The 138,941-nt window shown below is 39.7% G+C and overlaps 15 protein-coding genes across 30 annotated transcripts; 6 read left to right on the top strand and 9 right to left on the bottom strand.

Annotated features, from left to right (window-relative positions):
- The first annotated feature begins 600 nt into the window (after window positions 1-600).
- Window positions 601-9,276, top strand: dnajc14 (DnaJ (Hsp40) homolog, subfamily C, member 14). Of its 3 annotated transcripts, XM_056403852.1 has the most exons (8): window positions 623-748; window positions 1,472-1,565; window positions 2,128-3,569; window positions 3,718-3,824; window positions 4,195-4,314; window positions 4,537-4,697; window positions 4,898-5,000; window positions 5,358-9,276. In XM_056403852.1, exons 3-8 carry the CDS (start codon window positions 2,349-2,351, stop codon window positions 5,650-5,652), a joined length of 2,007 nt encoding a protein of 668 aa, XP_056259827.1. In that variant the 5' UTR covers window positions 623-748; window positions 1,472-1,565; window positions 2,128-2,348; the 3' UTR covers window positions 5,653-9,276. The 3 variants fall into 3 exon arrangements, with proteins under 3 accessions (XP_056259810.1, XP_056259827.1, XP_056259818.1); XM_056403835.1 differs by lacking the exon at window positions 1,472-1,565 and having other exon boundaries at window positions 601-748; XM_056403843.1 differs by lacking the exons at window positions 623-748; window positions 1,472-1,565 and adding an exon at window positions 1,288-1,423.
- A 604-nt stretch (window positions 9,277-9,880) lies between these two features.
- Window positions 9,881-15,246, bottom strand: inpp1 (inositol polyphosphate-1-phosphatase). The gene is made up of 6 exons (XM_056403884.1): window positions 14,970-15,246; window positions 14,050-14,255; window positions 13,892-13,952; window positions 12,415-12,615; window positions 12,125-12,299; window positions 9,881-11,193 (listed from the first exon to the last, which is right to left on the bottom strand). The coding sequence occupies exons 2-6, from the start codon at window positions 14,251-14,253 to the stop codon at window positions 10,695-10,697; spliced, it is 1,140 nt and encodes a 379-aa protein (XP_056259859.1). The 5' UTR covers window positions 14,254-14,255; window positions 14,970-15,246; the 3' UTR covers window positions 9,881-10,694.
- A 1,551-nt stretch (window positions 15,247-16,797) lies between these two features.
- Window positions 16,798-21,391, top strand: LOC130176268 (protein S100-B-like). The gene is made up of 4 exons (XM_056387260.1): window positions 16,798-17,276; window positions 17,523-17,666; window positions 18,212-18,356; window positions 21,304-21,391. The coding sequence occupies exons 1-4, from the start codon at window positions 17,259-17,261 to the stop codon at window positions 21,369-21,371; spliced, it is 375 nt and encodes a 124-aa protein (XP_056243235.1). The 5' UTR covers window positions 16,798-17,258; the 3' UTR covers window positions 21,372-21,391.
- LOC130176263 (bile acid-CoA:amino acid N-acyltransferase-like) lies at window positions 18,418-21,377 on the bottom strand. Its single transcript, XM_056387247.1, has 9 exons — window positions 21,278-21,377; window positions 20,836-21,026; window positions 20,545-20,720; window positions 20,324-20,440; window positions 20,066-20,151; window positions 19,528-19,621; window positions 19,301-19,381; window positions 19,076-19,211; window positions 18,418-18,932 (listed from the first exon to the last, which is right to left on the bottom strand). Exons 2-9 carry the CDS (start codon window positions 20,984-20,986, stop codon window positions 18,832-18,834), a joined length of 942 nt encoding a protein of 313 aa, XP_056243222.1. The 5' UTR covers window positions 20,987-21,026; window positions 21,278-21,377; the 3' UTR covers window positions 18,418-18,831.
- A 3,712-nt stretch (window positions 21,392-25,103) lies between the features above and the next one.
- Window positions 25,104-30,440, top strand: sys1 (SYS1 golgi trafficking protein). The gene is made up of 4 exons (XM_056400253.1): window positions 25,104-25,250; window positions 26,755-27,017; window positions 27,114-27,181; window positions 27,517-30,440. The coding sequence occupies exons 2-4, from the start codon at window positions 26,856-26,858 to the stop codon at window positions 27,755-27,757; spliced, it is 471 nt and encodes a 156-aa protein (XP_056256228.1). The 5' UTR covers window positions 25,104-25,250; window positions 26,755-26,855; the 3' UTR covers window positions 27,758-30,440.
- Window positions 30,441-30,510: 70 nt separating this feature from the next.
- Window positions 30,511-36,966, bottom strand: LOC130184323 (neuritin-like). The gene is made up of 3 exons (XM_056400265.1): window positions 36,433-36,966; window positions 35,367-35,520; window positions 30,511-34,618 (listed from the first exon to the last, which is right to left on the bottom strand). Exons 1-3 carry the CDS (start codon window positions 36,482-36,484, stop codon window positions 34,390-34,392), a joined length of 435 nt encoding a protein of 144 aa, XP_056256240.1. The 5' UTR covers window positions 36,485-36,966; the 3' UTR covers window positions 30,511-34,389.
- Window positions 36,967-37,597: 631 nt separating this feature from the next.
- On the bottom strand, window positions 37,598-42,639 carry LOC130161553 (translocon-associated protein subunit alpha-like). The gene is made up of 9 exons (XM_056364923.1): window positions 42,411-42,639; window positions 41,266-41,384; window positions 41,086-41,179; window positions 40,766-40,893; window positions 40,158-40,292; window positions 39,686-39,762; window positions 38,846-38,924; window positions 38,566-38,659; window positions 37,598-38,469 (listed from the first exon to the last, which is right to left on the bottom strand). The coding sequence occupies exons 1-9, from the start codon at window positions 42,622-42,624 to the stop codon at window positions 38,405-38,407; spliced, it is 1,005 nt and encodes a 334-aa protein (XP_056220898.1). The 5' UTR covers window positions 42,625-42,639; the 3' UTR covers window positions 37,598-38,404.
- An 11,869-nt stretch (window positions 42,640-54,508) lies between these two features.
- On the bottom strand, window positions 54,509-55,954 carry LOC130177114 (ammonium transporter Rh type B-like). Its single transcript, XM_056388569.1, has one exon. The coding sequence runs from the start codon at window positions 55,952-55,954 to the stop codon at window positions 54,509-54,511; it is 1,446 nt and encodes a 481-aa protein (XP_056244544.1).
- A 3,113-nt stretch (window positions 55,955-59,067) lies between these two features.
- arfgap1 (ADP-ribosylation factor GTPase activating protein 1) lies at window positions 59,068-71,172 on the top strand. 6 transcript variants are annotated; one of them, XM_056398042.1, is made up of 13 exons: window positions 59,068-59,300; window positions 61,765-61,835; window positions 62,451-62,560; window positions 62,886-63,057; window positions 63,388-63,488; window positions 63,585-63,671; window positions 63,783-63,897; window positions 63,990-64,046; window positions 64,190-64,222; window positions 65,352-65,408; window positions 66,663-66,722; window positions 67,280-67,329; window positions 67,450-71,172. In XM_056398042.1, exons 2-13 carry the CDS (start codon window positions 61,776-61,778, stop codon window positions 67,787-67,789), a joined length of 1,242 nt encoding a protein of 413 aa, XP_056254017.1. In that variant the 5' UTR covers window positions 59,068-59,300; window positions 61,765-61,775; the 3' UTR covers window positions 67,790-71,172. The 6 variants fall into 6 exon arrangements, with proteins under 6 accessions (XP_056254017.1, XP_056254009.1, XP_056254022.1 ...); XM_056398034.1 differs by having other exon boundaries at window positions 67,274-67,329; XM_056398047.1 differs by lacking the exon at window positions 65,352-65,408 and having other exon boundaries at window positions 67,274-67,329.
- Window positions 71,173-72,128: 956 nt separating this feature from the next.
- On the top strand, window positions 72,129-95,017 carry elmo2 (engulfment and cell motility 2). Of its 6 annotated transcripts, none has more exons than XM_056399740.1 (23): window positions 72,129-72,262; window positions 76,522-76,590; window positions 76,924-77,021; window positions 77,388-77,428; window positions 78,835-78,907; window positions 79,007-79,057; window positions 80,295-80,464; window positions 80,776-80,875; window positions 81,342-81,493; window positions 82,427-82,505; window positions 84,710-84,745; window positions 85,141-85,191; window positions 86,043-86,165; window positions 86,418-86,537; window positions 86,637-86,741; window positions 86,831-86,939; window positions 87,266-87,402; window positions 89,470-89,633; window positions 89,928-90,040; window positions 90,132-90,239; window positions 90,354-90,436; window positions 90,556-90,633; window positions 91,442-95,017. In XM_056399740.1, the coding sequence occupies exons 3-23, from the start codon at window positions 76,944-76,946 to the stop codon at window positions 91,640-91,642; spliced, it is 2,172 nt and encodes a 723-aa protein (XP_056255715.1). In that variant the 5' UTR covers window positions 72,129-72,262; window positions 76,522-76,590; window positions 76,924-76,943; the 3' UTR covers window positions 91,643-95,017. The 6 variants fall into 6 exon arrangements, with proteins under 6 accessions (XP_056255715.1, XP_056255742.1, XP_056255749.1 ...); XM_056399767.1 differs by having other exon boundaries at window positions 72,130-72,262; window positions 81,342-81,487; XM_056399750.1 differs by lacking the exon at window positions 72,129-72,262 and adding an exon at window positions 72,269-72,496.
- A 1,252-nt stretch (window positions 95,018-96,269) lies between these two features.
- Window positions 96,270-105,228, bottom strand: LOC130161491 (leucine-rich repeat neuronal protein 2-like). 4 transcript variants are annotated; one of them, XM_056364837.1, is made up of 4 exons: window positions 104,933-105,228; window positions 103,814-103,947; window positions 102,770-102,810; window positions 96,270-99,758 (listed from the first exon to the last, which is right to left on the bottom strand). In XM_056364837.1, the coding sequence occupies exon 4, from the start codon at window positions 99,343-99,345 to the stop codon at window positions 96,976-96,978; it is 2,370 nt and encodes a 789-aa protein (XP_056220812.1). In that variant the 5' UTR covers window positions 99,346-99,758; window positions 102,770-102,810; window positions 103,814-103,947; window positions 104,933-105,228; the 3' UTR covers window positions 96,270-96,975. The 4 variants fall into 4 exon arrangements, with proteins under 4 accessions (XP_056220812.1, XP_056220822.1, XP_056220831.1 ...); XM_056364847.1 differs by having other exon boundaries at window positions 103,814-103,918; XM_056364856.1 differs by lacking the exon at window positions 103,814-103,947.
- Window positions 105,229-108,335: 3,107 nt separating this feature from the next.
- On the bottom strand, window positions 108,336-122,318 carry LOC130177106 (sodium- and chloride-dependent neutral and basic amino acid transporter B(0+)-like). The gene is made up of 16 exons (XM_056388557.1): window positions 122,286-122,318; window positions 121,589-121,736; window positions 121,363-121,494; window positions 120,031-120,180; window positions 119,709-119,823; window positions 119,493-119,625; window positions 118,978-119,118; window positions 118,745-118,880; window positions 118,237-118,329; window positions 118,029-118,154; window positions 117,759-117,877; window positions 117,449-117,548; window positions 116,670-116,779; window positions 116,420-116,587; window positions 116,199-116,286; window positions 108,336-108,496 (listed from the first exon to the last, which is right to left on the bottom strand). The coding sequence occupies exons 1-16, from the start codon at window positions 122,316-122,318 to the stop codon at window positions 108,336-108,338; spliced, it is 1,953 nt and encodes a 650-aa protein (XP_056244532.1).
- LOC130187890 (acidic mammalian chitinase-like) lies at window positions 111,942-115,160 on the top strand. The gene is made up of 11 exons (XM_056405838.1): window positions 111,942-112,020; window positions 112,173-112,202; window positions 112,294-112,495; window positions 112,629-112,685; window positions 112,775-112,940; window positions 113,585-113,709; window positions 113,800-113,923; window positions 114,033-114,215; window positions 114,323-114,442; window positions 114,544-114,682; window positions 114,758-115,160. The coding sequence occupies exons 1-11, from the start codon at window positions 111,996-111,998 to the stop codon at window positions 115,006-115,008; spliced, it is 1,422 nt and encodes a 473-aa protein (XP_056261813.1). The 5' UTR covers window positions 111,942-111,995; the 3' UTR covers window positions 115,009-115,160.
- A 2,143-nt stretch (window positions 122,319-124,461) lies between the features above and the next one.
- slc6a14 (solute carrier family 6 member 14) lies at window positions 124,462-129,915 on the bottom strand. Its single transcript, XM_056405825.1, has 15 exons — window positions 129,850-129,915; window positions 129,318-129,462; window positions 129,068-129,199; window positions 128,144-128,350; window positions 127,815-127,902; window positions 127,599-127,731; window positions 126,589-126,729; window positions 126,364-126,499; window positions 126,000-126,092; window positions 125,782-125,907; window positions 125,563-125,681; window positions 125,378-125,477; window positions 125,186-125,295; window positions 124,802-124,969; window positions 124,462-124,617 (listed from the first exon to the last, which is right to left on the bottom strand). Exons 1-15 carry the CDS (start codon window positions 129,913-129,915, stop codon window positions 124,462-124,464), a joined length of 1,920 nt encoding a protein of 639 aa, XP_056261800.1.
- Window positions 129,916-132,730: 2,815 nt separating this feature from the next.
- fmoda (fibromodulin a) lies at window positions 132,731-136,637 on the bottom strand. Its single transcript, XM_056363154.1, has 6 exons — window positions 136,505-136,637; window positions 135,351-135,746; window positions 134,511-134,633; window positions 134,259-134,399; window positions 133,908-134,175; window positions 132,731-133,820 (listed from the first exon to the last, which is right to left on the bottom strand). The coding sequence occupies exons 2-6, from the start codon at window positions 135,714-135,716 to the stop codon at window positions 133,669-133,671; spliced, it is 1,050 nt and encodes a 349-aa protein (XP_056219129.1). The 5' UTR covers window positions 135,717-135,746; window positions 136,505-136,637; the 3' UTR covers window positions 132,731-133,668.
- Between the last annotated feature and the right edge of the window lie 2,304 nt (window positions 136,638-138,941).

Raw genomic sequence — 138,941 nt, 5'->3', positions numbered from 1 at the left:
AATAAGATGGAAGTGCAATATAATAGCTGATTCCCTTTCAGGAACTAAGGGACCTACACCAGGTTATGTGAACAGGGGTGTCCAAAAGGGCTCAGAGGTCCCTGGGCCAGAGCTTTGTTTGAAGTTTACTTGTTGTAAAGTCAGACTGAGAAGAGACACGAAATGAGCATGAAGACATGCAAAATGACTATAAAGAAATATACAACGACTACAGAGACACAATTCAACTAATAAAGAGAAACAAAACATCTACAAAGCCATACATCATGACCACAAAGACAGAGACGGAAAAACGGCTACAACAAGACACAAACCAACCACAAAGTCTGGATGCCTTTTCTGCTCAGGTGCCCTTTGTCTCATAATCTCTCCATGTAAAAGTGTAATGGGTTGTAGTATCCTATATAGGTTGTTTAATTTGGTGGTTACACTGAAATAAAAACATGAAATGTTAGGAGAGAGTTTACTTGCTTTATCAAGGAAAACCTATATACTGTATAAAACAGCATGTCAAAGTGTGTTTCTATCAGCTATACCGCTAAAGCAACAGATGGCAGTAGTGTCCTTCTCTTGTGTAATGCTGTCAGAAATAATCGTAGAAGAAGAACGGGAAGGAGGACGAGGACTAGGAAGAAATAGGCAGAAGTAGGAAAAGGAGCAGAAGAAGAAGAAGTAGCTAAAAAAAAAAAAAAACAACACGGACACTTGGCTGTCTGTTAACAAACAAGGTTACACAGTTTTCTGAGAGGTATATATGACATCTAGTTTGTTTGACTGCAAAATGCAAAATAATGTGCCTACCTACGGGACTCGCCTAGTGTCCTAAACATGCCTTATCTTACTCGTCAGACCCCACAGGAGGCGACAGGCGTTAATATTAGCTAGTCAGACTCGTTATGCTGTTAGTAGCTAACGGTTAGCTGCTCGGTTGGCTGCTTGCTAGCTAAAGGCGTTTACACTTAACTGCTGTGCTGTCGTTTTATCCTCGTTTGAGACCTTATTTAGGCGAAATATTGTCAGGTTAGCCAGTCAGAGGCAAGCTAATTTTAGCTCCTGTCTGTCGTCCAGCTGGTTGGCTGCTTCCTCTCCATGCTAACAGCCTGGCTGCCTGCTAACATTAGCCGCCTGTAAAACATCTGCTCTTGTTATCAGGATTATATTGACATGAGGTTTGTCAAACAGGGTTCACCGTTTTCTGGTGGCTTTGTTCTTCCCGGTTTTTATCGCCTCTGAAAGGTCAAACGTTTGTTGCTGCAGCTCGTGTTTTTTTTTTTTTTAGATGCAGCGTGTTTCTCTTTGGCTAACTGAATTAGCAAACAACAAAACAGTGTAATTTAATGTAATCTGCAATGTCTGAACATCTTGATCAACTTGATCACTTCTATAACGACTGGATACATAAGATCATGTAGCTACATCTCATGTAAGTTAATCATTAATGAAGTCATTCGGTCTTGATTTATTCCTTCAGGAACAGCTGAACCTCTAAAACCTAAAAGCATGTTTCATATGTGAAGAGGAGCCTTCATGTTACACAGTCGTGGTGAACTGGAATCATAATAGTGGTAATATTATAGTAGCAGTTTACCTTTTCACACCCCCAAATCTAGTCTTTGTTTATTATAAATGTGTTGAATATATAGTTTTCCTCTTGATAACATTTCAGGAGCCTTGTTTGAGTTACTCAATCTTAACCATTGCTCCCTGGGTTGTAAGGATTACTTGCATAGCCGATTAATAAATTATTATTTTTTGCTAAATTGATCCCAGTTTGAGGTCTTCAAATGTCTCGTTTTCCCCCAACAGCAGTCCAAAACCCAGAAGTAGTGAAAATTGTTGGTGATTCATTTTCTGTCAATCAGCTGAAGAACTGACCAATAATTTCAACTGAACTGCTCTTTGGGGATGGATGATATGGATAAAATCTGTCATGGTTTGAGTAGTTTTATATTGTGATGTTGATTCACACACTGACTTGAAAGTGTCTGTTCTTTGCTAAATAAATAGTATCACCTACTACTCTTACGTTTCCATCAAATTTAGTGATTTTACTTTTTAAGAAAGTGTAAAATGGTTTACTGTGATATAAATGACTGCTGATTTATACCTCATTCTGTTGCTTTTCAGGAAACAGCCTGATGCATGATGTGAGCTGTTAGGCATGTAAAAGCCTTTGACACCTGGAAGTGGCTGCTGATATGGTGAACCTGAGACAGAACTTCAGGAGCCCCCAGTCTCACGTTTTTGTGTGAGTCTGGGGAAAATGTTGCCACAGATTATGGATCTAGGATGTCATCTTCCATGAGTATCCAGTTTCACAGCGCTTCCGTCAAACAGCTGTAAGGAACATGGAGAGGGAAGCAGCCGAGAAGGAGATGGATGGCGTTACAGACACTGACGAGGAGATCCCTGATGGTGATTCCACCTTAGTGACCAAATCTAGTCAGTGTGAGACAAGAGAGACTGATGATGACTCCGAGCAGGAGGACAAAACAGCCTGTCTCAAATCTCAGGACACCCCAAACCCAGCCACTCCACAAGACTCTGGACTTGGTGAAACAGAATATTGTGGATCTACAGAGGCCAAAGAGGAAACTGAGGAGGCATCAGATGGGTTCGAGCATGACAGCGCTGCAGATCACGAAAACTCGCAATTTATAAGTCAAGAAGAGGATGAAACTGTGAGGGAGCAGCACATGAATGGAGAGTCTGGTTGGAGGAATGTGGGAAGTGGCCGGAGGTTCAGACTGAAGAGCAGCGGTTCTTTTTCCGAGCAGAGCAGTCAAAGTGCTGTTGCCTCCATTCAAAAAGGCAATGTTCTGTCCAGTGGTGGCCGGCACAAGCAGACCCGCAGACGTAACCACCACCAACATCAGCAGAATCGGGGCCGCCGGCGGACAGGCAACCAACTCATCTTAGCTTTCAAGGAGATGCTGTCAGGGTCTCTCAGTTTCTGGTGCATCTCCTGTGTCCACATGATGATTGAGATTATTGTCACATTAACTCACAATTGTGGAGTCGGTGTGGAGACAGGAGGGGTGAAACTTTACAACTTTGGGCAGCAGCTCTTTGTAAAGATCACAGATATACCGGGGATGAAGGCGGACGCTAGTCGGATTCTGAAATGGACTAAATGCGCAGGAGCAGACCTGGTTGATAAAATTGTTAGGTCAGTGAAGTGGGTAAAGACAGCTGCCTTATCTTGTTTCAGACTTTTCTGTGCTTTGGTTATTCTCGGGTCCCAGTGGGCGAAGGGTGTGTTGGTCCGACTTGGTGGAGAGCGGGGAAAACGCTACTGGACAGCTTGTCAGGAGTCGAAGTTTTGGAAGAGGGTGGTGTCCCTGCTGGAGAGAGTTCGAAGTCGATTCAGGAGGGATAGCCATGTACCTCCATCCATGCCTGAGTCACCCGGCAGAGCAGGGAGGGGCCATTCAGGTCAGGAGCTGGAGAGATTGCTGGCATTGGCTGAGGTACCAGAGGACGAGCTCGACCCCTTTACAGTGCTCGGTGTGGAGGTGCATGCCACTGAGGCTGAGCTGAAGAAGGCCTACAGACAGCTGGCTGTCCAGGTATGTGTGAAGTGCTGGTGGCTGAGTGAAAAGTACTGTGTATTTTACATATTATTGGATGTCTGCAATAATGACTAATAAACGGCATCTGAGGCTGAATTTTTCTCCTTTCCTCATGTAACCTTTTAATCTGTCCTTTCTCTTTCAGGTTCATCCAGACAAGAATAAACACCCACGAGCTGGAGAGGCGTTCAAAGTACTGAGGGCTGCCTGGGATATTGTCAGTAACCCAGAAACACGACGAGAGTATGAGTTGTGAGTACACAGAATAAGTGGTTATCATAGGACAAAAGCAAAATAAAGCAAAAAACATATCAAGTTTCTTCAAAAATCATTTACTGCATTTATTACATAAGTTTTTTTCATCTATTGTCAGTTACACTGACACAACAATCTTTAGTATTTTCTGCAGATGTACAGTTGTAATATCTCTTTGGTAGAATTGAATATCATCCTTCTTTTGTTAAGCACTTTAGATTGAACGAGCTCCTCATTGAATACTGACTTTGCATTATTTGTCATGTTCTTTACTTCAATTTATGCAAAATAGTGATGGTAAGGAGAAATTCTTTTAGCCTGCAATGTTGTAGCACATCACCAACCAGTCTGTCTCGTTCCCACACAGGAAACGCATGGCAGCAACTGAGCTCTCAAAGTCCATGAATGAGTTTCTCACTAAACTGCAGGATGACCTGAAGGAAGCCATGAATACCATGATGTGTACCAAGTGTGAAGGCAAACACAAGTATGTCGCTACACACCCAACGTCATGATACATCAGCATCAGCGTCTGAAACATGCTGTTTCACAATGTTTAAGCCTAAACTTAAACATTTTGTATTACACACAGCTGAATTGTGTCTCATGCTGCAGACCTTTCACCTTCCTGGTGTGTGTGTGTCTGTCTGTCTGTCTGTCTGTGTGTGTGTGTGTGTGTGCATGTATGTCTGTGCGTGTGCGTGTGCAGACGGTTCGAGATGGATCGTGAACCTGCTGAGGCCCGGTTCTGTGCTGAATGCAACCGTTGCCATAGTGCTGAGGAGGGGGACCTGTGGGCCGAGTCCAGCATGTTGGGCCTACGCATCACATACTTTGCCTGTATGGATGGCAAAGTCTATGATATTACAGGTACATAAAGATTTTATTTCTTTATTCCTTTATTATTTCTTTATTCCTTCCTTCTTTATTCCAGTAACTAACCAGTAATACACTCTGTAGTTTGCATGAGCTCATGTATTATCGGTATCTATCCCTCAAGGGATGGAAAAACGTGTTTTTTGGTTATACTTTTTCTCTCTGTGACCTGTTGTGATGGTGTCATGTTTCAGAGTGGGCAGGTTGCCAAAGAATAGGCATTTCTCCTGACACACACCGTGTGCCCTATCACATCTCCTTTGGTTCAAAGAACAACAGCAACGCTACACGACACAGGTATGTCCCCTGTGTTTAGAATTGAACATATATGTGCTGTCAGGGACCCCTGTCCAGAACTCCACAAGTATTCCTGTTGTCATCATTCTTCTTCTTCATATTAAGGTTGTTGTTGTGGCTCCATGGGAGCATAAACATAACATGTCATCCTGCTCTTGCTCATCTGTGTCTACATTTTTCCTCATAAACTGCTTTTTGTGCATAGCTTTGGTACTTTTGTTTGTATTTTTAATCAAGATACTTTATGGTCCAATCGTCCCACACTTGCAGAGACCGTCTCTAAAAGGAGAAAACTACACCATTACACTTGAGTCTCCAGTGCAAAAGATCTCTGAACCCTCCAACTTTTCCTTTCAGGATGCCCTCAGAGCACGCCACAGGTCCAACCAACCCCGCCGATTTGCAGGACTTCTTCAACCGCATCTTCAAAGGAGGACCTTCTAATGACATGGCTGCCAATGGGGGCTTCTTCCCCTCAGGTCCGCCTCATCATCACCCACCTGGTGCTGGAGCGCCCCCGTTCTCCCCTCCCCCAGGCCAGACAGGTTTCCACATGCCAGGGAGTCACCGGCCAGAGTCCAGTGAGACGTGGGCTGAAAGCGGCAAACCCCCCAGGAGGAGGAAGAAGGTCCGGAAGCCTTTCCAGAGGTGAAGTCTGTTGACTTCTCAGAGTATCAACAAAGCAACACAGGGACACAATAAATAATGGCAATGTTTGTCTCTCGCCTGCCTGTTGGCATGCCAAGATCTGAACTGGAGAAGATTCATATGGGTAAGGCTGCACTCAGATCAGCCAGAGGAGAGAGAGACTGGATCACGAAGAGGAGCCTGTGGACTGAAAACAAGTATTGAATTAGGGCTGAAGAGGTGGCAGTGATGGTGCTTTACCTCTCATTTCACCTTATTTTTTGTTGGTCTTTAAGACGACGGTAGCCTTGGCATTGAAATCCCTATCAGGATGCTGTAATGAAACATTTTCTCTCATAATTTCCTGCCAAATCCTGCAATGCATGATTTATTCACCTGCATTTTAACACTTTAGTTCTCGCAATTATGTTGTTAATGTTTTATATAAGGTTGGTTTAAGACATTGACTTCTGACTGTTGAAGAGGGTTGCAGTCAGATGGACTGTTAATTGTGGATCGCTATAATCGACATTAAGAAGATAAAGATTTGAGCAACATCACTGTGTCAATGTTACTCACGTTAGTGGCATGTGGATCTACTTCTAGGTCTGCACCCCGCCCACCATATTTCAAGAATGAACTCAAACCAGCCAAAACCTAACACATCTAATGTAAATTTACAAAAACAAATCAGCCAATTCAAAACAAGTGTGCAGTAGCCACATTTTTATAGGAGAGCTGACCTGAGAGTGGCCAGTATTTACAGTTAAATCAGGGCACGGTGTGGTTCTCTGCTAGTAGGCACACAGATGGCAAGAGAAGGCAAAAACACTTTTAGTATGCATGGCTTAATGTAGGTCACATGCAGTCATCCTCCTGCATTAGAAATCCACTGAGACAACTAGCATCCACACATATTTGTCCCAGGTTATTTTGATTATTATAATACAAACAGTAAAATTCCATACACATAATTAAATATTACTTGGATCCTTCTGTGATGAAGTTTACTGAAATGATAAATTTGCGCTCACTAGAGGTTCAGTTTCAATTGTTTCATTTTATTAAAAATCCTGTAGTTGCTTCGTGGAGATTCGGCCATGTAATGTGGCACAGTCACATGCTATACCATCTCATTCAGAATTAGTTATGTTAGAATAAGTGCTGATCTTTGTGTGGCAATTAGCAAAGAATCACATCCTGCATTGGAGGCCACTTTCTATAAAATTTGATTTGTTTTTAAGAGCAACAGGCTCAAAATTCAAGAAGTAAAGTCATTTGAACATCTCAGACAGCCCAAGTCAGATTTTGTGAACCTTTCAGAAGCCAGAGACAATAACCTGTGATGGAGTCAGGATGTAAACTCTGGACTTGTTAAAGTGAAAAATATAAAAGGGCTTTATTTGTTTTGAGATATACCGATTCAAACATGCTAAATCTGCCTGTTGTTTATTATCTCAGACCTGGGTTGGCATTAATGAAATCTAACAGTGGGAGTGAATTCATTGGTGTTTCAAAACTTCATAGGTGACACCTTGACATTTTGAAATGTTGATATCTTGTCAGCACTATTTCAAACATAGAATAGATTTATACTGCCCCCTGTTGATCCACTGTGTAACCACAATACTGACTTATGATGTTAGATGGTGGCCTATTGAAAACACTTGTCACGGCTGACTGACGGCTAATAATACATCAGAAAATAGATCAGTTAACAGCTACCTGAGTCTTAAATGTATTGATTTAATTTAAAATTAGACATTGTGCTACTTTACAAATGCAAACCTGACCTTTTTGTAAACTTGCAACATGATTTGTTTTTTTCCGATCAAAATTGTCACTACTTGATTCATCCTTTTTCTCACTCTGATCATTACTGGATTCACAGTAAAAGGCAGCAGTTTGAAAACATGTTGCATCTGCAGAGATTTATATAGTTGTTCAAGTTATTTCTGAAATAACTTTAATAACATTTTTCTAAATCTTCCACCATTTTCTTTAAGTGCCATTTTATGCCTACCAGGATGTTTTGGTGACACATTAAACCAAAACTTGTACCTGAGTGATCTGTCATGAACGTCACCCAGAAAAATAAACACTGAAAATAAATAATTCTGCGGCTTATAATGAACAATGTTCACATTCTGACTCGTAAGTGTTGTGGTGATGTGTCAGCGAGTGTAGAGTCTTGAACACAGGTGAAAACTGGATGTGCTTCAGCTTTCAAAATGTCAAGGTCACAGATTCACAGAAAATCTAATTTAAATCTAAACTGATTTACTCTTAATCTCCCCTGTGTTACTGTATGTAACAACAAGAACGGGTCACGAAGCCAATAAGTGGTTGTATTTTGGGTTTGGTTTCTTAAAATGGTTTTTACATGAAAATTATACTTTAATCTTCATCATAGGTTAATTGAAGAAACCTGAACTGTTATTGTTTACACCTGATATGTGAAGATTGTGCGACTGTAGTGATACAAGGCATTTGATAAAGGCTATTTTTTATATTGACAGTGGAAGAGAAATACCATGTTCATATTTTTTTCTTTTGTGTTAATTTGCACACCCACCCCTGTAATAACATCAGAGGGTTTTGAACAGTCATCAGTGATTTAGCTTAACCAGACTCCTCCAGCTGCAGCTGAGTAGGAGGTGTAGCTCGCTAAGCTTTTTTTTTTTTTTTTTTTGGTTGAAAATGAATGTTAAATGACTGGCTTTTCTTTTTCTTTTTTTTTTTAAAAAACAAGGTTTGAGTTGACAGCCCATTGCACTTCACTTACCGCTCTGGAATCTGTAGTCGCCTTAAAAGATGAACCTTTGTTGCAAATGTCGAGTTCACTGAAGCAGGACATTAAGTTTACCACATTTCTCTTCATGTGACACATTGTTTTCCTCTCGTATATTTGGCCAGTTTCCCAGACATGGATTGAGTTACTGTAAATTAAAGTGGCCCTTCCTTTCAAATGAAATCAAAGTAATCTCACAAAACGAGAGAGTAAAACTAGTCCTGCATTAAGTCTATTTTGATAAAAACAACTTGATAGCCTTAAGGAAGATTAGAGCCAAGCCAAAACTATGAGGGCTATAAAATGTAATTTTCAAAGATGTCAGGGTTACATTCAGATTGTTAGTATGTGATAATCAGACAGAAATTACTTTGGTAGTATTTCGTTCACAAATTTGCTACATTTGCTCCAGATTTTCTTTTCCAACAATTATTCTTCTTACATACTCATTGAGGCGTTGACCATCTGTGTTCTTATTCACTTTTTCTGAGAACTGGTTTTTGGATCATGATATACTGTCGAAAATCTACTTTTCCCTGTGTAGGAAACTGCACCGACGTTAAGCAGAACACGTTGTTTTCCACATGTCCACCTTGACTTAAGAATGTACAGTGCTGTATGTTAAAGGTAGCAGTTCGAAGTCAAAGAAAGAGCCAACACTTAAGAGTTTTTTTTTCTCAAGTTTTTAACAGAATATGCAGAAGTATTGCAAAAAATATCTGACAATCATCAGGGTTTTTTGTAGGGAATTATGTGGCGAGTTCCCTGGCTGGCAAACAGTTTTAAAATATCGCTGTTGGGTTTCGTTCCCCCGCTTTCTCTGGTTTTCAAAATAAAGATGATTTCCTATATGCACAATGTTTGTTCTGTTCTGTGCTCAGTATATACTTAACAAATGATTTATTAGTTCCTAACGATGCATATCAATGTTACAAATCTTTTTAAAACATACACAGTAAGGTTACATGTGTCAACACTAAGAATCCCGCTCAGAGCAGCCTGTTAGCTTGCCGAGGTCCCGTCCTTCGAATTGGCCTAATATTTCATTTTACTGTAAACCCACGCTGAAAAGGGCTCTGTGTCACTGTTTTACCTCATATGGCTTTTCCACTCTCTGACCTTGTTAAATAATGGTGCCATGGCCGTGGAAAGAGGGCAGGGCATGTGTATCCCTCTGCTCCTTACAAGGAGTTGTTTCTGAGAGGTGCAGAGTCTAGCTCCCTCTCTTGACTTAATATAGCCTTCAACAGGTTAGATGGGGTGGAAAAATTGCAATATCACTTTTCATAACTGCAATTTAGACCTTTGAATCCAACAAAAATCCCTCAGATCAGTCAGAAGCAGCCTTATGATGTCATGTTACCTTTCCTCTGGCAGTGAAGCGTTCCTCAGCTGTCCAGCAGTGAGCACTGTAGTTCATCCTAACTCTGACAATCTCTTTATGCCACATGGAGACAAACAGTTACAAAGCTTTAGCAAATGTTTAATAAATGCCTATCAGGCCTGAGCTTAACAGAATTCACAAATAATGTTAAGTTTGTTGTAGCTGCTAGGAGGAAGTAACCAGAGCATTATCTGATTGTCTAAACTTTCTGCCGTCCATTGTGCTGTCCTGTGAGGGAAGTTACACCAGTCTGGTGAGATGTAAATCAGCGGTTCCCAAACTTTTTCTGTCATTTTCTCTTTTCGATGCCAGAAAACATTTGGCCTCAGACTTCCCAATGTTTAAATTCAGTGAATTTCTATGAACTGACGACTGAACTGGGAGCATCTTCCTGCATGTCTCAGTTGGTACAATATATTGACAATGAACCCAAGAATAAAATTGGCTTTTTCATATTTTGGATTTCACGGAGGTTTGATGCATGAGCATCACCTGTTAAGTTCCCATACATTACACTTCATTTTGCTTTCTGAACAAATCTTTCTAACCTGAAGCTTGATAGCCTTGCCAGCATCAGTGCGCTCTTGTTTGCTTATTGTTCTCAAATGAATTAGATTCACTCAGGTTTTGCTAAACGTTTTCCCCCTGAACCTCAAGACTAAAAACTAAACAATATTTGCAAATATTTTTTGGCCCAGACCTGAAGTTTACCTTGTAAAATATACACTTGCATATATATATGGTTAAAAATAATACAGTATTCATTATAATTAAAATATTTCATCCTTCAATGCCAACTTTCTATCCTCTGATATAGAAAAAAAATGAATATGATCATATACATAACAATAACTGCATCAGTGTATGCTGACTACATCCACTGTGTTTTCAACTACAGCTTGCCTTTCAGGGCCGCGACGATGCTGCGGAGCTGAGAACAGTCTCGATAAGCCACCAGGCCGCCATGGTTAGCCCAGCGGTCGGCTCCTTTACACTCAGCGTAAGGCTGGTGATAGGTCAGTTCTGTCTGGTGATCCTGTGATCCAGAGCTGGACTGCAGACTCTTAGTCAGGTCCACCACTCCTCCTCCGAGCGCTCGGAGCAGGGCATGAGGGGCGCACGAGTCCCACTTAAAGGTGCTGCCCTCTGAGAGGACGTAGACGTCAGCAAGGCCCTGAATGACGCACAGGATCTTGTAGCCGGCTCCAGAGGCGTAGACCAGCTGCTCGGGGCTGCACAGTGAGGTCAGGGATTCCTTTACTACCTGCTTCTCACTGGAGCTTAGCACCACAGAGAGACCTCGCCCGCTTTCAGAGTTACCTTTGGGCCGGGACAGCGAGCAGACGTTGATGTCGCCACAGGACACACCCCAGAAGTGCTTCCCTCTCCAGCTGTGGATATAAGCAAGCAGTGGGTAGGTGAGATATTAGGTGATATTTTACTTCAAGGGAGACACAGAGGAAGACAAAGACACCTCCACAATACAGACTCATACCAAAGATGACTGACAGATCATTCCCTCTCTCGAACATCAACATGAGCTGACTGGAGGACTGCAACAATCACTGTTAACTCTCCAGTGAATTTAAGCCGAGACAGCTGGATATGATTGTTGTTGCTCAAAAGGTTCAGGAGTTTCGTCAGGCAGTGAGTCACCTCATCATCTAAACACTCCCGACAGTTTGACGATTGCTCTGACATGTTGGGTATCAGACTCATCACTGAATGTTTCCACACTTGAATCTTAAAACAAAAAACTGAGATTGTAACATGTTGACTTGTGCGAGGAGGCTGCAGGTAAAGTTTTCTTCTGATGATTCTTCCAGTTAGAGCCTGTTTGTGCATCAGAGGAATGCTGCACCACTCCTGTTGTCAGCTGGACCTGCAGCTCCTGTGCAGGCATATGGGGGCTTTGTTTTCTTTCTGCCCTGGAGTCGTGCAATTTTATCTGATAGTTTTCTTAGTCTTCCAGATTTTGTCCCGACTTCCACAGTTCCCTTTTAGCTGTCACTTCTTAATGACATTTTGGGCAGTGGAAATTTCAACCTGGAAGCGGTTTGATATATTCTTATAGCCGCCTCTGCTTTGTAGGCATCGGTTAGCTTCATTTTTCAGATTCTCAGTCAGTTGCTTAGAGGAGCCTGTGGTTGTTGATTGTTCCCACAAGGTCTTAAGTAGTGAGAGTATTGATCAACTCTGCTCATCAGCTGACAATTCCTAATGACAGCTCTGGACCTATCCCGACTAGTTCTCAGACTTTACAAGTAGAAGGGTGCTCAAACGTTCATACATGCTACAATTGCAACAGTTGTTTTTACTTACCCTCCACCTGAGGGATCTTTGTAGTTGAATGGTTGGTTGATGACGCCCATGACAGGCTCGCCTGTGCTCCGGAGGTAAACCCCGATCAGAACCAAAGCGCAGTGCAGACCAGAAGGAGACAGGTGACCCTTCTCCAGCACCTCCTCTCTGCCCTCTATGTACTGGCTGGTGGCATCTTAATTAAAAAACAACAGTGGACAGTGAGTCGTCACTGAGGTCTGAGATAAGAAGCTCAGCTCTGCCCTCAGATGAATTCACTGCGCCAAAGAGGAAAATGCAGAGCCTTTCACCTATGGGGTCGATCCAGATGCCGAGCTCAGAGGGGCTGAGGGGCACCGTCAGACCATCAGTGCTGCTGTCGATGTTCGCCGGGTTTTGGTGGATGGCTCGAGCCAGCAGAGACGCCGCCGTGTGGTCTCCATCCAGCACCGCGGCCAGCAGCGCTGCGGTTTCCTCTTCTGTACCGCACACTGTGACGGTCACACTCTCTCCTGTTGACCCACACAGTCAGTGAGGCTTCAATTGATTACTCTACTACAAATTACTTTAAATATTTACACAGTGAAAGGTGCAGTAAGCTAAAATATTTGGACAGCGACACACTGATGTGTTGACTTTATGTCTGATTATTTTACTTGATGACTCAATCATGGTGAAGCCCAGGCGCTGAACATCAGGTCAAGTGTATTTTTAGCCCTTCTAGCATTTAGTTTTCCACTATGAAGGTGAAGTGATTATTATTATTAACCTCCCCGCTCACACAAAGAGAGCCTGAAGCCAACCAGTACTCCTGCAGTGGAACAATTCCTGGCCCCATATTTTCAATTCATCTAATTAAAATTTGATCAGACACAGCATTATTTAGAATAATGTACCTTTGACTGCCATATTAACAAGAACTAAAATTATTATTATTATCTATTGACAGAAAATTAATCAGTAAACATTTTGATAGTTGATTAACTGTAGTCAATTACATGCAAAAATTACCAATATTATCTGGTTCCAGCTTCTCAAATGTAAGGAAGTGGTGCTCTTCTTCTCATGTGACAGTAAACTGAATATCTCTGGTTTTTGGACTGTAGGTCGAACACAACAAAACACTTGGAAGATTGAAGGTTCGGCTTCAGGAAAATGTGTTTTCTGATGTTTTATAGCCAAAACAATTCATTGATTAAACAAGGAAATACTGAGCTGATTAATTGATAATTAAGTTGTTAGAGTAAGATCAACTAATTTCAGCATCAAGTAAACCAGAAGGCCATTCTACAAGATTAGCTGTTAGCAGGAGCTGCCTTTGTTGATATTGCCGTGTAGTCGTGCAAGTTCTGTTGCAATCAAACAAATACCAAACAACAGCTGACATGCACAGTAGTGACCCTGAGGGCCCCTGTGAGTCTGGGGGGCCCTCTCCAGGACAGACTTCATTCCTAGTAGCGTTCAAAGAGAAATAAAAGTTGATAAACTGCGTAAGCTGCAAATCTGAACATCAGCTTTTGCAGAAAACTGTAGCAGGAACACAGGGATTCAGTGCTGGACTGGTAAAATTCCCATGCAAGACCCCAAATGACCCCAAACACACGGTGGTTTCAGCCAAACAAGATCCAGTGCACGAGTTGAATATTTGGCTACAGACTGGGGGCTGGTTGTGCAAATGACTAATGTTACTTTTAACCCAAAGTATGCTTTAACTGTAAAGTTATTAACACCCAAAGTAAGCAGAGTACAAGAGCATGTAGTGTGGTCAGTGTAATATTAAATATTTACCAAGCCCATTTTCAAACTTGTTGGACTCCTCTCCATGAATGAAGCCAGCCATTTCAGGGAACTGCACAAAAGACAAGACAGGACATCATTCAAATGCAGCACACAGTCCACTTTCAGTACATTTCTACAGTCCATACATATGCAACGACTGCTCCTACCTGAGCACCAACGTCATGTCGGATCATCTCCTGGATCACCACATCAGCGAGAGTCTTGAAGTCCTGGACGAACTTCTTGTTCTTGTCATCTCCGGTCTTCTCTTGTACGAGGAGCTGAAAGAGAGGAGCCTCCTGCCTGCAGACCCGAGCCACGTTAGCCGCTTTCTCAGCCACCCGCAGCAGCAGCCTCAGCAGATCAGCCATGCCTGAACAGAGGAGGGGAAGAGAGGGTTTAGTCAACATGGAGATGGAAACTGTGTTTGTGTGTGAGAGAGAGAGAGATAGAGAGAGAGAGAGAGAGAGAGAGAGAGAGAGAGAGAGGGAGACAAAAAAAGAGATGAGGCAGGTCACACTTACACATACTGAGTTATTTATAGCCTCAAAATGAAAACAGGGCATTTCTGAAAAAAGACATGAGCATGAGGGAGGATGTGGGATTCAGGTCTTTGCAAGTGAACCACACACCATCTCTGATGAAGTCAAATGACTGATGGATTCTGCAGCTCACAGTCCTCTTCAGTAAAACATATGCAAAGCTTCAGAACAAAGCTGTGGATCATATGAGTTAGACAAACAACAAAGCACAATAAGGTGTGTAGAAAGTGACTGCTGAGGGCCACCCACACACTGAGGAGTGCTGTGTTATGTCAGAGGAATATTACAGTGTTTATTCTCTTCCATCTCTCCTCTGGGGGTGGAAAGACAGGCCTCCATGAAACCTAAATAATGTGAATTTAGTTATTTTCACCTGAAACTGTAGTGAACTTTAATCCAGCCAGCTATACCACTGCTCCCAACTTTACAGTGGTCGGTGTTGCAATTGTTTAGCTTAGCATTCGTCAGGATAGATAACGTAGCAAAGGAATTTAAACGTCAGAGAAAAAAAAAAAAACACTACGGTGAAATGACTGAAACCTTACCAAACACTGCTTATTTTCCTCTCGTATGTCCCTGTCGGTGGCTGTTTTTTCCTGTCCGCCCTGTAGTCACCAAACCTGGTTAATTTAGTGCGAGCAGAATGAGACAGGCCGCATAGATTCACTAAAACAGTGACATTAACGCTCTTAATTAACACGGGGATCTGCCTGCTCTGGTTCCTTTACGTCAGTACGAGTTTCCTATCGAAAGGAAGGGCGGACAGTCCTCTCACATCTAAGCCGACAGGCACAAGGTTCAGACATGAGCGCAAACAGAGCGAGCACGGTATGTTTGACAAGGTAGGGACAAACAGGAAATGGAGCCGCGGTGCGTTCAAGGTTTAAGTGCAAATTCGAAATTCTACTTTTTTTTCTCACACGGACTATACTTTATTTCAATTTAAAAAGAAGCAATATAATTACAGGACGAACAGTGAGTTCACAGAAAACAGCAGGTAACAGGATTCTGAAATTATTACGATCTGGACAGGATTAAAATCATTGACCAGCACAGTTAATATTAAAAATTGGAAATTGAGCTGAGGATCTCATATTTAAAAAGAAAATAATTGTATTTATGTAATTTTTGTGCTTTACTGAATAGTGAATAAATGATAAATACAAACAACAAGCAAATAAATAGAAAATGAGAAATAGGCTAAATTGATTTGAATAAACTGTAAATATTAAAAAAAAGCAATACAAATTAAGATGAACTGGGATTCAATTTGAATTAAAGATAAATCCAGGTTCTATCAATTTGTACATTTACACATCTCAGCACATCTCCTGCACGTTTTTAATTTACATTCATTTTATTAATATTTATTCATTCACATTTCAGGGATTTACCAAACAACTGAAATTTGTTTTAATCATGGGTGGGATTGTCATAAATTTGGCATTGTGTATATAGTATTTTGCTATTTTGAGAATTATCAGCCAGTGGATTTTATGCATTGGCAAAAACAAAACTACACAAAGTACTTAGATTCATTAAAATTGACCCCATTATAGGCCTAATGAACTGATAACACAGTATTTATATAACACTGAGAGTTGCCATCCTACTGCCTGATGAGTAAAGGAGTATTATCAGCAAAATGTAAGTGAAGCAGCAGAAGAATATAATTATCCTTTAATTCAAAATCCCCAGATATTTGCTTCATTTGAAACAGTGTGTTCTTACTTGTTGTCTGTTGCTTTCAAAACCAAAAAATTATCTGCTCACATTACTTCCTAAAAGAAGAACTACTTTCAAGAGGAAATATATTAAGCCAAGAAAAAATATACTGCCAAACAGCCAGTTTCATTGTCTGCGACCAGCAGCAGATTGTTTTAAGATGACACAGACCTCTAGCAGAGAAAAAAAAAGTCAGTTAGTTTACAATATCAGTTAGTTATCATAGTTTATGTGTTTGTGAAAATGATAATAAACCTCCATATATGGGAGAAGTTGCTATGGCTTTCATCTCTGTGTAAAGTCACCCACCCCTCTGGTTCCTGGGAACCAGAAGCGTGTGTGGGTGGTTTACTTATTATCATGGAAAAAATTTCCAAGTCATATTCACCATAAATGTAGTAACTAGAATTAGCAATTAAGCCCAAGTCATCATATCTAGATGTCAGAAAAGAGAATATACAGAGTCCTTCTCGCATCACGCTTTGGCTGTGTTTCTTTTGTAATCACATTACAATCCCAATATTGTGATACTCTAAATATATTACAGTTCTTAAAAAGTGGAACCACAACTCAGCAAAAGCCTTCCCCAGTATATCTTCCTGTAAAACTGTAGACCACAAACACACTTTTGAGTTCTAGTAGGAATTTAAGAGGATAACTGCAGAAGCCTTTAATAAATAATGTCAATTCAGTTGTTTGTTTGTTTTTTTAGTGTGTGAGCTAAAAAGGGTAGTTCAGTTTCAGTGTTTATAGGTGTAACCTTAACTTTTGATATAATTAGCAATCATGCAGATTCGTTTAACTGGTTAATCAAAGGGTGACATACAACCATAGGCTTTGAAATTATTCCTGAACATCGTTTCACAGGCTCAGATATTAGTCTTAACTGAGCCCATATTAGTTGAGGCAAAAGGAAGAAACTTGATCATAGTCATTTGAAAGCAAATGGTTTTTGGTCACATCTCTGACCACTGATATCCATTAGTCGTACATCAGATAGCGCATGACAGATGTAAATGGAAGTGGTTGATCAATACAGTCCACAGTAAACTGGGCGAGGCTGTGCTAGATAAACCATCAGTCGCACTTAGGATCCTTAGAAGACATAGATGCTTTTTCAGATGAAGGTAAGAAAGACTAAATGTTTGAGGTTTATTTTATTTTTTAGTTTATTTTCATACATTTGAAAGTCTCCAAGTTGAAAATACAAGAAATTAGTAATTCATGTGTTATATATGTGTATAAATTATTTAAATATATTTATATATATATTTTTAATCATTTATGTATAAAAATGTGCAGAAAAATAATCATCTGTCTTATAAGATCCTCATGTGGGAGTAATGATTGTGTTTTGGGAACATTTGTTGTAGCCCTCAAAGAAGAGTATGTCTGAGCTGGAGAATGGCATGGTCAATATTATCCGAGTTTTCCACAAATACACGGGTCACAAGTGCAAGCTGAGGAAAGCTGAGCTTAAATCGCTTATCGACAATGAGATGAGTCATTTCATAATGGTAAGTTATGTAGCTATAAAATGTGCATGTTAGTGGTCGCACTCTACAGTATAAGGCGTGTAATAAGTCATCTCAACAACTTTAAGAAAATGGACTCTTTATCAGCACGTGCCTTTTTCATGTCTACTTTTGAGACCACAGCGTGCTGCACTTCACATGTGTGTAAATTAGATACTCGGATGTGTGGACAATAACTGCGATGTTTTATTGATGTTGGTAGATCCATCCGTCAGTCGGTCGGTTGTCAGTCTGGAGTGAAACATCGTGATATAGGGCTTGAGTGCTTTCACTTGAAATCTGGCGGAGACATTCAGCGTCCCTAAATGATGATTCTTAACTTTACACTTTGCATCAGCCTAAGACACTTACTGAATGTAATGCAAGCACAGCATTCACATGTTCAAGTGCTTCTAGGCTGACCAGGTAAATATGAGATTATGGCAAATGTGCAGAGGATAAACTAACAACACTCCTCTATCACCACCTCAACCCAAACCTTTTTAGTCTTGTTAAATTTACTTTCATCCACTTTCTCTGTTGAACAGAAAATCCAAGAGAGTGAAACTCTGGATGAGCTCTTTGCGGACCTCGACCAGAACGGAGACCTGGAGATTGACTTCAAAGAGTTCATCACCCTCATCGCCATGGTCACCTCAGCTTGCCATGAACTCTTCATCCCCAATCCCCATGGTACTTAGTTAGCATGTATACCAATTACTCGTTAAAAAAAAAAACACGAGGAGCACAGGAACAGAGTGTCTGAAATTTATAAGTGGGACTGAATGATGTGCACATCATCGGGACATCTGTGTAGATTTAGACCAACTTTGATGGCTGATCGTTATTATATCCTCTGTTCAGTGTAATAAAATTTGTTGCATAAAATAAAATGCAAAAATGCTGAAACACATGAAGAACCATAAATTTAATGCAGCAGGGATGAGTGTCCTTCTCTGTTGATGGTGTATTTTGGCATGGCAGCTCCCCCTTGTGGAGAATCTGCTGAATGTGAGCGTATCTGAGTGAGCTGCACACCACAGGACAGCAAAAGTTTGTTTTCCTCCCTCAGTTCTCTGCATGTAAAACTCTCTCAGCTACATGCAGCCTTTCACAGACACATGCGTGACGAGGTACTTTCTATCGACAAGTCCACTTCACCACAGGTTCATCTTCTCAGATTGTTTTCCATAAAATCGAGGATCTTCTTCCAGGCATCTTCCTGGGCAGCAGCGTGGGGCGCGAGATGACCTCCCCACAGAGTGATCACTGCAGGAGATAAAAAAAAAAACATGTCAGAATTACAAGAATATGTAACATCTTAATATTATAATCGAGTGTCTGACAGTTAAAATGACGACAAGTATAAAATAGGCAAAATAAGATCTGGCTGAATGAAAAATGCAGCTCACATTTTTTTGGTTTGACGCTCCATAATGAGATTCTTGAATTTGGTGAGTAAGGTGGTTCAATCAGGTGACCAGCACCAGGGTAGGACAAACGAGTGAAAAGCTGGGATTTATCTGCAGCCCTCAGGGTCTCCTCGATCTGATGACCAATAAATCAATGTTATAAAAATAACAAACATATCCAATTAATTCTTCTTCAAAAAAAAAAAGTAAAATGAGACAATCTACCAGGTTTGCGTTCTCTATGCTTGAAGCGCTCAGGTCATCTTCTCCCACTATGTACATTAATGGGCAGGCGAGGTTCTCTAGCTGCAGAAACACAATTACTCTGGAGCGGAGTTTTCAAAATTGATATTCATTGATGATTAATAGCACATTGCTTCGACATTCTTAATGCATGTCTGACTTTGTGTGTTGGTGCCGGGGGATCAGGCGGCAGAGAGGCTGTTAATCACCTTCACTTTGCTCTCAGGAGGAAGGTTAGCAGGCAAGGAGATGTCTCTGAAACTGACATGGCCTTGATCATTATACGTCCAATATTTCTGTTGTCTAAAAGAAAAGAGAAAACAACTCATTATATCTTTCAATCTTTAGTCTTCAGTGAAATTGCTGAAAATAATCTCTGTGATCCACATGTAGAATTGCAAATTTTGCTGAAGTTTGTGTTTGATCTCAATCACTAAAACAATTAAATTCATAATCAGAATGGCACTCAGTAGAGTTCATACCTCAGCCAAGGTAAAATATAGACGATAGTATCAAAACGTCCCTACTGCAATGGTTTCTTCCCTGGCCCATGCTCCACCAAGTTTGGTGCAAATTGGTTCTGTACTTTTTGCGTAATCCTGCTGACAAATAATAAAACACCGGTGAAAACATAAACTCCTTGGCAGAGGTAATGAACTGTTAATCTGTAAGACTAAAGTCAGAACTCAGGCCTACAGACTCATCATAGAGGTATGATACTAAAACCTATCAGTCATTACAATTTACCCTTCAAAGTTTTCCGTCCTGCCGTCTGCATCTGAGAGCCTGATGGCACTTCCTATTGGCCCGTTGATACAAATCAAACAAGATGGCTGGAGAGGAGAACAAAACAACTTAGTAAAAATACAAATTAATTTTATACTGCTAAACAACTAGCATCTTTATTTTTTCCTCTTTAAAAAAAAACGTGACTTTTCATGTACATGGAGCTATGTATTGGTCAAGCTGAAGATTGAGAAACAGACACTGGACTTTCTGACGTACTTTGGCACCAGTCTCAGTGGCAATTCGAAGAGCTAGGTAAACTCCAAATGACAGACCGATGATACCAACTCTGTCGGCACAGACCTGACGATGATCCCGAAGTAGGTCGAAGGCTGACTGTCCAGACAGAACAAGGGGGAAATTTTCAGGAAATTACAAAATAATCAAAGTATCTGTTCGTTCTTTTTTGGGACGTGTACATGTTGCAATGATTATCCTACATTGAAATATGAAGCCCCGACATTGATGCGGTTTTGTGGGCCAGGTAATTCTTTGTGCCCTATGTAGGCAATGGACAAGCTGGCATAACCTCTTGATGCAAACAGGGCCGAGCGGTACTCGACCAGCGCTCCACCCATTCCCCACAGGTCCAACATGGCTGGAAATGGGCCCGGACCTGCAAGAAATCAGTACAGTAGACGCTGTTCAGAGGACACAGTTACCATCCACCACCTTCCTGTGACACTCTTAAAATGGTTCTACATACTGTATACTTGATATCATGTGCTCACCAGGGGGTAAGAACAACGTCCCTACAATTCCATTTTGCCGAATCTTTATTCTCTTTACGCCCGGTGCCGTGTACCAGCGCTCAGTGGTTACAGCAGCCAGCTCAGTGCTCTGTCCCTCACCGGGCGACACATGCCCCTCCAGTAAGGACATGTGCACTACGTATGGAATCTCCACGTTTTTTTTTCTCAATCTGTGGAAAAGAGTATAACTTAGAGAGGAAACTCAACCTCTAACCATTTATGGAAGCAATAACAAGCTGCAGCAGCTGAGTAATAAAAAAGCCCAAATTCTAATATGAGTGGAGGCTGAGGGGAGTTACATTTCTGGGAAGCAGTCAGTGGTTATGGCTGATCATAAATCGCAAATGTGTTTGGATAACACAGACAGTTTCTCTTGCTCCCAGTGAGCTTTTTTATCGTTTTTTTTAATTGTTTTTATCACCTGCCTTAAACCTTCTCTTGCTCCAGGAGCCGGCTGCAGTCCCCAGAAGAGTCCCATTGGCTCACAGCCCAAATATGAACCCCCAACTGAATGATCCTTGGTCACTTTGAAGGGAGAAAAACACGGAGAGGGTAGATGATTACTACAAAAGTAATCATCAACACTGGTTAAAAGTGTGGTTGACCAAAGAATATGTGACTAAACTATTTGCAAAAAAGTGCAAAAAAATGCAATAAATATCAGTTTAAATCTCACGCTAATTGTGTTGTTGTGTTAACATGTTGTGTTTCTTGCAATTATATTGTTACAAAAGCATTATATATTATCCAACAGTGAATATACTGTATTGCAAAGTTGAGTGTGACTCACAGTTGACAGTTCCATCTGCATTTGTATTATAATGTGCGAATGCCTCCCACAGGTCATCATCCTCACTGTGCATTCGTGCACACACTGTAACCGGACAGTGTGGGGGCAGGAAACGCCCTTTAATGCTGATCTGTTCATCTATGAGGGCACGAGCAGGAGCAGCTGTCAACAAAGGGGCTGGTCTATAGCTGCTCCTCCACCGAACTGCACCTGCAGGTAGTAGAAAAATATACCTTTGAACGATTGAGTATTACGAAAGACAAACAGAGGGGCGATGTAGATGAGAGTACACGTGTATAAATTATTTGTGTCACATTTCAGAAAGCTGATAAAGATCCAACAGAAATAACATAATTTGTTATAGTTCTATTGAAGGTAGCTCCTGTGCACCTTGTAATACTGCTATGGTGCTTTTATAAATATTTTTATGATGGCAGTTCTATCCCATGGGCTACGAAACTCAGTGAGTACATACTGTGACCCCACCAAAGCAATGATGGAACCTGAGGACAATTTTTAACCTTGCAGATATTTGGCAGAACCTGTTGCCAAAAGCAAGCTACATCCTAAGTAGAAGACTGACTTCCAATTATTTTGCGTGTCTAGCTCAAGGATCCGTTCACCCACTTTAAAGATACTATATCTTGAAGTTTTTGCATTTTGCCTTTAAAATGGTTTCATAACTGAAACTAATCACTTGTTCCTTGGCCAAAGGCCTAACTTTTTATTACATTCTACTGATATCTATCAACAGGTTTTTGAGCTGCTCATATACAAACAAACATAGAGAGAAATTGTGCAGGAAACTTAAACTCTTTGGTGGAGAAGACAGTCGACAAAAAGAATTGCTGTAATAATGCAGGGGAATATCTTTGCAGCATGTCAACTACATAGCCAGGAATACATTTAGAGACAAGTACAGTAACACTGCTGTGTTTTGCATAATTTCTAAAAAAATATGTTTTGTGATTATTTTACATAAAAAAAAATGCATATCTCAGATTATCACATACATAACAATCAGGCTTTTATGATAAGAACAGTAAACCTGCTGTATTTAGAAGAAGATTTACTCACGGTCAAAGTACAATTTACTGTTTAACTGAGAGACAAGCTCTCCCAATACCTGAAAAAATACCTTGAAAAACACAACAAAGAACAATAAATATTCTTACCCACTGCACGATGCAAACTTGCCAGTTTCCTGTGTAAACTGAAGCATGGTATTATCATCATTTCTGTGAGCTGCTGTATTGTTGTCACACTCATATGGGCTTGCAGCATCACATTGTTTCTGTCTAGTCTATGAAGAGAAAGGAGTGAAGATCAAACATTAAAACACAAAAGACTTCCGCGTGTATTCAGTGACATATGGTTGTTCTGCCCCTGTTAAATATTAAGCCTTACAGCCGATCCAAGGGTGAACTGCACACTCTGCTGCCAAGGATTGTCTGGCTAAGACTCGCTCCTCTGTTACAAATTAACATTTGGCCTTTGTCCTACATAACAGCCCAGACCAGTATTGTATTAGAAAACAGTAAGTAGATGTTGCTTTATGACTAGTTATTTCCTCAAAAATGTGGATTTTTCCAGTCAGTTTGCCTGCAGGTTTGAACCTGTCAAATTTAAATAGCTAATGTCCTTTAAAATTAGATTTATGTTTTACAATGACTTCTGGATTCATTACCAAAACTATCTAATATCTAACTTATAATAATATTCTTTTAATAACATTTAATCATATTTCATGTACTGACCATATGTTGTATATAGAATCTTAATCTGCCAAGTTATCAAATAAATCTAGTGGAGTAGAAGTACAATATTTCACTGAAATGAAGTGGAGTAGAAGTATTACCAAATGTTACACAGCTGTTACAGCTGTTACTGTAATATACATTCACCGAGCACTTTATTAGGAACACCATACTAATACTAGGTAGTGCTTCCCTTTGCTCTCAGTTCTTTTTGGCATGGATTAAACAAAATATTGGAAACATTTCTTTAAGATTGTGGTCATGTTGACATGATCGCATCACGTCATTTCTGCAGATTTGTCAGCTGCACATTCATGCTGCCGATCGCTCTGTTCTACCACATTTCAAAGGTGTTGTACTGGATTCAGATCTGGTGACTGGGGAGGCCACTGAAGTACACTCATTGTCATGTTCATGAAACTAATTTTTGAGACAACTTTTGCTTTGTGACATGGTGCATTATCATGATGGAAGTAGCCATTAGAAGATGGTAAATTGTGGCCATGAAGGGATGCAGATGGTCAGTAAGAATACTCAGATAGGTGGTGACATTAAGACATGATTAACTGGTATTAAGGAGCCTGATGTGCCAATAAAATATTCCCCATATCATTACACCACCACCAGCAGCCTGGGCTGCTGACACAAGGCAGGTTGGGTAAATGGATTTATGCTGTTGATGTTATATTCTGACCCTAAAATCTGTGTGCAGCAGCAAAAGTCCAGATTATATTATGAATATATAAAAAAGTTTTTAAAACGAAAATTTTAATCTTGATGCACAATATAATGGGTATAGATAATATTAGTAAACTAAAAGTTCACTAAAAATAGCAACAAAAAACAATATATATTTCAGTCAGCAGAAATTTTCTTCCCCCAAACTTTACTACTGTATGGCCAATAGCTCTGTCCTTCTTGTGCGAGCCACATATCAATGAACCATAGGATGAACTCACTTATGTTTGAGGCCCAAATATGAGTACAGGCCTACACAGAGAGAAGACAACAAACTGTTAGTCTGTGGTTAAAAAGACAACACTGACCACCAGCCATAGCAGCCCTAGAAACTTTCATTTCATAAGTAATTTGAGGAATTATCTGACGTTTATTTATGAAAGAAAAGGGCAACGTCCATATTTTTCTATTTTCATATACAGAGAGTCGTTAAGTCTGAAAGTTTGGTTCATATTTACAAAGTTATCTTTGGTTATTTTACCTCAAGAATGTAGAGGAAGTTTATGCTGGAGAGAAAAACGGGGCGACCCGGTGTCGTTTGGATGACGCTGAGCTTTTCCACTAGGTAAAACAACTGTAAGCAACAGATTCCTAAAGAGTCCTCTTATGTCTAGCTTTATACTTTTTTCACTTCAATTTAATTTGTTTATTTGTTTACAAAATTGTTGTATAAAAGCTATTTTAAAACTACCACTTGGAAGGTAAATGGAAAAGAATTTCAAAATAAGTGTTGTTCGTGCATAAAAAGAAAAAATGTATTTACTTGTTTCAAGATGAAAGAACAGCAATTGTATCATGAACAGCATAAATGTATTTAGGTATGATATAATTAATCATGAGATATTCTCCCCCTTGGATGTTTGCAGAGAAGCGATTTAACAGGAAAACTAGTACGGATACATCCATGGTATTTTACATTGAAAATACATACGTTAGTTGTTAGGGTTTCTTTCCGGGTGCACCGCCGTGACTTCCGTGTTGTGAACAAGGGTTAGCCAGTCGATAACAACAAGGCCCAGTGTGATAGCAGTGTAGTTTTGAAAGCTGTGAGAAAACGAGAGGATTTTCGCTAATGCGGCACCTTGAAATCTCTGTAGTCCAGTCGTCAGGTGAGTATCAGCCGTGTCTGTGTTGTGTACACCGAGAGAAAACAGCCACGCTAGCGTGCTGTAACCTGTTGGTCATCATTCATGTTGTTTTTATCGCTAACTTAGTTAAACAAGTATTGTTCACACCCATGGGTAAATGCTTGTGTTCACTAGGATTTTATGTTTATTTGAATTGAACGTCATTGCGGGGTTGTGTGATCTAAGCAGCCACGTAACAAAGCTAACACGGCGCACCTGGTTAATGTTAGCTTTGGCTAATCGTTGTTGTGTGTTGGATGACTGAGCGAAGCTGTATGCTCGGTTAGTCTGCTCCTGAAGTTAAATTGAATTAAATATAATGAACTGTCCTCAGTTATAACAGCGTTGAATCACGAACTGTTGCTGAAGTGGCTCATTAACATTAGCTATGGCTGTTAATTTATTGAGAAAACCATCAAGTGTTACTGTTGTCTATCTTCAAGATCAACATGTGTGACCACGCTTGGCTTTTAAAACAGGACCAGGTCTCCTAGGTACATCTGTGCACAGTGCATGGTTCTTCTGTGGATTTATACTGGCTCTGTGTCTTCTGTCTCTTCGTGTAAATCCCAGACTGACTTCATGATGCTGAGATCAGGGCTCTGTAGGGGACAGACATCTGTTGCAGTCCTCCCTGTGCTTCTCGCCTCTGAGGATAGATCTTTATGACTGTGGCTGTGTGTTTGGGGTTGTTGTCATGCTGCTGACTGAATTTGGGTCAAATCAGACGCCTCTTTGATGCTGTAGCAGGATTTATAGGGATCTAAATATTCAAAGAGCCTAAAATATTTATATAGTGCTGTAAATCAGCCGATAAGAAATTACTTCACCTACAGAAGTTCAACTAGTCTTGAGGTAATTTAGAAACAGTGTTTCCATTACATGGTTTGTTTGCCAGAAAGTACAGATAAGTTGATTTTTCCACTAAAATGCCCCACAGAGTGCAGTTTTGTTCAAAGTTTAAATTTGATACATAAAACATAAAAGGGACAGGATTGTATTGATTATATTTCTGGGCTATTGGCAGTGATTGATAGTTGATGACTCAGTGAGGAAAGGGTAAATAATGACTGTTTGTACTGCGTAAACTAATCACAGGTTCTTTTCACACCAGATACGTCAAGAAAGAATGTTTTAATAATTTAAAGTATTACTCATTAATTATAAGCTAACAGAGGTTGTTACATTTTACTCATGTTATTTCCAATGATTAATTTTGTGAGCGCCTGCATTTAACTTTCGTTGATAGTTCAAAAAACAACCTCAAACTTATGCTATGCCAGAGTTTGGTGCTTTTATCGATTTTAACCTATAAATGTTTCTGGTTTTGTCTTTGAAGATTGACAGACAGCTGTTTACAAGGTACTTCACAGCAAAACAGTTGGCTTCGTTAGTGGAATAGCAATGATCTTATAGTAATTGCTCTATTTCTGTGTAATAAAGCTGTTGGGTAATGTATTTCATTGAATACCTTTTTTTGTTTCAGAATTTGAGACCACACGCAGGTCACACTGGATGGGCTGGCTGGTAACATTTGGGGCCAGCTGTTAACATCCTTTGGGCCTGTACGTGTAACCTCAGTCCGCAATGGCCAGTCACTTCCGTAGCTACATTTGGGACCCGGTCCTCATTATTTCTCAGATTGTGTTGATGCAGTGCATCTACTACAGCTTCTTGGGCCTGTGGTTGGCTGGAGTGGACAGTCTGGTGCAAACTAGTCGGTCACTGGACCAGATCTTCAGCTATGAAGTAAGTTATAAGATATTCTCTCTGTGGAACCTGTTTTTGTGTGTCATATTTGTACAGTGCTTAAACGGTATTTAAATCTTTGCTCTGCTGTTTCAGGCACTTGGCTTTGCAACAATGCAAGGAAGGCTCTCAATGATGGCATTCATCTTGAACTCTCTCACCTGGTAAGTCATTTCTTCAGTTTTTTCCTTTGTACATCCAAAGAGACGGGAGCTATAACATGTATTACTGAAATGCTGTTGTCCATGCATATCATGATACAAACATTTGAAAGGGAACTATGGATTTATTCGGATCTGCTCAACTGAAGTAATTACACCAACAGAAGTAAACACTGTTGAAAATACCATTTATTTACATAGGATGAAAATAAAAATGATAGATTTGTTGTGTGGCAAGATTTGAACTTTTCCATCTTAAGTAAATCACCTTTGTTTCCAATAATCTTTTCTGCAACATAAATGAGCATGGCTGGTAACATGTTTCATTGTTCCTGTAGCGCCCTTGGTCTGTGGTTCTTCATCCGTCGAGGGAAACAGTGTCTAGACTTCACAGTCACTGTGCACTTCTTCCACATGATCGGCTGCTGGATCTATAACGCTCATCTCCCAGCTGCCCTGTCCTGGTGGCTCGTCAATGTAGCATGCATGGCCTTGATGGCTGTTATTGGAGAGTACTTGTGCATGCGGACTGAGCTCAGGGCCATTCCAGTCAATAGTGGACCTAAATCTAATCTGTGAATTTTTGTCGACACCACACTGAGAGTCTATGGACGGTTAATCCTCGAGGAACTCGCTCAGGGGAGGTTTTTCCACTGTTGGTAAAAGAAATGGAACATGAACCTCCATCGGCATAGATGTCGAATTGTCATGCATCTCCTCTGAAAGTGATACATCAAATGAACTGATTTATTTATTCATAGCTGTCCTTTAAATGTTGGACAGTGTTAGCATATTAAGATACATATTGTAATGCTCATGAAAAGCTGATGTCAGTTTACACCTTTCTCTGAAACTAATGACTATAGATACAATTTTTTTTCTTAGTAATTAATTTCTTCCTGTTGAAATTCAGCATATTAACATGAGCATCTCATTCCCTCATTTTAAAGTATTTTAAGATTTACAGTATTTTTTTCTTTTTTACACCCATAGAAAGTGACAAGTTGAAACTTAAGATGCAGCAAATATGAAAGCGAGACATTTTTTCTCTGTCCGTGCATTGTGTTGAGTTGCTGGGTTGGCAAACAAACATCATGACCATCGTGTTACAGGATATTTTGGTTTAACAATTTAAAATGTTCCAGTTACAGCTGTTGGATAACAGGTTCAGTGTTCAAAAAGGCTTCCTGTAGTTTTCTGATATACACTAGCCAGTCGTCGTGTAAACTCAAATGTAGAAGGGAGTTTTCTGCTTTATAATCTCAACACAGAATCTGTCAGAGGTTTGAAATCAGGCTTATTTTTTACCTCTCGGGATTAAGTTTGTACATTTAACCTCATACTGCTCATTCTAGGCCTTCCTTGTCAAGCTTGTACAGCAGTTTGCACAGCTAGTGTTGTTTGTTTCCCTCTCTTTATGCCATGATGTACTATGCAGACAAGGTGGCCACTTTGGGGACAGTCTGTCAGCCACCAGCTGTGTTCTGACAGCAGGCTGTGTCTTTGTTTCTAAAAGGACTGTCACTGTTTGTGGGGACGTTACATGAAAAGTCCTCAAAATGTGCAGAACTGAAGGTTTCTGGAACAATGTCAGCTCTATCATTTAGCGACGGCTTTTGAAACACTGTCTAAATTAACTGCTTATTATTACAGCAACTGTAACACATGCTCATATCCTTACATTCTGTGTGGTGATAGTGTGGAATATAAAGTGTCTTGTTTTGAAATCAGGTTTCTAAAGTGTAGTTTAAGTCCATTATTATGGTGCACGGGCTGATATTTAAAGGACTAGTTGACATTTTGGGAAATGCGCTTTGGTGCAGAGAGTTAGATGAGAGGATTGATACCACGCTCATGTCTGTACAGTAAATGTGAAGCTGGTTAGCTTAGTTTTCCAAACACTGGAAACAGGGGAAATGGCTTGCCTGGCTCTGCTTAAAGGTAAACACAATCCCTCTACCAGCATCTCTGAATCTCACTGTGTAACAGTATTTCTCATTGGTTTAAAGGAGCTATTTTTAAGTTTTGCTATTGCTATGTAGCCAACGTTAGCATTAACAGCTGCTTACTTACCAGTCTTGCCAAGACCTTCAGCCATTGTTGTGTTGCTAATAGAAGAGCCCTATTTCTTCAGGTCGGACTGGATGATACAGTGACTCGGTATCGAAAAGTGAGCATGTTTTTTCTAGACTTGTAAGTAAACAGCTGTTAATGCCAATGTTGGCTATCTAGCAATAGCAAAAACGACAAATATCCTTGAATCTGTGCAAAAACTGTCATGGTGATGACACACCTTATTTATATGACGCCTTGATTTTTGTGTGACTTAAACAGACAAGATATACTAAGTAATAATTCAGGAGCTATAGAGGTGCTGATAGGTGGATTTCATTACCTTTGTACCGAACCAGACAGGCCCTCCCCCCTGTTTTCAGTTGTTGTACCAAGCCAAACTAATCTTCTGCTGGGTTTATCTTCGTATTTCCCATACAGACATGAGCGGTATCAATCTTTGTTTCTAACATTAAGCAAGAAAGCAATAGGCGCAAATCCCAAAATGTCAAACTATTCCTTTAAGTTGTGTTCAAACTCAACTCAAACTCAACTCAACAATGGCTGCACTGGACGTTTTCACATGCAATGCCACCTTTTGAGTCTTAAACATAACTTTTGTTTTTATAATGTATTTAAATACTGTACAAAAAACACGAGAGATGGACCTATTCCCCTTCATGTAATTATATTCTCTGACTTGTTTCTAGTGTGGAAACATCAGTTAAAGTGTACTTTTTTTTTTTTCTCTGAAGATTTAAATATAGGGTGTTTACACCAGCATTGAGAACTTTTGGCACAATGCAAGTACTTCTCTAGATATGCTGTTTAATAAAACTCTACCAGTTTGGATTGATTGAAAAAACGATCTCAGTCATGAAAGTGTAGGTGAAAAAAAAAAAAGGCCATTATGCTTTATACGTCAAAGATGGATCCTCTAATGAGGGGCACACCCCTGATCGTGTCTGTAGTTCTCCTAAGGTTTTCCACCCTGGGCCCTGATCTCTCATTTTCTCCCTCCATTTCCTGTGCTGGAAGTGTCCAGGTGGAAAGAAGCAGATGGGAGAGCACTAACGAGCTGAAAAATGCTGGTTGCGATCCTCATTACCAACACTTTGCTTCAGGGAGGACTAAAAACAGAAAGTCAGTAGTAGATGAATTGTACAGCAGAGGGCTTACTGCATCAATTAAACGCTCCACTGTTTTACCACTTTCTGTTTTAAGATCATTGCTATCCAGTATTTTGCTGAAGGTGATGCACACACACACATACACACACATATTTTAAACATGGTGCTTTATTATTACAAACACATTACTTTGCCATATATTGCTTTATACAGTCTTGTAAATAGTGTGCTTTTCTATCAGTAAACTGAAAAACTCACATGGATACTGAACTTGTTTTTACATTCAGAAGTTCTTTCCATGTTTAAACTGACATTAGGGTTATTTTTATGGTATAATGCTCATGATAACACAGTCATTGTCATGCTTTCTTCAACAGCATATGAGGATATAAGAGTCCTCTTTTAAAGAAGTGACCGTACATATTGCTCATGCTTGGAGGACACCACAACTGGTTTTGTATTCTCACCACCAGACACACAATGGATGACATGATGCTACCACTTGTGAAACATGAAATAAATTGAAACAACTAGAACAAACATGCTAATGCAGTGGGGGATGGGTGGCTAATGAAACTGCATAAGAAATGATGCTGATACATTGAAGAGCAAGTGAAACTTCATGCACAGGTCAATACCACTGTACGCTTTGTCCAAGTTAAAATCAACAGACTGCCACAAAAATTGTCATGCATTTGTGATAAAGAATAAATGAGGAAAATATTCAGGACCACAGAAATCACCCATATATTGATGATGCCTGTTAAGACCATAATAATTAAAGGAAATGTAGAAATGGTAACATAGTTTTGGAAAAAAAACAAAAATCAATGCTATTGCTCAATCATTTTTAATTTTCTATGAATCTCAGTGTCTATTGCCATAAAATTAGAAATGTCACACTAAAAATTGTGAATGTGACTGACTGATCATGTTTCCATTGGGCAAGTGATTGCCATGTGAAGTGAGTTGGAGTTTCCCCATCGGCTGTTGCTCTTTCAAAATGAATTGGCACAAACAGTTTCTTTTAGGGGGGCGTTTACAGCCTGTGGTGTTCCCAATGTAGCGCATTTTTTGCAAGATTTAGAGACTTTTTTTCAAACAAGACTGTGTATAAACCAAGTGTATTGGTGCCAACTGTGGGCTACACCTTGTTATGGGTGGTCACCTTGCTGCCCTGGTTCCCCAGTCACTTTGTTAGGAAATACAGTAGTTGAAAACAGTTGTGGATCGCAGATAGAGTCTGTGTGATGTTTCAGAGACAAAATAGGAAAGATATTCTGTCGCTTCTAACTTTTTCTTTGAGCGATCATTTTACAAGTAGCCGCTGCTTGGAAGTGACTGCTGGTTAACATGCAGCCTTGATGGGCTGTGTTTCAGTCACTATTTCAAACTTGTTCCTTTGTCTGACAACAGAAACAGAAAAACATGTGAATGAGAAAAGCTTTAATGGGAATTCAACTGTATTGAAATACTGTATATGTGTGAGCAAAGAGAGTAGAGGAGAAGCAAACAGATAGAGAACTGAAACCTGTGACACTAGGGAGAATGCAAACACGTGATGTGATGAAGTCAATTGTTAACAGCGATTCAACAACAGTTTTCAAATATGTCCTCCAGTTCGCTCGTTGACAATACACAGTCCAGGCACGAACAAGGTTTTGACCTAGTCTTGTTGTAAAAAAAAAAAAATTTATTTCAAAGTGATTAAAACACCATTACAAGTAATGATAATTTATATTTGCTAAATGAGCTGACTGAGTGGAAATGATGCCAATTTTGCTACAAACTGTAGTAACCATTAGCTGTTTTCTGTCGATGAGATTCACTATACTTTTCTTTCTATTAACAGCTTTTGAAATGTATGGGTGTGTTGTAAAATCAAGCCTGAGTTTCTCCAAAATACACCAATTAAAAGCATGAAACAGATAAATGGAGTAGCAGAGTTTGGAATCTGTATTTTGTTTGATAACATAATTATGCAATGCATTAATTGGTAGACCTGTAATTGAAATATAATTAATAAAAAATAAATTATATGGATGATATATGGAAAGCAATTGTTTTGTATTATACCAGTTCGTTTTTTATTGCATATATTTTAACTTTATTAGACATTAATTATAGGTTTTTAAAGTTTAATAAAATCTCTGTATGAGTATTAAAATATGATAATTTGGGGAATTTTCATTATACTTCTGGCTGAATTATTGTCTTTGAAAATCTAATCTCCTTGATAGAATCTATCCCTGTGTAGTCTCTGTGTACTGCATAAACTACTGTGTTTTTGCAGTACTTTGAGAAAGAAGTAAAGTTCTAGTTATATTGCGTTTACTACAGTAGAGCACTTTCACACAAAACATGTAACAAAAATTTATGAGACAACACTGAACATTCACGCTCTAGATTTCTTTTTTTTTCAGATACATCAATGGGTCAGAAGTCTGATGATTGAGTGAAGATTGAACCAAAGAGTGGGGCGAGGCTCTGAGAGAGCGAGAGAGGAGCTGGAGGAGTGAACATGTGATGCCAGGTGTCAGATGTCTGTTTTTGGTGTCTTTATAGCAGCCGTGCAACATCAGCCACGGTGGGCTGAAATGTTGTAGGGGAAAAGGGGTCAAAGGTTTCATACAAGTGGCTTGATTGTCACTTACACAAACATTTACTACAATTTGAAACAGGTTAAAGGTGCATTTCACCTAAAGTGTATCTGAACTGTTGCTAGCTTTGGTGTCATTAGTTCCATAAGATTAATGTCTGGTTTGGTCTTTAGGTTGGTTCATTGATCAGTAAGTTGACAACTAATTCAAATAGATTTGTAATGACTAAGAGCTAAGATTTACTAAAATATTGCTGTTATTTTTGGTGAAATACCCCTTTAAATCTTCTCCTGTAATGTGGAAGCTAATTATATCATGAAATTCAACGAAGATTAAAACTTTTGTTGTAGTGCTAATGTACAGTACAGTAAGGTAACTCTTTATTACAGTAATTTTAAGAAATATGTCATTTGCTTCCTTGCAGAGAATTAGGTATGACAATTGATAAGACTCTCATGTCTGCACTAAATACGAAACAGCCAGCGCCTGGTTAGCTTAGCTTTGCACAAGACTTGAAAACAGCTAGGCTACCTTTGTCCAAAAGTAACAAAATCAACCTACCCGTGCCTCTAAAGCTCTCCAATTAACATTGTATATATCATTTGTTGAATATATGCAAAAGCTCAAAAACAAGTTGTGTGCTGAACAATTTCTTGGTTGGGAGCAGCCATGTGCAAAACTAAGCTGAATGGCTGCTGGCGATGGCTTCATAATTACCGTACAAACATGATAGTGTTATCGATCTTCTCATCTGACTCCCAAAATGCTGAACTATTCCTTTAACTATCATGATAAAAGCATACAATAAATGGTGCAGGGAGTGGACACAATAACAGGAACACATTACTGTAATATAATGAAAACCAGTGCTCTGCAAATACTGCTTTAGAAATGACCTCAGAGTTGAAAACTGAATATAGTAATTGTCAACAGACTTATATCTCTATAAAACTAAAAAAAAGAGTATTCGTTGCAGGTGGGTTTTACATTAGGTATTCACAGTATTGTGTCCACCCCTTGTTTAGTGGTAACCCAGAGCAACAGGAGTCACTGATCTGACTCTGGTCACATTGTATCTGAAATCATTAGAATACTTGGAGTGTTTGCTTTAGTCTGCCTGGACTGATAAGTTGGCAGAAATGTCATTTTCTTCACTACTCCACCAGTTTTTAGACATAAGGGAAGATCAAGCTGAAGTATTTGAGAGGATTTCAAACATTATTCATCACAGCAAATATTGATTGGCTTGCCACAGGCATCCGTGGCTCTGTGTCAAAATAATCCTTATTAAAACATTTGTCTCTCTTAAATCCTTGGCTTTAAGTTTGAACTCAGGAGGACTGAACCCTGGGGAATGTGAGGCCCTCCTTACCTCTCCCATCTCCTCACTCTCAACCCCCCCACCCCCCCACCCCCACCGTTACCCCATCTATACAGAGGACCAGTTGGGCCCAGTCATGATCAGCATCAGTGGCAGGGTAAGTGCAGCGAGACGTGAACTTATGCTGGGAGCGGAGCTGGGGCTGCACAGGTCGAACAGACTTCCCTGGAAGCGCATCTTCCTGGAGTCCTGCCTCAGCGTCTCCCAGATGGAGCTGACTTCCTCCTGACAGTCGGACAGGGCTGTGAGGGCACATGTGTGGAAAGCTTCCCAGTGGCTGGTGGCAAACAAAGGATCATCAGATCAACGTTGCGTCTGCCATTTCACTCAGAATTCATCCCGGCTACAGCATGCAGACGTGCAATGGCTGTCATGGATTAATTTGTTTGCCAATAATCTATCGCTCAGATGGCTATGATGGCTTCAAGTAAGTCAAACTGAGCTTTAATTGCCATGGCAACTGCATCAGAGAGTGAAACAATATCACAGATGATATTGCAAGCGGGCAATTTTCAACAGAAGGTTTTTGTGTAAATCTTTGTCTTCAATATACTGTACTGGGGTTGTAGAGTGCGTGCAGTAACAATGACAAAAAAACGTCCCTGGAATTTCATTACTGCTGCAGCGAAGTCATAAATTATTTAGTACAATGGCTCAGTGTCTCAGCACCATTCATTTCTCCATTCTCCCTCTGAGATTATAGCATCTTCTCATTTTCTCTCCATATTTTGTCAGGAGTTGCAGATTTCATACTGTATCCGTCTATATTTTTCCACTCAATCATGCACTATTTCCTACAAATTGAACTGAGGGACAATTTTATGCACAGTGCTATAGATCAGTGTTTTTTTTTTTTTATTCCAACCTGTCATGGCAGTTTTTACCCTCTTTGACAGTGCACAGTGTTTGGTTCAAATAAAATCCTACAGACTGAATTTGGTGTTTATAAGAGCGATGCCCTGTGTGTTCAAATGGGTGCTGCATGCTGTTCACACACACTCTCTTATTGGTAGAGTTATTCTTACCTGCACACGGCTGCCACTCCCCTCTCACTGGTCACGTTCTCCTGATAGTTGTCCATGCTCTCTCCCAGCTCCAGGACACAATCAGAAAAGTCCTTATAAATGTTCTCACACTTCACATCTGCTGAGTCTCCTGACACTGTGAGGGACAGGAATACTGCAACACAGACACAAGTCAATGCTAATTTGACCAGACTTTGTGAACCAGTAATGTTTGGCCCTTCATTTTCTTTCAAGTTTGAAAGAAGAATCAGTAGCATCAGTACGTCCACTTACAAATGTGCAAGAAAAGTTATCAAAAGTAGTTGCTTTCATTCTGTAAAGTCCTGTTTAGGATTTCTGGCCTTTTGTAAGTATTCCTATGTTTGAAATAGTTTGAATCTGATTTCTCTTCCTTTACCATCTCCACACTTCCAACAGTACCCTCAAACACTGCTCATGATCATGCACAAAACTTATTTTCCATTCAATTTCTTTCTTTTTTTTTTATATTGCATAAATACATGTAAGTATTTTTAACATCCATGTTCATATGTAAATGTAAGATTTTGCATCTGAACTTCACAGATGTCAGTGGGCGGCTGGCTGTGAAGCAGATGTTACCACAGAGAATAGTCCTGACCACTGCAGCTCATACATTTCTTTCACATGGAGTGCAATGTTCTAATCAGAGCTATTTGCAAATTAAATGCTAAAACATGTCCACAACAGAACAATTTACAAAAGGACAAGGCAAAAATAAAAGCTCAAAATATTCGTAAAAGTGACATATAAGGAAAGAAAAATCTATTTGAGGGGTTTTATTTTTGAATGTTGCATGTCTAAAAGCTTGCACACTATCACCTAAGTATAGACACTCAGTATCTATGGTCGCTGGGTATATACTAGAAGCAGCTGGCCACGGCACAGATCTCATAACCATCATGCAAAACTGATGGAGATGAATGCAGATAACAATTACAGCAGTGACATTTCTGATGCAGGGAGATAAAACGATATAAGGCAGTTTTCCCTGTCAGACCATCCAGAGGGGCTCGCAGCCCAAACGAAACCACGGAGGAGCACTTACCCAAGGCAAACGCAAGAATCCCCCCGATCTTCGTCGACATGAAAAATCCCATATCATCCCATTTCAAGCCAAGCGGAGGGCGCGGGATGCTGCCGAGGGACTCGTGGATCGGAATGGAAAAGCGGCGCTGAGTCACACGGAGCTGATTAGCTGCCCATGCTTAATGTGTTTCGGTGATTAACCGGCGATAAACACTTGGTGGGTGTGTATGCTCAGTCTTTCCCTGCTCCGGCCGACTGCTGACGTTACCTGCCCCCCGGCGCGCGCGCTGAGCTCATCTTCCCCCCTCAGCACCGGACAGCTCCTACCTCCCCGAGCAGGAACCGCCGTGCAACCCTCCTGCAACACTCACACAACACAGGGAGGTCTCTCAAAGTGTGCCTGCTTGCCTCCAGTCAGTCACGTTTTTATTTTTATTTTTTTCATTTCCCATGCTGTCTCTTTGCAGGATCTCCATTTTATTCTTACAGTAAGTTATATTTATATTCACACATGAATCATGAAGCTACCGCTATCCCATTTGGTTCTAGTTAGAAAAGGATCATTTGTGTCTAACTATCTTTTTTTTTTTTTTTTAACTTATTCTTAAAATGTAAAACTTCTGCAGCTCCCTCATTAAAAAAATCATAATATATGAATATGCAACTATAATTCAAAAGTTTAACTGCTGGACACAAGCTGTCTCTTCTCAATGTATGTGCTGAAGGGTTTTACGTTATGAAGTCATAATTCTGTAAGTTGCCTATTATATATAACTATAGTTTGGTCTGCACAGTGAAGGTCCAGCTGAAGTGATGTAACTTGCTGAAAGACTCTAGATTACTTTAGTTTATCATTTTTTTGGAATCAACAATAGCATATCTCTTTTAATACATTTTTAGTTATAGTGACAAATTCTATAGTTTAATTTCATAATAATTTCCAAGAATTAGGAATTTATAAACCCATTCAAATAAAGCCTTACCAAAAGGTTTACAAAATCTCTTGTGGTTCAAGTCACTTTCATCCTAACTTCCTCAAATAACACCATCCACAGTTGTCATTTTACTGAAACTGAGTACATAAAATTGCGGCATGAAGCACAAACTGTGACAGACTGCACATGACAACAGTATAATCATGAAGAAATTAGTTTCTAAGAAAGCAACTACCAGGACCAAAAAAACATTTTGTTCACCCTTTTATTGTTGTTCAGAAGATCTTTCATCACAAATAATGGCCTACAATCTGAGACTGACTGCACCGTTAGCACCTAGCAAGAGTTCGAAATGCTTCACCTAGCCTCTTACAACAGTAAGGAGATGAAACAGATAAATTAACCTGCAGAAACCTCCAGAGAACACTGTTTGAATGTTTGTTAGACTTGCAGCTGCCATTGCCCCACTGTAAAACAAATACCACATCCAACTCAAAGTTTTACAAACCTCCGGCCATACTGTGACTGTATGTGACTGTATGTGGCTGTATGTGACTGTATAGGGGTTGATTATAGGGGATCAGAGTCACAGTACAGGTAAGGCACAATGGTGTTTACAAGACAGAGAGGAGGATGAAATATGAATGTTTTGAAGTCATAAAATCTATTTTATCCTTCAGATGACAAATCAATCTTCAACAAAATTATTATGGCTTAACAGCTTTCATGGGGGGGCAGCTTATATCATATCTCTTTTGTTTTTCCATGATTTTTAATGACTTATTTTATTCTCTTTTCTCACCTTACACACACACACACACACACACACACACACACACACGCACGCGCACTCACATACAGATAAAAAAAGTCGCTTTAAAAATGAGCTGTAGTTGAGTCCTGTTAGCGTCTGAGAGGCTGAGATCCATACAAACATCTTTAACACACTGGTGTTTGCTGGAAATTGTATTCCAGCAATGCTGACTCATTGTGAAAGGTAATCAATAATATGATATGGATGGAAACAGCATGATGATGGATGGAAAATGGACAGTTTTATTGATCTGCTCCAGCTGCCCTCTTGGTTCGTTTCCGTGGAGATGTTTTAGGGGAAGCCTTGTCTGTAAGACAGGATGTAAAGATCAGCTATTTGTGTTGCTTCATGAAGAGCAACAGAAATGAGTCTGTTACTACTTGCGATAATAAAACGAACATACTCATGACATTGAGAGTCTCCTGAGGAATCCAGCTGATGTCCACATCATTTATCCCACCAGTGCCCTTCTCTATTTTCACTGGCATCCTCTTTTTCTGTAAAACACAGGTTCAAAGTTATTTTTAAACTATTTTATCTATTAACCGTAATGCACACTTTATTATCTATTTACTGCTGTTGGATTTACACATGAAAATATCTTATTAAATTTGCATTGGCAAAGCTGATTGGAATTTCTTGAGTAGATCAAACATACATATCCTAACATAAAAAACACATACCGTCCTTGACTCCAGGACCTGGTACATCCCAAAGAGCATCAGGACCACCAGTCCAACCAGGAACACGTACATGAACATTCTGCAAGTAAAACAAAATCATTTCTGTAATAAGAAAACAACAAGCAGCAGCGTTTTTTATTCAAGTGCTCAATCTAGACCTTCACTTAACTGCAATTTACTTCACTTACAAAGCCATTAGAATGCACGGCCATAATATGCAGCCATTTAATTTGAAATTTATTATTTCTTGTATAATTTATTTCAACACATAAAGCAGAGTTTTTTATCCCTAGTTGAGGAAGGTGGTATGAAAACAGTTTTATGACCTTCTGCAGTTTACTTACTAAATAATGGATGCAAATCTAATCAGAGCGCTATTCAAGCAAACGGCTGCCTTCAAAAGCAAATTCAAGTGCATTTTTTAGTGTAAACCTGTAGCATAAAGACTGGCAACAGTTCCTGCATCGTGCACCAGCAGCAGAGCTCTGACAACTAATCTCTTTGTGCCAATTTCACACCTTCTTTTACAGGTTCTTACATGTGCTGCAATATTCTGGTAGAGCTGGTACTATGAAGCCTTAAAGAGATGCCAGGGCTTCAAGAGATATGGCAAATAAGTAAAAAGTTAAGTAAAATGTGGGCAAAAATAATTAGAGTTAAAAATGATTTACGCTAAATTGAGATGCAAAGAAAATGGTTGAATAGGTCCATCTATTGCCCAGTCTGATGTAGTCACTTTGCTATAAGTCATCTTCTTCCTTCCATTTTGGCGTCTACATGTTCATTTACGAGTTTGCACATGTCAGGATATAACATAGACCCAGTAAAAGAAAGTCTTACGTTTCTCCGTCCAGTCCCTCTTCTCTCTCAGTGATGGTGACAGTCTGGTTGTAAATGGCAGTCTGGAACACGCTGCCCTAAAGAAAGATGTGAACATTTACTATAAGTAAAGAAATAGCTTCAACCTTCAGGAACCCTCTTGAAACTTATCATTAAAAAACCATACTGACAATGTATCTCAACATTTATCACATAATTTGTTAATAGCATGGAAACAGCTGTCAACACTTGGCAGGGAGAAAATAATGACAGAGTCACCAGTGGTGCCGGTTATAAAAACATGACTAAAGAGAAGCTGCTTTGCTGACTGTGGCTTCTTTAAGTTTTAATTTTCATGTGCATCATGACAGTCACGGCCTCACACTGTATCTTCTCTCTTTCAAAAGTCAACCTCAACATATCCTCACCAACAACCAACCACAAAACATTTTTTTTAAATAATGAAAAACTGTTTTTTTTTTTCTTTTTTTACCTCAGTGTCAAGATAGTTGAGGAGGATAACAAGACCAAATGGACGACCAGCCATGGGCTGAGCTGGGATGAAAGAGTACTCAAAGGAGGCCTGAGCCTGAGGCTGCACCACGGTGTTCAAGGGCAAAGCTGTGAACTACAAACACACACATAGAAAAAAAAAACTCAGCTACTGTATTACACTATGACATGGTAATTCTTTTCAGGAGTATTTATTGTGTTCAGAAGCAGGGCAGACAGAAAACATCGGTCTTTTCTTTTCAATATAAATATACACTTACATATACATGCATTAAAATATAAATGTTGTGGACTTTATTTGTCTTGAATCCGTTAAAAGTAAAAAAAAATAAATAAAAAAAACAATTATAACACCATTGATTTTATGTGGCCGTACTGCTTTGAATTCACCAGAAATGTTTCTTTTATAAGCCCTTTATATAATTCAGATGAATATTTTTAGAATAATGTTCTTCCCTTTTTTATAATTTATAAAAGAGTGTGAGTTAATCAACACATTATTGATTTTTTTTAAAATTATTTTGTAATGTATCCAACTGAAAAGGTGGAGAAATGTTTGCTGGTGGTTTCCGTTCAGATCAAACTCACATTCTGAATGTAGAACTGGAAGTCCTGCGGATACCGGAAGGAGGCCTCCAACGACTGAACGGTGAAATCCTGACTCCCCTTGTTGGTGAAACCCACCAGGAACCTCACAATTTCATTGGCAGGAAACTCTAAATTTAAGATGGATACAAATAAATATTAAATACACTTAAAACATCAGGTGTACGGTGTACTAACAAAGCCACACAGTTGCCTGTTATGTTACTCCTTAGAACAAATGCAAGCTACCGTGCTGTACTCACTTTGTGCTTCTGTTTTCTACGTGAGCGTAAACACTGTGAAAACTCAAGACCTGGACCAACCTTCTCCTGTCGTGAAGATGATGGTGGTGTCGGCATCAGGGTGAGAAGATAACAGCTTGTCAGCAGCTTCATCGGACTCATCTTCCTCACCCTCCTGAGGACGAACATGGCATTGTGATGTAACCACCTGCATGCAAACTCTATGTTTTGCCACACTGCTGTATGATCGAAGATACTTACTGAGGCTTGTATCTGATCTTCCTCAACAAGGACCTCTTCCTCATCTTCCTCCTCATCTACTGCAGCATCAGCATCCTCAGCAATGTCCTCAGCAGAGTCTGACTCTGCGGACACATGGCCTGCATGGGGGCGGAAGACACAACAGTTTTGTGAAAGTTGCATGTTTAAAGGGTGGGTGATGGTTGTAGAGTTAATGTTGTAAATGTAGTTGCGATTTTTCTTTCTGTCAGCCCTAAAATATCACCACATTATAATTATATATGTCAATATCACCCTAGCCTGCTTATTTGTGGAGAAAGTTCAGAGTGGCTGTGAAAATGTGTAAAAGAAAAGTAGTATTCACCCTTATAAACAATTTATACTGAATATCTTTGGTTTGTGGTAGGGTCACACACCAGTCAGAGATAAATATTCAGCAAATAACTATGCCAACAAGTAAAAACAAACCAGCGAATAAATTAAATGTTTGTAAAAACGATGTTTTCAAACTATTTATGTGGTTAAAACTTAAACTAATTAAAAATGAATGGATAACTCTAGTTTTCACACATTGGACCTACTGATATTGTTGATACTGCTGTTATTTCCCTGTCTGTAGTGAACTTGCCTGTTTGTTTCCCATTTAAAATGAACGGCAGCAGTTTAGTACAAATCCCCAGACTAATGTAAGTCAGCGGGAAAACACAGGCTGAGAGAAACGTCCAAACACATCATCTTATCTATGGTGACGTGTCCCAGCCAGAGGGAGCCGTCAACCTTTGCTGCATCCACAAACTACTTTATATTTTTTTAAATTAAATAATCATCTCTACAGCTCACGGGGAGATATTTAACTTCACTTTTAATGACGGAGGTGATTCTTTTGTACTCGGACGGCAGCAGCCGGTATGCGACCGTCGTTTTCATTCATTTCAGAGCAAAAGCGATGAGTTACAACTCTTTCATCACACTGGATGAAATGATGAATAAAACGTCCATACGTCCATGTTAGAAAAGCGGCGGTGGAGACGTGAAGCTGCCTGTGTGCAGCTCCGCGACTGTGCCACGTCAATACGTGAGACTATTAACTTTTTTTAAAAACTCTGAACCAAACTGAGGCGGCGACATGAACAATGTGTTTCAAACGCAGAAAAAATACGACTCACCGATGGAAACGAGTCCACAGGGGAAGGCCAGGAGGAAAAGCAACAATAACTTTGATCCGAAGTTGAACATTTTCTCGGACTTGGTGGCAGAAGTTAGTAACACATCAGCGTTCAGGAGAGGAGAGGACAGCGGCGGAGCAGAGGGCGGGACAAAAGGAGGTCGGACCCGCCTGTTAGAGGTTTGTCTGGAGTAGGTTTGGGAGGTCCGACTCATTTAAAGCTCCAGTGTGTTTCACACGGAGGAAAAACAGAGATCGGCAAACTGCGTTTCCGTCCACGCTTGTAGTTCAAAGACCTATAGAGCAGCTGAGACAGTCGCACTCAGCTTTGGCACGTTTACATTCTTCACACTGTGCAGTAGGATCATCCGCTGGTCAGCACAATGAATTTAAATTCATTTAACAGCAGTTACATAGCAATCACAAGTCACACATTACTTCCTTTTGATTTAGCAAATTCTGTTTTTATTGTCTGTATTGTACATTTTTATTTTGTTGTTTTGCATGCTTGTTACTTTACATCCTGTTGTGTACATGAGATGAAAAGAAAGATCCTTCAAACTTCTGTTTTATACTTATACTTGTATAAAAAATACTTACTACTTACTTTTTACACTGTGGTAAATGATCTGTATACTTCTTCCACCACTATGCCATTCTTGTAAAAATATGACTAATAAGTGCAGTTTAAACAGATACTCTGCAACAGGCAATGGCCGGTATCAGCCTGCTAACACTGAACATCACATCTGTATGATATTCATGTAAATATATAAGCCATGGTAAATCATATTGTTAGGTTACCCTAATGTCCTTTAATTCCTTAGATAAAATGGTTTCTTACAATATTTAGTATGGTTGAGAAAGTATCTGATTTGCCCTTGTTTGTGTGAGGTTTCAGAGAGTAATTGAAACTATAAGGAAGAAAATTTCAACAGTGATGGATGTAGAGAGACCAAAAGACCTCAAGAGGTCACTGTAGTTCATGTGCACTGATAAAATGTTGAAAGTTGATGATGTGCAGTTCAGATTTGAAGGATGAATTGTTAAAAGAGCTGAACATGGAGGTGTTTCAAACACCAGCTAAATGCAGGTGAACTCTATGATCACCGCTGGGAAACCAGAGCAAAATTACAGATGCACAATGGTTAGTGAAGGATTCACATGGTTATAGTCAGTGCAACAAGACAAAAAGAGTGTAGCATATCAGGCAGGGTTGAGTTGTTGGCAGGAAACCTCAACACAGCGATGACACAGCTCATAATGACCTGTGCAGTCTGATGAACAGAGCCTTGATTGAACTCAGCACGTCTAAATGAATTAATTACTCATGTACACTTTCGCCTTTGATAATCCTTAAAAACGCTCACATTCTGACTTCTTACTGGTGCAGATTCATCACTTTAAATAACTGTTTGAGTTTCATGGTATAGTTGTGGACATGGCTCGACCTATTAGCTGCCTACACGCCTTGCAGGAAACCACTTTTCTGGGGTTGTTGTGGCGTGTGTAAAAAATAATTGACACAGTATTGCTTGGTCACCAGCCTCCCAGCTTCTGCAAATCAGTGGACAAGAAGAGGAAGAGAAATCATCTCAGTGATACAGGTCGGCAATGCAGAGGAATCCAACTATTCACTGAACCTGGATACCAGAACAGTGGGACTCCTGTAATTATTTGCAAATATCCAAGTTACACATTTGGATAATGGTTTATCACACTCAGTGTCATTGATTGTAATTGAGTAGTCTATGTCTAAAGACATCCAGGCTATGACTTAAACTTGGATACATCAGCTTGTAATCTGTAAACACTGATCAATCAGAAGTCTGGATGATGTTTGACTCAGGTATACTGTACATTACTGTATTACTGTACACTGGGTACTAGCTTGGATGTAAACACATACATGAAGATAAGAACTGTGTCACATGTAGACGTCCAGCTACAGAAACATTTTTAGAGGTCATCATGACAAAATATACAGTAAGAAGGAAAGTATTCAGACCCCTTTAAATTTTTCACTATTTGTTTCATTGCAGCCATTTGCTAAAATCGAAAAAGTTCATTTTTTTCTCATTAATGTACATTCAGCACCCCATCTTGACAGAAAAAAACAGAAATGTAGAACTTTTTGCAAATTTATTAAAAAAGAAAAACTGAAATATCACATGGTCATAAGTATTCAGACCCTTTGCTGTGACACTCATATTTTACTCACATGCTGTCCATTTCTTCTGATCCTCCTTGAGATGGTTCTACTCCTTCATTGGAGTCCAGCTGTGTTTAATCAAACTGATTGGACTCGATTAGGAAAGGCACACACCTGTCTATATAAGACCTTACAGCTTGCAGTGCATGTCAGAGCAAGTGAGAGTCATGAGGTTGAAGGAACTGCCCAAGGAGCTCAGAGACAGAATTGTGGCAAGGCACAGATCTGGCCAAGGTTACAAAAGAATTTCTGCAGCACAGTGGCCTCCATAATCCTTAAATGGAAGATGTTTGGGACGACCAGAACTCTTCATAGACCTGGCCGTCCAGCCAAACTGAGCAATTGTGGGAGAAGAGCCTTGGTGAGAGAGGTAAAGAAGAACCCAAAGATCACTGTGGCTGAGCTCCAGAGATGCAGTAGGGAGATGGGAGAAAGTTCCACAAAGTCAACTATCACTGCAGCCCTCCACCAGTCGGGGCTTTATGGCAGAGTGGCCCGACGGAAGCCTCTCAAGACATATGAAAGCCTGCATAGAGTTTGCCAAAAAACAGATGAAGGACTCCCAGACTATGAGAAATAAGATTCTCTGGTCTGATGAGACCAAGATTGAACTTTTTGGTGTTAATTCTAAGCAGTATGGGTAGAGAAAACCAGGCACTGCTCATCACCTGCCCAATACAATCCCAACAGTGAAACGTGGTGGTGGCAGCATCATGCTATGGGGGTGTTTTTCAGCTGGACAGGACGACTGCTTGCAATTGAAGGAAAGATGAATGCGGCCAAGTACAGAGATATCCTGGAAGAAAACCTCTTCCAGAGTGCTCAGGACCTGAGACTGGGTCGAAGGTTCACCTTCCAACAAGACAATGACCCTAAGCACACAGCTAAAATAACAAAGGAGTGGCTTCGGAACAACTCTGTGACCATTCTTGACTGGCCCAGCCAGAGCCCTGACCCAAACCCAATTGAGCATCTCTGGAGAGACCTGAAAATGGCTGTCCACCAACGTTCACCATCCAACCTGACAGAACTGGAGAGGATCTGCAAGGAAGAATGGCAGAGGATCCCCAAATCCAGGTGTGGAAAAACTTGTTGCATCATTCCCAAGAAAACTCATGGCTGTACTAGCTTCTACTCAATACTGAGCAAAGGGTCTGAATACTTATGACCATGTGATATTTCAGTTTTTCTTTTTTAATAAATTTGCAAAAATTTCTACATTTAGTTTTTTTCTGTCAAGATGGGGTGCTGAGTGTACACTAATGAGAAATAAAATGAACTTTTTTTGATTTTTAGCAAATGGCTGCAATGAAACAGAGTGAAACATTTAAAGGGGTCTGAATACTTTCCGTACCCACTGTAAATCACCATCTTTCTCTTGAAATGAAGGTGTTATATTAATAGAATTCAAATTTAGTTAGTTTCAGTCATTGTCACTGGTCTGTTTTTGTCCTGCAGCTTGCACCTAACTTTACTGTCAAAGACTCCTGTTTTAATTCTGAAATGTGACAATACAAATATTAAGGTAATTAAAGCAAAACTGGTTTCTGTGCTCATATTCCTTAATATTACCAGAGCAGAGGTTCACATGCTCAAAACTTGTTGCCTTGCATGTTTTTGTCAATCTAAAAAAGTTTGTGGTTTTCTGCAAAAGCACGCATCCTGTCCCTTGAAAAAGGAGTGTCTTGAATAGCATCGCATTGTGCAAGCATACACATACAACAGATACTGTAGTCTTGGTTATCATACACAGGGTGTAAAGAGAGAAAAAGAGCATTGTCCTTGGTTAAAGCTTCGCTGCCATGGATTCCTGTGGCAATTGGACACGAGTGGGTGGTAAGTATTGAATGAAGTCTCAGCTGTAAAATGATAATGTTGGATGTAAGAGTGGATATGGGATGTAATTACAACAGTTGCTTTTTAAAATGTCAATGACAAAGATGCTTAGTATTCATGCTTACACCATCATTTGGCAGTAATTTCATATTATGCGTGACTGCAACAGCCAGGTGCTTGTTCTCTACATCATACCTATGATGAAATAATACAGGGGAATGGCTTACACCCTTTTGTTGAGACGTGTTAAGTGCTAGTGAGGATATATGCTAAGTACAGCTTATTGCAGTGGGCAAAAGAAAACAAGCTGATGGTTATTACAAGCACTAGTTAGGTAATATGGTAAATTTAGACAATGTGAGGACTATCCAGATCTCAGTGTGTAGAAGATCCATGCCAGAAGATCACCCCAACACTCAGATGTCAGATATAAATAATACAGTAGAATTCATTGAATTGAATTGAATTGAATTTTATTAAGTTCAGTTTAATTTGATCTATATAGCACCAAATCAAACCAAACATACATTATAAGGCCCTTTACAGAATGATCTAACCATATTATAGAGAGAAACCCAACAGTTCCCATGCATAAGTACTTTCTTTAAGCTTTTGAGAATTTAATTTTGGAAGGGAAATATAAATAGACTAGTTCACCAATAAATTCACAATCAGTTGCCCAACTACTTTTCCACTTTTTGCCAGCTCTTCATCTGCCCCAGCAGAGCACTCATTAAACACAAAAAATCAATGGCAGCCAAGGGAGCGGTGCATCTATTGTACAGCTAACTTTCAAGCTTCACTAATTAATGTTTTTAAATTGACAGTTGGTCAAATGACTGTGTGTCATATATGGCAGATGAACAAAGTTAGTGTGTAGCTAATGAACATTGCGAAGCATCTCACTAACTGTGTCTGTCTGCTATCTGCAGAGCAGGTAGCGTACCTTGTGTTTTTAGAGCTTTGGCCTTTTACCTGCAGTGGCCGCCGTGAGAGTGAACCAAAACAGTAAAGCTAAACAATGAGCTGAATATAAAACTATTAAACTCCGTAAAGCTGAGGGGAGGCTGCATATTCGGGTGATGATTCTCTCTAGATTCATTAAGTGACCACACATTGTTTTAACATTTGTGATGTGGCTCTGATGTAATCCGAATCTGCATGTATGCATATTTCTCTCTGGGATATTACACGTGATGTAACATATTACATACAGATAACATATTAACAACATATGAACATAACATATTATGTTAATATCTAACATATTACACTGAAGTAGATTGGTTTTAGATTTTTAAAAAAGCATTTATTTAAAGTGAAAATTCTTCTTTTTTAGTTTTTAATTTGACTTGTGAGCTGCTAATCATTATTTCACACACGCATGCACACACACACACACACACACACACACACACACACACACACACACACACACACACACACACACACACACTATAACTGTTAATGTGATGCCACCATGGCATAATCAATATGATATAATTATTCCTTTCAGAAACTCTGATGAAACTACAACTAAATGAGAACAGTCAGTGTGACACAATTACAGGCATGTCAAAGTATTACTAATGAGGTTGGTGCTGCTTTACCCAAAGGCGACATGCAGAATCATGCAGGGGAAGTAACACACCACCACAATGAGAATAATAATATTCATATTATATTATAGATTTATATTCATAAGAGATCATCATCAGATCATATTCAGACATAATTTGGTCTGTTTGTATTGTAGGTGGGTTTTCCCTGCATCCAAAAAGACAAATACACAGGGTTTGCAGAATGTCAGCTGTTTCTAGAGCCATATGTTAAATTACAATGATATAATTGTTTTGAGCATGTTTAACCTCATTATTAAGACAAACACTCGGCATCCAAAAAACTTTAAACCCTGATCAAATGTCAAAGATTTTAAAATATAATAAACACACGTCAAGCTGAATTCAGTGGAAATTTCTATTCACAATACATCTTCCATTTGATGTAGTGGTGTCACAAAACAATGTATTGACTGAATATTTTACTTTACTCAAGTGTGATAGGTTCAGTGAAATATAAGTTGACTGCAGTATGTTGGACTGAAAGGTTTTACTAATGTGTTGTGAGATAGGAAATGCATCCAACATGCTTTGCTGAGTATATGTTTTTGCAACAAAAACCTAGTGTACTGTGCAGTCATGCAGTTCACACATTCATGTATGTGAGCTTCTTAGGAAAACCACATCTGCTGGTGTTGACGGTTGAGCAGATCTCTTGAAGACAGTGGCAGTGCAAAGCTTTTCCTTAAGGGCACAACAAAATCTTAAACCTCTGTCTGTTGGGCAGAATTCATCTTTTACATAAACCTTGTTTGAGGCTCACGAAATAAGCATTCATGAGTTGAAATAGAATAATATCAATGTTCAATGCTAAAGCACAGAGCTGGCATTGATTGCAAAACACTCAAGGGCACTTCTGTTGACCCGTTGAGTTTTCACATCCATTTTCACATCCCTTGAGCCATGTCTCACCTCTGTTGACATGCAAAGTGGCAACTAGTTCATATGACGAACCCGCCCAAAGGACTCAGCAAGAGATTTTGTAAACAGGAAGCTGCATTCAGTCAGCTGACCGCTGGGACTCAGGTTTGAGAGACACAAACTAGAGCCCACAGCTCCATCCCTGTAGTATCACCCTCTTGTTTTGTCATGAGAACAACTTGCCATTGACTCTGTTTTGGGAAACACAGTGGTGCAGTGGTTAGCATGGTCACCTAATTTTGTGATTGGGGGCTTCTCTGTGAACTTTTCATGATGGCTGCGGTCTGGAGAGGTTTACTCTCATTTTCAAAAACGTGTTAGTTTTAAATTTAACATTGGTGTGAATGTGTGTGGGAACAGTTGACTGTCTATGTTATGTCTATGATTCTGTGTTTTGTATTTGACAAATTTCCTATTTGATTTTAGCCATAGCTTGCCTCTCATTGACAAGGTGGATTTATTTTGACGCTAATCCTGGTCCAATATGTGACTTGCACAAGTGTCATGTCTGGTGAGGATGTTTAATAATTTAAAATGATCCATAATAAATATAGTTCTTTCTCTCTCTCTTTGTCTAGACTGGAACTTTTTTGGTCTGCCATTTAGTATGAAGATGCTATTTGGACTTATCAGCGTAATGCTGTTCATCTCACTATCTTGGAATTTTTTTTTCTGTGTATCAAAATGTTTCTCAGGTAATAACATTATTTTCTTTTTAAAATCCAATGAAAACAAATTAATTTCCGTATTTCATTGTGAATGTTTTATTCCCCAGGAAAATGGACATGTCGAAGACGAAGGTATGTAGCCCATATACAGTATATATACCTTTCAAAGGAAGAAGCAAATTATGTTCCCTTTAAAATGCTCTGCATGTTTCGAAATCATCGCCAACCTGAACATTTACAAAATGTATCTCCTCTTTTTATGTCAAATTTAAGTCGGGGTCCAAGACATATGGAAGAAAATCCTATTTATGGAAACATAAACTACGCGCAAACAAGTAAGTGAGTGCATTGTGTGTGAGCGCGTGTATGCCTTTACACATTTGCCTCTGTTTACATTGTTGTGATGTTTTCCATAGGCATTGCTGTGTTCACAGAAGTTGATCGTCCACACTCATCACTAAGCTCTTCATCTTTGAGGGACCAACAGAGAGTCAATTCTAACTCACAGGTAGAATCTTTAACCCCTTTTACAAAAAGCGAGCTCTTTATTGTAGGTTCTCATCATTCTCTGCATCTGATATTGATTCACATACATCACTAAGCTTTGCTGCACCACTTTGCCAGACTGGCAGTAGCATAAAGGAAATGGAAGCAGCAACATGAAAAAGGCCTTTGTAAGGACAGATAGGATTGTTGTAATGAATAACTTTGCTAAGAATTTCACTATAAACATATCCTGTGGCTGCTGATATAATAATTGGTAAAGATTATACATTTTTGTTTTTTCTTTCTCCTTCCAGTCCAAAACTCAGGACTGCTATGCCAACCTGGCCCTGAAACCTCCCAGGCCGCAGTCTGGCCGTAGCTCTCCACAGATACAGTACTCGGATGTAGTTCAGTTAGAGGTGCCACTAGAGTCGAAGAAAGGAGATGAAGGCAACACTGACGGTGTCTCCACCATGTCCGATCTGTATGCGTCCGTGCAAACTCAGCGCACTAAGGTGAATACTGCAGACACTGGAGAGGACTATGCCAACCATCTCTGAGAGAAGCCGACACGTCATAAATGCTCTTTTTGCAACTTGACCTGCTGCCACGGGATGGCACTGTTTGTCATCATATCAAAAATGACAACACTCTTGGTTAGTTAAGGTGTGCTTGCCATAACTCTCATGAAAACTAACTCACTGCTGTTAGATTTACCAGAGAAAGTTCATTTTTGGCTCAATTTCAATGCATTTATTAATGGCTTGCCTTGTTTTGGTATGTTACTTAAACCAAGAGAAATACAGCTGTTGTTTCTGTAAGAGTGACTGATTTGATCTCATCGTTAATTTCCTGTATCATTGAAGTGTTAGTTCTATAGAAAAACACATTGGTATACATTAGTTGCACAGTTTTCACTGATGTATGGATTTGGAGTAAAACTCTGCATAGACAGTTCATCATTCTGCACAGTGACGTCAAACATCCAAGTACCAATATGTAAAACACATTTATAAGTGGTGACAGACTTTGAAATATTTCTTATGTGCCAGTTGATTGATGCATGACCAGTCAAAAATGGCTGACTCTCTGATTCTCTGCTGATCACATCAGTGGTGTTTGCCAGCTCCTTCTACTTTCTCTAATCTTTTCTGACATTCAATTCATGTCACTTACTTCGGATATGTTAATGTTTAAACCTGTCAAATCACTGCTTCCTTTATCAGATTTGACCTGACAAATGCTGAGATAATATGTAACTCTTAATAATAATAATAATGATAAGAAGTAAAGTTTGTTAACCTTTACCATTATCTTTTTTTTAGTATTTCAGTTGTCAGATCAGTAAAATGTAATTCATTGTGAAGTGTATTAAAAAGAAAAAAAAGACAAATAAAAGCACATACTTTTGTCCTATTTCACACTTTCACTGGCCCGCACTCATTGCTTCGACCAATAAAAACAAAGTATATTGTTATACATACATTAGATTTTTTGGAAGAAAGGTCAGCTTGGTCGGCACTTTGTATTTTCCATCACCCAACTTATCGGTGATGCCAGTGATAACAGTTCGGAAAGCAGTAATCAATACGGTAGGTAATAAACTTTTATGATAATTAATGGCTATAGTTGCGGGACAGTTATAACATTGTTTTTCAACAGAACAGAGCCAAACACATGGGAAGGGAATCGCATTCCTTTACTTCTCTCAGTGATTTGAAGTCACGCAACAAGTATGAGAGGCCAAAAAAACACAGATGCTGAAAACAAGTAAATGTAGTAAAGAGTAAAGACGATAGACATTTTATTTCTGAAATTTTAATTGATGATGAGATTTCCCTCTGGGACATTTGTATACCATGTCACAAAGATAATTATTTAGTGTGTACTAGCAGCATGGCACTGGTTGGTTGGTCTGTTGTTCGCCACTTTGGTTTGACTGAAATATTTCAGCAAGTTTTAAATAGATTTCCATCAAGTTTTTAATCAACCACAACCAACAGGTCAAGGTTTTCAGTTATCCAGTGATCCACTTGAGTTTTCCTCTAGCAGCAACATGAGCTTGGCATTTGTGGGTTTCAGTGAAATATCTCAGCAACTACTGGACTTTGGTGACCCCTTCACTTTTAAACGGTAAATGGACTGCACTTATGTAGTGCTTTTCTAGTCTTACCGAAAACACAGAGTGCTTTACAGTGGAAGCCACATTCACCCATACATTCATACAGAGCTAATTAAGACGCTGACCAGGGTAAATATTGTACCTGCTAAACAGCGGCATGTTAGCATTGTCATTGTGAGCATGTTTGCATGCTGGCATTAGCATTCATGTCAAAGCACTTCTGTCTCTAAATACAGCCACAGGGAGCTGCCAGCATGGCTGTAGACTCCTGGTCGCAGTATGTCGCAGTATATTTAGGACCTCTAAAAAATGTCATTAAAAAGAAAATGTCAGAGCAGAATGAAATGAAAACCAGAGGTTATTATGGCCCATCCCATTTTCACATACCACATAGACCACTGTAATAATTTCCTTAATAGAACTTATATAGATATAATAGATTGGAGACGAGGAAAGTGGTCTCAGACTTTTGGACCTCACTGTATGTATCAGCACTTTCTGAGTACACAGAATTTATAAGGAAACTGAATAGAACATTTCATGATTAGATAAGGCTCTTTATTCTTTAACCTTTGTAATAAATAACATGCACTTTAACGCGGGCAATCACACTCCTGGTTAGCCAAACCAATACCTGCTATCTGTTATTTATTGTTTATTGTCTTCTGGATGCAATAAACTTTATTGACTCAAGCATGTTGTTAATATTAGTAAGGTACAAACATTATCTTAAGCTTTACCAAACTTTAATCTAATAAAAGAGGTAAAGTGGCACATTAATCTGCCGATAAACAAAGCTGTAAAATAAATACAACCACTTACGTGATCATTTTCATTTGCAATGTAAAGTACATTTAATGTGTAAATCAGTAAAAAAACTAATTGAGAAAATCAAGAGTTCACCCTGCATTGATCTTCAGAAAGGTTGGCAGGACAATAGCATTAAGTGGGGCTATGTGTTTATTGGCTAATGACATAATGAATTACACTCTTTAGCTAGACTTATCGGGACATTCTGTATTAACAGAGCTTGAAATCAATATCAATATCAGTACCCAACAATCCATCGCACTAAATATTGACGGTCAATTATTATCAAGTACCTGGCCAGAGCCTTAGTCTTGTCAGCTTGTTAATTGATCAGATGTTTCTACTGCAATTCATAATTTGCTGTGTTGCTTTTCCATTCAAGGTCATCAGCTAAGGTCTACGACCTTTAGATAAAAATAACACCTTCACCTTTGGTGTTGCGCAACAAAATCACCCAATGTGGCTGGATGTTATCCGTTACAATTCATCACTCAACATAATGAAGCTAATGAAAATGTCACATTGAAATATGACATGTCACAATGTGTCACAATGAGACATGGCATTGAAAAGATGATTACTGAGAGTGGAGTGGTTTTGCACCAGACATCAGTTCATGTATTCAAGTATTCCTGCACATCAGTTTCCACAGACAGTGAAGCAGCGAGTGTGGCAGTAAGCCTAAGAATTACTGTTTTAAACATCTCATGTTGTTAAAAATCTTGTGTTTTGATTCTTTTCTGCTGCTTCAGTTTTTGTAGGTTTGGTAAAGTCTGTGATCAAATATACACTGGGACACAAAGGAGATGACCCATGTCAAATATACATGACTTAACCACCAACAGCTTTTCATTCCAGCGTATTGACTCATATCACAAGGATAATGATGAACAATTAATGACGATGACTCATGCCACTGAATTAACATTAATTATAAATGTAAGTTAAGATGGAAAAATGAAATGAAGCTGATGATTTTATTTAATCAGTTAGTGAAAGAATGGTTTGAATGTGTTCACTAGAAAATGTGCCACTACAACAGATACTATACAAAGATACTGTGTATTTTTTAAAAATCATTTATTTTGAATAAATTTGATAAAACAGAATACATTACATTATATATATTCCCTATTATTTACAGCCATATTTCACAATTTTAGTAGTCAATTTTACATACAAAATTTAAACTTCAACAATGTAAACATCTTTTGTGAAGGATTAATATTTAATACCAATATTAATATTTAAAGACCATCCGGCATCCCCAAAATCCTCTTCATCAGGCATAATAATCAATTACACATTTACAACATTTGCAAACAAGTGAGAATTTTGAAAAGCTGTAATGACAATAATTTAAAAATGAAATGCCTCAAATTTACAAGAACATTGACTGTGTGCCAAAAACCTCTGTGTGACACCTCAGACTTTGCTGTCCATTGACTTGATTTGTCCTTTTTCATCATCGCTTGTGGCAGTCTTGAGGATTTCTACACTGTCAAAGTCGGACGGCATGTCAAAGAAAAGCTCATCATCAAAGCAGTCTCTGTCAGTTGGGGACGCCATAAAGGGCAACTTCATGACCAATCCAGTGAGCAGCCCACCAACTGTAGATGCTGCAATGGTAGAGAAGACAGCTGCAACCTGGTAGAGAGCTTGTTCCTGTGCAGTGCGGCCCAAGCCCGGCTTCAACCCAGGAATCAGCCTTTGAAGCTCCAGCAGCTTTGGATCTCCCTCGGGTGGAGCACGATGGGAGAAGATCTGGTACATACTGGGCCCGTAGGTTTCCTCAGTGGCTAAGAGGATAGCGCAGATTCCTGCTGTGGATGAAATCAGGCCAGTGAGCCCATGGAGGTTGTGAATACCACACTGGTCTTGGATCCTCATGTGTCGGGCTAAAAAGGGAGTCAGGTACTTGTATCCAAAGAAACAGGCAGTACAACCCATGATGCCCAGGGCATACGCAGCTACAGGAGAAATCATCATGTCCACAGACGCCCCAACAGTCACACCACCTGCCAGAGTCACATTCTGAATGTCAGCCATTGTGAGTTTACCTCTCTTGTTAAACACTGCAGTGAGCGCAAAGGCAGTGATAGTGGATGAGCTTAGACCTATAAAAGTGTGGAGTATAGCTCTGTGTTGATCGTCACCCTTAAAGGTCAGAGCAGAGTTGAATGAAGGCCAGAACACCCACAGGAACAGGGTTCCCATTACTGACAGGATGTCAGAATGATAACTGGTTGTCTCTTTAGCATGTCCATCATTCAGACCCGGGCGATACAGAGCAAATGTCACTCCTAGACCAAAGTAGCAGGCAAACAGGTGAATAAGAATAGTGCCCCCTGCATCATTGATTCTAATGTATTTTAATACAGCCCACTCTGTCACAGCAAAGACAGGGATCTCCAGCAAAGCCATAACCAGGAGCTGAACAGGACTGGTCTTTCCAAGCACAGCCCCAAAAGAGATGAGCACCACAGCACAAGCAAACTCTGCATTCAGAAGGTTGATCACCCCAAGGTGAATTTTACCATCATAGTAAAACTGGAAGAAACCCTGCATCAGGATCGCCCACTGGATCGCAAAAGTAGCTGTAAGAAAGTTGAAGACCATTCCACTGAAGCCGTAGAATCGGAAGAAGGCCAGCAGGCAACCGAAGCCTATGAAGATCATCACCTGCACATCAGCAAAGTAGGGATAGTCGCGATACAGGGAGTTGTCCATCGGGTTGGTCTCATTGTTTTGCAGCTTAGCGTTGGCATTGTCATCATAAGTGACAAAGACAGCATAAAGAACCAGAATGACGACCTCCAACACCAGCACAAACACCGGCAGGCGCACCTTCAAACTTGTAGACTCATTCATGATGATGCACAACTCACAGTCCAGAGAGTGGCTCCCCCAGCAGCAACAACACCCCTTTTATACCTCTATTTTATCAGATAAGAGCAGCTAATGGCATTGGAGCCTAACCCCTGGACATGGTTATTTAACAATGCAACACCTTGACTGCAGAGTGTACTTGAATCACTCAGATTCCTCAAAATTACCTTCATGTGTTTCATCACAGTTCTCTTGTTAAATCTCTGAAAGTAGATTTTAAGAGGATGAGTTAGGGTAAATAAAGGATTAATATAGATACTGTAAACAAAGGCTTCATTCTGGTAGAAAATGCTCTGCCACTGAGCAGTTGTTGAATTTCAGTTACCTTGACTTTTCTCACGTTTGGTATATAAAATCTAATTTGCAATGCCAATGACAGTAATTACCTATGTGTGTTGTATGGTTTAAATGATAATAATACAGTGTGATAATATGCACCATGAATGCCATTACTGATGGGTTTATGGAGTGACTGTTAATATTAAATCAAAACAACAACAAACATTTATTTGTTGATATTAAGGTTTATTTATTAAGTTATTGATTTTTTTTTACTGTTTCCATTCCTTTCATGATAAAGTTCTGATGACCCTTTTATAGAATAAAATGTCAAATATGATTAAATTTTTTTTTACCAACAACAGTTTCATATATCAAAGCCAAAAGTAATGTTTTCAGACTTTTTTCAAGTCAAAAATATTAATAGTGATAGGGCCAATCCAAGATAGGAATTGTAACCATGAGATGACAGGTAGTTTAGGCAGTTTCTAAACCACTGTGCGACCAGGATCTGTGTCAGAGGAATTAATTTCAGACGAGACACTGGCATGTTTCCTAAAATTGGTCCTAGAAACGTGCCTGCAGTGAAAACAAGCTACGTTAAGTATGTTGGCTGGTACAGAGAGTTGATAATTTCCTGCACTTAACTGCCATGAATATTTTGACATGAGGGAGAGAAAAAAATGCTTTATGGTTGACTTGTTGGAATGATGTGATTTATTCTTGAGAGAAAAAGGTTGTGAAATAGCAAAGTTGTGCTGGTCAGGAGAATTAAACAGTAAAAATAGAAATATGGTGCTCATTTTAAATAACCCCTACAATTTTTAACAGTGGGTTGCAATATTATTTTTTAGCTCAACAAAACAATTTCCAGATTGCCTTTCTTTTTGCCTTTATTAGATAGTGTTTGACAGTATTAACTAGAAATGACAGAAACATGTGGAGGGACATACAGCAGGTCCTGAGCTAAAGACAAGTGAGCTAAAGGAGTTTTTTTAAATCGAAAACAACTGGACTAGGTTATTTGTCTGTGAAGACGTTTCACCTCTCATCCAAGAGGCTTCATCAGTTCGTGTACGCATCTGACCAGGCTAGGACTGGTCCTACTTTCTGGTGTGGAGACCCAGGTATTTAACCTCTTGTGGGCGTTCACAAGGATGATGATGTCACTGGTTCCCTTTTTGTGCTCCAAGTGTCAACGACAGTCGTTTGCATGACTGTCGTTGGTGGAAAATTGGTTTCGACTTCGTTAGTGCTCTATTGTGTTATAACGACAGTCGTTGGAGTCACATGCCACTTGTGAACAGTTGTTATTCTTGGAGGCTAGATTGTTGAGTCTCCTGGGAAGGGATGAAAGGGCAGCATTGTAAATTGGAGATAGGTGGTGTCTGAGACCTCCTCCCCTGTTGAGGGATGGTTTCTCTATTTTTACATAGATGGCCTCTTTTACTCCTCTTTCGAACCAACTGTCCTCTCTGTCTAGGATGTGGACATTGCTGTCCACAAAGGAGTGGGCTTTCTCCTTGAGATGTAAATGAACAGCAGAGTCCAAGCCTGAGGAGTTAGCTCTCCTGTGTTGGGCCATGCGTTTGTGCAGTGGTTGTTTCGTTTCTCCAATGTAGAGGTCATTGCATTCCTCGTTACACTGGACCGCATACACCAGGTTGCTTTTGCGGGTGTGTGGTGTTCTGTCTTTGGGGTGTACCAACCTCTGTCTGAGTGTGTTGCTGGGTTTGAAATACACAGGGATACGGTGTTTGTTGAAAAAAGGCCATCTATGTTAACACTTGGAGCACAAAAAGGGAACCAGTGACATCATCATCCTTGTGAACGCCCACAAGAGGTTAAATACCTGGGTCTCCACACCAGAAAGTAGGACCAGTCCCAGCCTGGTCAGATGCGTACACGAACTGATGAAGCCTCTTGGATGAGAGGTGAAACGTCTTCACAGACAAATAACCTAGTCCAGTTGTTTTCGATTTAAAAAACTCCTTTAGGATACTATGACCTGGACAAATGAGAATATACACAGGCTTAAAGACAAGTGACATCATGGTGAGGCCTCATGGTAGATGCTTGCTTTAAACTGCTGGTCATCAAAATGCTAAATTTTTGCTGTCATCAAGATTGATGGGATTATTAGACTGGCTATATGCTAAGTCTTTCAATCCACGTTTTTCTAGCCTATGTATTGATAAATTTAGGTTAATATTAAAATAATAAGCATGTATAAGACTATGTAAATAACGTGGAAGGGGCAAGGCATGGCAAGGTGCCTTTATCTGAATACCACTTTTACATAAATAAAGTAGGATATGTAGGCATGCGAGGCATGACAAGGAGGATACCATGACCAAACCCTTTTCACTTAAGACACACTAGGACAAGCACATGTGTAATTAATAAAACTAATAATGGCTAAATCTCATTTAGCTGCTTCAGTTTCAGGGTCCTTACATTGTGAATGCAGACTCAATGTCACACTTTCATATATTACAGGAACACTTGAATATAACAGAGCCATTGTTAAAGTTATGGTTTGATTTTCCTACAATGAAAAGTCAAAAATGTCTGCTGTGAAAAAGGTCTATTGGGAGTACAACGTTTAGCCTTGAAATATGCAAATATAGGCTATGCTAATTCTGAGCAGAAAAAGTAATTGTTTTCAAGATGTGACACTGAGAAGTAATAGCTAAACCTAATGTTGAGCGGCTGTGCTTTTAAAGAAATGCAGCCTTGCCTCCACGTTCATGTTCACACTCCGAGGCAGTGGAGGCAGCAGAGACAGACAAACATTGAGAAAATAAAAAACAGAGCGAGGAAGAGGACGACGGGCTCCCATGGTGCTCTGCACTGCCAACGTATGCAAACAGGAACATGGCTACCGGTTTTTAACATCAGCAGTCTATTTGAAAAAACACACATCTGTGGTAATACAATATTTGCTGTGCCTCCGTGACAGAAGAAGGAAAAAGCCGTCGTAGAGTTTATCAGCGGAGCCGGCAGACCCTCTGAAAACAGCGTCTTCTTGTTCATAAATCACAGACAGGTAACGGATCAGTTAGCTCGGTCGGCAGCTAACGTTAGCATTGCAAGTCAACTACCATATCGAGTCACTTAAATCTCTAACATGTTGCAGTGTCCGTCCTGAAATCAGCATTTAAAGCTCTTAAAGCGAGACATCGCACATCATCGTAATGGTTAAGACGTATGTTTTTCTTAAATAGACACGTAGGATAGGTGATGTGTGTATGATTGTCTGTGGTGTGTGTTAGGAGTCGAGGAGCTTTGACACGACTGCATTTCTGTGACATTTCAGTGATTGAATTTATTTATGAAACAGACGTTATCGCGGCCTGATAGTTGTTTAACTAATACTCATACAATTACAGCCATCGACATGGCACTGCCCAGCTGGCGACATGGAGTAGGGCTCTTGTTGCATATCATTTGTTTGTGGTGTCTCCGTGTATTGTTTGTCACCGGTTGGTGCACTGAGCATTACATTTACTGGGTGTGAGCTTCAGTGACTGACAGCGGTATATTTAGGTGTCCACACTGATAGTGAATTGAACTGACACACACATGTACCAAGTGCCAGTACGAAAATCCATCAGCGACTCCATTTTGCTCCGGAGTCTCAGAGTTTTTGATGTTTGCAGGAATATTATGTTAATTTTTTACAGAGCTACTACAGAGTCCATATTACGTTATGGTACTACATCTGGTTTGGAAACTGAACGGTCTAGTCTAAAGCTCAAACATTTAGTCTGGTTGAAACGGCAGGGGAAATTATGGGGACGCCCACACCCCTCACTCCTCAAGACACTAGAGCAGTCCAGTGTGCTGCAGGCCAAGAAGCCTTAACCTGACCCTGAGTATGTGCTAATGAAACCTCTGTATAAGCACAGCCTCTGCAAACTTTCATTCATGCCCCTGTCAGTCAAATTATGAATGGGCAACTCCTGCAGGACAGAACAGCAGGAGGACTCTTAAGAGAACTGCAGGTTTTATCAACTGCATGTTTGTAAGTAAAAAGGCGTGTAATGTGCGCCCATCGAATGTGTATTTAATGTCTTTTTACTATAATGTTTGTAGTGTCCCCAAGACAAAATTTCTCCCATGGAAGATAATAAAGTAAACTCAACCTATTTGCATTTAGGACTTGTTTGAACAGAACCATGCCTACATAAAATCATAGATTACAAACCTTGCTCTCGGGGACAAATGAAATCTGACTGTTCTTACTTTTCCCATTGAAACTCCACAAAATTGCCAGTGCTCTGTCGAGATGAGAAACAGTCTTTGATCAAGAGACTTTTCCAGTATGTAGAATACTCTGTTCAAATGAAAATCCACCTTGAACCAGAAATATTACAGTATATTGGACTGCTTCAGTGATGATTTATCAATTGGTTCAAGGATTAGTTGAAAATGAATCCCCAGCTTCACATTTGGATGTTATTCTCTTTCCTCTTCGTTATATCATTATGAATTGGTCAAACAAAACTAGCAATTTAAAAATGTCACCTTGTGCACTGGACAATGAATGTATCAGCTCATATCCCCAACCTGTTCAGGCACACAGCCCCATTCTTTCATCGTGATAACAACATAAATCTTTACATTGCAGTTTGTAGCAACTGTTATTTAACCGGGACACAGGTTACACACTTGGTGTTCTAGTGAGTATTAACGATAGCAAGACAGTGCTTGTAAGATTGGCTCAAACTAAACTACTGTACCTGAGTTCATTGTACTGAAGGAACATGTCACACAGTGTCACTCAGTGATTAAATTGATTTTAGATGGCAATAGAGATCTCACCAGGGTCAATTGATTGTTGGTTTAAAATTTGTTGACAAAAAGAAATGCAGCATCAGTCGTACCTTTATTTAAAGACAGAATAAACACTGACAAATACCACTGACACTAAGCCAACAACAATTGCAATAATCAATTACTTATTTAAGCCATTTATCAAAAATTGCCTAACGTTCACAGGTTCCAACTTTTTAGCCCTGATCTTCTGATCCAAGACTGTGCACAGGAAAGACTTTATTGCAGTTTTTTTCACCTATGCTGCTGCAGCCTGCTGCTTTCATCCACTTTCCAGGCGAGACACAATTAATCTCAGGCTGTCCATGGAGCAGGTCCATGTTTGTTTTAGATGACACCATCAAAGTAGTTTAACTCTCTGCCGCTCAGCTTTTGGAGAGGTTGGTTCAAATGCACAAATTCACATCTGATCTCTGTTATATAATAAAACTGTTACTTCTATTTTAGGGTGTATTTTGTCTTGCAAAGACAGGCCAGTGGGAGCATGTCATTTCAGGATGTGTAATACAGCTCTGGTATTGCTGGGATGTTATTCAGTGGTAGGCTGTTCCTTCAAGACGTAAGAATGGGCTCAGAAGGATTTATTCCTAGCTGTATGATTTGTTGTGTTGAACATAATTACATGAATAATTGATAACCTGTAATTGTGAACACTCTCTATTATTTTCTTTCAGTGTGGGTCAAGATGGCAAGTCCAAGGACCAGACGAGTTCTGAAGGAAGTGAGAACCCAGGATGAGAATAATGTAAGTTCTCAGAGCAACTTATTCTCAGTCAAAATAGTGTCACCTCAATGGAGCCTTATAAATCACCTACTGTGGAAGATAGCAGGTGTTTGGGAAGCCTGCGTTGTAGCACCTTCCTACAACCCTTCACCAAATTTCCCTGCTGTCATCCTTTTTCAAATAAACGGTGGGAGTAACTTTAGGTGGAATTCCACCTCCAGTGGACACGCTGGCCGGCATCTTTGGCAACAGCAGTGGGCAGATACACTGTAATCTCTCTTAACCTATAAATAAATATACTAAGAAAATAGCTTCACATTTAAACGTCAGTTCAAGCATATGTTTGCATTATAAATAGTACTTTATACTTTTTCAAGTCATTTTTTGTCTTTTTAACAGTTAAGATAGATAGAAACTTGAGATCAGTGGTCCCAACAATCTCATTCACTATTTGTGTTTATGTACAATGTTGAAATGCAAGGTTTTAATGAATGTTTTGTAATATTGTTAAAGCAAATATTTAATCTTAATATATTTATTAATAAATGCAGGGTCAGCCTACCATTTTTTTTTTTAACACAACAATAATAATAATAATAATAATAATAATAAAAATAATTATCCTTTTCTTTTCAGCTGTGTTTTGAATGCGGTGCTTTCAACCCCCAGTGGGTTAGTGTGACCTATGGCATCTGGATTTGTCTTGAGTGCTCTGGCAAGCACAGAGGCCTGGGAGTACATCTCAGGTAAGAACCTTGAAACTGATGCAGTTGGTGACATTAGAGATGTTACCAGTCAGATTTTGGGTGGTGGCACTGATTTTTACGGTTTCATTCACCAAGCTATGAAATAAAACTTAATAAAAGAATACACTGAGTTTTTGGATAAACCTATCTACTACCAGTTCTGAGCATGGACATTAAAAGTGTCCTTGGAACAACAAAGTGAGCAACCAATTGTGGATGCATTGATGAGTTGTGTGTATATGGTCCCATTTTTGTAATGACTAGTAACAGCTGCAGCAGCCCAGCGAATTATTACACCCTGATAATGTTTATCTCTTCTTTTCAGTTTTGTGCGCTCTGTCACCATGGACAAGTGGAAAGATATTGAACTTGAGAAGATGAAAGCAGGAGGGAATGGAAAATTCAGATTGTTTCTTGAACTTCAAGATGATTATGATCCCAACTGGACTTTACAGGAGAAATACAACAGCAAAGCTGCTGCACTCTTCAGGGACAAGGTGAGCTGTGCAGATCCAAAGGTCTATGATTAACAGATGTTCATTTTTCTTGCTGAATGAAGACCACAGCTGTATTCATTTCCTACACATTTCACACTTAGAATGAAATCCTTATTCTAGCCGATTACCAATCATCAATCAATCCAACAGTCAGTTGGATTTTTGTGACGATTCTTGTCCAAGATTTTAAGTTGTGATTGTGAATTAAACCAAAAAGGGAACTTGAAGAATTGGTCCAGTGTTGGCAGAGGTTTCTGTCAGATTTTTGCTTGTGAACACTGTGCCTCTTTTATATAAATACCCAATCTGGTGACACTGTGTATGTGACAGGTTGCAACTTTAGCAGAGGGTAAGGAATGGTCCATTGAGACATCCTCTGCCAAAAACTGGACATCTCCTCAACCCAAGACGAGCCTTTCATCCTCTCATCGGTAAGTTTGGAGGAAGTTTTAAACATACTCATGCTGTGTCTAATATCGGATACAGAACAGCCATCAAAGCAGTCAATTCATGTTTCTGTTATTTAGCTCAGGGGGACCCGGACAAAACTCAGCGAAGTCCAGCGACAAAGCTTTTGAGGATTGGTTGAGTGACGATGTTAATTCTTATCAGAGGTAAGAGCCTTACAAGATTTGTTTTTTTTTTATTATTCACTCTTATGTTGTTTACTGTAAATATTTCTGTAAACTTTTTGCTGTGTATAACAATTTTTGATGCTTCTTCAGTGGAGGGGGTTACAGTGGGAATCAAGAGAATCGGTATGTTGGCTTTGGCAACACAGTGACCCCAGAGAAGAAAGAGGATGACTTCCTGAACAACGCCATGTCTTCTATTTATTCAGTAAGTCATGATATATATGTTATGCCTGAGATGAACTTTCGGTTGTATTTTTTCCCTCTGTGACAATTTTTCTTTTCTTGTGTTTTTGACAGGGTTGGAGCAATTTCACTGTTGGCGCTAGCAAATTTGCTTCTATCGCTAAAGATAATGTAAGTGTATTTATGCAATAATTGTATGTATCCTATTTGTGCAGCACAGAAATTCAAATCAGAATTTCTGCATATAAGTAACAACCTTTATGCAAAAATAAAGGTCATTAATTATTATTTTTCATCTTTGTCCCCTGCAACAGACGACTAAACTGGCAAACCAGGCAACTTTAAAGGTAAGATTAATATAGTCATGGCTAACCCATTACATAACATAGGTTTCCATAGTCTTATTCTGTGTATTGTATTAAGTCGTCAACTCTTTTTTGAGAGTGTTAGTATTTACAAACTGTATGCTATTTTTCATGGTAAATCTCTTAACATATAATGTAAACAGCTCTAATAACTGTGTGACTACTTCAATATCTCTTTGCCCTCTCTGGATGTAGTTAAGGGGCTATAAAGCACCCCCTGAACCGGTAAAGCAGATAATAGGTGCATGGCGCTTTTCCCACATCATGTTATTTTTTTTTAAATACATATCATCCATGTTCTTTATTTTTGTAAGCTTGTCAGTTTTCCATCAGTAAAACAAACATTTTGAATGTCGTTTTCACGTGCTTCAGCTTGGATATACTCACACAAGGCATTGTTTCTGTCTTGGTACCTGTATTTTGAGTTTATGGATAACCTGTGAAAGGCAGCTGCTAACTGTATTATGTGACAGAATATATTATGGGATGGGGATTGCCTTTAATTCCTACCTCTAATATAGAAATGTATTTCACTCGCTTCCATTGAAAATGGGTTATCCATTCATGCATGACAGTTTTTGTGTTGACTGCAAACAGTGCTGTAGAGGTGTAATGGTAATTACACAATTAAAATAACGTTGGGGCTCTTCATTTGAACTCAATAGTGTAAGTAGCACTATTTAGTAGGTTTTTGGTTCATAGGTGTTGGCTGCTATTTTGTTCTTTTTCTGAAAATAAAGCAACAAGGAAACAATCTTGTGAAAAATCATAACTTTAATGCAACATGTTACTCTACATAACTTAGGAGGCAGAGTAAAAAGCAAAGACTTTTTATATCTGGAATTAGTGATGTACACTTTCAAGGCTGCTAATATTTAACCAAACTGCACAGAAAAAATATGTATGCAGTGTTGCCTCAGCAGAGAAGTTCACACTGGTGATGCAAATGTTTTAAACCATTACACCCTCTAGAGTTTGTTCAGTGTCATGGTGAATGGGAATGATGGGTCACTTTATGCAACTGCAGAACAAGCAGCTCAGTGTCTTGCGCTACTGTGAATGTTAAACTGTGTTTCATTCAAGTGAATTCTCCCCTCTGACTTCCAACCAGGCTACAGAGTTAGGACAGACATTAAATGAGAATGTTATCAAACCTACCCAAGAAAAGGTAACATTGATGTTTGAAGTTGTTGATTTGGTGGGGTGCAGTGCTTTAGAAACAAAAACAGCTTCAGATGTGAATGTCCTATTTTCTACACTGCTTTTCTTTTCTAATATCTGCTTTATGCCAGCTTACATTATACGACAAAAGCTGTGGTTTCAAAGATACAAAAAAAACCCCAAAAAACTATCAAACCTTAGTCTACCCAGTCAGGAACTCAGCCTCCCACAGCAATACAGCTGTGAACTATTTATTTGGGAATGGGTGTGAGTCAGTGAACTCTCAGCACAGTCATTGGAGAAGGCTTAAAAGTGCATTTAAATATGTTTAGTAGCCAAAGTCTTTGTTCAGATATCATGCCTCATTTCAAGGCATTCAGTTTTCGCTTCAATTCAGCTTCTTTTTCCATTTATCTGGCAACGTAACGAGTTAAAAATCTTTTATTTGGCAAAAAAAATTTAAGCCAAGCTTCACTGATCTGTGGCAAAAGATAAAATGCCACAGTCTTGGTAATGGTAAACACAAAAAGACACAACCTGGAGCTATTACTGACAATTAATTAGTCACTGGCTTTGCATATGTTTGAGCTTTTGCATTAAAATAAGCTTTGTTTTTTGGTAAAATGTATGAACTAAATAATATCACCTTCCCTAAAATCATGGTGAGTGTTTTCCACATAAATGCTTCCACATAGCTGCTCTAATGCTTACTGTCAAATGAGCAGCTCCAGGATGTGTCTTTTTAATGAGATCAAATGAGGCCGGTGTAGCTGGAAGAAAACATTTTGATATTCATTTATCAAAATACACAATACAAATGTGATAAAGTAGGAGTTTGCTTTTTAATTAGTAGAAAATCTGTTTCACTCTACTGCGTAGTGGTTTACTCTCCGAGGCCAGTGACTGAGAGTGAGTGATATTAATGAAATGCTATTGTCTTCTAATGTACAGCTGGCATTGGTGATTTAAGGTATTTATAGAATGTACTTTTGTTTTTGTCTCCCTATTCTCTTGCAAAATGGTGGTAGCTGCATTACTTTGGAGTTTTTCTCTCTTGAGACGAATGACCTTTTGTTTGACTCAAACAAAGGGTTGTTCTTTCCTCATGTTGATTATCAGTGCCCTTAATCAAACACATGCAATCGCTTTTCGCACAATCAAAAACAAACTTGTTCACTACATGTTCTGTTTGACAAACATATTTGGATTTTTAGTTGTTTTTTTTATAATAATTTGCATCAAACAATTTGCATTAATGCAGGTGAAAGATGGAAAATTGCTAGATGAAATGACAGTCAGCATCACTGGGCTGGCAAACAAGGTAGGATGGGCAGATCTCTGCCATGTTGCACAGGCACAAAACCAGTCTCCTAAGTGAGGAACAGTTGCTCTGATCCAAAACCTCTTAGTACAGATGTGCAAAAACTACAGATGCAGTCCCTCTCAACATTGTAACCCTCCAAGGAGACTGGTTTTTGCTGCAATGATGAATGTACAATGAACAATACTAACTTAATGTAATCTCTTATTTTTCTTGCTGCCATTATTATTCTGGTGGTGAGTACTGTGTTTGAAAATAAGCATTTGTGAGGATTTTTATTATTACTGCCTCTATTTCTGTTGCTAAAATTGAAATTACAGCACAGTCTGTTAATTTCTTGTGCACTAAATACTGATTATTAATTATTATATTTGATGTCATACAGTTGCTATTTTTTCCCCACCTTCAGCATAGCTCTTTTGGATGTAAAGTAGAAATATGTAAAGTAAAATACAATGTATTAGTCATTTATTTCTTACAAAGTCATGATGTTCTAACACAGTAACAACTGCATAGAATTTTTGTTTACCTGAGTTTACTCTTTTCTGTAGGTTCAGGGAGCTGGTGCAAAATTGACTAACCTCTTCTCGGGAAAACCAGAAGATGGGTATGATAACATTTTTTACAATTTAAAAACTCCCACATACAAAATCTTTTGTAATATGTGATTTAATTTTATGAGACATGAACTATTGAAGCATTTCTTCATGTTTTGACTTGTGTTCAGGTCTGCTGGAGAAAGTTATCAGAACATGGATGCCACTGAGGGATATCAAGGCAGTTCTACCCAGCCTGTCTCAAAGGACTTCTGGGAAACCTTTGGCAGCAACACCTCCTTAAAGGCCAAGAAATCTCCCAGCAGTGACAGCTGGACCGTTGCAGATAATTCTGCAAAGAAGAGCTCTGACAGTTGGGACAATTGGGGCTCCGAAGCCGCGTCCAACAACAAACACAGTACAGAAGAGAGCTGGGAGGCCTGGGACAACAACTGGGAGAATGCGGATGGTAAGACGAAGAAGAGTCCCACAAAACCTGCTGAGGACACCTGGGATAATGCAGACTGGTAGTGACCTCGCAACCATCCATCTCATCTTTTTCCCTCCCCTCCTTTTTCTGGCCTTTTCCATCTGTCTCCCTCCCTCTCTCTGTTCATCTCACTGGCACTTTCAGGGAAAGAGCTGTGTCTGCTTTGTTTCTGTCAATCCAAATTCAAAAATATATTTATTATAAACCCAAGAAACAATGAATGAAGCCTGGGGTTAGATTGAGCTCATTATTAAATGAATATTCTCTAAAAAACAACAACAACAAAAACAACTGTATTGACTTGCAGTCATGTATATTATTGTAAATTACCTTCATCACAGGGAATTACAATGAATCAGTGTAGATATGGTCATGAATTTACTGCCTGGACTCCCCCAATATAATACACTTAATGGTGAAGAAGATAGTGTTCATAGTGTATCATGGGTTTAATAATAGTGGTTTTCGATTCACCACATAAATAGATAAAAAAAAAATCTGACATTGTAAATATGAATCCTTGTAAATACAGTATGATTGCCTAAACACTAATCACATTCATTTCTATGTGTTCAAATTGACCTACTTTGCCCCTAGACCCTTTGCACATTTTGTTCTTGTAAAATTGATTGTCGAGAAGCATTTGGATAGAAAACAGCCATTGTCATAGAAAATATAGTCATAAAGTGTAATTAGATTAAGGGAACAAATACTGTAACAAATTGGCTATCATTAATCAAAAAATGGACGGATTTGTCAATTTTACATGAAATAATCTAATATGTATGTGCTAGGGCTCTTTTTTAACTTTTACATTATTTTCATTAAAATGTGCAAATAGTCAAGGGGCTTGATCATTTTATCATGTTGCCAAGACCAGAAAATTCTACAACAGGATGCTTGGAAGTTGTTTTGGGGCAAATGGATGTATCACACTGGTGTCATGCAGACAAGATAACTTAAAACTATTTGGTTTCAGACAGATAAGCTGTTGAAACTCGTTTTGATTGACATTCATTTTTTCCATCTCCACTCTGTCATTAACAACAGCTCAAGACCTCACTGTAATCTGAGTAATGAAAAGTATTCACTGTAAATGTCTTCAGTGACAGATAAAGTATTCTTTAAAGCACATCCCCAACATCATGTTAGGATTTTTTTTGCAACTGCAACATTAATCACATTGTTTCTTTTTACTTCATAGCTGGTTTTTGCAATATTATGCTTTTTATTTGTTTCTTTTTCTTTATCTGATCTTAAAGCTGACTGATATTGTTCACACAGTCATACAGGCTGTGTTCAGTTGTGGTCCAGCGGATGCAGTTGTTAAATTCATAATTTTCCTTTTTTATTTTAAAGACACACATTTGGGTATTTTAAGGAATTGATATCTAAAAATGATTAGTTTATTGTTGACAATTTCATATAAAAGCCACTCATTGCAGGGTTATATGCTGTATGTACTGTACTGTATATGCGAGTTGTGTTTTAATAACTGGACACAGTTGGGAACTGTAGACTGTAGATTGTTTTCTGCATGGTTCTGCCTGTAACTTGTGACCTCAGCTGAACTGACAGGTCATTGTAAATTTCATCTTGTATGAAGAAACCCTGTGTGATCTGTTCTCCGCCTCTGTGTCAAGTGTTATTGCACCTTGGTGGTTATATATTGTGAGGATTTGGTGTCACAGATATCTTCACGCGTGTATTAACATCTGAATTGTGGAGTAATATTAATGAAGCTCATTATACGCTGAATGCTTAGATGGTCATAGCTCTCAAAATGCTTGTTATAAATTAATTAAATCAACCTGGTACATCACTCAGTCAGATGGTAGTAGGAATGTAATCGGTGTGAAATTTAATATTAGGCCTATTAACCTGATAATCTTAAAATTTAAATGAGCTGTCGAGGTTTGAAAAGAGTCCAATTTTGCAGCACCTAACTTCTCTATGTGGCCTTTAATTCCTATAACATAGTGTTGCAACTTTATCCTACTGTTTAGGACTTTAGTTTAATTTGTTTGTGCGTGTAATAACCTAGAGATGCTCAGTCTACAAATTCTAAATTCAAGTTAGATTCAATCAAACCAATTTCAACAGAGTTCTGACTCTGATTTGTCTAAACTTGTTTGGCTTGGTGTGTGTGCTCATTGGCCAGTAGTCGGTCATCAACTGCTCACAGACTAATGTGCCAGTGCAATACAGCTGCTGGATTTTTATTTGTTATTAGGGTGTTAAACATTTTGCTATTCTTCTATAGGCGGCCCTCATTGGGCCTCTTGATTGGTAAAAATAGCATTTATTATTGCAGGTTTTGACTAGTGAAGGATAACTCCTGGGAACTTTATTCCATGCCCATTTCCTACCTCTAAGAAGTCTTCAGTTTACTGACGAGTACCCAGTACTGAACATGTTTTTTTTCCTAACCTTGCATCATGGTTATGATGTAGACCTTATTATAGCAGGCTTGGTTTGCTGTGACTCATTTTTGTCTTTGTTAAAAGACAAAATGTGTGTACGTGTGTAACAGCAAACCAGCAAAGATTGGTCTACACTGTTTTTATATACTATACTGATCATTCCTGGAACATTTATGTCGCTTAACCTCTGCAGTCATGTGTTCATTTATGGTCATGTGTTAAATGCCTTAAAAAGCTGTGCTTGCTTTTTGTTGATACCGATGTCAGTTTGCTTGTGTGTCTCTGATACAGTGAGGTGTACATGTCAGTAAATCACCATCTAAGATAATGTCGAGTCATACATTGTTACCCTCAACTTAACCTTTTATTACAGAAGCTTTATGTCAGTTATTTTATATTTTTCTTTTTCTTTTATGATGGTATAACATAAAACAAATTTAGGGGAAAATAATGGAAGACTGTCTGAACAGTCACTTGTCTGAAATGTGTAGTTCTAAAATACAATAGTTTTGGTGGATAAACTTTTGGGGTTACTGGTACACTTGCTTCATGGTAAAATTACAGAATGTGTTATTGAATGAAATGCATCATATAGGTCTTGATATAAGGTGAGAATCTTTTTTTAAAAAATAAAACCTGATGTATTTTTTGCCACATAATCAGAATCGAATTTTCCAGAGCAACAGTTTAGCTCAGTGTCTGTGCCTGTCGAGCATTTGAGATCGGGTATGTCCACGTTTGTTGATGAAACTGTAATGTCAGAAATACTATTTTTTGATGTCGTGCATGAGATGTAACGTGGAGCTAAATACATTCAGCTGTTTTTGATTTAAAAGGTGTTTCCTCAGTGAATTGAATTGCAGTTGTCTGCTTGCCCCCTTCAAGTTTCACCAGCAGCCATCCCTCGAGGTGAGCCAGTGTTACTCAGTTGAAGCTGTGGATATTTTTCCTGTACACATGGTCTCTGTGTTAAATAAAAATGTATTGTGCTGTGAATGCAATTGGTTTCTTACTTGTTTTTCTATCTGGTGTCATTTGTTGACTGTCTTGGGGAGAGATTGATACAACAAAATTGATATCAAAGCCTGTCAGAAAATTAATCCAAAAGGTAAATGAATATAAAAATGTGTTTGTTTGTTGGAAAAGGGTTGCTTTTGGTCGGAGAGACAAGTTGTTAAATTGTACACAGGCTGCTGCATGATATATTTAGTGGCAGATATTCTCAGATCGTACAGAAAACTTCTCATGATCAGATCAGCTGATGTTATATATAATAAAGTGGATCATTTTCTTACAGTAGATGCAGTGTTTCTGTGACTGAATGAACACCACAAGTATGCAGTATGATTAAGAGGCAAACGGATGCATGAAGGATGCAAAGAACCCAACAAGGCTATATTACATGGATGTTGAATAGCCTAACTTCTATTAAATGCATCCCATGAATTGGCAGTTTGAGATAAAATGATAAATATTTGATGATTTTTTTTTAAATTTATGACTTGCTAACTGTAATTTGTTTAGGATTGTATTGGCAGTGGCATATGTGGATCTTTCAGTTTTGAGCAAAATGAACCATACCAGGATCTGACAAACATATGTGCCACATGTTTAAGAACAGACATCTCATTTAGTGATATTCTAAGCTTTAGCTTTTCTTGGTTTGGGCTTGAATACCACAAACCACCAAAGAAGAAAAGTAAAATGTAATTAAATGAGAAAGAGAAAACTGAAGTCGTTTAATAATATATGGATAGCCATATCTGTGTATAGGATGTCTCATTATACCATGGATTAGGGAACTCGGTAATAAACCCCTGTCAAAGATACTGACTGTCAGTTACTGCACCTACACAAACCAAATACGTGTAGAAAGACTGATGTCGTGTCATTGGTCGTGTCCCAGGTTGCAAAGGAAGAAGATGTCAGTTTGAGTGTGCACAAATGACAGAGATGAAGGGTCTGTCTCATTTGCAGACGGTGACATTTACATTGTGTCCCGCCTACAAGGCGTGGAAATGAGTCTCCCTTCCAAAAGTATTTCACTGGAGAGAGGGGGATACTGAGCATCATCGATGGCCCACTCAAAGGGTGAGTAACACCGAGCATCGACATTAGCAGCTAAGTAGCCTTCAGTAAAATCATCCAGCCGTTCAGAGCAGAGTAAGTGAGGATCAGGACTGAGAGATATACAGGACATCATGTGAACAGCCGCCCAGAGACAGGCTGCATCATGACTGCAATGGAGGAGCAGACAGGGACTGGCTGGATGACTGGAAAACATTAGCCGCCTTCTGAAGAATAACGCTGCTGCTGGCTGCGATAGTGAGTGAGTTTGATGTTTAGTGTTACTTTCAGTCAGAGGATAGTAAGAGGCAGTGCTGTCTGTGCTAGCCGCTGTTTAATGTACCGATATTATCAGGACTTTTGATTGATTTCGTTAAAGATCACAGGGTCGCAAATGCAGCCGTCGCTGCATCAGTCTGAGAGCTGCTTCTGGTTACCATAGCTTCAATCGAGCCTGATCGATCACCCATGATCAGGTCTTACGTCTTTTAATAAGTTAGGTTTAAAGCTTCTTATACAAGAAGCGTGTACTGACGGTGTTAATAGTGCGTCTGTGAGATGGTAGCTAACGTTAACGGATCATGCCAGCAAACCGTCCATCTCCTGACATGCAAGAGGATGACTGTTGTTGCGTTTCATGTGGAAATTACTGTAAATTTTTTCTAAAGGAAATCATCGTTTTATGTGCTGAGGGTAAAGGAGCATTGCTAAAGTTATTTTTCCCCCACTAATGGAGCAGCCATCTCTTAATATGCATCATATCACCAGAGGGGGCGCCACTCCGCACGTTCAACAAGCTAACACAAGCTACCATAAAAAGTTCGGCTCTTCACAGCCTACATGTGTGAATCTTTTATTTGAACCAGCACAGACAGAAACTGCAAACCACATTATAAGAATAGTAAAATGGCGTCAGAAACATCCGGGTCGCGGTGAAAAGTAGCTGGTGGGGGGGCCGCACAAGTAGTTGGGGGTCTTTGTGAAAAGAAGCTCCAACCACACTGGGATTTCTTTTCATGCTGGAGATCCTTAGCAGCTGTTGCTATGCTACCACCACAGGGCTGTAGCAACAGTAGTAAGGACAGAAACAGTTCCCATCACTTAACTTAGCTGTTGCCATCAGTTTGCATCTCCGTTTCTGTACTGCAGTCACCACAAAAATATACTATCTATTTATAAGGCACTGCAACAGAGCAGGACCATTTTAACAGCGGATGTTGTGACAGGTGTTATTAATAACAGTAATTGCAGGTGTGCAATGCTTGCATGCTGGCCAACTTGATGACATACTGGGACAACTAAACAAAGCTGAGCCATAATGAATTAACAGTTACACCAGGTACTTTACTGTTACCACAAGGCCTGCTGTGGAAACGGTCTATAACCCTGCAATAATACTTAAATCTTTAGTTGTGAGTTGAGAAAACACAAGTGTAATTGATACTGTATTGCTGCTTTTTGGGCCTACTGGCTGGCTCACTGAACAGAGCAGAGCTACATTATTAAGGTTATTAACGTTATTAACAACACCTGTGCTTTCCCTATTAAGGTTCTGCTTTCTGTTCAGCTGGCGTTTGTGGCATTAAGTGGATTCAGTGTTAGGCTATACTGAACATTTGCCATACTGAGGCAGTACATGTTGCAAAAAAATAATTTTGAAAAACTGAATATCAATGCAAAATGTTGTGTGTCATATTGTCTTGTTTTTATATTTTACTGTAAAGCTTAGTTATGTACTGAAGACTAGCAAGAACTGCCAAACAGAAAATGCATCGTGTCATTGTATATTTACTGGTTTATCCCCAAATAAATATAACATATCAACAGTAAAAGAATTTAGTAAGTAGGTCTTTGTGATTTGTAGCATTCAAACATTGACAAATGGTTATTTTACTGAACACATACAGTGCATTCGGAAAGTGTTTCACTACACTTTTTTCACATTTTGTTATGTTGCAGCCTTATGCTAAAAGAAATCCCTCATCAATCTACACTCAATACCACATAATGACAAAGTGAAAACAGAATTTACTAAATTTTGCTAATTTTATTATAAAGGAAAAACTGAAATATCACATTGACATAAGTATTGAGACCCTTTGCTATGACACTTGGAATTTAGCTCAGTTTCCTCCCATTTCTCTTGATCATCTTTGCAATGTTTCTACACCTCGATTGCAATCCATCTGTAGGAAATTCAGCTGATTGGACAGGAAGAGGATGATGACTTTGATGCATATCATGACGTGTGTTTAAATAGCACCTGCTTAGCTGTTTAGTTAATTTTCCTTACGTTTGCATTTACAGTTGCATAGATATCAAGATCAACTATAAGACTGCATAACAATCTGTGAGTCTTTAGCCAATTGCCAATTGAAAATGAAAATTAGCACCAGAACTTGCAGAAAAGTTTTCAGCAGGGCAGGCTCAGAGATCTGCTTGAAGTCGTGTAGGGGCTGCAGCCTCTCCATCAGATGGCTGGTTGGCATCCAAATATAACTGGCACTTCTCACTCTGACTCCATCATTTGCAGAATGCATCTTAATTTGTTGTAGTTGAAATCAAACACACACATATTTCCCTATCTCAGTTTATTAATCTCTGTTGTGACAAATTATGTGGAGAATGTAGTTCAGTGATCGGTAGTTCAAAGCTGTAGAGATATGTAGAGATGAAAGGATTCAGCCACACTCATTATTCATACTACAGCTGAAATTTTTATTTCAATTTTGAAATGTTTTAATCGTGAGGAGCTGGCAACTGCAGCGCAATGATACACTGACAACTGATGCCATTTGCCAGAACAAATTAATAAAACCAGATAAACTCCTCAGAAAGACTGTGCTGCAGTGCTGCATGGAAATGCACTATAACTGGTAAATCTCAAGAGAGGTTTTGTTTCTCCCATAATAGTTCCGCAATTATTAAGATTTTTTCTCAAATGAGCATCCGTGAGCCTTACAAGGTGTTTTGTATCCTTAAAGCACCCTGACTGCAGAGAGCCATAGGGAAAACAGTAGTGTCTTTTTCTTCTTTACCACCCTCTTCCAATCACAAACAGAGCCTGTCAGACAGCTTTTTTTTTACGCTTCCTTCATGTCAGAGCAGAGAGATCTCTTTCTGTTGCCACAGACTGGTCTCTGCTGTGTTGTTCTTGTTTGTGTTTTTCAGAGCAGTTGTTGCAAATAATGAAATAAGTTTAATAAACATTGGTGCACTAGTGAAATTTAATACTAATAGTGAGGCCTAACAAAATAAGCTGGAAATGTTTCTAGGTGAATAATAGTGTGCCTTTACAAATGTGAAAATTAAACAGCAAAAATTTAAAAACTGTAAATATGTGATCTATATGTGTAAGCAGTTTCAGGTATTTAGTTATTCATTGCAAAACTGCAGAACGTGATAGGGGCTCTGGGATAAATCTGTGGACCATGTTTTTTCAGATATGGTGATAACAAATGGTAGATACTTTATCATGGTGTTTTAATAGATTTTTGTTGTAATATTAATGCCAACATTTGACATTTAAACAATTTGTTAACAACATATCATATGATGTGCATTACATTTGGTTGTCAAAGAATTGCAAACAACATTTAACTTGTCAGTGCTGCCAGGGGGACAAACTGATGACAAAAATGTTTGTAATTATCTCAAACATATCTCTGTCATTTCTTACTGTTACTGTTGTTTGTAGTTATTTAATGGCCTAAAATCTGATATATATATATATACATATCCATGTGTATATATATATATCTATCCATATAGATAGATATATATCAGACCGGCTTATATATCAATATATAATTTCCACTGTTTTTCCTGACAGGTCCAGACATTTTATTCCTGCAACAACAGAAACACAGTTGGACTGCTAACGTTGTACACATGATGCCTCCACAATTTGAAAAGGCTTACTTACACTTGCAAGTGAATTGTCAGAAAATTTTGTGAGGATGGGTATAATGCAAATGGAGTGTAAAGATATTCAGTTTATGTATTAGCAGTAAAGTGCAAAACAATAATGTCCACGGAATCAAAACACTGAAGACCCACGGCCCAGTAGGCAGAGGGCTTGACCTAGTCAAGATATGGATGTGTTGGTGTATGTGTATGGGGGTGGTTTTGTAAAAACAGTCATCATGCTTATTGATCCCTTCACTGACAGATTCAGTTGAGAGGAGAGAAAAAGCAGGGATGGAGCGAACTGAGCTTTTGGACTTTGAGAAAAGCAAGGTTTTGCACTGACACGACCACTGTGTGGGTTTCTATGTTCACAGGGGAGCTGACACAGTGGTTTTTACAGCAGAGCTGTGAGAGAGACTGACCCCTCAACATTTCTCTATTAGGTAATGTATAACTTTTAGTTCATGTAGTTCTGAAATTAATGATCAGACGACTCAAAACTCAAAATTACTGTAGGAGTGCGGATCAAGGAAAGCACTGAGTTATAACAACAACATAATACATGTAATACTTTCTGGGTAGGTGACCTAACAAACATGTTTCACTTTTTTTCATCATTTATCTATCATTTATTTCCAGTGTCAAATTTAAATGTAATTCAGTGTTTAACTGATGTAAAAGGTGTTTTTAAAAAGGTTTCAACGGCTGGTGTTATCAACCCAAATACTGTCCAGCAGATAATGAAAATGTATGCCCTTTTTTTTTTTCTTCTTTAGGGTGCTACGATAACACAGCCATGCCACCCCCAGCTGACATCGTGAAGGTGGCTATTGAATGGCCGGGTGCTAATGCTCAGCTCATCGAGATGGACCAGGTCCGTATTTGTGTAAAACGTGACGTTAAATACATCTCCAGTTTGCCTGTAGTGACTCAACCTCTGCTGGCTGTTAGGGGCCTCAGAGAGTGATTTGGTCATTAAAGGGTGACATTATGCATATTGGCTCGTTTTGAGTGTGAAAGACATGAGTAATGCTGAGATGTGTTTTAGTGATGCAGAATACCTGCAACTGTCATGACAAGAAACTTAACAAATTTTGCCTTTTTTAAATTATATGCTCTTGTGACAAACTGACGCTTTTGACATATTAATCAAACTTGGCAGTATTAGTAGTGAGGATTTATAATTCAGTTCAATTTAATGTTTTTGCTTCTTTGTAATGTTTTTTTTCTCTCTCTGCAGAAAAGACCTTTGTCCTCAATAATACGGGAAGTATGTGATGGGTAAGAATTATTCCCCCGTATTCTTATATTTGTCTCATGATTTTTATTGTCTTACCAAATGACTGAATATTAACAAAATTGCAATGTATTATATTCTTTGGTCTTTCCTCTATTTTACCTAAGGGAATTAAGAACCTTTATTTATATTAAGTGTGAGAATTAGCTAAAGATGCATTATTTGATTAGCACAGTCAGTTTAACTTATCATTACCGCATGCAAAAATTTTTTGCAGTTGACACTGCATAGCTACTGTAAACAAACTATTGAAATAAATGGTTGTGTGTATGTTATATATATATATATATATAATATATATATATAATATATATATATATATATACATATATATATATTTTTTTTTTTTTTTTTTTTTTTTTAGTCTTTGTTCAAAAGTTTCCTCTTTTGCATAACAGCAAATGATGTCCGATGTTGACAGTGATTTATCTGGTCTTGACTCGGTTGCTTGTCGTAAGAAACAGTAGAAGCTCTGAAAAAATTGCTCTGAATGAAAGAAGCGACCCAACTCTTGCTCTGTGCGCTACATCTGTAACCGAATGCGCTTTAAATCAGAAAAGAAAAAAAATTAGTTTAACCCTCTCAGGTAACACTCGGAGAGTTATTTTTTTAACAGCACTAGATAGCAAAAACCAGTTTAACTTGTTTATTAACCTTGTGAGCTGTGCTGCCTGCTGGTTCAGGGTAAACAACAGCATGTCCGGAGAGAAAAAATGTTTTTACTTCTACTTATGTTTTAATGAGTCAAAGCAGAATGAGTGTTCTGCGTTTTTGATAGAAGTGTGTTACCTAGCAATAAAATATGTGCATGTATGTTTGATGCAGCTTTTAAACTTGAAATCCCCAGTGTCCATTCACAGTTGGTGCAGTTGTGTAGAGACCAGTTTTATCACAGCACTGGGGTGGTTCACACGCTGAGATAAGATGTGACTGTTGATGAATGATAAAACCATTTTTACCCACTGCTTTTTACTGTCATCATTTCCTCTTGTGTTTCTTCCTGTCCCTTTGGGCTTCACTGCTGTCTTTATTTTCTTTTCTTTTGTCTTGTACTTTACTGATGAATATTGCAAATTTTTATCTCACCTATCCACCTCTTGCCTGTGCTGTATCTACCCACTGCCTCCCTTTTTCATTTTTCCATTTGAAACAGAGAATTATTTGCACTTTTCTGTTAACACCCACTGAGTAACTCTCCTCCACAATCTCTGTTTGCCGCTCGGTGTAAATACAACTGCTGGAGGGAGCAAGCTGACTTTCCACAACCTTTTGTTCATGCATACTAGAGTATGCTGCATTATAACATTCCTGCATTATGTTCCTCTGATTCTGTGGTTTTTATTTAACACTTACAATGAATTTAACTTTTTCTCTGCTGTTTTTTCCTCAGCTGGTCCTTGTCAGGCTCAGAGCAGTTTGCTCTGCGTTATGCTGATGGCCCTCAGCTTTATATCACCGAGCAGGTGAGCTTCACTGTTTTCTTCTTAACTTTGTGTTGATGACTTTAATGATGTTGATCACTGCTGAACTATAACCAAAATTCCTGCTTTATTATATTTTAGAGCCGTGGTGAAATCAAAAATGGGACCATCCTTCGATTAGCCATTTCACCTGTGAGTGACGCTTGTTTATATTCCTGTTCACTTCTACTCTGTAAAGTAACTGGTGTGTATATTAGCTCTTGTTCAATTCTCTAATTCTTATTTTGTAGCAACTACAAAAGGTTTGCACACATGAAAATCACCACACTCAGGTCCATGTCAGATTTTTGTACCTCTAAAATTCACCTTGCAAGTTTCCTTTCAGGACACACTGATCTGAACTCCTTAAGCAAAGTGTCAGTACATCATGCTGGGAGAGCACTGCGAGTTAATGAGATTTTTCATGGCTACTAGCAGCAGCCTTTAACACTCTCAACAATAACCTATGATAATTTTATATTTCTAATCCCCACCCTGCTTCCATGTGTATTGTGGGTGCACTTTATACCTCCAACACCAAAACACCGAAAGTGTCACCAAAGCGCTGTGGCCTTGGCTGTGCTTTAAAGGCCAACATTGTTGTACTTACTAATAATATTAAACTCAGCAGGTACATCACTGAGAACTGGGAGTGTGGTAACTTCGCAAAAGAGGAAGTCAGATGGGTCCAGAAACACGAGCAGTCAGACCAGCAGACACGTTTTAAACTACCCTGAGTTAGTCATACTTATTATGTCAATTCATAAAAATTATAAACCCAAACTTCTCACATAGTTCATAGATCGACTTTGACCATTCATAGTTAACTTGCTTGTGCATATTATTAGTCTCTGTGCCTTAACTCCCAAAAATAGAGCTTGAAGATCTCATGTTAGCCTTTTACAGTCACTACACTAAACTAAAACACTAAAAAATGTGTGGTACATCATGCCATTTGTTAATGAACCATGTTGAGTTGAAGATGCAGTGACACTTCACTCACCTGTCATTACATAAATCATGACATGTGTACTGCCTTTATTTTTTTAGTCTCATTAAATTTATTCAAATTAATTTTAATTATTTAACTTTTTTTTTTAAAATTTCCTCAAAATGCAAAAAGACTGAAAAAAATTCTTGCACCCTGTTAAGTGACAGGTTGTAATTTTTCAGTTGCTCATGTGACAGACAGTTAGCACTTATTATAGTTATTTCTCACTGAAGGTATATGGTGACAGTCCCAATCAGTGTTCAAATACATACAACACCCACAGAATGTACAAAAACATCAAGAAACTTCTCTAAAGTACTTTCGACCTGAGGCACAGCCTTAACATCACAGCTCGGTGATAAACTTATCCTGAAGGTGATGTTTTCTTCTGGCTGACAGGCTCGTGCTGCTCGTCAGCTCCTGGAGAGGATCCAGTCCCACGGTATCGACGCTCGCCTCGAGGCTCTGAAAGAGCTCGCCAAGCTGTCTGCAGACCCGACCTTTGCCACAGAGTTCATCAATATGGAAGGCATTGGGACACTGGCACGTCTTGTAGAGAGTGGCACCCAGTGAGCACAATTTTTGTTTTTTGACAGCGGGGTCCAAAAGTCCCATTCACTTGAACGGGAAATTAGTCTCGAAGTCTAGACTTTTGGACCCCACTATATTTTGCACATTAATGACAGTGTAATGTATTTTCAGTGTAGAAGTCTTACATTACTGACTTAACCTCCATTTATGTTGGAAACAGTGAAGTCTATGTTATTGAACCCATGATTCTATTTCTTTATACATTTATTATTAGAGCTTGAAGGTTGAAACAGGTCAGATAATGTGAAAAGTTACTGTACCTGTACTGATTGCTCTGTTCTCCCTTTAGCTTTGGTGAAATGCTGGCCTTCACTCTCACTGCCTTCCTGGAACTAATGGATCATGGCATTGTGTCCTGGGACCTGATCTCGCTCTCCTTCATCAAACAGGTACCTCCATGAACAAAAGAACAGCTCATCTGACACATTAGAGTTTCGTAGAGACCCTGGACACAAGTTTCCACAGTTTTAAATATCAAGGTCTGACTTTTTATTCACTTTTATTCACACACTTTTATTTAATTGCTTGACCTTCCTTTTGTCCTACGTGGTGAAAATGAGTGGGTGCTGTTGCCTAGCAACTCCTCACATCATTTGGAGCTCCTTCAGTGTGCATGTGGCTAGTTTCCTTCTGAAGACTTCAGTTTGGCGTTGACAGTTACCCAGGGGAAACTTACTGAACTCTTCATTTAGTTTTCTTTTAGAGAAAATTTAACTTTTTTCTTTCAGAAAGAAGACACCACTTGATTTTCATCTTTTAACTTTTTTACTTTTAAGCATTACATACGCTTATATTGGTTTGACACAAGCACTGACTGAGCTCAGACTGAATTGCGTCTCCTCTGTCCCCTCTCAGATTGCCGGCTACGTGAACCAGCCAATGGTGGATGTGTCCATCCTGCAGCGTTCTCTGGCTATCCTGGAGAGCATGGTCCTTAACAGCCACAGCCTCTATCATCGAGTGGCACAGGAAATCACCGTGGGACAGCTCATCGGGCACCTGCAAGTGTGAGCACACACACACGCACAGGGGCTTCCCGCACTCTGATATGGGGGGCAGGGGAGTGAATGTAGCAGTGTGGGGTAACTTAAGAGATGGAATATAGTGAAATTTGCCATGATGTTAAGCTTGTGGCACTAATTAAAGGGTGTGTTCAGGATGCTTAGATGACCTCAGTCAATTTTGTTTTTCTTGTTTTCACTAGATCCCTTGAAAAGACCAAAACCAGCAATGTGTTAGTGTGTCTGTCAATACTTTTTGGCTCCTCTCTTCTGTTATTTGATCTCAGCCCCAGTAGAATTTGTTATAATCTCAACAAACAGGTCACATGTACATTTCATGTATGTAATTTCCAGCTGGAAGTAACAGCTGGGCACTGTAGTTTTCAGTAGATGCTGCTAAAACAGGAGTAATTAGTTGTTAGGGACTACTTTCAGCGGTGGATTTATACACATTTTCTGCTCTAGTGAGTATTTACAGCAGCAGGACACTGTATTTGGGATTGATTCAAAATAATAAAAAAAAAAGCCCATATTAATCATAATGATGGACCATATCACCAAGTGCAACGGTGTGTCTCACTGATATGTTTTTAATAGTTTTTAGACAACAGCACAGAAAAATAAGCTATATTAGGTTTCAGCTACTCAGAAAGTACTCGTTAATATGATCAATTCATTGTTGGTTTTGGTCTTTTTATGGGAATTTAGATATTGCCAATGACCTTGTAATATTTCCAAGATAAAATTAGAAATAACAATTATAGAAAATTCTTGGTGTCTAAAAATCCCGCACTCATCTCAGGTATTGGTAGTCATAGCAATAAAAGTTAGATTTATTGTAACGTAGCATAGTTGTTAGCCTGTAGTTTGAACTCTGTGTGGAGATTTGTGGAGCACGATGCTTCTAACTGGTTGGTATGATTCTGGATAATTCTTCAGGTCAAACCAGGAGATCCAGACCTACGCCATCGCCCTCATCAATGCTCTTTTCCTGAAGGCACCAGAGGACAGGCGACAGGTCAGTGCACAGCAGTCACAGCACAGCGTGCTGTATTAGAGAAAAGGACTGAATACGCATAATAGATAGATAGTGGAATACTAATAATGTTCCATTCTCATATTATCTGCCTCACCGTGGCAGGTAATTTTTGCAGCAGTAGGTTAGTTGAGGCTAATCTCATAAATAGACGTCTGTCTGCCAGCTGTCATGTTGTGGATTCTGTCTGACAGTCATTGCTGTAATGACACACTCTCTCAAAATAGTACTCACCTTGCTTTGAAGTTTGTACATTTGTCATGCTGCAGTTATTTCAGAACAGGGTAGTGAGGTAGACCTGCCACCCAGCTGTAACTGACAAAGAGTTTGGAAGAGATCCAAGCATGATGCATTAATTAAGGATTTATTTTTAGGTTAAATTCAATGAAAAGTGCTTATTTTTTATTAAAGTCAAAAATTGTTCTTGATGCCATTCAGTAGTACATCCCATACTTTTACTGTGCGGAGTGTAAAATATAACTCACATGGGGATTAATTGATAACAATTAATGACGTGATGTTGAAAGCTGCAGCTGTTTAAAATTTATATTCACATTAAGATCTTACTTTCCTCTCAGCTTGATTTAAGAGTTACAGGCAAAAACAAACCAATGTATCTGGAATCTGAAATATCCTTGAAGCACAGACAAATGTACAAAAACTAAAGGCGTGAGTGCTTTTTTGGATGTCTGTCAGTATGTTACTGATCACTTATGTCTCATTTCCTGTGCACTGCTGCAATCACTCTGCAATGATAACTTTTTTCCTAGCTCACATAGTTCACTAGCACACTGCAGTGCTTCACCCTGTTCCATGCACTATTTTGTCCCTGTGTGTGATTCGTTTCTAAGTTTAACTCAATGTGATTTGTCAGTTAGTTTGTCAGCATGTAAAATACAACCTTTACAGTTGAACATGTGTGAACAGTTTTAACACAGTTCTGTTAGAAAGCCATAAAGCCATTCTGCTATCGTGCATTCAGTGGAGAAAATAATATCTTCAGGACTGAACTGGAGGAAAATATGGAGGATAAAAACATTACATGGTATTACCTGCATCCTGCAACCTGCAGGTAAAACAATAATAATTTTGTAACAGATGTGTACAAATAACTAAAAAGGTTATATTTTACGATGAACTTACATTATAGATCTCTTTCTCTAACATAATACAACACTTAAAGTAATAAAGTAAATCGCATTTAATGTATAAAGTGAAAATATCAGTTCGGCCTACAAGTGTGTACTCTTGGGTTAAATCAGGAGCCCTATTTACATATGTTGTCTATGTATGATGTTCCTTTTTTTATAATTAGTTTCTGTGGTAATAACTAAATACTGGCAGATGTTACAAAGCAACAACATAAAGTGGAGGAGATAGTAATAGGTTGAGGTGTCATTCTGAATTACTGTGAAAGCTGCGTTTGCTTCAGTAACTGTAAACCGCCATTACATTACATTTAGTACAGTACAGTAGAAAACATTTCCAATCCAATATTCTATACTGTGTTACAGGGAGAGTTTTCCTTGAACGCAAATTCATCTTCAGCTGCTGCAGTTAATGACCACTGGAGGGCGAACTGAGTCAGTTCCAGTCAGGGACTGTGTGTGAGGTTCAGTGAGATAAATACAGCAGAGAGGAAACAGCACATACTGCATGTGGCTGGCACTGTTGAACTAACAGTATTAACAGTCCAATACATCGAACTGTTGGCTTCTCACTCCAGTGTTTTTTTTTTTATTTTTTATTATTGGACAGTTTTTTATCTACAGTGATGAAAATCCTCTGCAGATCAGGGGCACATGATAAACATCTCTGCTAAGGGAGCTGCCAGGACACCACAGTGATTTCCATGCATAAATATTGGTTTAAAGATCACCTTTTCTTCCATGGGTTGATACAATTTTCCAGCCCTTAGGTTTATGAAATCCTTTCAAAACCAGTTGGAATAAACCAATAAATATGTGGTTGTCAGATGTATCAGGCATGTTAGGATTTTTTTTAAAACAGATACCTGTATTTGTCGTGACTACTTGAGGTTCTTATTTGACATTATGCTGTTTCATGTCCTTATTCTGTTGCATGCTGTGCCGGTGATGTATCCCTGTATCTCATGGTCCGTGTGTGCACTCTTTGTTTCCATTATTGTTACACCCACGTCCCTCCTCCCTCCCTTCAACCCGTAGGAGGAGTATACTAACCCGCTGGAGCAGCACCTGACTGTGAGTACGCATCCCTCAGCATCTCATACCATCCTGTCCACCCCACAGCACTTCTCCTCCTTCACTCTCTAGCTCTTTCTGTGTCATGACAAGCCACTGCATAATCCATGCCAGTTGAGATAGAACCATGGCTTGCTGCAGCAGCAGACAGACTGTGTTGACATATGGAAGTTACACCATGTTGTCATGTTTTACAGAAGGTGCAAAGGGCATACGGTTCAAGCCACTGATGGAAATGTAGCTTCAGGGTGTTGCTGCATTTCAGTAATTGTTTAAAATTCCCATTTTCCGTAGATAGATTTCAATTATGTCTTTGCACTTTTTTTGCTCTTTTTAGTAAAGCATCTTCCCTCACCTGAACTGTGTGTTGGATTTGTTGTATCTCTTACACTCAGGAAATGGCAAGCACTTTGGCCCAGAAACACCTGCGATCCATCATCCTCAATGTGAGTATCAAGTGTGAAATGTAGAAAACAAAGTGTTCCCGGCTAATTCAGCTGCACATCAGAGTTAACGCTCTCCTCTAATTGGCTATTGAGCTTTCAGACAGCTGTAAACACAGACTTTGAGCAGTTCCCAGGGATTGTGTTTGAAAGTAGTCTGTATTAAAACATTGGAAAACTTTATAAAACACTAAATATTTCTGTTCAACCTTCTTTGAGACTGTCCTCTGTTGGGCTTGGTGGCCATTGGGAGCTGGAAGATTGATCCCTGAGACAAGCAGTTCAGAAAGTGAATAAGTGAATAAGTGAGTAAAATATGTACTCATTCAGAGAGCTGTGACACAGAACCAGCAAATAAGATATGGCACGAAGTCCGTGGAAGTGGAGCAAAATCTGTTCGGAAAATAATTCCTTTTGGCACCATCTGGAAGTGACTGACTGAACTGGCTCCAAATGTCAGTGAGGAGGATGCTGCACTCCTGCCTCCTGTAACAAGGAAACATTCCTGGAAGTGCTCCAGCAATGCATGCTCTGGTGGACTGTTTGATGAGACCTGGTTACCTGCTGGATGCTCGCAGTGTCTGTGTTATCGCCTGTTCTAAGGCCGAATCATTTTCATTGTTTTGCATTGAGCGTGGTCAGTCCATAAAATGATTGGCATTTCTCTCTTGAATCTTCAGGTGATTTTCTAGGCTTTGCAGATGCCCTTCAGCGTGTTATCAAAGGAGAAGTTATCAGGCTTTCCCTTTTATGTTACAAGGGGCAGATTTGTTTTGTGCCGTGTGATGTTTTCTGTGCACGCATTACAGCCTATGTGGAGATTCTGCTCTTAAGTCAAAGTTCCTCTTTTCCAGCACGTTATAAGAGGAAATCGACCAATCAAAGCAGAAATGGCACACCAGCTGTATGTGCTGCAGGTGTTGACCTTTAACCTTTTGGAAGAACGAATGATGACCAAAATGGATCCCAATGACCAGGTAAAGATTTCAATTATAATTGTTATTTTCTCGATGCTGCGTAGACTGATTCCTGCATCACTAAGTACAACAAAACAAATGAAGATTTCCCCCTAAGAACTTATAGCTAATATCACCGTTAAACATTGTGTTCTGCCGACCGCTGACTGCTGATTCACCTAACTTTTTTTGGTTTTTCTTATTGTTTTTCTGCTGTCATGTTAAAAGTTTAACAATTTTTTGCTGATAAAATATCATCTTGCTGTGGCTCAGGCCCAGAGAGATATCATTTTTGAGCTGCGTAGGATCGCCTTCGATGGAGAAAATGATCCCACTGGTACAGAGAAAAGAAAGGCGATGTACACCAAGGACTATAAGATGCTGGGTTTCACTGTGAGTCTTCAGTCCAGGTTTCAGTTTCTTCTACTTTTGATTTATCGGAATAAATTGAAACACGTCAAAGTTACATAAACCTTCCTTTCCAATACACAGAACCACGTGAACCCGGCTATGGATTTCACCCAGACTCCTCCAGGGATGCTAGCTCTGGACAACATGCTGTACCTGGCCAAAGTTCACCAGGACACGTACATCAGGGTTAGTTTTGGCCTCAGGCATGACTTTTGCTCAGCTCACAAAGGCGTAGAAGTCAGCCACACCTAACATGTCTCCTCCCTCCCTGACAGATCGTCCTGGAGAACAGCAGCCGAGAGGACAAGCATGAATGTCCCTTCGGTCGGTGTGCCATCGAACTCACTCGAATGTTGTGCGAGATACTCCAGGTTGGAGAGTTGCGTAAGTAGATCTGTAATCAACAAGAGGAGTAGCTGTTTTACTTTTATTAATCTGTGTCCTAATATAATGGTTGAGGCACAAACCACATAACTGCAACGTCCGCAGTTCGACTCCCAGCCAGGGGATGCTTGCTGCTTGTCATACTCCTCTCACTCTGGCCTTATTTCCTGTCTGTCTCTAGACTGTCAGCTTTTGGCAAAATGCCCCAAAAAAAATCTTTAAAAAGGGATAATAAGATATGAGATCGGATAGTGAGAAAGAGAAGAGGAATGCTTCTTTCACACCAATAGTTTTATTTTACAATTAAAATCATTCCTTTCGTTTAGCTAACGAGGGCTGTAACGACTACCACCCCATGTTCTTTACCCATGACCGAGCATGGGAGGAGTTCTTCTGTGTCTGCATCCAGCTGCTTAACAAAACCTGGAAGGAGATGAGGGCCACGGCTGAGGACTTCAACAAGGTCTGAGATTAAAGCACTCTTTAACATATTCATATTTATATACATGTGTATATTTATAAACCACTCACGTGTACTTGCCTCCTATCCCAGACCTCACAGATAATATAGTGGCTTCAGAAAGTATTCAGATCCCTCCATTTTTTGTATACTTATTGTGTTGTAGATTTCATTTAGAATGGATAAAATTTTCATTTTAGTCCAACACTACTGTCAGTGACCCATGTGTTTTTAGAAATCTATTCAGACCCGTCGCTGTGGCACTCCAAATTGTGGCCAGGTGCGTCATGTTTGCTTCCTTTTCCTTGAGAGGTGTCTAGAACTTCACTGGATTCCACCTGTGGCAAATGGAAAGGCACACTCGTGTATATGAGGTCCCACAAATCATGCAGCAGGACAAAAACCAAGCCATTAAGTCTAAGGTACTCTCCATAGACCTCCAGGATAAAATTGTGTAGAGGCATAGATCAGGGAAAGGGTATAAAACCAAGCTTTGAGTGTTCCCAGGAGCACAGTGGCCTCAATAAATGTGAACTAAATGTGAAAGTCTGGAACTGCCAGGACTCTTTCTAGATTTGGCTGTCAGGCCGAACTAAGTAACTGGGCAAGAAGGAGGGTGACCTGCTGGAGGGACGATCATCTCTGCAACGCTCCTTCAATCAGTCCTTTATGGTAGAGCGGCTAGATGGAAGCCACTGTGGGTTAAAGACATACTGCATTTGAAAGAGTTTCTGAGTACGAGGAAAAAGATTGTGTGGTCTGACGAGACAAAAACTGAACTCCAAACACCACGTCTGGTCAAACACTGGCTCATCAAACACTGCTGATCCCTACGGTGAAGCATGGTGGTGGCAGAAATTGATCCAAGAAGACTCAAGGCTGTAATTGCTGCCAAAGAGGCTTCTACAAAGTACCCACCAAGTGTCTGAATATTTTGATTTTTAAAAATCTAAAAACATATTTTTCAGTTTGTCATGAAGGGTCATGGAGTGTAGACTGATATACATGGACATACACGGCAGGTGTACAAAAAGTGAAGCAGTCTAACACTTTGAAGCCACTGTATACAACAATGGATATGACAACCTTCAGAAAAAGAGAGCTGAACTTGTTATACAATAAAATCTTCTCCTATGTGTTTGCTGACACTGCCCTGAACTCTTATAATTTTAAAAGAGGGCACAGATGAACCACGAACAATACACTGTAATTGTTTAGGCTTCTTCAAAGGAATGTGCTGGACTGTAAAAAATTGCATTAATACGAATCTTATTCAGTGTTATTGCTGTCAGAGCCAAACAGCTAAATATGCCATCTACTCTGCCTACGCTTACTTGAAATCCTTAATTAAATTGTGAATTCACATAACTAATTCAAAAGAGAGGACTGGAAAACTTAACTGTGAACTTTTGAGTGTCACAACAGCGACAACCTCTTCTTTTGACAAATTTTTATTCGAGGCGCATTTCATTAGTTCCAAGAAAAAAAGCAGAGTCTGCATGTCATCATACACTGCTACTCAAGTGATTTTTGTGTGAAAAGCAAAACATGAGAAGCTTTCAGAAGCTTGTTTGCAGTCGCTGACCCTAATTACCAAATACCTGCCATCTGTCCATACGAGGTTCGCTCAGTGCGAACGTGAGCAATGTCAGCCTTCATGTTTACACACACATCTCTTAACTACTGCTGCTGCTGTGTTCCTCTGCTGTGTGCGGCTGAGCGGCCCACTGAAGCAGACGGCTGAAAGGTTTTTAGTTTATTAAATAATGCTTCTTCCAATTCTTACTGCTTATCTAGACAGTCACTGAAATGAACAAGAATCAATTGTTACAGAGCAGACAGACCATTTCGTATATATATTTTAAATATTGATGCCTTTAGATGGGGAACGATTTCTACCCAGCAGGGTGAATTTCTAAAATGGGAAAATAATGGTTCTGTGAATTACAACTCTTAACAATATTCACGGGTTCACCGAAAACCAATGCAGGTAGATCCGGAAACATTACAAGTCACCGCTTTTCCTCACTTCACACCACGTACGCTCATGTGTGCGTTGACCCTGACCAGGTGATGCAGGTGGTCCGCGAGCAGATCACCAGGGCTCTGGCGATGAAGCCGTCGTCTTTAGACCAGCTGAAGAATAAACTGCGAGGCCTCAACTACTCAGAGATCCTGCGTCTGCGGCAGTCAGAGAGAATGAGCCAGGATGACTTCCAGTCTCCGCCTATCATGTAAGTCTGTGTCTACGCTATTTCTACTGTTACTCTATTCCTACAGTATTAACCTGCATGTTTCTGCCATTTCTAGATCTTCACGCAGTCGTGAGCAGTGTTATTTTGACAAAATGAGCATTACCTCACATAGCAACTAAAGACTCAGCCTTTTACTCTTCTGTTAGCAACAGACTCTGTTGCTGCTCTCAAATCTGCACCCAGCTCCGTCATTGTAACAGTAAATAGTATAGCATTATACACATTTCTGTGCACGTGTTTCGTCCTGTTGCTCACGCTGTGTTGGTGCCGCAGTGAGCTGCGGGAGAGAATTCAGCCCGAGATTTTAGAGCTCATCAAGCAACAGCGACTCAACCGGCTGTGTGAGGGCAGCTGCTTTCGTAAGCTGGGGAACCGCCGAAGGCAAGGTACACCCCCTGTCAATACAGTCACCTTGGTTTTTACTGCTGCTGTTGATTATCAGCTAAGCCTTGTGTTCCCTGTCTCTGTCTTTTGTAGAGAAGTTTTGGTTCTGCAGACTCTCGCTGAATCACAAAGTGCTGCACTATGGGGACCTTGATGAGTCTCCTCAGGGTGAAGTGCCTTTTGAACTCCTCAGTGACAAAAGTAAGTGAAACCTTCAATATCTCCAAGTGTCTCCGTCTTCCAATAACTGACACAAATCAAAACACTGTCCCTAACAGATCTTACATAAATAGTTTTTTTTTGGATTCCTCCTAGTCCCCGTGTCAGACATCAAGTCTGTGGTAACCGGGAAGGACTGCCCTCATATGAAAGAAAAAAGTGCTCTGAAACAAAACAAGGTAGTATCATTTTTTTTAACCTTTTTCTATTGTCATTCTAGTCACTTAGCTGTTCTCTTGTTTTTTGCCGTCTCTCAGCGTAGGAACAGTTTGTTGTTTGACCTGTTTGATTCTCTCAGGAGGTGCTGGAGTTAGCCTTCTCCGTCCTCTATGATCCTGATGAGACGCTCAATTTTGTTGCACCCAACAAGTATGAGGTAAGCTCAGCAACATTGAGGCTTAATTCTGCTCTACTCAGTGATTTTTTATACGAACAGTGGGATAAATATGTGGAATTGAGGAGATGTTGCTCCCAGTGATGAAGCCGTAGCGAATTATCTGTAAGGTTACAGCTCTGTAGACCGTTTTTGTATGACTTCTTTCAGCTGTTTTGATTTTCCACCACGCAGCTTTACCGCTTTGGTTCACTCTCACAGGCAGAAAAAGCTCCAACTTTATACTACTTGCTCAGCACCAAAACAGACAAAGTTTGCAACTAGATGAATATAGTGGAGCAGCTAAAAAGACAGATATTTGCCTCAGGACTTGGTGGAGACCAAAAATAGGGAATGAAGAGAGTGAACATTGGACTTACATTCATTAAGTGGTCACAAACAGCACTTCAAATGATCGACAATGCTGCTCCCTGTCTGATGTACATGTAAATAGGCAGCCGTTTCCAAACTTAGGATGGTCATAATATGTATGTATTGTGTTGTCAGTTTGTTCTGCTGCGCCCCAGTGTCCAAACTATTCATACTACTTTAACTGAAATAGCTTTGACTCATTGTTATTATTATCCAAAAAAACAAACAAAAACCAATTAGATGCTCAGTCACAACCATGCAAATTTAATTTCCATTGAGTTTGATATTTGCATATATTTGCATGGCTTATATACTAAGGGACACTACACCTATATTCACTCATTTTTAAACCTACTGTGACACTTTGGACACACTATCTCAGCCTTCATGGATGCTCCTGTGTGTGTTTGTGTGTGTGTGTGTGATGTTTTTGGAGCAGTACTGCATCTGGACTGATGGGCTGTGTGCGCTGCTGGGCAGAGAGATGGGCAGTGACCTGACGCGTAGTGACCTAGATACTCTCATCAGCATGGAGATGAAGCTCCGCCTCCTCGACCTTGAGAACATCACGATCCCAGAAGCCCCGCCCCCTGTGCCGAAGGAGCCTAGCTCATATAACTTCACCTACAACTACAGCTGAGATGCGTGCATGTATGTGCGCGCAAGCACGCGTGTGTGTGTGTGTGTGTGTGTGTGTGTGTGTGTGTGTGTGTGTGTGTGTGCGCGCGCGTTTGCACTGCATGTGTGTGTTTGTCAAGGATGAGTATACTCCATCTTTTGATGAATTTACCCGCAAGTGTGTGCACCAGAAAAGGCTACTTTGAATTTTTTTTTAGTTATCAGAACCCTGGAGACTTCTCTTCATCTCCATGTTTGTGATGCTGTATGGTTCGTCAAATAGAAGACATTTGTTTATAGCTTCACAGGGAGTTCAGGTCAGGGTTCATTACAGAGCAGTGCTCCTGGAGCTGGTAGAGATACAGTGAGTCTCATTTATCAATGCAATCTCCAGGCCACATCTTGATTTGTATAAACCTGCCTGTAAAGTCAAAAAAAATAATACTGTGCCTGATGGCGATTATAGATAAAAAAAAAAAAAAAGCTGTACAAATCTGCAAATTAGACATCATTTGAGTATGTTACAGTCAAATTGAGGCTTATTTGATTAATCAAGCCATGTGTGTGGTCTCCATGGTAACACAGGATGAAGTAGCTACCATTCCAGTTTGAATACTGCGGTCACTTCGATTCTGTCTGCACCTTGACATGAAGGACGTGCACTAAATGTCACATGGGGGGGGGGGTTCAAAGTTTTCACACCCATAGAACGTAATTGAGATTCAGCCTGCGTCTTGCTCAAAGTCACTTCAGTAGGAGGGACAGCTGGTTAAATGATGCTCTCCCTAATTGGTCCTATATACTGTTTCCTATGGCACACTCATTAATACTGAGATATCTGGTGATGTTTATTATTGAACAACTTAAAAAAAAATGTGTAGGAATTAAGCGATGAAGAGGAGAAATGAAAGAAATAGTTGAGGTTGCAAAGATAATCTCTTTCTCACAATTTGTTTGTAACCATCATCATGTCTATCAGACTTGGACAGAACAGTGTAGGGCTGCAACTAATGACTATTTTCATGATTGATTAATCTACAGATGAATGTATCTTTTTCTGTATTAGTTGATGAATCTTTTGAGACAATAATCTAAATATGAATAGATTATTAATTATGAATTGAATCTATAAAATGGTGATAAATCGTAAGAATCACCATAAGAACCCAGAGTCCAATTTGACATATTTAACTTGCTTGTTTTGTTCCAAAACCCAAAGATATTCAGTGCGCTGTTTATGAGAAACCAAGACAACCAGCAAAGACTCATATCTGAGAGGAATTTTGGCATTTTTGCTTGAATCATGATACAAACAATGTAGTGTTTGTCAACATTTTTTCCAGTTAATTGTCTATCGATCAGCTGGTCAGTTAATGGACTGATTCATATACACTATATACACTGCGTATCTGTTATGGCTTCTGTTTATCAACATTCATGCTGCTTCACATTGTTTGACTCACTTCTCTCCTCAGATTAATACACCTTTTCACACCCTGGTAAACGGTGTGAGTAAATATATCCCACTGAACTGAAACTGTTCAAGTGTGTGATATGTGCTAAGTCCTGAACACGCTCATGCCTACCATATATGTGTCTGTGTGTGTGTGTGTGTGTATCTGTGTGTCTGTGCGTAAAGATTTAATGTGTGTTGTTTATGTTAAAAGATTTAAGGAATGAACTTAATGTTCCATGATGGAAGTCAGAGTCAAAGCTCTGACCTCGAACACATCCAAAAACATGAAAAATATGAACCTTTTTTGTGGAACCACCGTCACTGCTTTGCCTTATATTATAAGCAGCATATGAACATTTTACAGTACAGAACAGCTTACAGTACATTATAAGACAGTATGATGTAGTTGTAGCAGATATAACGACAATATTAAACATTTATTAATGTTTTCGTTAACAACTATGACTTCTCCTATGAAGCCAATGTGTCTCCCCAGTGTTATATAATGGCTTATAACAATCTGTCTTTTCATAAAGCATTTATTAACTGTTTACATGTGCTGTAAACATGTGCAGCAGTATGTATACTCCTGTTTAAAACTACTGAAAATATATAATTATATAAAGTTACAGCTTTGTTATACTTTGATGGCAAACATTCATGTACAATTTGCTTTATATCTGCTACAACTATATTATAGCGTAAGCCATTTATGAATTGTTTATATACTGGTTATAAATGCTAAATTGAGTCTGGGTTAAAATGAAGTGTTACCATATTTGGAAAGATTATAGAGATAAGTTACAGTTATGTTTTTCTTTCGTACAGTGGTTTGTTTGAGACCAACTTTTACATTCCACGAGTGTTTGATGCCCCTGGTGTTTGAATTCATCAGCAGTTTTGAGTCTTGACTTCAGACCTTTTATCGCACTGTGCACTGGCAGAACAGAACTCAAAGGGACAAAACAGCAGCTCTGTTGGCCTCTTTTAGTGCCAGAAGCCCTCAGATGAATGATTTAGTACTGCTCATGTATTATATGAGCATACAGTATTGTGTGCTTTGTATACAGTGGTAGAAATTACAGTACTATTGCTTGATGTCGTTTCATTTTAAATCCCCACAGTGTTATTGGTTTCAAACTTTTTGTGTATTTTATTCATGCCACTCAGTGTCCTGTCACGTTGTCAACTGGTACTAAACAGTGCTATCATTTGTTAATGCAGAATAGAATTATATTTTTGTAAATGATTGTACAATCTGATCAGCTGTGAAGAGAATGGGTATCAAACGAATTTAACACTTTCACTTTGCATCACTCTGTACACGTTGCTGTGGAGGGACGTTTCACATTGGAAAAAAATGTATCACATTTTTCAAACACATTTCAATCAAACCACAAGCACCTCATATCATTTAGGAATGACACTCACTCCAGCACTTAATGATGATGTCAGTGTTTATGTAATGATTAAAAATTGCCACTTACTGTTCATCACTTACTGTTCATGCTCTTTGTGAAAAGGAATATATTTGAGATTTGTTTTTTCAAATAATGTTTTTCTGTTTGATTCTTAACTGACATTGAAGGTTTTAAAAAGGCTTATAAAGGTTACTTTATATTCCAGTAAGTCACTGATCTCTTAATCTGCTCTCAGTAAATCTATCAATAACCACAAAATACAGCAGTGAGTAAAGGGTCGTTGCATTGGATGTACTAACAGTATGACTTGAAGTTTTCGTATCTTGTACTCTTTTACATGACTTGCTAAACTATTTATTTACACTTGCTAGTGATAGTAAAGAATGACATGTTGTTAGTTGACAAATAACAACATAAAATATGGTATACATATAGATCATTGTATGTATATACAGTATTGTGCTGCCTTATTGAAGGAGTTGTATTATGTTTTGTGTGAATAAATACAATGTCTAACTACTGTGGTTCATTTCTATGCACAAATAATTTGCTGTATGTACCTTTTGTAGTAAAGGCCCAGTTTGTAATTTATTCAACCACATATTATAAATTAAAAGTTTTAGAGTGTAAGTTTCAGATAGTAAGTAGATAGTTCATTGCAGGTAAAAGTTAAGTATTCAAAATGTTATTCTGGGTATCAACAGACAAAAATAAAAGCAGTAATTGTGGAGGCAGAATCTCCCCTGCCATTGTGCCATTATTAGATTGATCCATTCCCATGTAAGTAGTGTTTTAATGTTGTATCTGGCCCAAGTTGAACTAAATTTAATATAAAGTTTTGAAGTTTTATGTAAAGCAAAATCCCATATTAATAAGCTCATCTTATATTTGGTATGAAAAAGCTTAATTTGTAAAGTAACTACTAACTTCAGCAAAAAGTCAAAGTATTAAATAGCATAAGCTGGAAAAAACTCAAGTACCTGAAGAATATTTAAGTAAAATGCTAGAGAAAATGTAGTTATCACAATTATTTCTGTTATTATCATTTCAATTATTTTATTAAAATCATTTTGATTTTGTTCTTTGTTTTGTGCAAAAATCAATTTGAAAGCAATGGTGAAGTTTTTATGAGGCTTCATCAGTAGTTTAAGAGGCTTTTTTAAAATCAAAATTATAATCTCTATAGTGATACAGCTCAGCTTTTTTCATGTTCATGGAAACACAAAAATTGATTTGACTTACACTACTCATATTACATATATTACTGATCTCTGGAAGTCATTTCTACACAAAACAACAACTTCAGATCTCTTTCTGATGCTGGGAAGGGATCTCTTCACTTCCAGTATGGAGAGGAGGAGTGATTACAGTGGTCACTAACGAAAAAACGGGCACGTGATAATTACATTAAATTACATTAAAACGGCTTGAAAAAAGTGAACCTGTAATTTACATTGTCTAAAGCCACTGCTCAGTTCCAGGTCTTATCCAGCAGGGGACACACTGTGTCCTGTGTTTACTGAGTAGGTGTCAGATGTCCTGAGCTATTATCGCACTTATTCCCACCATACAGATGAGGAAGGAGTAGATGCTGCAGACGGATCAGTAATATGAGACTTTTATATAGAGAGTTTGGTGTAAGGTCTGTCATCTGTCACATCATTTTTCCACTATATACTGTTTATGGATTTGATCTGCTGTCGAATAATTATCTTATTTTCAGTATAATCTAAATTCAGTTTGTAGAAAGAAAACAGACATGAACAGTAAGATTGTGTAAATTAAAAAGATTTTTATTGTATAATAGCTCAAAATAGAATCTAACACAATCACTTCTGGATCACTTTTATGCTGAAAGAGGATGATGGACGTTAGGCAGGAAATCTGGATGAGTATACTGTCTATGCACGGCAAGATGGACAACCCAATCCAAGGTACTGAAAGCTAAGCAGAAGGGTTGTTTACACCAAACACTTTGATTCACAAAGCCCAAACAAGCAGGAAATTCATTCACTATCAGTCTCAAGGCAGAGTTTCATCTGCATGGAGAAAGTATGGTTCAGTCTGTGGAACATGTAGACAGGAAACATGACCAAAATACCCTGGAGGTCTGAGCTGCTCTCTCCTGTAAATACCTGTGCTTGGATTGAATCAAGTTTTCTTCAGTTTCAGTCCAGTGGTCATCAGCAGCTCAGACTTGTTTCTCCTGTGTTTGCTTTGTACAGCAGGAGTATGATTGTCCAGTTTAATTTCCCTTGTTAGGGTTTAGGCATTCTTTACAATACATCTTAACACAGAAACAATGTCAATATATATTTTATACTGTATATAAAATAAATACAAATCTCTTTCTACTCCATGTCTCTGATCTATGACTTTTCTCTACTAGCTGTGATTTTCAAAGTGTGTATTTGACATTTTGTATGTCTGTAGGTGTGTGTTTTTGTCTGTATTCGCATGTCCACAGATGTAATTATCTCAGCAGTCCTCGTTTATTTTCCTGCTCCGCTTTGGCTGATGTTCGTTGCTCCCTTCTGTCTTTTGTTTGATGATCAGAGCCTTGGGACTTTCGATTTCCTGGAGGAGGGTGCTGTTGACCTTTTCTGGCCCCTCACTCGGCTGAGTGTCCAAGCCCTGTCCTGCCAGCAGCAGCAGTATGAGCGCCAGGAGCAGAAGTGTGACTGCTGTGGAGGTCAGCTCTGGGCTTAGCTGCAGGCCGGGCTCAGGCTCTGGGACATCCTTTGTCCTGAACGACACACACTGAGGCTTTCTGCTCTCTCTTGATCTCCTGTTGGCATGCTTGGCATCCTCACTGATCCCTAAATGTAGACACACGCGATAAAATGTCTCTGCCTGCAGGTGGGTCAGGTTGAAACTCTGCGTGCCAGCCAGGATGCGTGTGGTGTATGTAGGAGTGTTTGAGTATATGGCTTGCCAAGACAGGCGAGTTGAGGGGAGGTTGCGCCCGCTCCGCCAGGAAAGGATAGCATAGTATTGTCCGACCTCCCTCACCTCCAACCTGGCATCCACGCTGAATAATGGAAATCTCTTCAGATTAGAGGACATTCCCCTTTTTCTTTTCTTTTCTCTGCTATGCACACCCACAGTAACGCTGCGTGTATCTGCTCCCAGCGCATTCTCAGCAACACACGTATACAATCCCGCCTCGCTGGGAGTGACCTTGTTGATCTCCAGAGTTCCCTCAGGCAGTAGCCGGTAGTGTTTGGAAGGAACACAGGGAGTATCATCTTGAGCCTGGCCGTGAGAAACGCTGGAGGCAGATGTGTGGTTGAATCCTTTAGAGGCTGTCAGGCTGTGGCCGTGAGCAGGAGCTGGTAAACCTTTGGTCGCGTGGCTGGGTGCAGGACCAAGTCTCAGCCCAGAGGGAGTCACCCAGTACAGTTCCGGCGGTGGATCTGCAAGACCTCTACAGTGCAAAACCAATTTGCCTCCCTCTCTCACTCCTACATAGGAAGGGAGGGAGCTGGTGGGGATCATGGGGAGGCAGGAGGCCGACATCTCCCTGGAAGACACCTCTCTCACCCTGCGGGCTCGCAGCTCTGGTGGTTCAGAGCACAAGGTGGCCTGGGGTTGGATGAAACGCACCATCCGAGCTGCTTGTGTATCTGTTTGTGTGTCTTTCTCGCTGTGAGGGCGAGAGGCCTCCTTGGCGGCCCAGTGAAACAGGCAGTCACATCGTAGTGGGTTGGAGTGTAAGCTGATCTCCTGAAGCCTGGGCAGGGAGAGCATGATGTGCTGGTGCAGAGCGCTGAGAGAGTTGGAGTTGAGCATTAGGCTCTCCAGCCTGCTGAGCTGAAGGAACGCCTGCGGATGAATGTAGGACAGACGTGGATTGTTGGTGATCTCCAGCTTGGTGAGCTCTGGAAGATTCTCCAGTGCAGCTTTCTCAATAGAAACAAGCTCCTCCATGTTGTTCAGGCCGAGCTCTTTCAGGTGGATCATGTCCCGGAAATCTCCCGTCTCGATCAGTTTGATGCGGTTCTTGTTGAGGTCGAGGAACTTCAGTCCCGGCACTCTCTTCAGCGCCTGTGTGGGAACCCTGGTCAGCAGGTTATCATAGAAGGAGAGGCTCTCCAGGCCATCCAACCCTTCCAGTGCTTTTTCAGCCAGGCCTCTCAGACCCATACCACCAAGGACGAGACTCCGGAGGGATTTCAGGGCCAGGAAGCCTTGCTCAGGAAGAGCCTCTACAGGGTTTCCCCCAAGCATGAGAACTTCCAAGCGGGGCAAAGCCCTGAACCACCGAGGGTCAACGGTGGTGAGTCTGTTGTTGTTGATATGAAGACGGAGCAGGGAGTCCAGACCGGTGAAAGCCCCAGGTGCTATTGAGTGTAAGTTGTTGTGGCTGAGAAAGAGTTCCTGCAAAGCTGGCAGTGAGGAGAAGGAGGCCTCAGGGAGGTGACTGAGATGATTTTCCTCCAGGTGTAGAGACAGCAGAGAGGGCAGGGAAGAGCTCTGAGTTATTGACCTGACACGGCTGAAGCGATTCTGGGAAAGGTCAAGGTCGGTGAGGTTGGGGAGTCCGTGTAGCGCTGCAGTGTTGAGCTCAGAAAGGAGGTTACTCTGCAGGCGCAGGGTGTGTGTGTCCGGGGGTATGGGGAAGGGGAGCTTGGTCAACAGCAGGTCGTTGCAGTCCACAGTGGGAGCTTCATGGTAGACTGACTCAGGGGAGAACCACGGCTTGATCTGGCACACGCACCGCACCGGGCAGGAGACATGCCATGGTAGCGCGTGAGGTAGCGAGCCCACCGCAGCGCTGGGCACACACACTCCAAAAAATACACACAGGAGACACTGTGACTGTAGAAGCACTAAAGTCGGCCTCATAATCTTCACAGGTCACAGGAGCTAATTCAGACAAGGCGAGGAAGAGTTTGTTATGAGGAACTGAGATGGATCATTTGGACCACAGATGTGTGTGAAGTTGTGTTTTTAACAGCTTCAAGGTGTGTTTGCAAACTGTGAAAGGCAGGCCAGATGGTGCTGTGTCAGTATTCATAAAGTGGTAACCATCTACACGAGCTTCAGACAGAGATAAAAAACTGAAAACTATCTCTTCCCCCTGTAGCGAAGCTTGACTCTGCTATATCAAGAATATTTTTTGAGTGTAACTTTGATTGCAGTGACAGAACAGGGACTGCACAATAGCTCAGTAATGGCCTTTGCTGTCACACCATCGATCGATCGACCGACATCCTGGCCACAGGTGGAGGACTCACAGCTCGCAGCGTGGCGGCTCACTGTTGTGTCAGAAAAAGAAGAGAGAGAAACAGAGATTCAGAGAGAAACAAAAGACTGAAGTCTGTTGAATGCAGTCTGTTAAAATGTGAATGTGTCATTTGAATACAGACGCTTTTTAGAGCATTATACCTCACCAATTCCCAAAATTAAGTGTTTGTGAATTTGCAAAACATTTGGGCTGTGCATTTGATGCTTTAGCAAGGATGTATTATGCAGACTCATACAAGAAGGAATATTCTATAGCTGAGGATGGATGAGAAAGGGAATAGAGGTGCTGAAAAAAACATGTAGAGGGGAGTTGCTATTTTCTAAAGGGGATCTGGCTTTTACTGTAGCGGCACATTTAGACATGGAAAGAGGAGTGATTAGCGTAGACAGTCACGAGAAACAAGTGAGAGAAAGAAAGAGAGAAAGAATGGAGGATATGTGAAGGAGAAACAGAGAGAAAAACAGTGCTCCGCTGTGATCCCCCCGTGTTACGTTCCGCCTACAGGAGCGCAGGTAAATGTGCAGGAATGATGAAATCGTGTAGCATGTAAATATTTCATGTCAGCACTTCACCCTCAGTGCCTGTTACAACACAGCGTCCTGCTAATGTTATTTATTATGCAACAGTTAAAAATACCCCAAGGAGCTTTTATATTATCAGCCCTCTGTACTTCAGGCTATAATAGGAAAGACTGTGTGAATGTAGCTGCTGCTGCAACAGTTACACAAAGACAGACACACACACACAAACACACCAGGGTTGCATCAGTATTTACATTACAACATTTGGCAGACTCTCATACCCAGAGCTAGTATGTATGGTTCAATTAACTACTAATCATAGACATTTGGTAGCAATAGTTCAAAAACACCATACAGGGGAAAATAATATGTGTAGTATTCTCCAGTGTCCACCTGCTGTTGAAAACACATTTTGATTGTACAAAGAGTTTCAGGTTATTCCCTCTAGAGTAAAGTGGGACTGAAAACACAGGCCAAAATGTGTGTTTAAATCAATTAATGCTGTGGGCTACAAATTGTGTATTACATTTCACAAAATCTGCATTATTGATTTGTGGCTACTTGGAGGCAGCACGACGGGTCTTCACTGTAAACAGTTGTCAGATATGGCTGGAAACTATGCTGATGAGAGCGCTCAGAGTGAACCATACCAGTAAAACATGGGGAATAAAACCAAAACAATGAGCTGAGAGATGTGAAGTGGAACTGCAGAGTTGGGTGATATCCCTCTATTGGTCCAAAACTACGATGGACACCTTTAGCGATGCACATATAGGTAGTTATTTCATTCATTGTTGATATAGAAGTATTACTCAATGTGGCTTTAAGGTTCACCAGCTTCACTGAGACATCCATGTGATGAATGTGTTTTTGGGTTTGTGCACAGTAGAAGGGGATGCTTGTTAAAGGGTTAAATGACATTATTTCTGTCAAAGGCTACAGACAACACCTACACTGGTTTGTTGTAGGAAGCATTTAATGTGAATGAATTCTACACTGTGGTTAATGCAAATCAAAACCTAGATGCTGATGAGCATCTGATAGATGCTAAGTGAGTTTAGTGCACGGTCATCTTAATTTTTAAGCACTTACTTCTATGCTAGCATTTTCATCAGATTATGTTGTATGTAGTTATATATCTAATATATAATCTATGTAGTACTTTTATCTAAAGTGCTTTACAATATCCCAAACTCACACTCACACAGAAGTTACCTTGCAAGGCAATTGTCCTTCCTCAAGGACACTTAATGAAGCAAACATTTTGAGAGAGATGATGTTCCCTCTTTTCTAAATGTTATTTTATATGATTTTGATTTTTTTTTTACCCTGATAAGAAAAAAAATCCATGGGGCCAATATATGAGTTTTAATTAAAGCTTGGATAATAATCACAAAATGTCCACTATCATTAGTATTTAGTAGTATCTAAAATCTAATGTGTGAGAAACACACAGACACACTGACACACACACATGCCAAGAAGCCAGGCAAGGCTTACTGCATAGTTTCCATGGAAACAAATGTCCTATCCTTGCGCCGTCTCAGTGTTTTGAGGTTTAGTTCGGAATTTGTTTTGGTCCAATCTGTGCATCACTCGATGAAACAACAGGGGCATGTCTGCATTTCCACCATCATCAATCTCTGTTTATTCTACAGACACAGCTGTGTCCATTTTCTGCGGTGAAGTTCTGTGTGATTTTAAAAAAAAAGTTTTATATTAAGTGAACTTGTAACCTTTCTGGATACAGTTGTAAAGTGTTTCTGTTCTGCTGCCTGGGGTCTGCAGCCTGTCAGCTGATGAGCAGAAAGTGTGCCGTGTTTTTTTTTCCAATGACAAGCAGGAGAAAGAAGTGACAGGTGATTCAATGCAGCACATTTATTGAAAGAAAAAAAAGGCTGTTAGCATTCAAACACCATGTAGTGTAATTGTATAAGCAGCGGAAAGTGAGCAGTTTGTGTGTGAATAACTGCAACAGTAAAAAACAGGAGCAGTTCTCACCTCCTGGGGCTCTTCTTACTCTTCTATCAGCCATTCGCTTTCATCTTCACGCTCTCATCTTTTCATATGCAACCTGCTCAATAATGGATTTATCATTTAATTTTGATGCCTCCTCGTTTTTGTCATTTGCTCTCAAAAGCTCACAGTGTTTTTTAGCAGGTTCAGGAAAGCAGAACTGCGTGCTGATGTGTGTACATAAAGGACTTGTGCCGCCTTGCAATTTCAACGATTCAGAAAAGGAGTGTGAAATAAATCTGTATGACTCAGCGGCTACTTTCATAACGCCGTCTCCTCCTAGCTCTCCTCAATCTTTTTTTCACTGTGGATAAATAGACAGTATTTTTCCTCATAGTGGCCATTATTTCTCCCCTCCTACTCTTCTGACTAAGATTTCTTTGAAAGTTTAGTATACGACTGCACCGTGGCTCACGTTATCCACAGCAGTACTCCAGCCACTGAAGGATGACTAATAGTTACAAAAAGACAAAGCTGCACTGACCTTAATCCACAATCTGAAGTGAGGGGCCCTCCAGTCAACAGCTGAGGAAGAAGGAATTTTCTTTAAACCTCATAAACACTGCAGGTGTATTTATTGATCTCAGTCAACATAATGATTGAAATGTAATTATATTTATTTATTTATTTAAAAAAAAGAAGCTATATAGATACAGATGCATATAAGTCAGTCAGAGTGTTGAGAGAAAACTATAGATAAAAGTCGTACAGTAAATGGATTGTGTCAGAGAGTTGTCTCTTAGCTACTGTAGATTGTAGTGGTAATGAGAAACCTTGGAAGAGTTGATGAATTGATAAATCTCTCGTCAGCAAATAAACCAGCAACTGTTCTGATAATCAAATGATTGTTTCAATAATTTTTCAAGCAAAAGTGTGAAACATCTGCTGGTTCCAGCTTCTCTAATGTCAGGATTTGCTATGTTACTAAACTGAATATTTTTGGGTTATGATATTATCACGACATTTGATGATTTTGCCTTGAGCTCTGGGTTCAGAGTTCCTAATGCACCATATAGGCCTAGTGCATAAAATCACTACATGTATTGGACATCATTATTTACTGTATGCCACAATAATTACTACACCTGGTATAGTTGTTTTCTACAACACCTGTTCAGCACATAACACAGCTGTAACAGAAAGCCTGCTCAAACCTTACTGAAGCGCTAATGCAGATATGCATTAATGAGGAGTCTAAAGGCTTCTGCCAAACCTCTAATCTTTAAAAAGATACTACTTTGCATACCAAATATTGTTCATAGCCTTCCTCAACCCAAAACATGTAGTGTAAGTTTCTAGGTCACTTATCTATCCATGTTTCTGCCAAACAGATTGTTCTTGTTTCTTTTTCTTCATAGCCTGTTTTGAACATTTTTCTCACATACACATAAATGGATCTGTTTCCCTCCTACACACTCACCTGCTCACCCAATACCTATGCAAATTTGCTAAACCTCCATTACTACCTACACATACCCTGGACTGTAAGTGAAACAAAAAATAATGAAGCTTATATTAATTTGGTTACCTTTGCTATTCATTTGTGTGAGCACCTCACTGAGTAGAACACTTCAGCATCCAAGATGATGTTTACATTTCAGGTACTTTGATGATTGGGGAGATGTAACAGACACTTGAGAGATTGAAGAGAGGAAGACAGTCCTATAAAATGATGCAGTGTGGTTGAACAAGGTGGCTTAAAGGCACACATTAAAAGCTTACACAATTACAAAATCACAAACCTTTGCTTTCTAACTTTTGAATTTCTTTTGGTGGAAGTTCTGGACAGATCAATCCGACATTTGAAATGCTAAACTAAAGCTCTTTATTACTTTCTACAAAGCACTTCTTGCAGTACAACTTGTGTTGTACAATCTAGATCAAATTAAGACAATTAGGTGTAAGATAATTAATTAGATGGTCATCTCTATCCTCTAATGAACAACTATCTGAAAGCTTGAAAGTTTTCAGAATCCCTATTAAGGTGAAAAAGAAATCATAATTGTGCTATGTTATTGTCCAACAGTCACATTCATGCTTCTGCAGAAGTTAAAGTCAATGGTGCCTCTCCTTCATCTCCATTTGACTTTGCTTTTTCCAGTGTAACAGGAAGAGAGAGCCACTGAAAAGCTTTTCAGACCCACATGTTTTAATGGTTAGAGGAATAAAATGGCTACTGAGTAGAAATATAGGCTTTCATGAGATGGTCCATTGCATAAGGTTTTTTGCTGTGCTGCTACGACACGGAGAGACACTGCAACAGGGCAGAATAGAGAGAGGGAGGATTTCGAGAGCAGAAGAGAGAGGGATTCATGACAGAGATAGAGGTGCTGGATGCAGATCCCCAGGAAAAAAACAACAAAACAAAACCAAAAAAAAAAACAGAGACGCATTCCCCTGCAGCTGAATCTGTCCCAGCATGCACACAAACCAACATATACACAAACTTATGCTTATATTTATTTTCCCCCCATGGCCACACAGGAACCCCCCCCCCCATATTTCTCTATCTCTAACACACACCTGCTACCATCACCTTTGAATGTGCGTGCATGCATGTGTGCACGAGTGACTGCATGTCTGTGTGAGTCCTACAGTGTCCTGTTAGCCTGGAAAATTCTGTCAACATATTTCATGTTTTTCTTACCGCAACAGAAGCGCCGACTACATCTCTCTCTGTCATTTCTCGCCTGCTTCATGTGCTGTCAGTCTTTCTTTGCCAGTGCCTTTACGTGCTGGGACGCTTATTTCTTCTTCTCCCTCTCAGTCACACGTTTGTGGATCTCTTAAGATTCCTGAAATATCACTTCCCTGGCTCTCCCTCTCTCTGGAGCTGAAGAGAAAATTGGCACAGACTTAGTCCCTCTCTCTCTCTCTCCCTCTCTCTCTCTCTCCCTCCAGCAAAAGAGGAGATGAGGTGTGTTCTGCAGCAGAGCTTCTGTCCCTCTCATCTCTCCTCCTCTCTTTCTACTGCCTGCCTCCCTCTCTCACTCTTTCTCTTGCAAGCCAAGGGAAAACCACTTGCGTTAGTTACAGTGTGTTATTTTTGCTGGATGAGAAGTTTTTCTTTGGCTCCTGGTGGCATTTTAGTTTTATGCCATCGTCTGCAGATTAAAGTCCTGCTCATAATGTCAGGTCCTAGGTAACGAAGCAGCAGAGACAAATCATCATTTTGGTATTTCAGTATGTGTAGCACAGTATTAACACACTGCTGATTGTCTGAAATTCAACCAGAATGTGGAACTTTTTTTTTTTTCAGAGCTGAAGCCGTTTCTCATCATTTCGTTAAACCGACTTGTTGAATTTCATTTCTCTTGTGTGGAATTGTCTCTACATCATTAACTGCATAACATGATTCAACTTCAAGCTCCAACACGGTTTTAATTGGCCTTATTTTAATGGCGTTAAAAAGAGAAAGCAATATGGAAAAGAAGCATTTTACTCTGGGTACTAAGAGTCTGAGTGTAAACTTTATTCTGTTTCTCTGATTGCAACAGTCTCAGTCTCCTCATTCTGTTTCATATTGTGTTTTAAAGTCAGAACAGCTCTCCTAACAGCTTCTGTATAAGTTCTGTTTAATGCCACATTGACAGGTGCTGGCAACTAATTTAGCCCAGTATGTGTCCAGACAATGAAAGTCTCTCAGACTTACTGCGGCATGTAAACATTTCCAATAACCTCACCATAGCTCTGTAAGGAAGAACTCATGTCATTACTTTGGCTGTGCATTAAAGAAATGGAGAAGGCAATACAGTTTGACTGTGGTGGAATGGAGGTGTAACTCTACTCTGTGGATCGCTCCAGGCTGCGGCAATTCGGCAGTAACATGATAAATAGCGTGCATGCAGCATTGTAAGTAATCCCCTGTGGGTTTTAACTTGGAAGTAAAAGACACTCCACACTTCATACGAATGGTGTAAAGCAGGTGCAGACTGAAGTGGAGGTTTGTGCAAATTGCACCTGCAGTTACAGCAGTGAATAACATTTAAGTATTGAGAGTAAATGTGACCTGCAAACCTGAAGCAGACTGTCAGATAAATGCAGTGATAGGATGATGGGTGAGGTAGACAGCTCAAACAGCATAACTTAGGTGTTTTTCACAGTGGTTCCCAAATCAGTTTGTACTAAGTCTGAAGTTTTGCCACCTGTCATGAATCTGACAGGTCCCAACACAGAATTGTGGTTTTGGCCAATGATTTTTAAAGCTGCTATAATCAATATTAACTATTAATTATAATATTATACACAACAACAATTATAAAAGTATCAGCTGGCTATATGAAATCTCTCTCAGAGAATTAGAGATTGTTTATGTTCAAGTGATAAAGCCCTCTAGTGGCTGTGATGGTTATCATGTGATCAAAGGAGGAAGTCACAAACAGAGTGACAAAGTCCTGAGGTCGTGCGAATCAATAAAACGTCGCTAATTATTTCCCATTTCCGAAACAATCCATTTTTTTCTTTTGTTTTTTAAGCATGATCATTTACTGATTGCTGCAAATGTATTCAAAGTGGTGCAATAAAAGAAAAAATTCAAAGAGTTTTATTTGATGTGTGTATGATTAAACATTCAGACAGTGTGAAATGACACGACATCCAGTCTTTATGGGTCAAACGATGCTGGCAGCGGACACAAACTTGCATGAGAACATACATTTTTTATTTGACCACTTAGAGAGATTGTTACATTAAGTGCTTCTAAAGAGAGAACTGAGGTACGTTGTATGGAAAAACTGGTCAGTGATGAAAAATATGTCAGTGGTGAGACACAGCAGACTGTGTGAAGATCAGCTGAGACTAGTGTAACTACTAAAAGTTGCCTTTCACTAATACTCAGATTTCAAGTTGATTTCAAGGACTGCTATAGCTCCCTATTCATCCATGTCCTTTTTCTTTTCATTGGAGTTCACATTTACAGAAAGTAGTGGGAGGGAGGGTGTGTGTGTGTGTGTGTGTGTGTGTGTATTGAGTGGGTGTGTGGTTACTGAAAATCAGCCAGAGTGGTTGTGAGAGAAAGAAAATGAGGATAGAGAGCCACTGCAGAATACACTGTGAGACGAGAGAGCAGGAAAAGAGAGGATGTGAAGAAAGGAAGAGAAGAGAAGTCAGCTAACGTATTAGTGTAAAGCATGTTTGCAGCTTGAGGGCTTATATTAATGTGTACTGCGTGTGTTTGTGTGTGTGCATACATGTCCATGTGTGCATGTGTGTGAGAAACAGTTGGACTTGGTCTCTAATGGCTTTCCCCTTCATTTGCTTGATTCATTCAGGAGCCAACACACAAAAGCACACACACCCACATGCCCTGCTGACTGAAAGGCAGCAAGGATAAGTGGTAGCTCGCTGAAAGGAAGGGAGCGAGATGAGGTCGCCATAGCAACACTGGGGGGTTGTTGCTTTTATTGGAGAAAGAAAATCAGCTCTGCTTATCCTCCTATCTCTCACTCCTCAGTCTTTCATGTCCCCTCTCTCTCTCCGTCTCACCTTTCTCTTTCTCTGTGTTCATTTCATCCTCCATGGGCTGACGTCAGCTGCCTGGGACGTTTACAGAAGATGTGAAAATTCAAGTCATGTCTGGTGTTAAAGTCTTTGTTGGCACTCTCCTTTTGCAATGTGGCTGAAGATACAGTATAATGTATGGTGCTGTAGTTAAGTTAGTTTTTACAGTTTGAACTATGTTTCAAATTGTAAATCTGTTTTCACACAGTGTGAGTCATATTTTAAGAATAAGAAGTAGAGGTAAAGTATATCATTCTTGCAGCAGTGGTGATGCACACACTGACACTGTTCTTACACCATGTGCCAAATATTTGAGTGTGTTTCCAGCTGACATTGAGTCAAAGTCCTGAGTCAAATTCAGTGATATTATGAATAAATTCACTCTTTGTTTCCTGTATATCTAAACAGAATCGAGCTTGTCACTCTGTCAACTTTAGGAACGTGACTCATTTATCAGAAAAAAGCTTGCACACACACACACACACACACACACACACACACACACACACACACACACACACACACACACACACAAGATGCATGACAGCACATTATGGCACATGATATCCTAACAGGTTGCGTGTGAAACTGGCACAGCATCCCTTCCCTGTCTCAGCATTTGAATTCTGTTCACAGGTGGACTGTTCCCCGGCTGGACATGGGAACACTGAAGGACTCAAGGACAAGCCTGCCACATTACAGTTAAACGTGTATGTGTGTGTGTGCACATCGAAGCACATCGAAACATGGCAGAGAGAAAATGATTGAGAATTTGCTGCCATGGTGACGAGCTCAGCAGTATCTAATAGCAACGGGTTGTTGAGAAGCCAGCATTATGTGGGAGGGGTGGAGGGGGAGGGAGTAGAGATAGATGGAGGGAAATGAATGCCCCTTCACATTTTGCACTGTATTCACTTTTTCTTCAATATGTGCAGTGATATCATACTGTATGTACAATTTTAATTCTACCTGACTCAAACAGAACAGAAAAACACCAATGCCTAATTACTAATGGTGCACCTTAAATATCCATTCCTACATTTCTGAGGAAGTTCACAGAATCAAGAATAAACCACACATAACGCTGTAGAGAGCGACTGCTAATTGTACAACTTAATCACACCAGTTCCCCTGCTGGGAAAGACCTGAAAATAGAAATGAATGTGTTATAATTACAGAGCTTCAGTATTCAGTGCAGATGGGTTCATTTCAGTGGCTCCATCCTGTGCCTCCAACAGAACGGACAACACAAAGACAACAGGATTGAAAATGATTACTCATAAATTCTTTGTGTCACATTTCAATTAACTCACAGTGCGTGTTTTTTTGTGTGTGTGCATGGTGTGTGTGTGTGTGTGTGTGGTATGCGGCTGTTTGTATTGCGTGGGCGATGGCAACAGGTCTGTCTTTTTCTGCTGTCGTTGCCATAGTGAAAGAGACAGAAACAGAGAGTTTCATTTGAGGTTCAATAAGTTCAATATAATTTATCTCTAGAGCAATAAAGAACAAAATCTGGTGTTTCGGAGGTTAAGACCAGTTTCCATTGCAGCATACGTGAAGGTTTTGATCACTTTGAAAAGCAGATGACATGACTGAAGAGGGAATTAAACGGAGCCAAGGATAAATAGTGTCTCATTCTTCAGCAGCTTGTACAAAATGGAGCTGGTCTCGACACAGCTTATTGACTCTCTCTGGTGGTGAGACCTGGCAGTGCGTCTAACACTCTGCTCATGTTCTTACAAAAACATCATCTACAGGCCGGTATATTATTTTACATATTTGCTAAATGTTGCTAAATGCATTCAAATACGTTCAGCTGACATAAAATGTAAAACCCCAAAGGGAAACTTCTATGTGGCCTTAGATGAAAACCTAGCTGAGATGTCCCACTCACCAGTGACATTTACAGCAAGTTTGGTAAAGTAGATGTTGTTGAAATTAAAAAGAGAAGTTCTTTAAAAAGTGGACTCACAACACATTGCCATATGAGTAATGATGCAACAGTGGAGCAACCAAATAAGATAATGACAACAAACAGTTTAGCCTTCAGTATATGTTGAATTAGCTTGATGCTGAAACTCTCGTGCAATAGTTTGATGTTTTTCACTCTGTGTTTATCACGCAGAGACGATACGTAACTGCCGACTATCAAATTATATTTAGAGTGAATACCAAGTGAGTGCAGCGTTGGTCGGTCCACCGCCTTGTGCCAGACTGAAATATCTAACATTGAATGGACTGACATGAAATTTGGTGCAGATATTCAAGATGCTGAAATCAATCAATCCTAATGACTTTAATGATCTCACAACTTTTTATACAAGATAGATTGTCAACACCTTTGCACAGACATTTATGAGAATTAACTTTAACAACTCCCCTGACTTTTCCTCTGGTGCCACCAGCAGGTCAAAGATTTGAACAATACTTTACTATATGACCAAATGCCAGCAGAACTATATGTCAACATCAGCTGGACTTTGTGCTTAGTGCTAAGCGGTGAATGTTAGCAAGTTAAACATTGAACTAAGGTGGTGAACACGGGAAACATTACACATGATGTAAGCATTGACATTGTGAACATGTTAGCATGCTGACTTTAGCTTAGTGCTGCTTAGAACAGCCTCACAGAGCCACTAGCATATCTGCAGTATTCTTGTGTGATTCAGCTTGTTTGGGTTTTTATTGATTCATCAAAAACCAGGCTAAAGATCAGCCAAAGATCCAGAAATACATACACGCTGAGATATATGCACTACATAACAAAAGCCAGAAATAAGTGTGAATGTGTCAGAAAGGGTGGGCTAGTTTCAATCTGTGACAGGTTGAAATGTGATATTAATTACTAACTTTTTTCAAATCCTGACTCACAGCGATGGCGTCCTTGAAAAGTAGTCAACACGTAACTCCAGTGTAACAGTGGTGACCAGCAGAAGACTGTGGTTGTGCTGGGCAGGTCCCAGATATGATGAGCCATTAATGTGAGGCAGGGTGCTGTTGGACCTTATCACACAATATGTCCTGTCTTATAATGTGACTCACACCCACAAGATATACATGCGTCATCTGAAATTAGTTTCTCTCTGATTTTCTCTGTAGTTGTTTCCTTTTAAATGTTTTTTAACTTCATAGAAATGATGTCAAATAAACTGAATAATTGAGTTAATCATATCTTTAAGCCCTTTTGTAGTTATTAATTAAGAGTGTACTTCATTCAGAGTGCCCTTTTATCTAGTATTAAATTGTTCACCTCTGTTATGGATATTCAAAGACAAGGGGAAATACACCATGTTTCACTTTATGCACATAGTTTATTTCTATGTGTGTCTGGCCCTGTTTCTTTCTGAAGTACAACACAGATTTGGTTTGTTAATAACTTTATTTTTTAGCACTTTTCTGTTCTCACCTTACGGTAAAACCCTCTAGAAAGGTGAGTTTTACCCTTCTAAGGGACTGAGTGCTAAAAAATGATAGATAAACCTCTAACTTTTTGTAGATCAAAATATGGAATTTCACAGATGGAGCATAATTGGTGGGTTTGAGTGCCCAACATTAAACAGTTAGTGTATCTTAATGAAAATTTAGAGTGATGGCACAGTCAGTGTAAGACTAATTTTTCAATCCACATCACATAATAATCACCAAACTGCTGGTCCACATCCAAGGACAGGAAAGGACAGAGAGCTTCTCCCAGTTTTAGTAACAGACCTAACAATAATAACTGATTTTAACCACATCTAAGGACGATAAGGCATGAAGCAGAGACCTGAGTAAACATGACTATCAAAGAACTTCTGTAAACGGAAAATGGTGGAAATGGTCTTACGTCATAAGGACCATTCATAAAAAATTGTTACGCACAATTTTTTTAAACATTCCTCAACCATTTAAAGTTACAGTCACTACAGTGAAAACCAATGTGTGAACATTTGATATTTGACTTGGTTTTAAGTCAACACAGCGACACAGGCATACATTGCTCTGCCAACTATAATAACCTTGAAAATATCTAATTTATTTTTGGATCATATCATTATCAAAAGGCAAATGAAGGTTATCAGTCTTGACCAAACAAATGAACAAGTTTGACTTTTCACTTCTGCTGAGTAGTCAGACCTCATCAAATATAGTTTATAGATATCGCAGATATGGGGAGAACCTGCGGAGTATAAAAGACTCTGCAGAACCTCAGGTTGTTGTACAGAGGCAACATGGGCAAGCTACTCGTCTGCGTCGGTAAGCTGAGCTCCTTGCTCACAGAATCTTTTCAAACTTTGTTAGTGCACATTTTAGTTTAATTTCATCTTTTAATAATGGAGATTAATCCTCATTAACTGCTCAACCTATTGCATCTTCACCCTCTCTAACTCTATCTCTTCTCTCTGCAGGACTGGCACTCCTGCTGCACGTGCAGCTAGGTAATTACATCCCTTATCCACTCAGTGTTGCTATGAATGTGTAAATGTATTTGGTAACATAATTTAAGAGAAATTGTTCCATGTGCTGCAGGATCATCCTACATCCTCTCCTGTTATTTCACTAACTGGGGACAGTACCGTCCTGGAGCAGGCAAGTACTTCCCCACCAACATTGACCCATGTCTCTGTGACCACCTCATCTATGCCTTTGCTGGAATGGACAACAATATGATCAAGACCTACGAGTGGGATGATGTGAAACTCTATGGACAGTTCCAGGCCCTGAAGAACCAGTGAGTACACTCAAATGCTCACAGTGACTCCAGCACATGTGAACACGCATTACAATACTCATAAGCATGCACACACACACACACATGAATTAAGTGAGAGAGTTTAAAGAAATATTGTTGTTGTTGCTTGCAGGAACAGCAACCTGAAGACTCTGCTGGCCATCGGAGGATGGAACTTCGGTACTCAGAAGTAAGTAGTGATGAAATGAGGCTGAACACTCTCGCCATGAGGACCTTGTACCACAGGTAGGAGCGCTCTGACTGTTTTCCTGTCTCCAGGTTCACAGCCATGGTTTCCACTGCTGCCAATCGTCAGACCTTCATCAGCAGCGTGATCACATTCCTGCGCCAGTATCAGTTTGACGGTCTGGATATCGACTGGGAGTACCCTGGCTCTCGTGGCTCCCCACCTCAGGATAAGGAGCTGTACACTGTCCTGGTCCAGGTCGGTGATACTGATATTCAGTTTCTGGCTGTGATGAATCTGGGTTGTGGGCAGAAGTAGAAACATAACACTTTAACCTATCCAGGAAGTCCTGTAGACTTGGTTATATTATGAAAATACACCAATGAAATGCCAATGAAATATTCTACAAAACTTAAACCTCTTAATTAAATCAGTCCAGTTTTAACAGACAGCTGTCTTTGTTGCACCGTGCTGCTCTCGGCTGCTCCAACAACAAAGTAGAAAGTTCAAGTAGTTGTAGAAAGAGGTCTCTGCTCCATTAAATACATTTTACTTTTACGTATTTCCATTAATATTAAATCTTTATGTTTTGGTCTCATTCTGAGCAGCTTTTTTCTTAAGTGTGTGTCCTGACCAATCTCAGATCACTGTTTACATTCATGCAGTCTACCTTAATCTGTCATGACCATGATTTACCCAAACAGCTCTGCCTTCAGTGTTCTTGTAAATGTGTTCAGTTGACGTCTGTCATTGCAGTAATGGTGACAGCCGGTGAGAGCACTTACTTTTAGGAGTCTTTGAGTTCAGTGTTTCTCAGTTTAAAACAAAAAAACCAAGCAAAAAAACCAAACAAACAGTCATACAGCAACTGTAACCGTTTCTGTCCCGTCACCCATCTGTAGGAATTGATGAGCGCCTTTGTGGCTGAGGGCAAGAAGACCAACCGTCCTCGTCTGATGCTGACTGCTGCTGTCTCTGCTGGAAAGGGAACCATTGACTCTGGATACCAGATGGCCCAGATTGGCTCGTGAGTGCATGTGCAAACTTTACATAGCCTCACATTTGCTACACAGTGCACAGCTCTCAATTAACATTGATCCACGTGTTTGTTTGCCAGTGTTCTGGACTACTTCCACGTCATGACCTATGACTTCCATGGTTCTTGGGAGCACAACGTTGGAGAGAACAGTCCTCTGTACAAGGGCCCCGCTGACCAGGGATCCATGATCTACTTCAATGTGGTGAGTGAATCGTTATGTTTCTGTATTACAATTTGCTCCTGCTGTAAATGAATAAAAATGACATGAAGGAACAAGATGCTCATGCTGGTCTGGACTCTCTCATGTATAGGACTATGCCATGAACTACTGGAAGAGCAACGGTGTCCCAGCTGAGAAGCTGCTGGTTGGTTTCCCCACCTATGGCCACACCTTCCGCCTGGCCTCCTCTAACACAGCTGTGGGAGCCCCCGCCAGTGGACCTGGACCTGCCGGACCTTTCACCCGTCAGACCGGCTTCTGGGCCTACTATGAGGTAGGTGCTTCTTTTTTCTGAATCTATATGCATTCATAGGTAAGACAGGACAACATATGTATATGTATTGTGCAGATCCTTAACTTTAATTTTCTCCCTGCCACCAGATCTGCACTTTCCTGAAGCAGGGAGCCACCCAGGCTTGGGACTCCGTCCAGGATGTGCCATACGCCTACCACCAGGGTACCTGGGTTGGATATGACAATGTGAAGAGCTTCCAGGTTAAGGTAAGAAGTTGGATATCATTAGTCACATTCATGTCCCCAACTTTTGTTTTGTTTTTTTCGCTGTAGTTAACACTTGGTTTCACCTCTCATCCACTCTGCAGATTCAGTGGCTGAAGCAGAGTGGTTTTGGTGGAGCCATGGTGTGGAGTCTGGATCTGGATGACTTCACCGGCACTTTCTGTGGCCAGGGAAAATACCCTCTGATCAACACCCTCAAGAGTGGCCTCGGAACTGGGTCTGGTATGTATGAGCCACAATTCCTCATTCCACATGACAATGTTTCAATCTCTTAACATCTTTCATTTCTCTCCTCAGCATGCAGTGCTCGTCCTGAGCCCCTGCCTCCAATCATTCCAACCAAGGCTCAGCCCCAGCCTAGCGGTGGCGGCAGCAGTGGTGGCAGCAGCACAGGATCTGGTTTCTGCGCTGGAAAGTCTAACGGAGTCTACCCAGACCCAACCAACAAGAACCACTTCTATGAGTGCAACCAGGGACAAACCTATGTCCAGCACTGCGCCGTCGGCCTGGTGTTCGACACTAGCTGCAAGTGCTGCAACTGGGCTTAAATGATCCACAGCAGAACTTTATACAGGTTGTTCTTAATTTAGGAGTTGGGTCAACTATCATGTAACATCAGACCATCCAGCTAAGGCCCATCCAAGAACAGCTCTGAAACACTTCATTGATTTAATCTGAATAAATAAGCAACAAAATCAAATCTCTGATGGTTGTGTGTCTCATGTATGTTTCTCTTCAAAATCATAAAACCACAAATGAGCAAAGAAAAAATACATTATCCATCGATGATCAACTACAAATATCAAACATGAGCTGCAAAAAACACTTCTTCACCTGTTCACTTCTCTTATACTGTATATTGCATGAGAAACACAGCAAGAAAGTTCTGACACCTAGGACACACATTTGTATGCAAAAGTTTGGGCACCCCTGAGCAAAGTCCATATATTTTGGTGATTTTTGAAGTGAAAAGAAGTAAATACAGCCCTTGCAGCTAACAGACGTGGAAAATGAGCCTTCTAGTGTTAATGCATTGTTACTTTTTATTTCCTGAACTTAAAAAGTAGAAATAAATTAAAATTAAAAATGTGGCTGTGCAAAAGTTTGGGCGCCCTACTAAGGCAGCACATAGTAACCAACTCTTTGGTAGACATCACAACTTGTGCACACTTTCTGCTCTTGATGGTCGTGATGTCACTCACTCTTCTTGCAGTAATTGTCAATGCAGATAAAACCATGACAAAAGAAGGAGGATGAAATAAAGCAAAGGAATAAAGGCATTGTATTTCAAGAGTTAAAATCCCGATATCACCTTCACAGTTCTCCCTTTAAAATATAAATATATTATAATATAAATGTATTCCTGTTACCAAAGAGTTTAACACACACATATGTAAATCTAAACATGGATTTAAAACTATACTGTGGATGTCACATGTTATTTTGAGTAGCATTTGCTGGTGTTTTAGGGGCCTGATGTCCACCAGATGGAGCTCTTGAGAGAATGAAAACAAGAGGAGCTTTTAGCACTCAAAGGCAAACTACAGTTACAACTTACAGTCTTAGTTTAGCATTTTGTTTAACATTGTTCCTTCTGAATCACGGACCTAATCAGACCAACCAACAATACAGTGTTATATGTAACATATCTGTAAATCATAAGAGTACAAATCAGTGTTATGAACTGGAAGTTACATTTACATTTGTTTATCGTTTGTTGAAACTGCTTTTTGCTGGCGGCAGCGTTCTTTTGAGTAGCGTTCTCCTCGATGGATGTCCAGGTAGGGATGCCAATCCTCTGAAGGAGAGCACAAAAACTTCAGACGCTGTGGAAGGTGTGGCACAAATAGAAGATCATGAATATGGGTGCACGCTTAGTGGAGCATCACTGCCTCTACAGAAGTAAAAATCTCAGCCTGCTGTAAATGTGTCTTGTTTTATAGGAGACAACAAATGCACCTTCCAGAGGCTTCCCTCTGCTTTTATCAGCTTGTAACCAGCGACAACAGGGATCCAGATGAGGATGGCTGCAACCATGCACCAACCCAGAGCCAAGCCCCAGGCTGGATAGTGGACTTGTCCATAGGTGGGGGGGGCAAAGTTTATCAGAGACCAGAACAATATCACCTAGACAATGAAGTAAATGTATTACAGGTTGCATTTTCTTCAACAATGTAAAAGAAAAGAACAAAATTGAAGTTGTAATCACCAGAATGATGCAGGGACTGATGAAGAACCAACATGCTCTCCACCACAGCCAGAAGCAGAAGCTTTTATTTCCAATCATCATCTCAATGTCTTCAATAAAACGGTTCCCTCCTATAATGCATGAGACGAACAAGCACATGCACAACTGAGGGCAAAAGAAAGCTGTCTCACTGATTCTTAAGCTTACATCAGTCACTCAGTCAACTGCTAGCCAAAGTGTTAACAATGCCATTTCTTTTTCCATTAATTCTGATGATATTCTATGTTGTACATTTCGAGTCAGTCTTACCTACACTGTCCTGCTTCCATAAATACTTACTACCACACCAAAGCCAAAGCGGAAAGTAGTCCCCAACAAATGTATGTTTTACTCCTGTTTGAGTAAGGCTTGCTAAAAACTACAGTGTCCAGCTGAGGTCAGAAAGTTGTGAGAAACATGGCTTTGTTGGTTTCGGTTCATAAGCATATCGACAGCCTTGTCCTGTAATAACTAACCAGCAAAATTTAGCTAATTTGGGTAACTAAAGTGGTTGATAACTAAGCTAACAACTTATTCAAGCCATGCGCACCCAGTAGGACAGACTGACCTATGACAGGCAGTGATTTGCCTGGCCCTTAATTGGCTGAAGCTTTAGGAACATTGCTGACACTGACTATGTCATGCACATAGGTATACATGGTCATGCATGCAGTAAATACAGCCAAGTTAATGAAACAAGTTGTAAAGTTTAATGTATCAAATATCACTTACATATCAGGATAGCTGTCATTTATATTTACCGTATATGTAGCAGAGGCCAATGACCTCTATGAAAGCCACAATAAGCATCATCCAGCTGGCAGCAAACTGGTCGATTAGAGTTACCCAGTATATTCCTGCCTACACACACACACACACACACACACACACGCACACACACACACACACGCACACACACACACACACACACGCACACACACACACACACACGCACACACACACACACACACACGCACACACACACACACACACACACAGAGGCACTATAGGTCATCGTGGTAACAATATCAGACAGTGGTAATAGAGTCAGTGTTGGCAGACCTACTGTACCCTTGTGACACATGGTAGGCCCAAGAGGAAGACGATGACACATGTCCCTATAGTCAGTACGGCCCGTTTGGATTTGAAGATTTCAGGGAAGGCGTCAAACAAGCAGGTGGTTATCACCTCTAACGACAAGAGGAGGGATGAGAATCGATGAGCCAACTGAATGGTAAACAGGGATTTTTTTCTACAGATCCTATTGGTTCAGTTAAGTTTCTAGATTTATGCCAGTTAGCAGGGTATGACATCAAAGCCACTGGTAAGTCACAATCTCACCTATTTGTGTAAACTGAGTGTCCAGGCCAACTATGAAAAGCATTAAAAAGAACAGGACAGACCACAGAGGGGAAACAGGAAGCTTAGCCAGAGCCTCTGGATATGCAATGAATGCCAGTCCAAACCCTGAATGAAGACAGAAAACCAAAACATCAGAGAACATACAGCTCTCATTCTTTAAGATTCAGTGGTATTATGGGTTTCTTACCTTCCTTCACCACTTTTCCAACTGGCTTTCCATAGATGTGAGCCATATGACCCAAAATTGAAAAAATGGCAAAGCCTGCAAACACACTGCTGCCTGGGAGGGGTTGAAAACAGTCACATAGCCTAATCAATATAAAGATAATATGCTCTTTTTCACACATATTGGGGCTTTATATGTACCTGGTCAGGTAACCAGGATGAAGCTACTCGACCCGAGGAGAGCTTCCTGTGTAAAAGGGTGAGACCCAAACCATTTCCTCAAGGCTTTTGTCTACTACAGAAAATGAAAGCATCAGCTATAATGACCAGTGGACCCGCTGGACTGCAGTGGCTCCACGGTGTCTCTTTTTATACTACCACCTGGTAACGCCTAAGTGAGGAATTTTCAAGATGTATACATAGTGGATTGAATATTTAATAGAAATACTTAGATGATATTTTTTTCTCAATAGTGAAGCTGCAAAAATAAATAAACAAACTTGCTTTCAACTGAAATGGTGTTTTCCTACCATGGTTAATGAGGGTTATAACAACTGAATCCAGAAACATGTTGTTGTGGAAGTTGTTATAGGAAGCAAGGGTCCCAATACCACCCCATGCAATGGACAGGGAAAAAAAAGTCTGAGTCGCTGCATCTTTCCAGACCTAAAACACACCATATTTTCAAGAGTGATTTATGACATATTTTGCAAATGTATGCCTACTTTTGTAATGTCTTACACTGGGATAGCTGGGCTCCTACCTGTGCTTCCGTTAGTTTAGTCAAATTGGATTGTGAACCAATGTAGAACTCGATCCCATCTTGCGCTCCCTCCAGTGTCACACCTCTGATCAGCAGGATCAAAATCACCACATACGGTAACGTAGCTGTGAAATACACAACCTGGAGAGAAAAAGGTCTCAAAGTCATTCAATGGACTTGTGAGAGAAATGTAAGTGATGTAAAATAGAAAAGAGATGTAAAGTTGCTACAAGTACAATGAGCAGGATAAGCAACCTGTCTTTAGCATATGGTGTACCATATCACCACTGCTTAACCAAATGAATGTATGAACCATGGCATGTAGTGTTTGTTCCTGCACAGCACCAGAAATTCAAGGATTAATATGTCTGAATTCTCAAAGTGGGAGATGTATTCTGTATTTCTGTGCAGCTGTGAATGAATGTGGTGTTTAATGACTCAGATTCATGGTACTGTAATTTTCTGTTATTTTTCACAAACAGAGACACATGAATATGAATGGGTTGATGACGTACTTTTCCCGATGACTTGATGCCTCTGATGAGCGCTGCAGAAACAAGTATGGAGCTCAGCAGCAGACAGAGGGCCAAGTGCCAAACTATTGGTCCTGTTTCATCTAGACCACTGGATCTCTGCAGAGCCACGAGACTGAGGAGGAGAGACATCTGGCTGTACAGACACTGCAGTATGACAAGTGTGTGTAAATTTGTGCTTGTTTGTGTGATTCTTACTCCCAGTACTGTTCACTTGGACTCCGCACAGAAGCTGTGATCATGTCAGATGAAGGACAAGTAGTGTTTTCCTGAGTCCAGTTGGCCACTAAAACACCATTTACACTACAAGACACTAGAAAAGGAGAGAGGTGAATGGCTTGTTTAAAATATCGGTCTATATTATGGGTGTATACAAGCATTAAATCCCAAGAAGCGTTTACATTACATGAGTCTATCCTGCTTGATACAAATAAAAGACAATGAACTGCACTTCTTAAATAGTTGTGAGAATATTTTGCACACACACCCCTTCACAAGAATAGGAAATAAAAAACAGCACCTATTGACATCGTGCTGCAGTTACTGAAGCAGCTGGACCACGGCAGAGGAAACTGGAAGGAGGCGAACATGTAGTACAGGCTGTAGGCGACGATAACGTTATAATAAATTGACACAAATGTGTTCATCGCAACCATGGAAAAGCCGACACCTGAGGAAGATAACAGATTATAGTGCAATATGACCCCACTGAGCTCTGAAATCACAAACTGTCATTTTCTCTCTCTCGTATCTTTTCTGATCCTGAAACAATCATATAATTGAACCTATTTGTAAGTTTTGCCAACATTAGCCAATTTCGTTATTTACTTACCAGTCTAAAACAAATGTTATGAGTTCAACATCTAACTTTATTCCTTTCCTCAGAAAGAGCTGTCTCCAGCGGTGTAAAGCAACCATCTTGTTTTGCTTCTATTTCTGTCACTTCTTTTCTTCTACTGAAGTTAGCATGCTAACCAGCAAGCCCCAGCCTGGTTGGACTATCTCGTCACTTTCCGATACCGAGTCACTGTAGCGTGCAGTCTGCCCTGAATAAGAAGTGCTCAGAGGGTGTATTATAACCTCTTGTCTTGTAAGTGCAACGACAGCTTAAGCTTTTGGCAAGACTGGTAGGCTCTGTTGATACTAACACTGGCTATGTAGCGATGGCAAAATGAACAAATGGCTCCTTTAAGACTTTTATCTGCTTTTGTAATATATATATATATATATATGTGTATGTGTGATGACCATGTGAAAAGTCTAAAGGGGAAATGTCTCTTTGGTGGAACTGCTATCAACTTAGATATCTGAAACATGACAAGGAGCCCTAACTCGATACTGCTTTTAAGTGATAGGCAGAAAGTTTGCAAAGTCTTACTCTGCAAAGTCATGAGTAAATTGCAGGTCAGATCAATATAGGGCAGTAAAAAGTACTAATAGTAACTAGTAACACAGAGATATAATCAAAATTACCAAATTCTACAGTTCTAACTTCTCAAATGTGAGTATTTCCTTCATTTAAAGAATCAACAAATTTATCAACAATAAAAATAACTGATACAGTGGTTGCAGCCCTTTTTTTAAAATAAAGTATCTATCTATCTATGTATCTATCTATCTATCTATCTATCTATCTATCTATCTATCTATCTATCTATCTATCTATCTATCTATCTATCTATCTATCTATCTATCTTTTTACAATAATTTCATAAATTTATGGAAATCTCTCACATTTGGATTCTACTTCTGATTTTGAGGATTTAAATGTTTACCAACAGTAAATGGCAGTCACATTTAATATCTCGGTCTTCAGTGTGGGATTGTTTAGCAGTACTTCTTTCAGGCTCACCTTGCAGTATCGGCACTGCTCGCCACATGTTGATTGGACCTTGGCTGCAGAACTGACCGATGGCGTTTTCCAGGAAGAAAAAAGGGATTCCGCAGAGAAACAATGTCACGAAATAAGGAATGAGAAATGCACCTGCTCACAGAGATAGAAGTAAGTTTTCAGGATATTCATTTTTACAACAGTGTTATCAAAAGTGATTTTCTACACACTGATGCCAAATAATCACCTCCTCCATTCTTATAGGCTATATATGGAAATCTCCAGATATTTCCCAGGCCAATAGCATAGCCGATCATAGAGAGGATATATTCTCTCTTGTTGGTCCAGTTTCCACGCCCAGTATTCTCATCACCATCAGCCACGCGGGAGCCCTGCTGAAAAAAAAAGAATTTTACAAGTTGTAAGATATTGTCTCGGGTATAAATCAACATGACAACTATTAAGCCTAATCACCCATTAACATGTTTACAATCTAACCAAATAGTTGCTGATTTGACTGATGAACAAATTCAACCAAAGATGGGGGAAACTAACCAACAAGATCCACTGCTGTGGATTTTCCACAGGAGACATTTTAACTTGTAACTACAGGAAAAATACAATAACAATAATAATAGTTGTTATTAATCACACTTCCTGCTGAAAGTATCCATGTGATTGCAGGAAAGTTTACTGGTGTTTCATTTATAACTTCATCCACTGAATGATAGCTATCTGGGAAGAGTAAACACATTTATAAACATTTATAGTTTTGGAGCAAAAGTCATTTTTGATGAATAAATATGCCTAATTATGTATAAACAAAATGATTTTCGTTTAATAGGTATAGCGCCATATTTATGTGTCACGAGGTCAAACCGAATGATTCTGTTGTGGCCGTAACAGTAACAATGTGAAAATAAAACCCATATACTGTATCCTACCGGATCAGAAAGAATAGCAGAGTCCTTGGACATCTTAGAGACATATTTCCACATGTCTTTTCATCTGCTTCTGATGGTCTGTAGAAGAAAATTCAAATTCCTTAAAAACATGTCTAGCTTTTTTGTAAAAGTTTCAACACAAAAAGGACAACTTGTAGGACACCTAAGTTGTAGTCACTGTCTCATTTGTAAATCATTGTGCAAGATAGCAGACAGCTTATTAAGTTTCCACAGCAACAATACTTGCTGCTTGCTACGAGTCAGGCGCAAATATCCACATCTAGCTTTATCTGGCTTTTCTCCTCCTCAATGCATAAGTCACTTGATGGGTATATAATGTTACATGTTTTCATTAGTGACCAGCTACAGTAGGCGTGATAACGATATTGTGAATTCATTCAGTAAATGTTGCTATACTAGGCTAGTCACTGCTAGCATTTCCACATATGCCGGCTTTTGTCGAGTCATTGTCTGTTATTATGGGAAAACTACATTCAGGGGATTATTATGGCGAGAAACAAGAACATACTATATATGTAAACCACTGTTTGTTTTTCCTCCTCTCATAACAACCCAGTGCCACTCAACATACATAAATGACAAACTTTGCAATAGACATAATAAAAAGTGGAGACAGGTCTCCTACATCCAGCCTTAACTTTTAGAAAATGCTATTAAGAGTGCATTACATTGGTTACCCTATCTTCTCGATCCCTGCAGCACCTTTAGGATACCCTCACACACACACACACACACACACACACACACACACACACACACACACACACACACACACACGTTGATTGCCCCATATTAAATAATACAACTATTTAACTGTGAATGATCTTGTTGTCTCTATCTCACACCCACAGATCCCAAAATCAACAGTACAGATTTTGTAGGAACTGAGACAGCTCCTTCTACAGCAGTGAATAATCTAGATGCTTCAGTGGTTGAGAAGTTTTAGTTTAGTTGTACTTGACTTTATGAGAATGGAGACGTTACAGAAAATCACTTGCAACCACAAGATGACAAGGATGATACAATTAAGTCAGGGGTAATTTCCTTTGTGGCCTTACCAAGTAAACAATAAATAGATAGCTATGTTACTTACTTTATCATCCGTGAAATCTCTTCAGTTTCCCTGGAGTTTTGACTCTCCTGCTTGAAGCACTAAACACACACCAGCCACTGCATTTACATTCTGGTTCAACTGGTCATGTTCCTGTCTCGGGGAAATGTTTCTATTGATCCAAGAGTCTACTGACAAAGCTCTATCATATGGTAGGTTATATGGGCTACTGCTGAGGGCTGTGCACTGGGAAATAAAATGTGTTCCCACTGCTTTGTAAAGGCTATTGATGGAATGATAGCATGAGCTTGCATGCCAGACTTACCTATTGTGGAGAATGAATTTTTTTACCATGTTAAATCCCAATTAACATTTTTGCTTAATCCACGTTGAATTTCTAGTCATTCTAAATAATTTCACCACAAAATAGAGAAGCAGAAAGAAGTTATTTATTGTAGAATATCAGAGGTGAGGAACAGAGCATTTAGTTAATTAACAAGAAACTGCACTTGATATTGAAAGACAAGCATGCTTACTGAAACACAAGTTGTGTACTGGTAGAAAATTAAACATTATGGATGAAAGATTGAATTAATAAAAACCCCATGGATCACTGAAGAAATAAGAAACACTACCTGATTCTAAAGCCCCATTATGTAATATTTGGTAAATAAATTGAATCAAATAATTCCCTTTAACATGAAAGCATCCCTCTCTTTCACTGTAAACACACAACCTCACGTTACTTTGTTGCATACTACCTATCCCGACAGGTAATGTATATTTCTCCCTGAAGAGAGTGGGCCAAACCTCAGCTAAAACAAAAGTGTATGAAGACATGTGTAGGTGGACATTTTGACAAGGAAGATGATTACAAAAGGATGCACATGTTGCCCTGGTTCTGCTGGAACCATAGGCGACTGATCGATCACATCCGCCATTAGATATTTGTATCTGCAATGGGTTCGCATTTGAGTTTCTCTCTGCCTCCCGGAGGTCAAAAATTCATCAAAGCAGCTTTAACTTTCAGTACAAGGTGTTCACCGAGTAACACTGCTCCACCAAAGGGAAGAAATTGACAGGTAAACACGACAAAAAGACGCATCAGAGCCATGAGCTAGTGATTACATTTACATTTACTTCTGGTCTGTTTGTGTGTTTCTTCCTGTGGCGGCAGCGTTCTTCTGAGTAGCGCTGTCCTCGATGGACATCCAGGTAGGGATGCCATTCCTCGGATGGAGAACACAATGACTTCACACGCTGTGGAAAGTAAGAGATTAGGATTGTGAATATAGGTAGGTTTTTTTTGTCTAGAGACCTCTTCCTGGCATCTATGGAAACAATCTGAAACTGAGCAACATTTCAATGCTTTTTCCAGGTATCATAACACACACACACACACACACACACACACACACACACACACACACACACACACACACACCTCCCATGGGTTTCCCTTTGTTCTCATCAGCTTATACAAAGCAACAACAGGGATCCAGAGTAGGATGAATACAACCATGCACCAGCCCAGAGCCAAGCCCCAGACTGGGAACTGGACTTCTCCATAGCGGGGTGGTGTAAATGTCATCACAGACCAGATTAGGATCACCTAGACAACAGAGAGAATTAACATGATGTAGTGTGATATCCAGCCACAGAATTAACATGATGTAGTGTGATATCCAGCCACATTTTGCCACTTGTCATTACTAAACTTCTTGATTAAACTCCTGTGATGGCAACATCACTCATCAACATAGATATAAGTAAATGCCCAAACAAGTCATTAATACAGAGTGAATCTTTTGTGTAAGGTTGTACTCACCACTATGATGCAGGGGCTGATGAAGAACCAACATGCTCTCCACCATAACCAGAAAGTGAAACTCTTATGTCCAAGCATCATCTCAATGTCTTTAATGAAACGGTTCCCTCCTGTAAAGCACGAGAACACGGCTGGAGACCAAAGCTATCTTTGTCACCTTTACACGCACATATGTCCAATTATCATATTTACCATATATGTAGCAGACACCAATGATCTCCAAGAGGACCAAAACTAGCAGCACCCAGCTGGCAACAAACTGGTCGATTAGAGTTACCCAGTATATTCCTGCCTATCTCAAACACACAAACACACACACATGGGCTGAGCAGGTCAACTCTACGTCGGACACAAAGTTATACTCAGGTGGGCTTTACCTGTGTGACACACGGTAGACCAAGGAGATAGAGGATGGCACATGTCGTTGAGGTCAATAAGGCACGCTTGGATTTGAAGATGTTTGGAAAAGCATCTAACAGGCAGGTGGATATCACCTCTAACAACAAGAGGAGATTTGAAGACACAGCAATTTACCAAAACAGCAGTGGTCTGAATGTTTTGCAAATAAAACAGTAAATGGCAGCATAACATCTCACCTATTCCTGCAAACTGAGAGTCCAGACCAACAGTCAGAAGCATGAAGAAGAACAAAATGGACCACAGAGGGGAAATGGGAAGCTTGGACAAAGCATCTGGATATGCAATGAATGCCAGGCCAAACCCTGCACGAAGACAAAGAAGCAAAACATCAGAGGCCAATTACCAGTCTTCCACATTTTCACTAATTGGTGCCCACATGGTGTGTCTGTCTGACCTTCCTTTACAACTTGTCCAACTGGCATTTTGTAGATGTGAGCCATGTGGCCCAAAATTGAAAATATGGCAAAGCCTGCAAACACACTGGTGCCTGGGAAAAGGTAAAAATAGTAAAATGGATTAGTGATCTTTGGGATAATATATTTAAATTAATATAATACAATAGAAGAACACAATACTTTCCCTTATTTGAAATGAGCCACATGCCTGAGACAGGATTGGCAGACATCCTGTTCTGGACACAATGACAACCGTTTACCTGCGACTGTGCATGCAGGCGTAAAGACTAGCCTACTATAAATCCTATATGTCTTTTAAAACATAAAAAATATATGAACTTCATGCAAACAATTTGCTCCCACCTGCATTAGTAAGTGTTACTACAAATGAGTCCTTGAACACGTTGTTGTGGAAGTTGCTATAGGAAGCAAGAGTCATGACTCCACCCCAGCCAATAGAGAGAGAGTAGAAAGTCTGAGTTGCTGCATCTTTCCAAACCTAAAAAAAACACAGTCATGTTTTGAATTAAAAAAAAAACAAAAAAACAGAACAAAGCAAGCAAGCAACAAGCAAGGCTGGTTTCCTACCTGTGCTTCAGTCAGTTTCGTCAGATTAGACTGGGAACCAATGTAGAACTCTATCCCATCTCTAGCTCCCTCTAGTGTCACACCTCTGATCAGCAGGATTATTATCACCACATAAGGAAATGTGGCTGTGAAATACACAACCTAAAGAGACAAAAGCCAAGAGTTAGCATTGTGAAAAAATGATGAAATCAGTTGCATTTCCTGTTCTTGGTGCTGAGTTTCAAGCTTAAATTGTGAAACGTGTAAGGCCCTACATTTGCAAATGTGACTGCTATATTGCAATTGGCATTTGCCTCTGTTCCTTTTCCTCTCTTCATGTATTCGATATTGATACAAATTTCCAGTCTGAAGGTAGTTGTCCCTAAAATATGATGACAAGTGTGTACATTGCTTGTAGCTGTATGCTTGGAGTCTGAGGGGAGGATTGCTTCCGTTGGATCCTATGCATGTATTATAATGATTTATCCACAGGTCTGACTGAGCAGGTGTCCCGGTGGCCTCCGACCTCTAGGGGACCTCCAAAGCCCCACTAACTGTGGCCTTATCCCACATAAATTAATTGAGCGTGTGTATTTTGAAATACGAAACGAATACATGTGGAGTTAGTATATTTGCAAACAGCAACAGCCACTAACGGTAGTTCAGCTGAGCAGGAACATATTCCTGACTCAGGAAAGTATTGTTTCAATCATGTATTGTAAATCCTGTATGATGAAATATATCTACAGGTGTTTATATTCTTCTTCAGGTTGTGATCATACGTTGTAGCCTGTCAGTTTAAATCCTGTGCAAGCTACAGGTGTTTCAAAACCTTGGATTACGAGTGTGAGGAGAGCGGATCAGGGAACTGGGGGCCTCCAAATTTGGGGCCCAGGGGCCTGGTGTTGTATTACACCACATTTGCCTTTGCTGTTGATGTTTTGTAGTGGAGCTGATATACTGTATGTTTTGGCTCTGGAGCTGGACAAACTGTGTATAAGAACATGAATATGAATGGGTTGATGACGTACTTTTCCCGATGACTTGATGCCTCTGATGAGCGCTGCAGCAACAAGTATGGAGCTCAGCAGCAGACAGAGGGCCAAGTGCCAAACTACTGGTCCTGTTTCATCTAGACCACTGGATCTCTGCAGAGCCACGAGACTGAGGAGGAGAGACATCTGGCTGTACAGACACTGCAGTATGACAAGTGTGTGTAAATTTGTGCTTGTTTGTGTGATTCTTACTCCCAGTACTGTTCACTTGGACTCTGCACTGAAACTGAGACCATGTCAGTTGAAGGATGAGTGATGTTTTCCTCAGTCCAGTTGGCCACTAAAACACCAAGGAGAGAGGACCAGTGAAAGGGTTGTTTAAAATATCAGTCTGTGTAATACAGGTTTGATCTGAAGTGGTTTTAAGCTTCTTTAATTTCTCTAGAATGATATAAGATTCACTGTTGTGACTGATTTAAAAAAAAAAAAAAAAAGCACAGTTCCTGCTTTTGATAAACTTTATAAACTATCATTCACATCAAATTATATCACTTTTTCATCATTATTTCATGTCACCCCACCCAATGAGACTGACAAATCAGCAGAACAGGGGATGAAAACAGCACCTATTGGCGTGTCGCTGCAGTTACGATCAACACTGCTGGAGCAGCTGGACCACGGCAGAGGAAACTGGAAGGAGGCGAACATGTAGTACAAGCTGTAGGCGATGATGACGTTATAGTAAATTGATACGATTAGAGTCACCATAACCATGGCAATGCCAACACCTGTAGAGGTAGAGAGAAGTTGAAAGTAACTGTTGCTGTGAAGAAAGTTCTCATGAAAAGCCTCTCTAAAATGTTGTTAATTTTATCACTTCATGTGTAGGTGCCTTCGACTGCCTTGAAAACTACAGTTGTCTTTGTAAAGAGGAAGGTTTTAATTAAATTAAGTTAGAGTCTCTACCTTAGGCTATACTCCAGAGAACATTAACTACATAACATGGAGGGTACTAACAAAAAGCTAAAATGGCAAATGTGAAAAAGTAACTGGTGACCAGCCAGTGTCTTTATCTTCACAGCCTGTAAGCAGCGATCATATTAACTCAGCCGTCTCCTCCCAAAACCTTTATAGCTCAGTGTTCAGAGGGGAACAATTCAACTAGACTCCTTAGTACAATTGTGTGTGTACTTCAAGAACTTTACTGTTTTCCCCTTTACTTCACTCTCACCTTTAGTTTAAGTAGGGTGTGAATTTTGAATAAATTTTAAACATGTTTTGAACATATCTTCGTAGCCACAGTAATTCACAGTAGCTCTGTCTATTTATGGACACAAAACCTTAAACCCAAACAACCAAGAGCTCATCTGAAGTCAAAAATGGGCTGGGTTTTAGTTTGCACAGTTGACCATTAACCAACAGCCTCATTAAATTCTTCATATCTGACAACTTCACCTTCAGATGTACCCAACTGATCTTTCACAAAACTTGAACAGGAGTCTTACCCTGCAGTAAAGGCACTGCTCTCCATGTGTTAATTGGACCTTGGCTGCAGAATTGACCTAAGGCACTTTCCAGGAAGAAAAGTGGGATTCCAGTCACCACCAACATCACAAAATAGGGGATGAGAAAGGCACCTGTGGTGGCCGCGAAATAAGAGAAACTTAATGTATGTTTATGTTATTTATAATAACAGCAATTTTATCAATTGTGTTTCCTAAAACAAATGGAATAGACACCAAATACCTTACGTACCCCCTCCATTCTTGTAGGCCAAATATGGAAATCTCCAGATATTTCCCAGTCCAACGGCATAGCCGATTGTAGAGAGGATGTACTCCCTTTTGTTTGTCCAGTTCCCACGTTCAGGGTTCTCATCCCCATTATCCACATGTGGATCCTGCTCATTGAAAAGTTTCAAAATGTATAAAATTGGTAAAAGTTGTGATATGTGTCATATTTTATCTTCTGTGCCTGGAACCTCTTAAGAAAAATAACTGTTGTGAGAACAGTACATTTTAGAAAACAAATATTTCCTCTTTATAACACCTTCAAAATATACTGATATCATGGGATGTATTGTAATTATTTCCAATGATTTCTTGTGTCACATTAAGTTTCGAGTGTAGTGCATTGGATGTGTTTTGTTTTGTGTTCCTTGGCAGATTTATGTTGGATTTTTGATCACAAATACAGGCAAGCATCTAATTCCTCAGTTGTATTCAGTGTAACTATTGTGTGGTAAATTATCTAGCGAAAGTCTGGTCAAACAGGTTTGCAATCCTACCTGGTCGACAACTGCGGGATTTCTGAAAATTAAATCCTTGAAACTGTTCCAGCCGTATTTTCTCATCTCCTTTCATCTGCTTCTTAAAGGTCTGGATAAGAAATTCAAATTGCTCAGGTAGGTCTGTTTTAAAGTGCCCCCCCCCTCTAACAGACAAGGGAGTGATGTTATCCAACCAATCACCTGCCCAGACACCTCCCCCACAACTCCCTGGACCTGGTTTTGTGTTTACACTTATTTTTTTTTTTTCTTTTAACTGGAATGATGATTTAATGCACATGAGTGAAGGAAGTGTCCCTCTTGCTAATATTAGTGACTCACCTAAACCCACTTGATCTGATAGACAGAGCTGGTTAACGTTGCTCTCAGTAATAATGGCAGGATTTCTGACCCTGATATATCCTGTGGATCTCATTTCTGCTGTACAATGTCACTCTCCTAAAATAAGCACACACTGTCTATGATTCCTCCTCACAGGTTTTTGCAGGAGTGATAACAACTTCATATCATCTGTACTGATAAACGGATAAAACAGTGGAGCAGTAGCATCCAGTAACACAACACAGTGATTGCTATGTGGTGTGCATGTGACTCAGGTGAGTGACTCTGTGCCAGTAACCACGTGTTAACAACTACTCCTTTAAGCCACTGCTGTGACTGATTATGGATAGATCTCATTTTGGTCAATGACATCTCCACATAATGACTATACTGTTAGCTTGCGTACGTCTGTGTTGCCTGTAATCGTAGTCTGATGATGTGACCACAATATTATTACCAGTGACACAGAGAGATAAATAACTACTCATGAATCAACAGGTTGTTGCAATACTTATAGTCACAGATAAACACACACACATCCCAACACATGTTGAGTTAATTATATCTTTATAAACTATGAGTGTACTGTCCCCTCATATTTCTCAAATATTGTTGAGGTGATTAATAGAACCAAAGGTAATGAATGGGATTTCTTGTGCTGCTGTAAAATAGTTGTCTTCCTCTGTGTAAATATGTTTTCTCTGTTGTGGTAAGAGATTATTATCATTATTATTATTATTATTATTAGCCTGCCTCTCTTTTTACATATAGATAAACATTTTCCCCCCACATGTTTAATGGATCAAGAAGAGTCCAACAAATTATTAGATTATTTCTCTTTTGGCTCCTGCTACAGTTGATCCAGTCTTTAATATATGATACAAAAATCATGTTTGGATGCCTTTATTTAGGCTTATAAACCTAAATTTGATTATTGAATAGTGCCCTGGTGGGGTAGCGGTGAAGGTGCTGACTATGAACCACAACATCCCTGATTTGAATTCAGCTAGGGGGCTTTGTTGCATCTCTCCCTCTCTCCTCGTTTTCTGTCATCTGTTCACTTTCGCTATCAAAAATCAACAACAGGAAGTGAGTCATATGTTCTCATCACTGTGCTTCTTCATGATTAAAATCACTCAGCAGTTACACAGTTCCTCCTTTTTTGATTACCAAGCTTGGAAGTTTTAATTTGCAAGTGAGCGGTATCATCAGTCATCGATGACCTCTTTGCATTTTCACAGACAGGGCGAGGGCTTTATCTCTGCTCAGTGTCTCTATGCAATGATCTCTGCTTGATGCTCTTTTAGGCTAGGAGCCATTTTGGTCAATGACGTGCAGCCACAGCCTAACCACTTTAAACCTATAATATACATTAGCTGTAATGACTTTATCTGCTGGTGTGGCCACAGATTACAAAGCATAGTCAGAGAGAAAAATACTGTAAATATAGACATGCTGTGTCTTGGCCAGCTGACACATAGAGGGTTCAGCCCTGATCCAACAGCTCACCACTTTTCACATGGTCGGAGGCGGAGAAACACACATCCATGAATCCATCTTAGAGCAAGATGGTTCATCTTAGAAGATAGTGTGGTAGGCATAATGAATTTATCAAGAAGGTGTGTTTTGTTTTTCTGTCTAAGGTATCTGTTCCCTCTATGTGAAGACAAGGACCATTCAGAGGCATATAAAAAGGTGAATCAGTGTGTGGCAAGGCAGTATGAAAAAGCATGAGGGATAATGAGAAGAAGAAAATGGCTGTTGAGCGGTTTGACCAGGGGGACCTGACATCAGCTCTCTCTCTCCAGTTGGACAGGACAGCCATATGACTCACTTGCCCATGCACCCACCTCACAGTCAAGAGAAAACAAGTCTTTACGGTTTCTCACAGATAAAATGACATGATTGTGGGGAACAAACAGTCACAAGAATGGATGGGGATGAAGAGTCAGAATATTTCGTAAAGATGGTATGTGTAAGATTTTTCAGTTGAAAGATTGACATTTAAAATGTCCAATATCTCTATAAAAGACTTTCTCTCCTCCAACCCATCAGTTCACATAGTGTTATTATGGCAATGTGCAAAAGTTTTTTCTTTCCTCTTCCCGTTCATTACCTTTATCAACAACTTTGTGGCAACTTCATCTTAAGAGCTTTCTTAAGTGTTATCTATTTGTTTTATTAAATATATAAACTACCATTAGTTATAGAGTTTGGATTTTTTTTTTTGTGCTTTTCTCTCTTCAGTTGCCTCATTGTGAATCTTGGGTTCAGAGTGTAAATAAGAACCAAACTGAAAGCACCACTTCATCCTGTGCTTCCTCTAAATCCTTGCACCAGTCCATAAATGTGTACTCTACTGTCCTCAATAATGTGGAGCAGGAAGTTACTGACCACTGGCAACATCTACAGTGAGCAGGTAAAGATAATGCAGTATTTAAAAAGAGTGTGTGTGTGTGTGTGTGTGTGTGTGTGTGTGTGTGTGTGTGTGTGTGTGTTTGTGTGTGTGTGTCTGTGTGTGTGTGCCAGATACGACAATATAGCGTACTGTACAAACTACTCTTTTTTCTTATAAATCTCAACTTTATTTACTCTGCAATAGGCTTGGAAACAAACATATGATAATCCATGCAATGCATACAGTAACTCAAGAATCATAACTCTCAAAGCCCTCTCTATGTCTGATTCACTACAGTACAGTATGGAGATATTTTTCAAATTGTACAAAGATATTTTTCATGTCTCTAAGGAAATTTGAGTTCATTGTGCAAAAGGAGGACCCTCTACAGAAACAGGCTGTCACAGCCTGCTTTAAAACAAACAAGAAAACAGTATTTGGCCCAATGCACCCAACTGCAAAAAGGCATTTTCATGCAGCAGACACTAAACTATTGTGCCTTAGTATTCTGTGACAGATAATGATTTGAAATTATACAATTTACCTCATACATGATACACACTGTTTATCATCAGCTTCTCAGACAAAACAATGAAAGACATGAGGCAACACAGAGATAGATAAAGAGAAATAATGACAGCTATAGTTTCAAAATACAAAGATCATTGATCCTCACAGCAACATATAAAGAGGATCAGGGTCAGGTTATTTTCAATGCGCAAAAAAGAAACGTTTGGCTCACAAATCGTATTGGTCTTACAGAATGTATAGTGTTAGTGTAGTGTATTTGTAATTTCATATAAATTTCATATAAAGATAAATCTAATTGAGAATAATAATGTAATTTTCAACAGAGAACAGGCCGTTTTCAAGCCTCTGGCAAAGCCTCTCCAAATGGTGTTAAAAATCACTGAAACATATGACAGTCTTTGCTCTTGTGGATAATAACTGCTGCCATCTGCTGTTGATATTGAATTATATCATCACCCTACTGTGCTTTGGTTTTGGTACATATAAATAATGTGTTTCATATTATGGAGCATGTTGTAAAGTCAGATGTGTTTGTGAGCAGAGTGCTACAAACTGTGTCATACACACAGTTAGACCTCAATGTCGGAAGCCAGCCGCAGGCACAGGGATGAATCTGAGGGGATGTCCTGACGACTGATCTCGTTCCCGTCCAGTCGCAGTGTTCGCAGTTTGGAGAAATTCATCACATCCACAATGCTGCAGAAGCTACCCAGAGTGAACTCTATAGTCGCAGGACAGAGTAAGAGGTGCTTACATAGGAAAGGCAGAATTAATGGATAAATTAACTTTAGAATATTACACAGTTTACCTTTGATCTGGTTGGCTTGCAGATAGAGATGTTGCAGAGTGGTGCTGACTGGAGGGATTCTCTCTAGTTTGTTGAAGCTCAGGTCCAGCTCCACCAGCCCAGTCACATTAAAGGTGTTGGAAGGGATACCCTTGTCTGTGAGCTGGTTGTGGGCCATCCTAACATACTGCAGCTGTGTGAAACGGCCCAGGAAGTCATCTGGTAGAGAGTCAATGGAGTTGGACTCTAGGTAGAGCTGGTGCAGATGTTCAGGGAGAGCCTCTGGGACCTGGGATCAGTCAGCGAAAATGTTGTGGGGAGACTGAAGATTGTCCGTCCATTTGATGGGACATATACAAACACACATATTACCTTTGTCAGCTTGTTGCCACTGATGTCCAGCAGCGTGAGAGATGTCAGAGCCTTCAGTGATGTGCTCATGTCTGTGACAGCATTGTCATGGAGATACAGGATAGTGAGGTTATCCATTCCCTCTAGGTCTGCCGATGTTACCTAGGCAACAGTGTAATGATTTTAAATTCGAATGTCTCCGATGTATGGTCAAAGTCATCAACAAGAACAGAGAGGGGCTCTGCATGAATATCAAACCATCCAAATTATTACCTTTTCAATCTTGTTATGATTGATCCTCAGGTCCCGCAGGGAGCGAGGGAGGTTGGGAGGAATGCTGTTCAAATTGTTGTGTTGCAGATATAAACGCTCTAATCCCTCCAACTTCAGAAATGCCTAAAAAGGATGTGAAGAATGAGCAACTCTCCTACATGTACACAATGGTAAACTCAAAAGTAATTTAACCCACCATGAGAAAGTTTAAAGTCAATCCAAAATCACATTAAGTCATCTCTTTTGCTGCCAAAAATAATGTCAGTGATCTTTTAAAAGTATTAATAATTGAGAGACAGAGTAAATAAGCTTGTGCTGTAGCTTACGAGTCGTGCAGTGTGTTGTTTGCGGTATTCAAGAATAAGGAACACATAGGCATCTCATCTGAGTGAAGAGATTTAGTCAGTGTGACCTCAGCCTATCGCAGAATGACATTACTCTTTAGTGCAAATATGGTTTAAAATGAAGGGATTTGATTGGCTGTATAGAAATGTTTTCCACCGATGTAGATAGATAAATAACAATATTCCAACAAATTCATGCAAAAATAGGGGACTGGCATCATGAAACAGTAGATTATACAGTATTCATGCCTCCTTGGTTTTTGTTTTTCACAAAACAAGTGATTTATAGACCAGATGTGTAGGATTTACAGAGAGGGAAAAACAACATAAAAATAACAATATAAAAATTCACATTTTGTTCATTCACACATGCAGCAATAAAACTTCCTTTGTAATTACACAACATGTAAACCACCTTCCAGCCATCTGACAACCATTTAGACCAGCATAACTGCATCACACTCTGAGATCTGTCTCAGACCAGATGTAGGTTTACCTTTTTACCAATGGCTTCAGATGTCAGCTGGTTGTGGTGCATCATGAGCCACACCAGATTGGTTGCATTGATCATGGCCGAGTCGGGCACAGCTGTGATAGCATTGTTTTGGAGGTACAAGTATTTGACACGCGAGGGAATTGTTGGCATGTCTGTCAGACCCCGCCCATCACAGTACATGGCAGTAGGGAAGGAGGGGGGGCAGTCACACACATCAGGACACTCTCCTCCTGTGGTGTCTGCCTGTAGGGAGCCAAAATAGTATCCTTGGCTCTGCCAGCCGTATAACCAGGCGAAGGGGTCCCGTCCATGGGAGAGAGAGAGTGGAAGCAGGGCAGACAAGAGGAAGACAATCACCAGCCGCATGGTCGCAGTCACTCAAATCTTCAATGTAATCTAACAGATAAAAAAAAAAAAAAAAAAACAGAGAGACATGGTAATAAAATTTAAATGAGAAAGAAGAAATAGTCATTCACAAATTGACAAAATTATTTTGTTGATGGGGCGATATTGACTGATATTTTTAAACACTTTGAAAAATGTAAAGTTTAGAGTAAACTGATGGTAAAAATGTGCTCTTGTGCTGATCCTCCGTATCCACCAAGGGCAAGTTATTATCCTATATATGTATACATAGAGAGAGAGAGATACTGGATTAGTAAAAATAAATGAATAAAATATTCATTAAGCCACCAAAAAGTCAAAAAAATAAACTTTGCAAAATCATACTTTCTCTCACACCTTTGGAGAACAAACTGAGCCAAGCTCGCTGTTATCCTGTTGAGGTTAAATGAACAGTGGAACGTGCAGTGCAGACACTGACCGACCTTGTTTTGGAAATGTAACTGCCTGCAGAGAGGCACATTCTTTGGGGTCTTAATCCACAGGGGATTCAGAGAGGAAGCATTGAAAAAAGGATAAACCTGGCCATGAATAACAGCTTTGTGAATGGTTCTCACTGTTGCACCAGAATTGTGGGAAAATATCCTATAATAACCCTTTTCTGCAGAAGAGGGTCCCCTCCCTCCCCCCAAAAATATGACTCTATCATCATGTGTTTATTTATCTCCTATAAGGTTTCATAGAAAGATACCAAAGAGACAGACAGACACATGTTCACACACATGCATGTACATACAAAGACACACACCTACCTGATCAGAGAGACCGACCCTCCTTGTCCCCTGTCTCACTCAGAGTCTTCTCAGGAGTGGAAGGGACTCCGACAAACACTTTGTAAAAAAAAAAAAATTGCTTTCCTCCCCTCCCTGCCTTCCTTTCCATTCTGCCATCCCCCTCTCCAGCCCTCTCTGTCTGTTACTTTACTGTTGGTTTCTTCCACCCCCTAATCCGCCCTCCTGCACCCCATTTTGTTCATTCAGGCATGGCCCAGCGCACCCCACACCCCCCAGTCTGGAGCCTCTTTTTCCACTATTGTGAGATGCCGTGGCTGTGATGGTTTGTTCCCAGCATATTCATTCCCTCTGAGCTGAAACCAGCACTATTTCTCCATAATTTGTACTTTTGCCTTTGGCAGTTTTGGCTGACTGGATCCAAACTGCTAAATTATTTATCTGTACTGGCAAAAAAAAACAGTGCCACATGCTGTCCAAGGGTATGAGTGAGTTTAGTGGCAGTGTCTTTTAGATTGTATGGACATGGTGAAAGTGCCTGAAAATGTACATCTTTCAAATATTATTTAGAGCAATAGACTGCTAATGGATCACAAAACTTACCATAGTATTTGAATGCTGTCTAGCCCACTTAGCAAAAAATCCCCTGTACCATAAACAAAGATTTGTTGAAGGGGTGGATCCAATTTTCTCCATTCCTCTCCAACACCCTTAAATCTCATAAAGGGTTAAATGAAAACATGTGTGACAGTCCTCTCATGTTGTCTGCCTGGTCTAAATGTGGGCCTCTTCCTGCTTCTGCATCTTCTGTCCGACACAAGCTCCATCTGAATCAGGGTTTTTCACTCACTCACTTTTGTTTAATCTCTGCGCATTCATATATTCAACACACAGAAAAGTAACGGGGATTGTCTCTTCCTTTGGATGTGCCATTTCATGTTGAGACATAGAAATCCACTGACTTGTGTTACTTCCAGAGATCCAGATAGCATTTTCTCCATCATAAGCCAGCATGTTGTCTGTTGTGGCCTGTTGACTTTGACTTGGCTTATTTGTTATCTTGCCAAAAGTTTTCTTGAAACATCTATTTTCCTGTCAAAATTCAACAACTTTACCTGCTGACTTTCTGTGTCACAATTTTTAAGTCAACACAACGCTAACATCAGCTGCCGTTCCATAACCACCATAAAGCTCTCAAAGTTTTCAGACTGAGAAGAGTGGTGATAGATAGATAGATAGATAGATAGATAGATAGATAGATAGATAGATAGATAGATAGATAGATAGATAGATAGATAGATAGATAGATAGATAGATAGATAGATAGATAGATAGATAGATAGATAGATAGATAGATAGATAGATAGATAGACTGCACCTTGTCTTTCTCTTTGTCACACTCAAAAAAATGCTAGGTTGTCTCTGTAAATACATTGTTGGGGTTGATTATGCTGCTTAATAATTCTGGGTAATTTGGGGTCCTTTGAACACACTGTGGAGCTGCTCCTGCTGGGCCAAAGGAATTTTGAGGGGTTAATTCACAGCTATCCAGCCGGTTGGGTTTCTTTGACCCAGCTGCTTGTTTCTGCATTTTCCCACTCTGCCATTGTTGAACTGGATCCATCTTGCGTTCAGGGATTCAGAGGACCCAGGGTTGGCAGGATTTTATGGTGGGTTAATATTAAGTGACGGTAACATTAGCTCCTTCTGACCATCAACAGTTAAACAATGACAATTAAATTACCTGTCAGTCTTGCCTACTGAAACATTAGTAATAAGGTTAAAAGAAATAAATGACAATATAATGATTTTAACGTGGATGTAATATGATAAATTGTCAGTAAACTTAGCTGCTAAATTGGCAATCACTTATAATATCTAGATAAAATGTAATATTTTGAATAAAATAAGCTACCAACTTTGGCCACAACAAATCTAATGTTTAAATAGAATAAGAAAATGTCATTAAGCTGCTAAGTTTGGCCAACAAACATACATTTCCTACTAAAATAAAACATTTTCAATTACTAGGTGTTAAGTTTGGCCATTCAATCAAAGTTACATAAGCCTCTAGGTTTGGTCTTGAAACATCTATTTTCCTGTCAAAATTCAACAACTTTACCTGCTGACTTTCAGTGTCATAATTTTTAAGTCAACACAACGCTAACGTCAGCTGCCGTTCCATAACCGCCATAAAGCTCTCAAAGTTTTCAGACTGATAAAAGTGGTGATAGATAGATAGATAGATAGATAGATAGATAGATAGATAGATAGATAGATAGATAGATAGATAGATAGATAGATAGATAGATAGATAGATAGATAGATAGATAGATAGAAAATGCAGAATGCAGGGGAAAGGGGGAAAAGCAGCTTTACGCACTTTGCCACCACTGCTGGCATGAGCCTAATAACCATGCAGTGCATTCAGAAAGTATTCAGACCCCTTCACTTTTTT

The sequence above is a fragment of the Seriola aureovittata genome, chromosome 2 (assembly GCF_021018895.1).
Source record: "Seriola aureovittata isolate HTS-2021-v1 ecotype China chromosome 2, ASM2101889v1, whole genome shotgun sequence".
NCBI classification, from domain to species: Eukaryota; Metazoa; Chordata; class Actinopteri; order Carangiformes; family Carangidae; genus Seriola; species Seriola aureovittata.
This window is presented reverse-complemented; position numbering and strand designations above follow the sequence as displayed.

Excerpts from the sequence above, each read along its gene's own strand:
- LOC130176263 (XM_056387247.1), bottom strand. The coding sequence starts at position 20,986 with ATGTCCTTACTGGAGGGGCATGTGTCGCCCGGTGAGGGACAGAGCACT. Across the intron at positions 20,721-20,835 it reads GACGTTGTTCTTACCCCCTG|GTCCGGGCCCATTTCCAGCC; the intron begins GTGAGCACATGA and ends GATTTCTTGCAG. Across the intron at positions 18,933-19,075 it reads GAGCGTCAAACCAAAAAAAT|TGATCACTCTGTGGGGAGGT; the intron begins GTGAGCTGCATT and ends TATCTCCTGCAG.
- LOC130187890 (XM_056405838.1), top strand. The coding sequence starts at position 111,996 with ATGGGCAAGCTACTCGTCTGCGTCG. Across the intron at positions 113,924-114,032 it reads CCATGATCTACTTCAATGTG|GACTATGCCATGAACTACTG; the intron begins GTGAGTGAATCG and ends TCTCATGTATAG. Across the intron at positions 114,683-114,757 it reads TGGCCTCGGAACTGGGTCTG|CATGCAGTGCTCGTCCTGAG; the intron begins GTATGTATGAGC and ends TTCTCTCCTCAG.
- elmo2 (XM_056399740.1), top strand. The coding sequence starts at position 76,944 with ATGCCACCCCCAGCTGACATCGTGAAGGTGGCTATTGAATGGCCGGGT. Across the intron at positions 86,940-87,265 it reads ACTCCAGGTTGGAGAGTTGC|CTAACGAGGGCTGTAACGAC; the intron begins GTAAGTAGATCT and ends CCTTTCGTTTAG. Across the intron at positions 90,437-90,555 it reads GTGCTCTGAAACAAAACAAG|GAGGTGCTGGAGTTAGCCTT; the intron begins GTAGTATCATTT and ends TGATTCTCTCAG.
- sys1 (XM_056400253.1), top strand. The coding sequence starts at position 26,856 with ATGGCCAGTCACTTCCGTAGCTACATTTGGGACCCGGTCCTCATTATT. Across the intron at positions 27,018-27,113 it reads ACCAGATCTTCAGCTATGAA|GCACTTGGCTTTGCAACAAT; the intron begins GTAAGTTATAAG and ends CTGCTGTTTCAG. Across the intron at positions 27,182-27,516 it reads ATCTTGAACTCTCTCACCTG|CGCCCTTGGTCTGTGGTTCT; the intron begins GTAAGTCATTTC and ends TTGTTCCTGTAG.
- LOC130184323 (XM_056400265.1), bottom strand. The coding sequence starts at position 36,484 with ATGGGATTTTTCATGTCGACGAAGATCGGGGGGATTCTTGCGTTTGCC. Across the intron at positions 35,521-36,432 it reads GATTCTTGCGTTTGCCTTGG|TATTCCTGTCCCTCACAGTG; the intron begins GTAAGTGCTCCT and ends TCTGTGTTGCAG. Across the intron at positions 34,619-35,366 it reads GGAGTGGCAGCCGTGTGCAG|CCACTGGGAAGCTTTCCACA; the intron begins GTAAGAATAACT and ends GTTTGCCACCAG.
- fmoda (XM_056363154.1), bottom strand. The coding sequence starts at position 135,716 with ATGCGGCTGGTGATTGTCTTCCTCTTGTCTGCCCTGCTTCCACTCTCT. Across the intron at positions 134,400-134,510 it reads ATCATAACAAGATTGAAAAG|GTAACATCGGCAGACCTAGA; the intron begins GTAATAATTTGG and ends ACTGTTGCCTAG. Across the intron at positions 134,176-134,258 it reads GTGGCAACAAGCTGACAAAG|GTCCCAGAGGCTCTCCCTGA; the intron begins GTAATATGTGTG and ends GACTGATCCCAG.
- LOC130176268 (XM_056387260.1), top strand. Across the intron at positions 17,667-18,211 it reads AGATGAGTCATTTCATAATG|AAAATCCAAGAGAGTGAAAC; the intron begins GTAAGTTATGTA and ends TCTGTTGAACAG. Across the intron at positions 18,357-21,303 it reads CTTCATCCCCAATCCCCATG|GAGCCGGCTGCAGTCCCCAG; the intron begins GTACTTAGTTAG and ends CTCTTGCTCCAG.
- LOC130161491 (XM_056364837.1), bottom strand. The coding sequence starts at position 99,345 with ATGAGGCCGACTTTAGTGCTTCTACAGTCACAGTGTCTCCTGTGTGTA.
- inpp1 (XM_056403884.1), bottom strand. The coding sequence starts at position 14,253 with ATGGCTGATCTGCTGAGGCTGCTGCTGCGGGTGGCTGAGAAAGCGGCT. Across the intron at positions 13,953-14,049 it reads GACATGACGTTGGTGCTCAG|TTCCCTGAAATGGCTGGCTT; the intron begins GTAGGAGCAGTC and ends TCTTTTGTGCAG. Across the intron at positions 12,300-12,414 it reads CATCTGGATCGACCCCATAG|ATGCCACCAGCCAGTACATA; the intron begins GTGAAAGGCTCT and ends TTTTTAATTAAG.
- LOC130177106 (XM_056388557.1), bottom strand. The coding sequence starts at position 122,318 with ATGTCCAAGGACTCTGCTATTCTTTCTGATCCG. Across the intron at positions 118,155-118,236 it reads TGGAAAAGTGGTGAAGGAAG|GGTTTGGACTGGCATTCATT; the intron begins GTAAGAAACCCA and ends GTCTTCATTCAG. Across the intron at positions 116,780-117,448 it reads TGGCCTCTGCTACATATACG|GAGGGAACCGTTTTATTGAA; the intron begins GTAAATATAAAT and ends CATGCATTATAG.
- slc6a14 (XM_056405825.1), bottom strand. The coding sequence starts at position 129,915 with ATGAGAAAATACGGCTGGAACAGTTTCAAGGATTTAATTTTCAGAAAT. Across the intron at positions 129,200-129,317 it reads GGCCTACAAGAATGGAGGGG|GTGCCTTTCTCATCCCCTAT; the intron begins GTACGTAAGGTA and ends CGGCCACCACAG. Across the intron at positions 125,908-125,999 it reads TGGACAAGTTGTAAAGGAAG|GGTTTGGCCTGGCATTCATT; the intron begins GTCAGACAGACA and ends GTCTTCGTGCAG.
- LOC130161553 (XM_056364923.1), bottom strand. The coding sequence starts at position 42,624 with ATGAGTCGGACCTCCCAAACCTACTCCAGACAAACCTCTAACAGGCGG. Across the intron at positions 38,925-39,685 it reads GAGGGACTGGACGGAGAAAC|AATGTTCATGTACGTGTTCC; the intron begins GTAAGACTTTCT and ends TTTTACTTGCAG. Across the intron at positions 38,470-38,565 it reads GGAGACTCTCAATGTCATGA|ACAAGGCTTCCCCTAAAACA; the intron begins GTATGTTCGTTT and ends CCTGTCTTACAG.
- dnajc14 (XM_056403835.1), top strand. The coding sequence starts at position 2,349 with ATGGAGAGGGAAGCAGCCGAGAAGGAGATGGATGGCGTTACAGACACT. Across the intron at positions 3,570-3,717 it reads ACAGACAGCTGGCTGTCCAG|GTTCATCCAGACAAGAATAA; the intron begins GTATGTGTGAAG and ends TTTCTCTTTCAG. Across the intron at positions 3,825-4,194 it reads ACACGACGAGAGTATGAGTT|GAAACGCATGGCAGCAACTG; the intron begins GTGAGTACACAG and ends GTTCCCACACAG.
- LOC130177114 (XM_056388569.1), bottom strand. The coding sequence starts at position 55,954 with ATGAATGAGTCTACAAGTTTGAAGGTGCGCCTGCCGGTGTTTGTGCTG.
- arfgap1 (XM_056398034.1), top strand. The coding sequence starts at position 61,776 with ATGGCAAGTCCAAGGACCAGACGAGTTCTGAAGGAAGTGAGAACCCAG. Across the intron at positions 64,047-64,189 it reads CTTCTATCGCTAAAGATAAT|ACGACTAAACTGGCAAACCA; the intron begins GTAAGTGTATTT and ends CCCCTGCAACAG. Across the intron at positions 64,223-65,351 it reads CAAACCAGGCAACTTTAAAG|GCTACAGAGTTAGGACAGAC; the intron begins GTAAGATTAATA and ends ACTTCCAACCAG.